This window comes from Triticum urartu, chromosome 7A (genome assembly GCF_056163025.1).
Source record: "Triticum urartu cultivar PI428250 chromosome 7A, HENAU_Tu73, whole genome shotgun sequence".
Lineage (NCBI taxonomy): Eukaryota > Viridiplantae > Streptophyta > Magnoliopsida > Poales > Poaceae > Triticum > Triticum urartu.
Genome location: NC_141879.1, coordinates 180,311,152 through 180,455,330, shown reverse-complemented (window position 1 = coordinate 180,455,330; position 144,179 = coordinate 180,311,152).

The window sequence follows — 144,179 nt, the reverse complement described above, 5'->3', positions numbered from 1 at the left end:
AGGAGGGTGCCTTCTCGGCATCCGGCTGTGAAGTATTCTATGGCTTGCACCTCGTGCACCCCTTCACAGGAGTTGCGGAGCTCGGCCCAACGCGTGAGGTAATCGCGAGTGGACTCGGCGGGGCCTTGTACGCACAAGGAGAGCTGTCTGGGCTTGGGAGCCCGCTTGTAGGTGCTGCTGAAGTTGCGGATGAAGGCTTCTGTGAAGTCTAGCCAGCTGTTGATGCTACGTGGCTTGAGGCTGTTGAGCCAGGTCCGCGCCGTGCCTTGCAGCATGAGGGGCACGTACTTTACGGCAACGCGCCGGTTACCGTTGGCTATGCTAACCGCCGTGGAATAGTCGATCAACCAATCTTCCGGCTTCACAGAGCCATTGTACTTGGGCGTGTCTCTTGGGAGCGAGAACCCTTTGGGAAAGGGCTCGTCGCGGATGCGGGGGCCGAAACAAGGCGGGCCGACATCGTCTTCTTCTTCCAACGCCAGGGATCGCGCCAGGCGGTCGATCCGATGGCGGGCGTCGTTCTCGCCGATTCCTTCGCGGCGGCCTAGCCGGCCGCTCAGAGTCGGGTGCGCCACTAGTGGCGGGGCGGGATATCTCTCTCCACGGGGCGGAGGCGGAGGCGGGTCGCCCCGCCATTCCATGGCTCGGGGATGACCGTCCGCGTCTTGCTCGATGGAGATCCGGGTCCGGCTGCGGCTGGTAGCCGGCTCCTTCTCGTGTCGCGCGCGGGTATTGCTCGTAGTCGGCGTCCGGGACGTCGCGCCGTGTTCTCGGCACGGGGGAGGGCTTTCCGTGCGGGCGTCGGCTTCGTGTCGCTGCGCGGCTGCGTCAATCAATTGCTGGATGCGCCGGGTCATGTGGGGGAGGTCTTCGGCCTCCAGGCCGTCCAGCTCGTCTACGGCCGCCTGGGCGGCACGCAAGTTCTCAAGCGGAGTGGCGTAGATCGGGCGGTCGATTCCCAGCGCGTCGGCGATGACGGCACCGCGTTGTTTGACAAGGCCGGCCCGACTTGGCCCGCTCGGGGCCGGCGTGCCAAAAGCGGCGCGGTCAGCTTTGCGCTGGTAGGCCTCAGTGAGGAGTCTTACGGAGGCCAGCCTCCGGCCCTCTGCGAGGAGGGCGAGGCGGCGTGCCTCCAGTGCTTCGTCGTCGGCATCAGCCGGGAGGGGAGCGGACAAGTCGTGGGCCGCCGTGCGCGAGGCACCGCGGGCGCTCTCGTCGGCCGGGCCGCCGTGGCCGACAACCATCACTTCGGTGGTGACAGCATCGCAGCCGTCGGCTCGAGGAAGCGGGTCGTTGTAGATCGTGACGTTGGTGGGGAAGGTGTCATAGGAGGCCATGTCGGAGTCGACAGGCATCGGGCCGCTGGAGCCAACCGACTCCAGGTCCGCAGCGGGCTTGCTGGAGACATGGAGCTGGCCGAGAAGGTTGGCGAGGTGGTCGGTGCCCGCATCGGAGGCGAGCTCGTCGGAGATGAGAGTTTCGTCGAGGAGATCGGCGAGGCCGCTTGCCGCGCAGATGCTGGTGATGCCTTGCAGCGCGTCGTGGCAAGCGCCATCGGGCGTGCCGGGCTAGCTACGCTCGCGGGGGAGGAATAAGGTTCCTGTCCAGAACAGGTCTCCGGACGACGGTGCACCTGGCCCCACGGTGGGCGCCAAATGTCGGGTGGTAGGTGCGACATATGCCAACGGGTGGCTTATCATTGTGGGAGCCAGTAAGACGTCGTCGGTGCCTGGAAACGGGATAAGGCGAAGACATGCACGCCGGCGGATCTTACCCAGCTTCGGGGCTCTCAGTGGAGATAACACCCCTACTGCTGCTCTGCGGGGTCTCCGCATGTTCACTAGATGAATCGAGTAGCAATACAACGCTCCTTGAGCTGTTTGGTGGGAGGAGGAAGAAGGGCACGGCAAGCCTGCTTCTTCTCCTTGTGGAGTGTCTAGGACTAGTGACAGGCCGAACCCTTTGCATGGGTGCTCCGGGGGGTTTATATAGGCCTACCCCCCGGGGGTACAATGGTAATACGACTGGGCACGGGGCCCAGCCGTCTGTGACTGCGCTCGCCGGCTTCTGCGCCGGCTGCTGGGGCCCGCCGACTGGTGGGTCCCGCCGGTTGCCGGCCCCTTGGTCGACAGGCAGGCCCCACTGTCGAGGGCCTGGTCGGCGGCTGGTTACTGTGGCTCCATCTTGTTGACGTGAGCTTCATCATGGTAAGCGCGGCTACAGTACCGCCGCCTGTCAGGCGATCGCTGTAGCCTTACCGCGTCTTGTCTCCTTAATGGGGCGTCCTCTTCGAGGAAGGCGGCAAGCCGGCTGCGGGGAGCCGGCTCTGTCTTGGGCCGACTAGTTGGAGGCGTGGCCGCCTTCGGGCGTCTCTCTGCTCAAAGGGGCCCATCGTCTGTGGGCCACGCTGGCGGCCCGTCGTGGGTGATGCCAGGGTCAACATGGCAACAGTGCCGCGCCGGACGGGTCGTGCCTTGCCCGTATGGCGCACTGTGCCAGGCGTGCTCCGGGATTCGGGGGTGGCAGGCTTTACTGTAGCCACGCCCCGTCGCACCGCCGTTAGGTGGGTGCAAACTTTTGTGGGTACGGTCTTGACCGCTTTATGGGGAGCCGGCTTCTTGGAGTCGGCCTTCTCATGGCCGGCTTCTTGGAGTCGGCCTTCTCATGAGGGCTAAAGTCGGACCGCCTTCCGAAAGCCGGCCTGGGTTGCAGCCAGCGAGGGGAAGGCGGCCCCATGTCTTGGATTCTTGAGAGCCGGGCGGGCTCGTAACTTTTTCAGAAGGGCCAGGGGAAGCCGGCTAGGCTACCCATGGCTATTTACTCCGACAAAGACGCTCCAAGCAAAACACATATCATGTGGTGAATAAAAATATAGCCTCAAGTAAAGTTACCGATGGAAGAAGATGAAAGAGGGGATGCCTTTCGGGGCATCCCCAAGCTTAGGATTTTGGTTGTACTTGAATTTTACCTTGGGGTGCATTGGGCATCCCCAATCTTAGGCTCTTGCCACTCCTTATTCCATAATCCATCAAATCTTTACCCAAAACATGAAAACTTCACAACACAAACCTCAATAGAAAATCTCATGAGCTCCGTTAGTATAAGAAAACTAACCACCACTTAAGGTACTATAATTAACTCATTATTTATTTATATTGGTGTTAAACCTACTGTATTCCAACTTCTATATGGTTCATACCCTCCGATACTAGCCATAGATGCATCAAAATAAGCAAACAACACATGAAAAACATAATCTATCAAAAACAGAACTGTCTGTAGTAATTTGTAGGTTTCGAATACTTATGTAACCCCAAATTCTGAAATAAATTGGTGGACGTGAGGAATTTGTCTGTTAATCATATTAAAAAAGAATCAACCTAATCGCACTCTCCAGTGAAAAATGGCAGCAAATCTCGTGAGCGCTAAAGTTCCTGTTTTTTACAACAAGATTGCAAAAACTTCCCCCAAGTCTTCCCAAAGGTTCTACTTTGCACAAAAACTAATTAAAAGAATAAAACCACATATAAACAGAGGCTATATGAATTATTTATTACTAAACAGAACCAAAAATCAAGAAACAAAAATAAAATTGGGTTGCCTCCCAACAAGCGCTATCGTTTAATGCCCCTAGCTAGGCATAAAAACAAGAATAGATCTAGGTATTATCATCTTTTGTATGCAATCCATAAGTGGATCTCATAATAGATTCATAAGGTAATTTAATTTTCTTTCTAGGGAAGTGTTGCATGCCTTTCCTTAACGGAAATTGGAATCTAATATTCCCTTCTTTCATATCAATAATTGCACCAATCGTTCTAAGGAAAGGTCTACCAAGAATAATAGGACATGTAGGATTGCAATCTATCTCAAGAACAATGAAATCTATGGGCACATAATTCCTACTTGAAACAATAAGAACATCATTGATCCTTCCCATAGGTTTCTTAATAGTGGAATCCGCGAGGTGCAAATTTAGAGAACAATCATCAAATTCATGGAAACCTAACACATCACACAAAGTTTTTGGAATCATGGAAACGCTAGCACCCAAATCACATAAAGCATAGAAGTCATGATATTTAATTTTAATTTTAATAGTAGGTTCCCTCTCATCATGAAGTTTTCTAGGAATAGAAACTTCTAATTCAAGCTTTTCTTCATAAGATTGCATTAAAGCATCAACGATATGTTTGGTAAAAGCTTTATTTTGACTATAAGCATGCGGAGAATTTAGCATGGATTGAAACAAGGAAATACAATCTATAAAAGAGCAATTATCATAATTAAATTCCTTGTAATCCAAAATAGTGGGCTCATTGCTATGTAAAGTTTTGACCTCTCCAATCCCACTTTTACCAATTTTTGCATCAAGATCTAAAAACTCCGAATCATTGGGACGCCTTTTAACTAAAGTTGACTCATCTCCAGTCCCATAATTATCAAGATTCGTATTGCAAAACAAAGATTTAATAGGAGACACATCAATCACTTTTAGATCTTAATCCTTATTACCATCAAAACTAGAAGAACACGCTTTTATAAAGCAATCTTTTTTAGCACGCATCCTAGTGGTTCTTTCTTTCCACTCGTCAATGGAAATTCTCATGGCTTTGAGAGACTCATTGATATCATGCTTAGGTGGAATAGATCGAAGTTTCAAAGAATCAACATCAAGAGAAATTCTATCCACATTCCTAGCCAACTCATCAATCTTAGACAATTTTTCTTCAATCAAAGCATTGAAACTCTTTTGCGAACTAATAAGTTCTTTAATACTAGATTCAAAATAAGAGGGCATATTATTATAATTTCCATAAGAGTTATTGTAGGAATTACCATAATTATTAGAGGAATTACTAGGAAACGGCCTAGGATTAAAGTTTCCTCTATACGCGTTGTTACCAAAATTGTTCTTACCAACAAAATTCACATCCATAGATCCATTATTATTCTCAATCAAAGTACACAAAGGCATATCATTAGGATCAGAAGAAACACTCTTATTAGCAAACAATTTCATAAGTTCATCCATCTTTCCACTCAAAACATTAATTTCTTCTATAGCATGAACCTTTTTACAAGTAGATCTTTCAGCGTGCCATTGAGAATATTTAACCATAATATTATCAAGGTGTTTCGTAGCTTCTCATAAAGTGATTTCCATAAAACTACCTCCCGCGGCCGAATCTAAAAGATTTCTAGAAGCAAAATTCAATCTAGCATAAAAATTTTGTATGATCATCCACAAATTCAAACCACGTGTAGGGAAATTACGAATCATTAATTTCATCCTCTCCCAAGATTGTGCAACATGCTCATGATCTAGTTACTTAAAGTTCATAATATCGTTTCTAAGAGAGATGATCTTAGCGGGAGGAAAATACTTAGAGATGAAAGCATCTTTGCACTTGTTCCAAGAATCAATACTATTTTTAGGCAAAGACGAAAATTGTAACACCCACGATGCGGCTATATCTCCCACGTGTCCGGGCACGACTTAGAGGCATAGCCGCCTGGTAGGTTTGTCCCAAGAGGGGTAATCTTCACACAATCCCATGTACTGAATAAGAAAGGGATAAAGATTTGGCTTACAATCGCCACTTTACACAAATACAAGTTAAAAATACATCATCCAGAATACAATCAAGGTCCGACCACGGAACCAAAATAAAAGAAGACAACCCCAAATGCTAGATCCCCGATCGTCCCAACTGGGCTCCACTACTGATCAACTGGAAACGAAACCACACAACGAACACGATCTTCATTGAGCTCCCACTTGAGATCAGTTGTGTCATCTGCACTGGTATCATCGGCACCTACAACTGTTTGGAAGTATCTGTGATCCACGAGGACTCAGCAATCTCACACCCGCGAGATCAAGACTATTTAACCTTATGGGTAGGAAAGGGTAATGAGGTGGGGCTGCAGCAAGCACTAGCATATATGGTGGCTAACATATGCAAATAAGAGCGAGAAGAGAAGAAACGCAACGGTCGTGAACTAGAAGTGATCAAGAAGTGATCCTAAAACTACTTACGTTCAAGCATAACACAAGAACCGTTTTCACTTCCCGGACTCCGCCGAAAAGAGACCATCACGGCTACACACGCAGTTGCACTACAAAAAAAGACACATCCGTGACATTTGGGCCGAACGAAATTTTTTTCTATCATACATATGACACTTCTATGATGATAATTGTGACAAAACGCGGTATCATCATAGATGTGGTGGGCTCCTACTTCTATAACAAAAAATCATGACAGAAAATGGGCTTTTCGTCCTGGGCGGGCCGGAGACGCAGCTGCATGACATTCTTTGGGCCGACCATGACGGAAAACACCATGGTAGAAGCGAGGGCGAGGAAAATTTCTGGGAGTTCCCGGTTACGGTGGGAGGTCGGGGGCCGAGCGATGCGCGTTTCTCTCGTACACGTACGCGTGTGTGTGCGAGGCGTTGGCTCTAACTGAACCCGAGCGAGGCGTTGGGCTCTAACTGAACCCAAGCGATTGCACTGCAGGCTACGCGTTACTGAACCCGAGCGATCGATCGATGGCTGTTAACTGAACCCGATCGAGCGATTCCTTCGCTAGTGCTGCTAACTGAAGCCCTGAAGCCGATCGATGCTGCCTCTGGATGAACAGTGAGCGTTGCTGGGGGGGGGGGTTGGATGAACAGTTCCCGGTGGGGGTGGATGAACAGGACCCCGTGGTGTTGCCACTGGATGAATAGGACCCCGATCGATCGAGCCGGTTGGGGCTGGATGAACATGACCCCGTGGAGGGCTGGATGAACAGGACCACCCCGTGGAGGGCAGGATGAATAGTAGACGGTGGAGGGCAGGATGAACAGTAGTCCGTGGAGGGGTGGTTGAACAGGAGCCCGTGGAGAGGGCTGGTTGAACAGTAGCTGGTGGAGTAGCGCGCGGTGGAGGCCGGATGAACAGGAGCCCATGGATGAACAGTCGCAGGTGGAGGCTGGAGGAGGTCGATGGTAGATGAACAGTAGCTCGTGGAGGCTGGAGGGGGTCGACGGTGGAGATGAATAGTATCCCGTGGAGTCCCGTTTTTCGGTACGCCACGCCCTTCCCGATGAACAGGACCCCCGTTTCGACCGTAGCGCTCCACACAAGTCCGTTTCATCCGTTTTGCGATACGCCACACCCCTCCCGATCAACAGGACCCCCGTTTCGACCGTAGGAGGTCCGTTTCCTCTGTTTTGCGGTACGCCAGACCCCTACCGATCAACAGGACCCCGTTCCGAACGTAGGAGGTCCGTTTCCTCCGTTGTGCGGTACACCAGGCCTCGTTTCCATCGCCTGTTCCGTCCAAGCCCTCCCGATGAACACGACCACGCATTCCGTTCCGACCCAGCCGGTTGGCTCCCACGCGTTCCGTTGCCTCCCGATGAACACAACGCATTCCGTTGCCTCCCCATGAACATGACGATGACGCTGTTTCTCCGTTCCGACCCAGCCATGTCAACGAGCCCTCGCCGTACGTATGCGCGAGTAGGCGTTCGAGACCCCGCCCGTATGTACACATATGTGGCCGTATTTTCTTTCTTGTACCCTGGCCGCCTCTACTACGAAACGTGCGCGCCTCTACATCCACTAGTATATATGTACATACACGTTCGCGACCAGAATGACAACGCTACGTACGCTTCAACCAGGTGGGTCCCGACTGTCAGACGCTTTCTTGCGTGCGAAGATGTAGCTGGTGGGTCCCAGTAGTCAGGGGGGCGAAATACGGTGGCCCGTCCGATGGGTCCCCGCTGTAAAGTGGAGGAATAATTATCTTGCACGTAATAAGGAGGCACTTCCTTGCTGCGGCCGTGGACCCAGCTGTCAGCCTCTCCACGTACAGTCCATGTCCGATGGAAGCCGTTCCTTGACCACGTTGACCACGCCACGCCGAGAGCACTAGGGCGGTGGACGACGGCGAGGCCTAGGAAGGGGACGACGCGGAGCCGGGGAAGACGCGGCAGTGGATGCCCACGCGTAGAGGAGTACGAGGGCACTGGTTTGCTGCGGTGTGAGGCTGCCATCGCCGTAGAGTAACAGGGGGTGTGGGTGAGTAGAGGGATGGCCTGGCCAGCGGTGGGAGTAGTAGGGTGCGGTGAGGCCTCCGCCGCATCACAGCCGGCCACGGGAGGCAGGAGCACGAGGCACGACCGGCGCTGGTTTGGGCGGCTGGAGCAAGAAGACCAGAGGTTGAAGGAGCACTACGGCCATTGGATGGACATTGTACGGTCACTGGAGCTAGAATCATGCATATTGACTAAGTTGACAAATCCCTCCATCCCCGTCAACTTAGTAGGCCCACAAGTCAGCCTGCCACTATGTTGGGTCCCAGCTAACAAGGAGAGTATTCGTTTTTTTGTGCGTAATAAGGAGGCACTTCCTTGCGTGAGAAGATATAGCTGGTGGGTCCAAGCTGTCAGCGGCGGTAACATTTTTTTTATGAAATACAGAGGCCCTTTCGGTGGGTCCCTGATGTCAGGTGGAGGAATCATTATTTTGCGCGTAATAAGGAGGCGTTTCCTTGCGTGCGGCCATGGACCCAACTGTCGGCCTCTCCACGTACAGTCCACTTCAGATGCATGTCGGTCGTTGACCATGTTGACCAGGCCACGCCGAGAGCACCAGGGCGGTGGACGACGGCGAGGCCTAGGAAGGGAACAACACGGAGGCAGGGAAGACTCGGTAGTTGTTTCCCACGCGGAGAGGAGTACGACTGTACGAGGGCTTACTGGTTCGTCTGCCGTCGCCGGAGAATAACAGCAGGTGTGGGTGAGTAGAGGGATGGCTAGGCCAGCGATGGGAGTACGGTGGGGCGGTGAGGCCTGCGCGGCAGCATAGCCAGCCGCGGGGAGGAGGGAGCAGGCAGTCCCACCGGCGCTTGTTTGAGCGGCTGGAGCAGGAAGAGCAGAGATTGAAGAAGCACGATGGCCGTTGAATGGACATCCAACAGTCACTGCTTGTGCGTCAATCTTTTTTTAGGAAAGCCTCAAATCTATGGAAAACAACATACAGCTCATCTGGCATTATTTCTAATAATTTTCAGCCCATTTCCTAATTCTTAAGGTTTTTTTGGAGCCCATATTCTTTTTGTTAGCATTACATCCCAAATTGTGGCCACGGTTAAAAAATTATACGAAATTTTGCATATTTCGGTGCGGTCCGAACTGTTTTTAATCCCGAAATTTCGAATCACATTCAAACTGATTTAAAAAATAAATGTATATCAATATAAAATCCAACAAATTCTCCACGCATAAAAATTAATGTAATTTAAAATCTTGAAATGAAAAAAAGATATTTGAAACTAATTGCCGGTTTGATGTGTTTTAAAAATGTACAACCCATTTCTCATTACTGATGGGCCATTTTCTCGGCGAGCCGAATGAAAGCTCTCCTCGTCTTGAAAGATTTGCAGCCCAACAGGCCTGCCAAAGTGACTTACTTGGCAAATCACAAAAAAACTGGGCTGTGGCCGTGGACCCAGCTGTCAGCCTCTCCACGTACAGTACTCTTCCGATGGAAGTCGTTCCTTGACCATGTTGACCACGCCGCGCGGAGAGCACCATGGCGGTTGATGACGGCGAGGCCTAGGAAGGGGACGACGCGAAGCCGGGGAAGACGCGGCAGTGGAAGCCCGCGCAGAGAGGAGTACGAGGATTCACTGGTTCGGCTGCGGTGTGAGGCTGCCGTCGTCGCAGGGCCTGGCCAGCGGTGGGAATAGTAGGGGGCAGTGAGGCCTCCGTGACAGCACAGCCGGCCACGGGAGGTAGGAGCATGCGGCACGACCGGCGCTGCTTTGGGCGGCTGGAGCAAGAAGACCAGAGGTTGAAGAAGCACTACGGCCGTGGGATGGACATCGTACGGTCACTGGAGCTAGAATCGTTCATATTGACTAAGTTGACAAAGCCCTCCGTCCCCGTCAACTTTTTTGGCCCACAAGTCATGCTCCCACTATGGTGGGTCCCAGCTAGCAGGGGGGTATTCATTTTTTGTGCATAATAAGGAGGCACTTCCTTGCGTGCGAAGATATAGCTGGTGGGTCCGACATGTCAGCGGGGGGAACATTTTTTTTGTGAAATAAAGAGGCCCTTCCGGTGGGTCCCAGCTGTCAAGTGGAGGAATAATTATTTTGCGCGTACAGTCCACGGCTGATGGATGTCGTTCGTTGACCAAGTTGACCAGGCCGCGCCGAGAGCACCATGGCGGTAGACGACGGCGAGGCCTAGGAAGGGAACGACGCGGAGCCAGGGAAGACTCGGCAATGGTTGCCCACGCGGTGGGGAGTACGAGGGTTTACTGGTCCGGCTGCCGTCGCCGGAAAACAATAGGAGGTGTGGGTGAGTAGAGGAATGGCCTGGCTAGCAATGAAGTAGGGTGGGGCGGTGCGGCCTGTACGGCAGCATAGCCGGCCACGGGAGGCGGGAGCAGGCAGTCCCACCGAAGCTGGTTTGGGCGGCTGGAGCAAGAAGATCAGATATTGAAGAAGCAGCACGGCCGTTGGATTAACATCCAACGGTCACTGCTGCTAGAATCGTTTGTGGACTAAGTTGACAAAGTCAAAGTACACGTCAACCTAGTAGACCCACAAGTCAGCCTCCAAATCTATCCCAAACAGCATGCAGCCAAAAATTTCTAGCCAGATTCAAATTAATTTTAGATCTAAATATACCTTAATTTAAATTCAATGAAATTTTACCCGCACAAAAACAATGAAATTTAAAATATCAAAATCCGAAAGAAAATAGTTTTTTGGAACTAATTGTCTGTTTGCTGTATTTTTTCATTTTACAGCCCATTTATTATTACCTATACCCCATTTCTTATCACTTATAGCCCATTTTCTGGGCAAAATGCATCCCTCCTCGTCTTGAAAGATTTCCGGCCCAGCAGGGCGTAGAAAAGAAAGTAGGCCTACGTTGGTTATTCTGCAAAAAACAAAATAGCTGGCTAGCAATTTTCAGAAAGGAAAAAAACAAACTGGGCTGGTCATGTGCTAAACATATGAAATAAAAGCCTGGGCTAGATGGGCCACGGGTCCCGCACAACCCAGTTGATACCCTTCTTTGTCCCGAAAAAACAAAATTAATGTGCACGCTGCTGGGTCCCTACTGTCATCCTCACCATGTACAGTCATCTCCTTATTCCTCTCGGTTGTTGACCATGTTGACAACACCGGAGGGCAGCGCCGCGGCGAGCGAACCAAGGCGGAGGACGATGGTGAGGCCTCGGACGGGAACGAATAGGAGCCAGGGCAGATCACAGCCAGCCGTGGGAGGCGGCAGCAGGCGGTCCCGCCGGCGCTGGTTTGGCTTTGGCGCCTTGAGGAAGAAGAGACTGAAGAAACGCGACAGACGTTGAATGTCAATCAAACGGTCAAGGTTGGCACAATCATTTTGTTGACTAAGCGGACACCAAGTAGCATACTTTTTTATATATAGGAATAAAACTGCGAGGAAAATGCGTTCGTCTGCCGTCCTCCTCATAGGGAACGTTCGCCACATAAGTGACTAGCACCCTTGGTTTTCAACCGAGAGGTCTTGGGTTCGAGTCCTAGGAACTCTCAATTTTGTCCTCCTTCCTTCCTCGCAAAAAAGGGAAAGAAAATCAAAGACTTGGGAATGCGTACAGAACAAGCTAGTGTACCAGTAATGAGACGTTGCCGAGTTTTAGAAAAAAGAAAGACGTGCTCCAGTAGCTGGTTCGAATCCAAACCTAGACTATGAATATATATGGTGCTATGCTACTCTGCAAGTAATGAAACTGACATATCCAACGTTCGCTTCTCCTCTTCTCTACTTACTCTGCCTAGCATCAGAAGCTCTGGCTGCAGCAACCATGTCCGCTGGCTGCTCGTCCACCTGCACTTCAGCAGGCAACAACCAGATATGCGCCAAGTCGCAACCTGTACCATCGCTTGTGGGTCTCATCACACCCTCGCCGGCACGCGCACCACAGCCGATTGCTCATCGCAACCCGCTGCCATTGGTCTGGTGCCACTGCTGCAAATCATGTAGAGTCATCCGTCGCGTCTCAACAACAATCCGCAACCCTGGTCGAGTCTTCTACAAATGCCCGAATCATGGGGTAATAATATGTTTAAGTGTTGTTCTGCTGCTTTCAGTTGCTGATTTTTTTTAATAGTTTGGTTGATGATCTACCAATTTGATTCGTGCAGAAAAGGAAGATTCGTGTGATTTGTATTTCTGGGAAGTTGCTGATGTGGGGGAATGCAACTATGCTGATTATTTGGTTAGCCGAGGAATCCCAATACCAGCAGGTTGGGGTGTTGGACAAGTAACTGAAGGAACGGCAGAAGAGGAAGATGCAGAGCAGAAGCTTAAAGATGCAGTTCCTCTGATCATGGCCAAGCAACAACTGCTAAACGGCCTTGGCAGCAATGAGGAGATGGAAGAGCTTGTGAAGATAATGGGCAAAATCGATGTGCTCTGTAGGATGATTATCTCTTTATTTGCAGTGTATGTAGCACTCGTGATGTATTCAGTGGCTACGACATGAGCACTTTGCTGAAACTAGTAATGAATGAAACCTGTGTAGCAGGCTGGGCATAGTGTTGTGAACATCTAATGATTTCTATTAACGGAAATCAGTGGGTATCCCCTTTTGCTCATATAAATAAATAAATAGCAGAGCTTTGTTCTCATTCGAAGACGTCGAGCAAATTGCAGTCCAACAACAAACTATGTCATCAAATTCAAGTTTCACAGCCAAATATGAGTACAACTAAACAACAATGTCATCATGTTTTAGTTGTCATACAATCACCAAACACAAATCAGCATACATAACAAGTGATGTTCTCACAGCAAAATACTAAACAACATGTTCATCAGGTTTCAGTTGTCATAGCAAACACAATTTCACATAGTAGATAAAAAACGTCTTCTAACAGGCAAATACGACAAAAGCAATGTAATCATCATCCGCAGCAGCAGCGTCAACATCTTCGCCATGTTTATCAGTCTGAATCATAATTCCCCATGGCGTCATCTTCTTCTTCGTCCTCAACGTCCTCGAACGTTGGCTTCTTCTTGATCAACTCTTGTATGTCCACAGCATGACATGCAATCTTTTCGCCGGCGTCATTGACGTGATGGTTCTCAAAGATATTAGGAACATCTGTGTTATCTTGTACATCAGGAGCAGTGTCAGCATCATCTTGTTGTGCAACTTCATTAAACGAATTCCTCTGCTCAAACCTCTGCAATACTCTCCAGTCATCGCTACGTGCAAATGTGTCTTCCAAGAAAAATATCTGTGTTGCTTGATTTGCCAAAATAAAAGGCTTGTTGGTCTGGTACGCTGCCTTGACATTGATGGATTTGAAATATCATCAGCTCTGGGCTTTGCGATCCTGGAAAACAGGTTATACCAACGACAGCACAACAGAACCACACACCGATGATCCTCGAAACTGGAGATATACTGCAACTGAATAATGTCTGTTATGTTAGCATACATTTCAGTTGTCTCTTTGTCATACGTATCTGTGCTCATGATGGCACTATTTTGTGTCTTCCTGCCTTCGTCTCGTGCAAGGGTGTTGTAGCGCACATCTCCGACAACGCAAGATTCATAATGTCTTACCCGAGTATCAGGACCCATTGCTAGTGAGTAAAGGGCATCATCAACTGCCTGCCCATCCTCCCGCATCTTCTTAACCTATGGTTAGAAAATAGACAAGCTGATCATCTTATGTACTCAATATATTAAAAAACTGACAGTGCACTTCAAAAGCTTACATGGTTCTTGAACCATTTTGCAAATCCTGCCATAACCAGTTTGTCAATGTTTCTTGGATTTTGCGGCAGTAACTCCTCTTTGTAGATGCTGCACAACATAGTGATCGCGTCAAACATCTAAATATATAAGAATGTGCTGCAAGTTTAGTACATTACGATGTATAAGCTTCAGTTTTGCACTTACTTGATATAAGGTAGTATCCCATGACAGTTATTCAACACATACCAAACCATTTTGTCCAAATCTTTAGGTTTGTCCTCTTGTCGACTCTTCCCTGTAACTCGAACAGAATAATTGAAAACATTGAGCCCGGGATTGTCTTCACCCACCTCTTTGCTAAGCTGATCAACTGTTTCAATGTATTTTGAGCAGAATGTCAATGCTTCTGTAGCAATGTAGGCCTCTGCAATGGAACCCTCGGGTCTAGCTCTGTTCCTAACATAGCCCTTGAAAGTGCCTAGCCGCCTTTCAATAGGGTACATCCAGCCATACTGTACTGGACCTCTAAGTAGTGCCTCATCAGGTAGATGAACAGCCAAATGCACCATCACATCAAAGAAGGCTGGAGGGTATATCTTCTCAAGGTCGCATAGGATAGTTGGTATCTTGTCTCTAAGACGCTCCAAAGCATCTATCCTGATATTCCTACTGTAGAGTTCCTTGAAGAATTTTCCCAACTCTGCAACTGCTCTATATAAGTCAGGGCGGCCCAATCCTCTAAGGATAACAGGTAAAACACTTTGAAGTAGGACGTGGCAGTCATGAGTTTTCAACCCTTGTACCTGGTTTCCATCTGCACTGACTCTCCTTTCAGGGTTTGAAGCAAATTCATGTGGGAATCTCACACGTGACAGGACCTCGCATAATTCTTTTCTTTTTACCTTGTCCAAGACGTACACAGCTGGTGCCATATCCCGTGGTTTACCTTCATCTTGCACCTGCAAATCCTTTCTGATACCCATGTTTGTCAAATCAATCCTAGATTTTAAGATATCTTTCGTCTTTCCTTCAATATTAAGAAGTGTGCCGATAATGTTGTCACATATATTTTTCTCGATGTGCATGACATCAAGATTATGCCTCAGATCCAAATCTTTCCAATACTCCAAGTCCCACAAAGTGGACCTGCGGGTAAACAATAATTTCTCGTCTACCCTGCCACGCTTCCTTTTCCCGCTACCATTACGAGGATGGTTTCCTGGTGTAATATGCCTGACCTTCTCTAATTCCACTTGCAACTCATCGGCGGTGAGCCTCTTTGGCGCATCACGGTTTTCATGCTTTGCATTGAACACATGTCTTCGGTATTTTCTAGGACGCGGCTTGTCCTTGGCAAGGAAACGACGGTGTCCAATGTAACAGATCTTGTTAAGTATTGCGTATGACAGTGGATTCCTGTCACAGCGAACACATGCATTGTAACCATGTGTCATTCGCCCTGATAATCATGGATGCACCAAATTATAACAGCACTCAGAAAGAAATCAGCTGGTGGGCTGCTATATAGGTCTCGAGTGAGAACACCCTTCCATAGCTATTGAAGTTCCTCCACAAGAGGCTCCATGAACAAATCAAAATCCTTTCCAGGACATTTTGGACCTGGGATGAGCAAGGCCATCATGTAGTTTGATTCTTTGGTGCAGACATTTGGAGGCATGTTGTCAGGGATAACAAGCACTGGCCACATGCTATATGTGGCGCTCTGGTGGCCAAATGGGTTAAATCCATCTGAAGCAAAGCCAAGTCTAATGTTTCTCGGGTCAGCAGCAAACTCTTTGTGTTTATCATTGAAGCTTTTCCACTCACTACCATGAGATGGATGGCTCATTACATTCTGATCTCTGTACTCCTAGTTCCTAGAATGCCACAGTACATCCTCTCTTGTTTCAGCACCATGAAACAACCTCTGCAATCTTGGTGTAATTGGAAAATGTCTCAGAACATTATGAGGAATCCTCTTCACAGCATCACCATCTTCCCATCTTGATGATTTGCATTTCAAGCATTCACTTAAGTTGGCATAATCCTTCCGGAACAGAACACAATTATTCTTACAAACATGGATCATATCATATCCAATTCCAACTGCACGAAGGAAATTCTTCATTTTACTGTAGGTGTGTGGCAGCTTAGACGCATCTGGGAAAGATTCGCGGAAAGCAGCCAACAACGCATCGAATGATTTGTTGGTCATCCACTCAGATGTCTTCACCTGAAGAAAGGTGACCATAGTTGAGAATACTGACAACTTATTTCCTGGGGTGACAGCAACGTTGCATTGTTCCAACATGCGGGCCCACAGTTTTTCTTCTGCAGGTGAAAGTTCACGAAATGCACGAGCATTTCGTAGCATTGTTTCAATGTTGGTCAAACTCACTGGCTCCGCCACCACCACCTCCTCCTCTTCCACCTGAGCATCAGGCAGATCAAGATGGTGATCTGCTGCTTCCACGTAGTCAATAACATTGACGTTCACAGCTTCACCATGATGAACCCACCTAGTATATGTGACCCACATCCCATACAAGTGTAGATGATTTTGCACAGTTGACTGGGGTCTTGTAACTGAATTCATACAACTGCTACACGGGCAGAGCACATCTAATTTCGGACCACCGTACTAGGTCTGATAAAGTTCATGAAGTTTTCAACCCCCTCGACATATGCAGCGGAGAATCTTCGAGCAGAAGTTATCCAAGTCCTGTCCATCTGTTAGACATACAAATTAGTTCTTCTACTAGATATTACAGGAAAAACATATATGCTTTTTTATGAAGTCTAGAAAAAATACCTAGGTCGATGTCTAAAGCTATGGCAAGATATTTGGACGAGCAGATCTAAGTAACGAAATATATGTAAAGCTAATTCAGCAAACAGATTTGAGTGCCAAATTATGGCAGGCTGTTTCAGCAGTCAATGAGGCCGAGCACACAACCATCGAACTATCGAAGGCCATCGGAGCAACAAAGATCGAGTATAAAACGGTGTAGAGCTATTTCAGCTAACAGATTGGCTACTAGACCATGGCAATCTACGTCACAATAAATATATGGCAGGATATTTTAGCAACTAATCGGCCTTGGCATGCCATCTCAGCTAAGTAGATTGAGTGCAGAACAGGGCAATGAAGGTTCTTAAGCAGAGCATATTGACAGTAAACTACTTCGGTAAACAGTGAGATTAACAGCGTCTATCAGCTAACATTCAGCGCTACACCGACATGAACGGGGCCTCAGTCTAGAATGCACGTACCGTGGGAGAAGCTGACCACCGTGCGTCTCCACACGAACGTCGCCAGTGATGGCGGCACTGACCGCCGTGCGCCTCCACAAGAACGTAGCCAGAGGTGGCGGCGCGGCTAGAGGACAGCAGTCTACGAGAACGTACTGTGGGAGCGAGAGGATCGTTGAACCGCGGCGCCGATGTATCGGCGCGGAGGGGAGGGCGGCTTTAGCGGAGCGAATGGAGTGGAGGGGGACAGGGGGAGGGGGGTTTGGGGAATATTATTGGCTAGTTGGCCGAAGGGCGGTTGAATCGGATTTGGGGGGAATTTTTGGGTGTGTGTGTGGGGGGGGGGGTGGCGCATGGTCGGTTTCTCCAAGTGCAGTCCCACGTGTCAGTGGAGAGGCAAGCCGAAGCGCGTTCCGTTTGCGTGAGCCGTGTGCAGGACCGAACGTGTGTGGGGTGCAATGCGACCGCAACAGGAGTGCTGTGAGTGTACCGCATTTTTTCCTTTTACACTAGGTGCTTTGCCCCCTCAAAAAAATCTGTTGCTTCGCGCGATCCATCGATACTACTACTAGTAATCCTGTAATCCCGACTAAAACGGCACGGCCGGGTCTTTTCCCGCGCGATATGCTGGGTGGTTGGCTTAGTTGGGTTTTTTAGGACGTGTAATGCTACACCTACGTAATCCCAGTTACGTAATTAACGTAATGTGAAACGTGTGAGCTGTTGATTGTAGATTGAGGGGAGGGAGGGGCCCACCACCATGAAAATCAGGGGAGGAGAGAGAGAGGCAATTTACGTTAACCCTTCCGTAGGTTCCCGTAGATGTAGAAAGATGTGTCCGATCCTACAATATAGGCCGTCCGATCTATATCTAACGGATAGGAAGGAAACTATGACAATTTACCCGCACTCCTCTCCACATTTGCAGATAAGGCTTTCCCTCGTTCATCCTTTTCTCCCACAAGATCTTGATCTTCCGTGCAACGCACGGGCATCTTGCTAGTACTCCTACAATATGTATATTATTGTGAAAATTCATATACACCGGCCGAGATTAATGCAAACACGGCAGATTTTCATTACATTTCGAACTTCTATAGGACAAAAAAATAAAAGAAACCCGACCCTAAACCTATTCTACGGCGGCGACCGACGTCCTCCATCTGTGATCTCCATGTACAGGGCCGGGGTTCAAGACCCGTGAAGTGAAGGTGCGGTCTCCGGCGAGGAAAAGTAGAACACGGGAGACGGACCGGCCAGTTGGCACACCATGCCCTGCCGCCTCCCATGCCCTAATCATCCTCGGAGGAGTCCCCGACCTCGGCGGTGCCGGACGTTGGACGGCGGCAAGTAGGACGCGTGGCTGATGGTGCTCCCATCGTCGGCCACCAGCGTGGACACCGCTTGTGCGGCGACTTGAGCGAGGGCGGCCACCTCGAGCTCCATCCCCGAAGACAAGCTCTCCCGCAGAGCGTTCGCGCTTGCGGTCATGGCGGATGTGGTTCCAGGTAGGAGGACGATGTGCTATGGTGTCGAGGTTAGCTGGGCGTTGCCGCTTTAAGTAGCGCATTCTGATGAGGCCAAGCGTCCGGGTGCGTCATTAAGTCGCCGGAGTTGGTTCCGCGGGCACCGAGCCTCTTAATGACGACATACGAACGGACGACATGAATGCGGGCAGCTAGCGCCGGCTGGGAACGCACCACGCGACGGCGTGAGGGACGAGGGTTTTGGTGTGCCAGGGTAGTCAGCTGCGGTCGTGGCAGCGTTGGAGATGCCCTTTGCTCACATGCGATCCCCGCATGTCATCGAAAAAGCAAGACGACCCGGCATGGTCTCAGGTCCAAAGGATGCTATTGGCCGTGCTACACCACTCCGCGGACGCGTCGCGGCGCCCCGTGCATCCTCGACGAGCCGGGTGTTGGGGTGTGTTTGGATTGTGGCCAAAGTTCACCTTGCCAAAATTTTGGTCATGACCAAAAGATTGGTCTTTGTTTGGATGTTTGCCATTTTTTGGCATGCCAATGAACTCTAGCCAACTCTAGTTCATTTTTCTTGCCAATGTCGGCCAAATCATGGGCAACCAATACCTCAACCAAAATTTTGGTCATGACCCAAAGATTGGTCTTTGTTTGGATGGTTGCCATTTCTTTGGCATGCCAATGAACTCTAGCCAACTCAAGTTCAGTTTTCTTGCCAATGTCGGCCAAATCATGGGCAACCAATACCTCAACCAAAATTTTGGCTACCCAATGCTTTGATGGGGCAACCTTGGGCACAAACCAAACATACCATTGGTCGTGCCACAGCACTAGCGCCACCCTCGGCAAACTGAAACCGACCGTGTCTAGTGACGATATGAGCATGTCGCTCACCTCGGTCGTCGTGTCCAGAGGCGGTGCTGGAGCTACGCCCCGTTGTTGGCCCCAACAACCCACATGAACGGTTCTCGGTGACGAGGAGGTCATGGGCTAGCTCCTCCATTGGACTAGTCTATGCTACGTCGTCCCGACGGGTGTGCCCCACATGTCTGTTTCCTTGTTTTCCCGGCCATATTCGAGCGTCAGTGCTCCGCATTGCACATTAGGCCTTTCACTATGTAGGCCAAGCGAGACAACTTATTGTTTATTTTAGACGTTCAAGTATAATCATGTGGCGTTTACTTATTTCTCATTCCTCTCCAACCCTCTTCTCCATCGATCATGTCGCCCTCCAGTCGAGTCCATCCTCCCGCATGCCTCATTTGAACATTCCGCCGAGTATCATTCGCATGTACCCACCCTAGTCCTATTTCAATAGATCTCCGGACCCCGAGATGAAATCAAGAGGGAACGAGTGGGGGCACGTGATACCTAAGGTGGATTCAAAATTTTGAGCCGGTGATCATAGCATCCGTAAATCATATATAAAGGGTATTCAATGTTCGTTTCGTTTTTGAACGTACAATATACTCCCTCCTATCCTTTGTAGTTTACATATAAGTTTTATGTGTAGTCAAACTATATCTACTTTGATAAAAAAGGTATCAACATTCAACAACGCCCAATCAATATTGTTAGATTCGTACGTACTCCTAGATTGGTAGTCAAGATGGTTTCAATTTGACTATTGACAAGATTAATAGTACATGAGATGTATAATGTGAAAATTATATCATTGGAAACTCCTTTCACATACGAATTTGACCGTATGCTCTGTGTAAGTTGCATGTCATATATTATTACTCTAACATTTTGTCAAAGTTAGCCTCGAAAAACGCATTAGACCATGTATGCTTTGTGTAAGTTGCATGTCATATATTATTACTCTAACATTTGTGTAAGTTGCATGTCATATATTATTACTCTAACATTTGGTCAAAGTAGTATAGTGGAAGTGGATCCTCTGACGTAGGTATCCCTGCCTTACCCTCCCTTTTGGTCACTTACTGGCGGACCCCATGCTTGCTAGGCCCCGCATGTCAGTTACTCAATGGGTTCGGCCACGTCAGGGGATCCTCATCCGTAGTATACTCCCTCTATTTTTATTTACTCCGCATAAAACGGAGGGAGTGGTGGTATAATAAATGACGCAGGCGGGGGAGGGGGAGGGACGTCGGTTTGCTCTCAACTGCGGTCCCACAAGCGAGCGAAAACGCAAGACGAAGCGCGTTCCATTCGGTGAGCGACGTGGAAGGTCCAGCGTGCTGGGCTGCAACGCGAATGCGACAAGAGAGATGTACAGTCAAAACCGATTGACCGGTCGTCACGGAACCACTATTCACACCGGAACCTTCGCTGCTCGGCCTACGCCAGCCACTGCCCTAAAACCACACCAAATCTCCAGCCCATTCCCCCACCTTTCGATCCCCTAGCCCGCATCAAGCGTCCCCTAGTTCACCGGAAAGCCATGGTGTGCCGCAAGATCACTTACTACAAGATGCTGACGCCGGAGCGCCGCGCAGAAATCACGGCGGCGGTCGGCGCCACAGACCTCCGTTCCCAAGCTCGCTTTGCGGCGGGCCAATCCCCGAGTTCTCTGGAGCCAAGCTACAAGGAGGATGAAGCCGATCCAATGTTCATGGCGGAGGTCGCGGTGTAGAAGGCCCCCGATGGGTATGAGACAATGGACGTCGACTTCGTGCCGGCGTCCGAGTCCCCCATGGTGCAGGCGGACCAGCGGCTCAACATGGCAGCACTAAAGGAGGACCGGGAGGCAGAGGCTCAACTCCACGTGGAGCACGCGCATGCCGCTGCCATCGAGGCTCTCTTGCAAGTGGAACCAGATGTCGTGGATGTGAACCGGGCAGTGGAGGCTCAACTTGAGGCGGAGCGCGTGGATGCCGCTGCCATCGAGGCCCTCTTGCAGCGGAACCGGACGTCCTGGACATGAACCGGGCGGCAGAGGCTCGACTCGACGCAGAGCGCGCGGATGCCGCTCCCATCGACGCCCTCCTGCAGGCGGAACTAGACGTCCTGGACTTGAACCGGGCGGCGGAGGCTCGACTCGACGCGGAGCGCGTGGATGCCGCTGCCATCGAGGCCCTCCTGCAGGCGGAACCGGACGTCCTCGACTTGAACCGGGCTGTGCTCTCGTCCGTGCAGAGCGCCCGCATGCTCCGCTTGAACGAGTAGCTAGAGGCCGAGGACAACCACGGTGCGGAGACACACGTCGGCAGCGACGGCTGGTTCGTGCCGGCAGCCAAAGACGACGAGGTCATCTCTTTCCGTGAGCAGTGATAGTTTTTCTTTATGTTGTTGTTTTTATGGATCTTTTGCTGTGTAAAAACATATATTTGTTATGCAAGTCGCCTGACTTGGGTCAGTCTACCATTTCAGGCGGTTGAATGAATATCCTACGTCTCCTAACCCTTCTTGCCTTCTTCCTCACCTCTTCTTCTTCCCCAACAGACCACCGCACGGGCCGTACGGATACTCCCCAACATGCGGTTGGATAAACATACTCTATGAACGAAAATTATGTGTCAGCGATAGGATGGCTGAGTTTGGTGTGTTCACATGCGACAACACGTGTCAGTGACGGTGCGTTCCCTTGGTTGGGTTTGCGGCGTGCAGCAGCGACCGTGTGAGGGTGCGGTGCAACCGCGGCGTGAAGGGGCGATCGTGTGAGGGTGCAGTGCGACCGCAATAGCCATGCGCAAGTGTACCTCCTTCTCGTTTTGAAAACTTTGGGCAAGCTTGGCAAAAATGTGTGGCGAAGTTTGGCAATGCAAGGCCTAGACCCAAACAGGATAAGTACGTACGTACTTGGAGTACTAGTGTTAAAAAAGAAAGGCTGGGTTTTCCTTCGCGGGATTTAATCGATACAAATCCTCGTTTCATGTGTCAATTAATGCGTATTTTTTTCTCCAAAGACCAAAGAGCTAACCATCTCACTCCTCATCGCTTGATTAATGCAGCTCCATGCAAACCAACCTTCTCACTTCCGCATGCATGCAGGGGATATTAATGTGCTCGATTAGTGTTAGTGGCCCTTTGCAAATTGTAATTTTGATATACTGGCCTTGTGTACAAAAAAATGGAGGTAGTAACTATATTTGACTTCCTTCCCCATTGCGGTGACGTCGACGAGTTTTTTTGGTGGTTTGGCAAAGTGCGTTCGACGGAGAACACCATTGAGGGAGACCACGGTAAGTCTTTCGCAAGTGCCACCTGCAAGCCGAGACAACCGCCTTATTTGCATCCAGGAAGTCCTTTACTAGTACTACTATAACTAATGCGGTGAGATGGCTTCTCGAAGAAGATGATGGAGAAGCGGAGTCAGCGAAGAGTGAAATGATGTTTGCTTCGTCCGTGCTTTTGTGATTTGACGCCTCACTGCTTTGTGATTTGTGATAGAAGGGGCGGGGGAGTAGACTCTGTACTCTATACTGTACTACATGCATCCAAGCATGGGAGAAAGAAGAGAGACGTTGCATTTTTCTATTCCTTCAATCAATCAATCGGGGAGCTTCGGTTCCATCTTTTTGGCTTTGGCAACACCATCCACAATGGTTCCCACGATGCCAAAAGCTATTTTCACATTTGGCTACACATTGTGGATGCCCTTAACCGTACAACTTGGTTTTGCTCCTGTGTGCTATCTATACAAATCTCAATTATATTGATCTAAAAAATTATAGAATCGAGATTAGTAAAAAGGAGGTGATTTTGCCGCGCGGATGGCGGGGGAGGTTTCTTATTTGAGCAATGCTACATCCACGTAATGGTTTACGTAAAGTTACGAACTGATGTGATGTGGGATTATTTGATTGAATTAAAGGAGAGGATTAGGCCCACCCCACCTAAAAATCAGGGGGGCATATATAGATTAGATGGAAAGTATACGTAGCAGCTACGTAGCCCTTTGTAAGCCTAGGATTAGGCTTCTTATTTTCGGAGGATGTTGTCCTGGCGGTTTGCTAACATGCGGTCCCACGTGTCAGTGCTTTACTAAGCCGATCCGCGTCCCACATGAGGCAGAACAACGGCAGAAGCAACATGTGGTTAAGTTGAAGAAGATGAGGGAGAAGCGGATTCAACAACGAGTGAAATGATGGTTGCTTTGTCCCTCCAACTTAACTGCGGGAAAGGTGCAACTTTGTGATTTGATGCCTCATTGCTCATTACTACACTGGCTCCATGACTGGGGTGCTTCACCTCGGCTGCTCTGCACTGTATTCTGGTATGGCACGTGGACCCGGTAGCTTGATGTCCCACATATCGGCGAAAGGGACTAGAAGATTTATGAAAGCGAGCGCTCCACTCTTACGATGGAGGAGTAGACGACACGACGGCCCAGTGAACTGTCACTTGTACTGTATAGTACTATAGTTTTGCTGTTTCGCGCGATCCATCGATACAAACCCGATTAAACAGGACTTCAGAATAAGTGTTTTTAGTTTTACATATATGATTGCATAGTAAAACTAAAAACACATATGATTGCATAGTTGTTAGATGTAACATGCAAGAACGTGTAGAGATGTAGTTTTGGAGGGCCTATAGAGAGAAAAGCGTAATACGGTCACCGAACTTCAGAATAAGCTGATTACGGTCACTATATACGTTTTGCGGTGATTATACGGTCACTTGCTCACAGCTCAGCATCGGATTGCACTCTGTGGACCGGCCAAATAGTCTGCGTGGTGCCATGTTGACTAGTTAAATTGACCACGTTCGGTGTGGGTCCCACCTGTTAGTTCACATAGGCAAAAGGTCAGATAAACACAAATTTACGCAGGCGCGACAAGGCTCCAACCCGTGCGCGGGAATCACCTGGTTGTGTATGTGTCTGTCAGGGCTTGATGTGTGCGCATGCACGTGTAGGTTGAGCACTTGAGCGTGAGAGTGTGTGTTGGTTGTGTGGTGTACTGGTGTGTGCATGCATGCGTGCGTGTTTGCGTGTGTGTGTGTGTGAGTGTTGCGTGCGTGCGTGGCTGCGTGTGTATGTGTGAGTGTTGCGTGCGTGTGCGGGTGCATGTGTTTGTGTGAGTGTTGCGTGGATGCAGTTCGTGTGCATGCGTGCGTGTGTGTATAATCACCACACCAGCTCCTGTGTGTTAAAACAGACGGCTCAGCATACCAATACAAGGCCACCTTGTCCGCTGTGCCCGCGGTCATGACTTCGAACCACCGTCCAAATATTTTTTTGTCGTTTGTTTTCATTCTTACTAGCAAGATGCCCGTGCGTTGCATGCAACATCAAGATGCATTTGTATGACTTGTTTATCTTGTGAAAGAAAAGGATGAACGAGGGAAGGCCTTATTTGCAAATGTGGAGAGGTGTGTGGGTACATTTTTGCAAAATTGCCATAGTTTCTTTCCTATCCGTCAGATATAAATCGGATGGCCTATATTGCAGGATGACAGGCACACCATCATCACCAACTCTGTTTTTATAAGAGTGTGTTTTATGTATTTTATAAGAGTGTAGATGTAGAGTAGATACAAGTCGACAGGTGGGCACGATGGTAGTGAGATAATGTGATGCAACACTAGAGGTGCCACATGGAGCGTTTAACTGGTCAACTAGTCATGTCATGAGCAAATACAGAGTTGTACGGTGAGCCCGTGACTGCATAATAACCACTAAACATAAATGGTGACCGTAATGAGTGGATTCTGAAGTCCAATGTACGTATCGTGCTTTCGCTTCAAATACAATGATCGTCATTGCATATATCGTGAGAGAAAGATGAAACATGCGTGAATTTTCTGGGGGCTTACTTTTAGAGGACCCGGAGAGAGTTTTGTGTGCATACGTGAAAGGGGCGTACAGGGGGGTATGCGATGGAAAGAGAGATGCTCTTCGTTTCTATTTATTATGATTAACTTTGTATATAGTATAAAAATATACAGATTCACAGTGCGGAATAAATATCATTGTGGGCACCATGCAATGCAAATTAGCATTCGTACTCCTCCATATAACTTTGTAATGTTGTATATATGTAGAAACTCTAAAATAATTTTTTGGCCACACTTTATTCAAAAGGAATGTTGTATGCGAAATAAACGTGAAGAGAGGGCTTTTTAGATCAATGAGGTACGTGATGTAACATGTGTGAATGTGTAGTTCATGCATTTGGCGGGGCCTAGAGAGGTATGTGTGTGTATTACGTATTCGAGAGAGGCATGGATAGAGGGGCCGATCGGGGGGGGGAGATAGCACGAGAAATGAGAGTGGTCTAGAGAGAGAGAGACGAATATGACGTCACGACAAGAGATTCCATTCCCTTGAGTGTGTATATGCAAGGGGGGAGGGAATAGAGGCACCAGGAGAAATTTTCTGTGTGTGTGGTGTTTGTGTTGGTATGTGTGGGTGTGAGAAGATAATGAGACGTGGGGGAAGAGGGTGTGTCACCGCGTGAGGTCCGATGGGTCGAGGTGAGGCCCTTTGTTCTGTTCCGTCCTGCGCCACATTGGTCGGCCCGTGATGCATTTAGGAAGACCCATGGATGACTAGTCGTACAAGACAAAGATAGCAGAATTGTGAAGGACTCTGTGTCCACTGACAAAGAAGGTTAGGATTTCTAACCCTAGGTTCTCGGACTAAGGTAACCCTTTTATCTCTAATATTACTATTCATCCAACCTAACTTTAAGGGGCATCCTACAGAATGCTCTGCTAGAATCATACTCGTCGATTAGGAAGAGAAGTGTGAGACAATGTGTGAGAGACAGGCGTAAAGATAGTGTGCGTACATGAGACACGTAGGCAGGTCCATGTATATAGAAAGGGTCGATGAGGATTGTGCGTGTGTATGTTTGCGAAAGGAAGAGTGCTTGTGATAAAGGTTAGTGAAAATAGTTGTAAATGGTTACGAGAGGGAGGGAGGGTTATATCTAGAGCATGTGTGCGAGAAAGACACCTCGGGAGAGAGTGTGTGAGCATGTGTGAGAGACCACCGATGGAGAGTGAAACTACACGTAGAAGACTGCTCTACACATTGATTAAAGATATAAATTGTATCCAAATATTAGGATGGGATCATGATATTTGCAATTCGCGTAAGGAGCGGGCATTGATCCATCATACATCTAGATTCTATCAAATTTGAGCATGTCTATGTTATTATTCGATACAATTGATCCACATAGTTAGTATTTTGAACTCCAAACAATGCATCGCTTTAGCAATCAAATATAAATGTGAGTATAGTTCATGTTGTGTGTGTAAAGCACATTATACATACGAAAGTTACACAATGGACATTATAAATAGCTACTACCTATGAACTAGCATACACTTGAATTCAACTTAAGGTGGTTTAAAAAAATCGAATTCAACATGAAGTCCATTCAATTATTTGAATTTGATATCATGGCATTTGTAAACCATACCTAAATTATGGGGGCACCAATCTTTGCTCTGATTTTGTACATAATAGCATATGTAGTCGTGTACAAAATAGATTCAAATTTAGCTCCTCCATTCCAAAATAATCGTAGTTATAGGATTTGCAAGTGTAAAAATTTCAAAAAGAAGTGGATAATTTAATGAGGTTTTCAAACATACAAGGTCAAATATAACGTTGTATATTTAGGTCAATCCTCATAGTTCAAGAGTACTCTAAACGTGAATGCTTGTGTTTCAAAATTTCGAACGAAGCACCAAAGCAGCCTCTACTCGCCCGAAACCGCATGCAACCAATGTTTGGTAGTACAAGGAAATTACTTTTCTAATAACTCCGACCGTGAAACCTACCGGCCCAACGTCCAAAGGTCTAAACCGGGGTAGGTTTGTAGCTTCATCTAGACACCACGCAACCGCATCCGAAAAACATTCATACACAATGGCCGCCTATGCACACATACGCGTGGCCGAAATCGCTCCCGCCCACTATTTTGGGACACCTGGGATTACCATCCTACCCCCGACCCGCAGTAGGTCCGAAATTTAAGAGGGGGGCAAAGTTTGTACTTTCCCCAAATTTCAAACAAGCACGTCCCATTTCTGTTCAAAAAAGCCAAAAACAAGCGCGTCCTAGACCGAAACATGGTTCCCCCCACCCGTCTGATTCCCCATTCGTACTACGTGGGCGCCAAAACTACCTCTGCACCAGCCGCGAAACCCCGGCGTCCTCCGTCCGCCACCCCATCCCACCCATCAACCGCCGCCCTCCTCCATCACGCCGGAGCCGATACCCCGATGTCGTCGTCCACCGCAACCTCAACCGCAATGCCCTCCACAGCTAGTAGTTGAAGCCGAGGCCGAGCCGTCCGTACCCGAGCCAGTTCAACCACGCCGTCCTGCGCCTCACCGCTGCCCTCCAACTTCGCCACCCTCCACCGCACCGGAGCTGTTCCTCCTACGCCGTCCTTCGCCGCCTCGGATCTGCTTCCCCTCCATCGACATACGGCCACGGCAACACAGTCAACAATTTGGCCATGGGTTCGTCCAAGCCTGCACCCTCCAGAACATCGGTTTCCCCGGTAAAAAGAAGAAAATCGGCGCGACTTGTGGAGGTGACCACACCGGCAACCGAAAAAGGTACTCCTCTTCCCTTATTCGTGCAAATCTTACGTCTCTGCTTGCACGGTATTCATCCCATAGAAGACACTAGTTGACCGCTTCTTCTTGATACTAGATGTTCCTAGTAACTCGCGATGCACAAGGTTTCTCCTTATATACTATTTCACCTTAGCTAGAGGTCCGTCGCCCCCCTGAATTTCAATTTCTGGCCACTTGATTCCCAATTAACGGAAGCATTCCCCGGCGTAACAGGCGCTAGTACGCCTATTACGCCGGGGAAGCAGCGCCTTGGTGTTTATCTTTGGGGTGTGTGCAGCCTAGAGCTACTGGCGCCCGATCTGGAGGTCGGCCGGGATTAAAGGGATGGCCTGGGGCGCTGCCAAGCACGGCGGTGGTGTGAGGTCGATGGGAGGGCGGGGCGGCGGAGGCAGGGGTCTGGGCCGGTGGTCGCTGGCGGTTCAAGAAAGATCATCAACAGTGACTGGTGGGAGGTAGACGAAGGCCATCTACCCGTTCCTTATAGATCGGACGGTTCATTAAAAAAATCGACTGACCTATTTATTTTCAGTCGACTATTATCTTAGATGTGACCACATGTGGTGGTGTGCTGGAGGAGTACCTGCATTTCCTGTGCTCATATATTACAAAATCATACAAAGTAGAATCTAATTTTGTTTGCCATGCAATGTTGTAGAGCTATCATATGTCTCCTGTCATTTATTTTTCAGCCACCTGCTATCTGCTACTTTTACAGTGCACTAGTTCTGCACACACTTCACCCTTACTCTCACTGTTGTGTTTTTATGCAAGGGTATTTCAGACTCTGCTGCCATGAGAGAAGCCAAAAAGAAAAGAGAGAAGTCGCTCCAGTTTGGTGTGCGGCTAGGGAAGACACGTTTCAATGCTTTAAAGGGTGTAGTGTCAGCAGATGGAGACAGGGAACGTAGCTCTGGAGTTGATGACCTCGCTCGCAATGAACCACCATCCCAAGTGCTTGCTTTAACTTCGCGGTGTCATATGTGGTTGCATGTTCCATATGGTGTCTAGCTTGTATTCGAAAGGACAAAGTCGGTAAGATAAGGAAAGATATTTTTTTACATGAACCACCATCCCGTGAGCACCAGAAGACAAATAGCTAGTCAGGGCACTGGCCGAGCCAGTGACAAGCCCAGCAAAGATAGGCATCACCTGGAAGCCAACTAAAAAGCTGCGATGGTGGCGAAGCAGCCCACCTCCCACCAGGCTCTCAGGTCCTAGATGATCATGCTCACAACTCCAGCCGGATGTCTAGCTTGTATTGCTTCCAATTTGGTTAAATTGCATCTGCTTAGCTTACACATTATACCTTTGAATATGACATGCCTTTCTGTTTTTGGTACATACTAGTACATCTGTGTATTAACCATGTTCTTACATCAAACTAATGTTCTTGTGTATCCCTCATCAATCACTTATGATGAGGCAGGAAGGCAAGGGGACTACTCCTCATTTAAAGAATGCAGCATCAGCCTCTCGACATGATTCTCAAGAAATAGAAATGCTAGATGAAGATAGTGAACGTAGCTCTGTAGTTGATTATAGCATTTCCCCTACACTAGCATCACAGGTGCTTGCTCTAAATTGGCAGCGTGATATGTGGTTGCATGTTGCATATGGTGTCTAGATTGTAATTCTTCCAATTTGGTTAAACTGCATGTGCTAGTCTGCTTAGCTTATACATTATACCTGTTAATGTGACATGCCTTCTTGTATTTAGTACATAGTACATCTTTCTATTAAGCATGTCCTTACATAAAACTATTGTTTTTTTGTATCCCACATGAATCAACATGACGAGACACCTTTAGTATATTTAGTGCGATATTAGTTGCATCTTTCATATGATTTATAGCATGCGCTGCTTCTAATTTATTGAAATTCCATTTATGATGGGACGCTTTTAACTTGGCAGCATATTGGTTGCATCTTTCATGTGGTGTCTAGCTTGCATTGCTTCTTATTTGCTGGAATGGTTTCTGCTTAGTTTACACAAACAGTTGTGAACATGCCATGCCGTCCTGTTTTTCGTACATATTCCATCCTGGTATCATGTGTTTGCCTTACATTAAAGTAGTGATTGTCAGTATCATGCATGAATGAGTTCTGAAGAGAGAGTTTTATTGCTTTTTCTTGTCGGTTTTACTTGACAATTCAAAATCAATAAAGCGGAAGGAAGTTAGCAAGGCAGCAGATAAAGGTGCTCCTTCCGAACGGAGGGCCTCTACAGTTTCTACTCCTCCACACCCCCAAGATGATTTCCAAGACAACACATGCATAGACACTCAACAAAGCTGTGTTTATGATGAGCACGTCTCCCCTAGTGCAGCATCACCGGTGCTCCCTCTAACTTGGCACTGTTATATGTGGTTGCATGTTATGTGTGATGTCTAGCTTGTATTGCTTCTAATTTTGTTGAATTCCATCTGCTTACTTTACACATTATACTTGAATAAGACACGTGTTCCTATTTCTAGAACATACAATATCTGTCTATCACACCATGTTCTTACATCAAATTAATACTGTTGTGTAACCTACAACAATCACTTATCATAAGACACGTTTGACTTTGAAGTGTGATATAGGTTACATCTCACATTCTTTTCTAGCTTGTATTACTAATTTGTTGAAATGCCATTTATGACGAGACAGTTTTAACTTGGTAGAGTGATATTCGTTGCATCTTTCATATGGTGTCTAGCTTTCATTGCTTCTAATTTTTAGAAATGCCTTCTCCTTAGTTTACACATCATAAGTTGTGAATATACAATGTTGTGAATATGCAATGGCACTAATGATGAGAGACCTCTAACATGGTAGTGTGATGTTGTTTGCATCTTGCATATGATTTATTTCTTGTACTACTTCACATTTGTTTAGACGCCATTTATGATGAGACACTTTTAACTTGGCAGAGCGATATTTGTAGCATCTTTCATATGGTGTCTACCTTCTATTGCATTGCTTATAATTTGGTGAAATGTCTTCTTCTTAGTTTACACATCATAGTTCTGGTTATCTCTTTCGTCCTATTTTTCATAGATATTACATCCTCCAATCATGTGGTTGTCTAACATCAAAGTTCAGTTCGTCTGCATCACGCATCAATTTGTTCTGAAGAACTAAATTGTTATTTGTTTTTCTTGTCGGCTTGACTTAACATGGCACAGAGAAAGAGGAAGAAACACAGAATGGCAGGGAATGAGAAGCGGATGAATCCTGCAGATTATGCAGGTACCGATGGTGCAATAGAAGGTCAAAGTCCAGCAGAAAATTCTACAAACACGACATCCCATGCTACACGAGTTGCAAAAAAAGACAAACAGAAACAAATAGCTGCCACCAAACAAGCAGAGACAGCCCTAGTTCTTGCAACACCTACCACAGTACTACCAGCTGCACGACGTACTCGTGCGTTAACTGAGCTAGCAGCATGTTCCCAAGCTCCCTTGCCACCTGACACTACTTCCCAAGCACTCTTGACACAAGACGAGTTGGCAATACCAGATGAACCTTGTGAGCTTCAACAGCAAGAAGGTAGTTGCTGGAGTCAAGTTACATTTCCATGCTTCTTTATATGTAGTCTCACAGTTTGATGTACACTAACACTTCCTATGTTTGTTGTTGGACTAGCACCTAGGCGCAAGAGGAAACAAACATCAGGGATAATGCTCGATAGGTTAACTAAATCTAGAGGAGGAAAAATTGAGATCCGTTTTGAGGCAGGTTTAAAAAGGCCACGTGATGCTACAGAGTCAGCCAAGTTAGTACCAGAGGCAGCGGTTGCTATTAGGTGTCATGTACGTATCCTCCCAACATGGATTCAGTACATGAATGACAAAGACGAAACCCAGTTCAACATCTTCCTCGACCATTTATCTGTAAGTATGGTTATGTATGGAAATTAGTAATATTGTCTTGCTCTGTCCAATACTTTCTAGGTTGCTGATAATGAGACTCCCATAATTTTCAACAGATGAGGTTCAAGTTGGATAACCAAGATGATGCAACCAGACAAGCTTGCACTCATGTTTTGAAGTCTGCTCTACGATAGTATCGGTATAACTTGAGGAAAACTCACTTTGAAGGCAAGGCTAATAGTGAACTTGCCCAAACATCTCCAGTGGAAAATATATCTGATGAAGACTGGAGAGGCCTCGTTAAACACTGGTCCGATCTGAAGTATCAGGTACATTATATATATGTCATCAGATCACATGTTGAAGTCCTATTTATGCATGTGCCACACAAATCTATCTTCTTATAGGTGAACTGTTCAAAGAACAAGGCCAACCGTACGAAAGTGAAATTCCAACAGACGACAGGATCTCGTAGCTATATTGCACACTGCAAGGCTCTTCTAATTAGCTGTTGTTTCACTCTTTTCGCTGTACCATATAATCAGATCTATATTGACTTGTTCCAAATGCAGAGGAAAGCCCACAAGGACCAAAAAGTACCTTAACCAAATGCTGTGGAAATCTTCAAGGACTGTCACACCAGCAAGAAGAAGGGCATGACTACACCAGTCAAAGCCGTTGTTGTAAGTCCTTAATCCTCATGCCTTTTAACTACTACCTACTCTGACTTGTGCCTTGAACTGCATGGTTTGCAGCCAATGTCTATTACTCTTTTCAATTTTATACACAATTGTCTTAGCGTATCATTGCACCTTACAAGGTTTAAAAGAGAGGAGTGATGTTCCTTCGATCTTGACCCGTAATATAGTTCCATGCTAGACTTGCCCACACAATGTTACAATTGCCTGTTTGTATGTTCTCAGTTGTTTTGTGATATGAATGACGTCATATTATGCTTACCGTATTATAAACTTCGTCTCTTTATCCTTAGCCCTCAATACAATGTGAAGAAATAGACAATACATTAGCGATGGTACATGGTCATATGTTTGGAACCTGGTTTTATTATGTACTTTGCAATAAAATACAACTAATATTTTACATGGGTTCACCAGAATAAGTTCTGTATATAGACCAAAGCTATTTTGTTTGGTTTTGCTGCCTCCTTAATATCTTCTGTTCTAGTACTACTAATGTAAAACCTCAACTTTTCAGCGAGCTATGTAAAGAATGGTGGAACCACCACCTTCTGAAGGTGGCGAGGCAACTATAACCGCAATGTCAGCTCTTGCTGCAGTGGGTGAGTACCTGTCCACTAACAGTGCCAAAAGCACGTTCCTGCGTAATACTTGGTTCGTTGTTAAGGCAATATCGTCCAAACTACCTCATGATCAAGATATGCAAGCTCAAAGCAATGTTGTATCTGTGCTCCAGACACAAGTCCATTCCCTAACAGAGACCCTTTGTGAAACAAGGAGAAACATTGCTCAATGTCGTCAAGATATGCATGGTTTTGAAGCCAGACTATCAGACATTTGCTATGTTGTTCAGGAGCCTAGGGGAAATGAAGGCGAGAGTTATGGTGCTCCATCGGACAATACAGCATGAAAACGTAACAGTCAGGTCAAATGAACTGAGCTTCTGAACTTCTGGTGGTGCATTTATCTGCTAGACTGTTAAGTGTTATTCCAACCTTCCTTTTGTTATATAGTTGTAATTTGTTTTGGTGCGATACAAAATTTATTCTTAACGTGCAGCCACCGCCAGACGAAAACAGCAAGCCATTTTTGTATAGTGTAGGGTGTTCCCTATATTTGCACTGGTGACGATCTTTGGTGCTGAGTGGATGTAATCTGTGCAATCGCCTTAATAGCCTAGCGTTAGTTTCGGCCTTATTTATTTCCTAGTCTTCTTTTTCCCTGGTTTGCTATTGGCCGCAACTACCATGGGCCATATACGGGCCGTAGGATCCATGGGTCTCCTACAGGCCGTCGATAAATGGGCCTGTAATCGGTGGGCCTCGGGCCATCGGATAAATGGGTCTACATGGGCCATAATCGGGCGTAATTGGTATTGGCCCAGCACGGTAACAGGCCGTAGGATAGCAAAGGCTTAATTCTGTCATAGGCATAACGGGTCGTTAATGGGCCAGAATATAGGACGGGCTGGAAATGGCACAACGGGTTAACGGGCCAGAAACGGGCCGACTCTTGCCATGGGCCGAATTTGGCCCATTAGGGTAACAAGCCAGTAACGGGACGACTCTTGCCATGGGCCGAATTTGGCTCATTAGTGGAACACGCCAGTAACGGGCCGACTCTTGCCATGGGCCGAATTTGGCCCATTAGGGGAACAGGCCAGTAACGGGCCGGAAGTAATCGAGGGCCGAAAAGGAGCCCAAGAACGTATGGGACGTCAATAGGCCGAAAGCTAACACGGGCTGGAAACGGCCCATGTAAATCACGGGCCGTTAACGGGTATAAAGAAATTTACTGTTCATTATGGGCTAGAGTCACCGTGGGCCTTTACCTAGGCCGGCCTATTATGGCACACGAAAATCTTGTGGGCCTTTACCTGGGCCGGCCCATTATGGCCCGCGAAATCTTGTAGGCCTTTAGCTGGGCCAGCCCATTATGGTCCGCAAAATCTCGTGGGCCTTTAGCTGGGCCGGCCCATTATGGTCCGCAAAATCTTGTGGGCCTTTAGTTGGGCCGCCCCATTTAAACTTGTTGGGCCGTGCCACGTGTCGACATATCATAGGCGCCTTCTGTCCGGTGAGTGGACGACATCTGTCCCGACGATGAGCCGACACGTGTTTCCTCTAGCCAATGATGATTTTACACGTGGAAAATCCCCATTGGTCGGGGTTGTTAACGGGTTATCGGATCCAAAACCTGACCCAATAGCTTAACAGCGTTCCGTTACGGTGGATGCCACGTGTCGGTCACCCTTGACGAAAGCACTTCTGTGACGCGCGATTTATCGTCATGGAAGTGGACACTTCCGTGATGATAATTTTGGTAATGTCATGGAACACTTCTACGACAGCACAGGTATGACTATCTTGATTCTGTCATAAATTTGTCATGGACGTACATGCATGACAAAAAAAGCGACCTACTGTGAAAAACACGTATCATCACGGAAGTGTATTTTTTTGTAGTGTTGATTCATTTTAATTAAGTTAAGCATCAGGTTCTCTACTATAGGACAATAACAAATTCCCATCTGCCCATAACCGCGGGCATGACTTTCGAAAGTTCAAAACCCTACAGGGGTGTCCCAACTTAGCCCATCACAAGCTCTCATGGTCAACGAAGGATATTCCTTCTCCCAGGAAGACCCGACCAGACTAGGAATCCCGGTTACAAGACATTTCGACAATGGTAAAACAAGACCAGCAAGACCGCCCGATGTGCCGACATCCCGATAGGAGCTGCACATATCTCGTTCTCAGGGCAACACTGGATGAGCGCTTCGTACAACTAAAACCAGCCCTCAAGTTTCCCCGAGGTGGCGCTGCAAAGGACTCTAGTTCGGCCAACACTTAGAGAAGCACTGGCCTCGGGCGGGGGGGGGGGGGGGGGGGTTAAAATAAAGATGACCCTCGAGAGCGCGACTCCCAAGGGAAAAGTAGGTGGTGGTGAGGAAAATGGTAAAACCAAGGTTGGGCCTTGCTGGAGGATTTTTATTCAAAGCGAACTGTCAAGGGGTCCCCATAACACCCAACCGTGTAAGGAACGCAAAATCAAGGAACATAACATTGGTATGGCAGAAACTAGGGCAGCAAGAGTGGAACAAAAGACCATGCATAAGGCTGAGCCTTCCACCCTTTACCAAGTATATATATATGCATTAATTAAATAAGAGATATTGTGATATCCCAACATATCCATGCTCCAACATGGAACAAACTTCAACTTCACCTGCAAATAGCAACGCTATAAGAGGGGCTGAGCAAAATGGTAACAGAGCCAAACAATGGTTTCCTACGAAGGTGGGTTAGAGGCTTGACATGGCAATATGGGAGGCATGACATGGCAAGTGGTAGATATCGCAGAATAGAAATAGAGCGAGCAACTAGCAAGCAAAGATATAAGTGATTTCGAGGGTATGGTCATCTTGCCTGAGATCCCGCAAGGAAGAAGAACGAGTCCATGAAGAAGACAAACGGGCGTAGTCGAACGAATCCTCACAAACGCGATGTTATCGGAACCAACTCGAAGAAGCAACACCGGAAAGAAGCAAACAACATGGTAAACAACCATCACATAAGAATGACATGATGCGCAAACAAGTATGATGCATGTCCGGTTTAATGAGGCATTGCATGGCAAAATGCACAAACAATCCTACAAATCAATATGCAATGAGTTGCATATTGACAAAATACCACATGACTTATTTAGTTCTCTCCCGTTTATGTACTCAACAAAATTAAATGTTGGTTAGCATGGAAAGGGGTGAAGCAAATGAAAACTACATATCTAGGCAAGTTTAAATGAGGCCAGAACAACAAACAACAAGTCCGGAAAATCCTCATATGCAAATTACGGATTTGGTACTGTTCTTCCCTAAACCATATTTTAGAGTTGTTAAACATGCAAAGGAAGTACACCATGTTAAACTAGGCATTTTTATACCCCATCTACATATAAAGATTATTTAAAACCAAGCTATAGTTATTTAGTTATGAAATAAATCATTTAATATGGCATGTGAGAAAATTAAAGCAAACAGCAATTTAAACATGTCAAACATGCATGAAAGTTAGATATTGTGAAACTAGATGAAATTCTAGTCAAGTTACATAAATAATTTATTTAGATTCGATGCACGGTTGGTGAGTTATGATATGCATGATTTAGGGGGACTTTGTTGTAAAACTGGCTCTCTCTGGAAAATGCTAAAACCGCAGATCTTAAAAAACAAATGGGCCGAATCTGAAAAGTGCACTGGGCGCTGGGTCTGCGTGGCTCACCAAGGCCAACATCAACTAGGCCGGCTATGTGGGCTGCAGCTGGCAGGCCGCGGTGCTGGGCTTGCGCGGATGGGCCAAGGGGAGGCTAGGCCTTGGTCAACGCGACCATGAAGCATGGGAGGCAGGGGATCGAGCCGCTATATAGCTCGAGCCCGAGCAGGGCAATTGTGGCGGCGGCTTGGCAATGCGGGCCGCCGGGTGGTCGAGGAAGCAAGAAGGAGGCCGAGGCCAAACTCTAGAGGTCGGGTTTGGTGGCTGCCTCTCCGTTCCTGGCGTCAGCGTCGGATCCGGTGGCACCATGCATCCTGCAGAACGGGAGCGAGAGAGAGAGATGAGCTCGGTAGGCAGGGGAGAAGAAGGACGGCGAGGTCGGGGCTCACCGTGGTAGCAGTGCTCGCCGGCGGGAGGCCTGGCGGTGCAGATGGCAGGAACACGAGGGAGGGGAAATCGGGGCTCTCACGATCTGGATCGGAGGAGGCGGCATGCACGCTTGAGCAGGCGAGGGAGCCAGGGCACTGGGCGGCCGGTTCAGGCCCGATTCTGCCTGTACGGGCCGGTTGTGGGCTACGGCGGGCCATGCACGGTGGGAGGCGCGGGGAGAACGCAGGGACGTGATGTGGAGGCACCCGATAGGTCGGGGCGTCTCCTCAGGTGGCGGCTCAGCCAAACAGACGGCGCCAAGTGGCGGGACGATGGCTGGGGAGGAGCTGGCGGCGACAAGTGGCGGCGGTGGAGCGGGCAGGCACGGAAATTGTGGAGGGTTGGTGGCTGCAGGTAGGTGGAGACTAGGGGATGCCAAAATAGGAAGGAGGGTGTCCATTTATAGGCAGGATTAGGGTTTGAGAGGGTTGACGGGTGTTTTCGGACCATGCGATCACCATCGGACGGCTCCGGACGCGAGAAGGGCTAGGTGGGATGCCAGAGGGGATAGTGGGCTGTGTAGAGAGGAGGTGGTCTACGAGGAAAGAGGAGGAATGCAGCCCGACGGCTGTTTCCGGAGACCGAAAACGACCGACGATTTGACCGACTATATTGCCGCTATAGTTATCCGTTGGGGCATCAAACGAACTCCGAATGAGATGAAACTTGGCAGTCTACCTACTAACAACATAATAACACCGCACGCCATCTTTCATCCCATTCCGAGAACATTTTCCGGCCACTTATAAAATAATATTTCGGACGTGTCGCGGGCGCGTGCAAGTGTGTCTGGGCGCAGAACGGACAACGGAAAGAACGAGGAGACCGGGATGGATGAAAGTTTTGAAAACATGATGATGCAATGCACATGATGACATGATGAAATGCAACACACAAGCAAATGACATGGCAATGTTGGCGAATATCTGGAAGACACCTGGCTCATCGGACTCGGGGCGTCACAACACTCCACCACTATGAGAGGATCTCGTCCCGAGATCTAGGATGGCACCAGAGAGAAAGCGGAAGAGGAAGAGGTAAAACAAAGTTGCTTCTTGACAAAAGAGTGAAACCAAAGAACCTTGCAAGGTTAAACAAATTGAAAGAAAGAAAACAACGAAGATGAACAAAGTTGAAACACTCCGTTAGAAAATAGGAACAAGGAACATTACTAGAACCTTGGAGGTTGAAAGACATAAGAAAAAGGTTGCAATGTACAAGAAGTACATGCAAGCACTCCGGTAGAACGAGATGTACAAGGAACGATAAGGATCAATTACGAAAACACCCCGGTTGGAAATGGAAGGTAAAGAATATGAGCTTGGCAAAATGAAAGCACTTGGATGAGAGTCCGGTTAGACGAGGAATGATAGACACAACACTCCGGTTAAAACATGATAGAGAAGGAATACAAATGATATAATTTGGACAGCACTCCGACTGTAACTGGAAAGAATTCAACATGAACTTGGGAAGATTGGATGATACTTGACGAAATCAACAACACACTACCTCCAGATCTATTGAAAGAATGGCACAATGGGTAAGAAAGATTTGAGACAGCACTCCGGTTGAGAAGGGAGCCAAAACTTGACATAATGGGAAGAACTTGAAAAGAGGGCATGACACTCCGGTTAAATGGATAAGCATGAAAAGAACATGATCTTTGACAAAACGAGTTGATGGTTGAATATAGCAACAATACCATGCCTCCGGAACGAATGTAAGAATGGAATCAAAAGAACGGAGGGGAAAACAACTTCTTCTACCTCAAATGAGCTTGAAAAGCATCTTTAGGAGAAGGGTCGAACAGAGTTGTTGGAAAACCAACAACGAAAAGAACAAGGTTGTAGTGGGCTTATGGAGAACATCTCAAAACTATGAGGTGAAATTCTGCCACTAACGGAAACAATAGATTGGATTGATATCAACAAGGAGACGAGAAACTTATTTCACCGGGAGGATAAATGAAGAACTTGGGTCATTTATGAGCACCATAAATAGCAACAATCCTTAGGGAAGGCTTTAGGTGAAACATGATACAAGATAACTCCAATGAAGAGATTGGTGGATTTAAAATATCTCATTCTTGACAACATGTGAATCATGAAACACGAACTCAAATTGTCAAGAATGACATAACACCACCTCAAAAGATAAGATAGGAAGAACTGCACTTAGAAATGCAAGATGAAGACTGTTTGAACTCCTCAAAACAAGACATGTGTTGAACACCATGTTTATTTTAGAGTATAGCTTGGCAGATCGTAGCTTCGAGAGAAATCTTGACGAACAATTGAAGAATGAAAGGAATCCTTGATGAACCACCATGTAGATCCTCCATAAAGAACTCCGGTAATAAAAGAATGATCAAACAAAATGAAGGATGAAAAGAATAAGGTTGAAGCCTTGCAATGATTAGATGGATCATCGTGATGATGAGATCTTGGAACTCCGGGAAAAGAAAAGATGAAACAATCGAAAACGAGAATTTATTCATCATGAACAAACTCCAAAAGAAGGAATTAATCACTTGGCTGAAAGAAGAATAAGAATTATGTTATGCGTATCTTTCACCAATTTAAATTGATGACAAGCAGCGGATTGCATACGACTTATTCTTGTAGAAAGGATTAAGATAGATATGGTGCAAACTTGGGAAGGTCTTCAACGATCCACCGGTAGGATTGGGAAGAAGTAATGAATTGATATGATAACCAAGGAAGGGAACCCTTGAACGAACCACCATAAGAATTGAAAAATGAAAGTAGCAAAGGCACAATTTACCAGGAAGAATTGGAAAATGAATGAAGATGCTTGAGGGAATTTAGATACATGAGAACGAAGAGATCATGAACTAATTTGAGGATATTTGAACGATGCAGCGGTAAGATTTGGAGAACGAGAGCTGAAAGCTGAGAATGAATAAACCCGAAATGATGGCCTTTGAAGAATCAAACTGAAAAGACTCATGAATTGCTCCGGATGGGTGAAAAGCATTCTCACAATTGAAAACAATTATGAGAGGTTCGCATCAATCTTGAACTACACATCTTGAAGAGAATGGAGCAAGATTTAAGAGAACTCTTCTTCAGTCTTCAAAAGCAAAGAATGATGATGGGAAACACCACCATGAATTGTTGAGGCACTCCGGAATGAAAATTAGAAATGATGACCAACGATGAAAAGAATTTGAAAGATCTTGGAGGAAGACATTTGACTGATGATAATTCATTCTTACGTCAAACTTGGAAAAGAAATTGAGAGTAACACCGGGAAAATAGAAGGGTCAGGTAAGATCCTGGGAAAAACCTGTGGGTTAGGGCCCACTCAAAAGAAACACCGTTGAACAATTTAAAAGAGAGATTGCACCGGTTGAATTAAATGGCTTGAATGAGATAACATCCTCAAAAGAACTTGAGCGAATTGAGAATGGAAACTTTAATCTTCTGATATATCTTCAACACTCCAGAACAGAAGAATAACAAGAAGTGAAAGATTGCGAGGTGCACCAGTATGGGAAAAACATTTGAAACAAGTAAAGGATATGATCGACAAGGCTTGAATTAAATCGACCGGAGAAGAAAACGAGTGAAGAGTGACGGACTTGAGGCTCCATTAGTATCTTTCCAAGAATCACCGGATAAGAACATTGAAATAAAAGAATGGCGAGGCTTCCCATCAATAAAAGGATACTTGAATAAGGAATCTTAGTCCTTGAATAAAAAGGGTGGGAGGGTGGGAAAACAAAGACAACTTGGAGACAGATGAAACAAACACCGTTGATAAAAACTGAGATTGGATCTTGCGAATGGGAAAAATGATAGGATCATCTTGAAGAGAAACACACCGGTTGAAAAGGATTGACATGACAATATTTATTATCATGGAGGATTAGTATTCACATAGAAAGATGAGAATACCGCTTAGGCAAGGTATGGAATCAGCACTTGACATTGAAGCAACTCGAATACCACAAACTCAAAACAAAAACAAAGGATTGGCTTGCAAAATAAGCCGGAACAAACATATGACAGATCCCATATCGTATCATGTGTCTGTTGGAAAGATATTCTAGGAGCTACATGAATTCCCACTTATAAACTCCCGAAACTTTCCGGTTATGCAATCAGGTGTTGGGGATACAGGGGAAGCATAATTTCTCACCCAAACTAACAATACCTACATCCAGTTGTATCCATCCTTCAACACATAACCAAGAAAACTTCGGAAATCGTGTACCTCAACCTTCGAAAAGCATCCGTTATATGAGTTATAGAATACTCCCAAACTCCTGCCCCAGTATTGGGTGGCGTCGAGGTTATCTCACCAACAACTGCATAAAAGGGATTTTTGATGTCGGCGAAACTCGGGTATTCCAGAACTGCAACGATAAAATTGTGATGACAACACCTCGGAGCTCAACTCCCTGGGACACTACCACAACCCCTAAATGTCAGGAGGCACCAAGAACAATGTTCTCGTCACAAAACTATCAGAACGATTCCAAGATACCCGCGTGATCGTAAATTTTTTGCAGTGAAATTTGAGGAGAGAAGAGTCAAAACTTCTACATCAGGAGGCCTCACTAGAGCGATGAAGGTACCGAGGAGTAAAAAGAATCCTACTCTTTGATATATATAATCCTAAGACTCAAAACATTTTGTTCTAGACTCAACAACATCAGCGATTCGATCAAGCAGGGGGCTCCTAAGTCGGGGATGGCTCTGATTACCAACTTGTAACACCCACGATGCGGCTATATCTCCCACGTGTCGGGGCACGACTTAGAGGCATAGCCGCATGGTAGGTTTGTCACAAGAGGGGTAATCTTCAAACAATCCCATGTACTGAATAAGAAAGGGATAAAGAGTTGGCTTACAATCGCCACTTCACACAAATACAAGTTAAACATACATCATCCAGAATACAATCAAGGTCCGACTATGGAACCAAAATAAAAGAAGATAACCCCAAATGCTAGATCCCCGATCATCCCAACTGGGCTCCACTACTGATCAACTGGAAATGAAACAACACAACGAACACGATCTTCATCGAGCTCCCACTTGAGCTCAGTTGCATCACCTGCACTGGCATCATCGGCACCTGCGACTGTTTGGAAGTATCTGTGAGCCACGAGGACTCAGCAATCTCACACCCGCGAGATCAAGACTATTTAAGCTTATGGGTAGGAAAGGGTAATGAGGTGGGGCTGCAGCAAGCACTAGCATATATGGTGGCTAACATACGGAAATAAGAGCGAGAAGAGAAGCAACACAACGGTCGTGAACTAGAAGTGATCAAGAAGTGATCCTGAAACTACTTATGTTCAAGCATAACACAAGAACCGTGTTCACTTCCCGGACTCCGCCAAAAAGAGACAATCACAGCTACACACGCGGTTGATTCATTTTAATTAAGTTAAGTGTCAAGTTCTCTACAACCGGACATTAACAAATTCCCATCCACCCATAACCGTGGGCACGACTTTCGAAAGTTCAAAACCCTGCAGGGGTGTCCCAACTTAGCCCATCACAAGCTCTCAAGGTCAACGAAGGATATTCCTTCTCCCAGGAAGACCCGATCAGACTCGGAATCCTGGTTACAAGACATTTCGACAATGGTAAAACAAGACCAGCAAGACCGCCCGATGTGCCGACATCCCGATAGGAGCTGCACATATCTCGTTCTCATGGCAACACCGGATGAGCGCTCCGTACAACTAAAACCAGCCCTCAAGTTTCCCCGAGGTGGCGCTGCAAAGGACTCTAGTTAGGACCAACACTTAGAGAAGCACTGGCCCGGGGGGGGGGGGGGCGGTTAAAATAAAGATGACCCTCGAGAGCGCACTCCCAAGGGAAAAGTAGGTGGTGGTGAGGCAAATGGTAAAACCAAGGTTGGGCCTTGCTGGAGGAGTTTTATTCAAAGCGAACTGTCAAGGGGTCCCCATAACACCCAACCATGTAAGGAACGCAAAATCAAGGAACATAGCACCGGTATGACGGAAACTAGGGCGACAAGAGTGGAACAAAACACCAGGCATAAGGCCGAGCCTTCCACCCTTTACCAAGTATATAGATGCATTAATTAAATAAGAGATATTTTGATATCCCAACATATCCATGTTCCAACATGGAACAAACTTCAACTTCACCTGCAGCTAGCAACGCTATAAGAGGGGCTGAGCAAAGTGGTAACATAGCCAAACAACGGTTTGCTAGGAAGGTGGGTTAGAAGCTTGACATGGCAATATGGGAGGCATGACATGGCAAGTGGTAGGTATCATGGCATAGCCATAGAGCGAGCAACTAGCAAGCAAAGATAGAAGTGATTTCAATGGTATGGTCATCTTGCCTGAGATCCCGCAAGGAAGAAGAACGAGTCCATGAAGAAGACAAACAGACGTAGTCGAACGAATCCTCACAAACGCGACGTTATCGGAACCAACCCGAAGAAGCAACACCGGAAAGAAGCAAACAACATGGTAAACAACCATCACATAAGCATGACATGATGCACAAACAAGTATGATGCATGTCCGGTTCAATGAGGCATGGCATGGAAAATGCACAAACAATCCTACAAATTAAATGGAGCTCAATATGCAACGAGTTGCATATTGACAAAACACCACATGACTTATTTAGTTCTCTCCCGTTTATGTACTCAACAAAATTAAATGTTGGTTAGCATGGCAAGGGTGAAGCAAATGAAAACTACCTATCTAGGCAAGTTTAAATGAGGCCGGAACAACAAACAACAAGTCCGGAAAATCGTCATATGCAAATTATGGATTTGGTACTGTTCTGCCCTAAACCATATTTTAGAGTTGTTAAACATGCAAAGGAAGTACACCATGTTAAACTAGGCATTTTCTACCCCATCTACATATAAAGATTATTTAAAACCGAGCTACGGTTATTTAGTTATGAAATAAATCATTTTAACATGGCAATTGAGCAAATTAAAGCAAACAGCAATTTAAACATGTCAAACATGCATGAAAGTTGGATATTGTGAAACTAGATGAAATTCTAGTCAAGTTACATATACAATTTATTTAGATCCGATGCACGGTTGGTGAGTTATGATATGCATGATTTAGGGGGACTTTGTTGTAAAACTGGCACTCTCTGGAAAATGCTAAAATCACAGATCTGAAAATAAACAAATGGGATGAATCTGAACAGTGCACTAGGCGCTGGGTCTGCGGTGGCTCACCAAGGCCAAGATCAACTGGGCCGGTTCTGTGGGCTGCAGCTGGCAGGCCATGGTCCTGGGCTTGTGCGGATGGGCCAAGGGGAGGCTGGGCCTTGGTCAACGCGACCACGAAGCAGGGGAGGCAGGGGATCGAGTCGCTGTACAGCTCGAGCCCGAGCAGGGCAATGGTGGCGGTGGCGGCTTGGCAAGGCGGGTCGCCGGGTGGTCGAGGAGGCAAGAAGGAGGCCGAGGCCGAACTCTAGAGGCCGGATCTGGTGGCTGCCTCTCTGTTCCTAGCGTCAGCGGCGGACTTCGGTGGCACCATGCATCCTGAAGAATGGGAGGGAGAGAGAGATGAGCTTGGTAGGCAAGGGAGAAGAAGGATGACGAGGTCGGGGCTCACCGTGGCAGCGGTGGTCGCCGGCGGGAGGCCAGGCGGCGGAGACGATAGGAACACGAGGGAGGGGAGATCGGGGCTCTCCCGATCTGGATCGGATGCGGCGGCACGCGCGCTGGAGTAGGCTGTGGGGATAGTGGGCTGTGTAGAGAGGAGGTTCGGGCCCGATTCGGCCTGTACGGTCCGGTTGCGGGCGGTTCGGGCCCGATTCGGCCTATACGGGCCGGTTGTGGGCTGCGGAGGGCCCTGCATGGTGGGAGGCGCGGGGAGAACACAAGGACGTGACGTGGAGGCACCCGATAGGCCGGGGCATCTCCTCAGGTGGCGGGGCGGCCAAACAGACGGCGCCAAGTGGCGGGACGGTGGCTGGGGAGGAGCTGGCGGCAACAAGTGGCGGCGGCGGAGCGGGCACGCGCGGAAATTGAGGAGGGTTGGTGGCTGCAGGTAGGTGGAGACTAGGGGATGCCAAAATAAGAAGGAGGGTGTCCATTTATAGGCAGGATTAGGGTTTGAGAGGGTTGAGTAGTGTTTTCGGACCGTGCGATCACCATCGGACGGCTCCGGACGCGAGAAGGGGTAGGTGGGCTGCCAGAGGGGATAGTGGGCTATGTAGGGAGGAGGTGGTCTGCGAGGAAAGAGGAGGAATGCAGCTCGACTGCTGTTTCCGGAGACCGAAAACGACCGACGATTTGACCGACTATATTGCCGCTATAGTTATTAGTTGGGGCATCAAACGAATTCCGAATGCGATGAAACATGGCAGGCGACCTACTAACAACATAACAACACCGCACGCCAGCTTTCATCCCATTCCGAGAACATTTTTCGGCCACTTATAAAATAATATTTCGGACGTGCCGCGGGCGCGTGCAAGTGTGTCTTGGCTCAGAACGGACAACGGAAAGAACGAGGAGACCAGGACGGATGCATGTTTTGAAAACATGATGATGCAATGCACATGATGACATGATGAAATGCAATACGCAAGCAAATGACATGGCAATGTCGGCAAATAACTGGAAGACACCTGGCGCATCGGACTCAGGGCGTCACAAAAACCAAGTTTTAGCACAATCTCTAAGCGAAAACGGGAATAGCTTCAATTTAACAGTATCATTATCCACATCTTTCTTATTTTGCATATCACACAAATCAACAAAGTTGTTTAGATGGGTAGCGGCATCTTCACTAGGAAGGCCAGAAAATGGATCTTTCATGACAAGATTCAACAAAGCAGTATTAATTTTACCAGATTCAGCATCGGTAAGTGGAGCAATCGGAGTGCTAATAAAATCATTATTGTTGGTATTGGAAAAATCACAGAATTTAGTATTATCTTGAGCCATCGTTACAAACAAACCAACACACAAGCAAGCAAAAGGCAAGCAAAAATAGGCGAACGAAAAAGAGGCGAGCCGAAAAAGAGGGTGAATAAAACGGCAAGGGTGAAGTGGAGGAGAGGAAAACGAGAGGCAAATGGCAAATAATGTAATGGGAGGGATAAGAGTTTGTGATGGTACTTGGTATGTCTTGACTTGTGCGTAGATATCCCCGTCAATGGCGCCAGAAATCCTTCTTGCTACCTCTTGAGCATTGCGTTGGTTTTCCCTTGAAGAGGAAATGGTGATGCAGCAAAGTAGCATAAGTATTTCCCTCAGCTTTTGAGAACCAAGGTACCAATCCAGTAGGAGACTACACGCAAGTCCCTCGTACCTACACAAATAAATAAGAACCTTGCAACCAACGCGATAAAGGGGTTGTCAATCCCTTCATGGTCACTTACGAGAGTGAGATCTGATAGAGATAATAAAATAAATTTTTTGGTATTTTTATGATATATATTGAAAGTAAAGATTGCAAAGTAAAATAGATAAAAGATAAAAGATAGACCCGGGGGCCATAGGTTTCACTAGTGGCTTCTCTCAAGATAGCATAAGTATTACGGTGGGAGAACAAATTACTGTCGAGCAATTGATAGAAAAGTGCATAATTATGAGAATATCTAGGCATGATCATGTATATAGGCATCATGTCCGCGACAAGTAGACCGAAACGATTCTGCATCTACTACTATTACTCCACACATCGATCGCTATCCAGCATGCATCTAGAGTATTAAGTTCATAAGAACAGAGTAACACATTAGGCAAGATGACATGATGTAGAGGGATAAACTCAAGCAATATGATATAAACCCCATGTTTTGTATCCTCGATGGCAACAATACAATACGTGCCTTGCTGCCCCTGCTGTCACTGGGAAAGGACACCGCAAGTTTGAACCGAAAGCTAAGCACTTCTCCCATTGCAAGAATGATCAATCTAGTAGGCCAAACCAAACTTATAATTCGAAGAGACTTGCGAAGATAACTAATCATACATAAAAGATCTCAGAGAAGAATCAAATATTGTTCATAGATAAACTTGATCATAAACCCACAATTCATCGGATCTCGACAAACACACCGCAAGAAGAATTACATCGAATAGATCTCCAAGAAGATCGAGGAGAACATTGTATTGAGATCCAAAGAGGGAGAAGAAGCCATCTAGCTAATAACTATGGAACCGAAGGTCTGTGGTAAACTACTCACACATCATCGGAGAGGCTATGGTGTTGATGTAGAAGCCCTCCGTGATCGATTCCCCCTCCGGTGGAGTTCCGGAAAAGGCCTCAAGATGGGATCTCTTGGGTACAGAAGGTTGCGGCGGTGGAAATAGGGTTTCATGGTGCTCCTGGATGTTTTTGGGGTATATGGATATATATAGGAGGAAGAAGTAGGTCGGTGGAGCTGCGAAGGGCCCACGAGGGTTGGGGCGCGCCTAGGGGGGCAGGCGCGCCTCCCTGCCTCGTGGCCGCCTCGCTTCTTTCTTGACGTCTACTCCAAGTCCCCTGGATCACTTTTGTTCCAAAAATAACTCTCCTGAAGGTTTCATTCCGTTCGGATTCCGTTTGATATTCCTTTTCTGTGAAACACTAAAATAGGCAAAAAACAACAATTTGCACTGGGCCTTGGGTTAGTAGGTTAGTCCCAAAAATAATATAAAAGTGTATAATAAAGCCCATTAAACATCCAAAAAGATAATATGATAGCATGGAACAATCAAAAATTATAGATACGTTGGAGTTGTATCAAATATCACCATCTTCATATCTCAAAACAATCATAAGGAATCAAACTTCTCATAGTATTCAATGCACTTTATATGAAAGTTTTTATTATACCCATCTTGGATGCCCATCATATTAGGACTAGTTTCATAACCAAAGAAAATTATCATGCTGTTCTAAAAGACTCTCAAAATAATATAAGTGAAGCATGAGAGTTCATCTATTTCTATAAAATAAAACTACCATCGTGCCCTAAAAGATATAAGTAAAGCACTAGAGCAAACGACAAACTACTTCAAAAGATATAAGTGAAGATCAATGAGTAGCCGAATAATTATGTAACTATGTGAAGAGTCTCTAACATTTAGGAATTTCAAATCTTGGGATATTATTCAAACAGCAAGCAAAACTAAATAAAATAAAATGACGCTCTAAGCAAAACACATATCATGTGGTGAATAAAAATATAGCTCCAAGTAAAGTTACCGATGAACGAAGATGAAAGAGGGGATGCCATCCAGGGCATCCCCAAGCTTGGGCTCTTGGTTGTACTTGAATATTACCTTGGGGTGCCTTGGGCATCCCCAAGTTTAGGCTCCTTCCACTCCTTATTCCATAGTCCATTGAATCTTTACCCAAAACTTGAAAACTTCACAATACAAAACTTAACAGAAAACTCGTATGCTCCGTTAGTATAAGAAAATAAATCACCACTTAGGTACTGTTGTGAACTCATTATAAATTCATATTGGTGTCATATCTACTGTATTCCAACTTCTCTATGGTTGATACCCTCCGATACTACTCATAGATTCATCAAAATAAGCAAACAACACAATGAAAACAGAATCTATCAAAAACAGAACAGTCTGTAGTAATCTGTATCATTCGAATACTTCTGTCACTCCAAAAATTCTGAAATAAATTGTTGGACCTGAGGTATTTGTCTATTAATCATCTTCAAAAAGAATCAAACTAAACGCACTCTCCAGTAAAAAATGGCAGCAACTCTCGTGAGCGCAAAAGTTTCTGTTTTTTACAGCAAGATCGCAAAGACTTCACCCAAGTCTTCCCAAAGGTTCTACTTGGCACAAACACTAACTAAAACATAAAACCACATCTAAACAGAGGCTAGATGAATTATTTATTACTAAACAGGAGCAAAAAGCAAAGAATAAAAATAAAATTGGGTTGCCTCCCAACAAGCACTATCGTTTAACGCCCCTAGCTAGGCATGGTGATTTCAATGATGCTCACATAAAAGATAAGAATTGTAACATAAAGAGAGCATCATGAATAATATGACTAGCACATTTAAGTCTAACCCACTTCCTATGCATAGGGATTTTGTGAGCAAACAACTTATGGGAACAATAATCAACTAGCATATGAAGGCAAAACAAGCATAACTTTAAAACTTTAAGCACATAGAGAGGAACCTTGATATTATTGCAATTCCAACAAGCATATATTCCTCCCTCATACTAAATTTCAGTAGAATCATGAATGAATTCAACTATATAACCATCACATAAAGCATTCTTTTCATGATCTACAAGCATATAATTTTTATTACTCTCCACATTAGCAAATTTCTTCTCATGAATAGTAGTGGGAGAAAACTCAACAAAATAACTATCATATGAGACATAATCCAATTGAAAGTTAAAATCATGATGACAAGTTTCATGGATATCATTATTCTTACTAGCATACAACTCATCCCAATAATCATCATAGATAGCAGCTTTGTTCTCATAATCAATTGGAACCTCTTCCGAAATAGTGGAATCATTACTAAATAAAGTCATGACCTCTCCAAATCCACTTTTACAATTATCACAATAAGATTCAACATCCTCCAAAATAGTGGGATCATCCATTCCTAAAGTTGACACTCTTCCAAACCCACTTTCATCAATATAATCATCATAAATAGGAGGCATGATATCATCATAATAAATTTGCTAATCAAAACTTGGGAGACAAAAAATATCATCTTCATCAAACATAGCTTCCCCAAGCTTGTGGCTTTGCATATCATTAGCATCATGGGTATTCAAAGAATTCATATGTAGCGACCCGACCTCAAACGGTCAAGTCTCTGTGCTTCAGTATCATCCCTGGATCGGTAATGCTGACACACACAGTACTCGAAGGATTTATAACAGAGTAGCAATCACACACTTATTACATCAAATGTCTCAAAAGAGAACTTATTACAATAAATATGGCTTAAGGCCATCTAATACGATAACATCGGAAGGCTTGGAAGATAAAGTTAGTCCATCAACTCCAATGGCATAGCTAAGTGCATGACAAACGACCTATCGCGTCTTACTCCTCGTTTGAAAAGTCTGCAACATAATACGTTGCAGCCCGAAAATGGGTCAGCACATGGAATATGCTGGCAGTGTAACACAGTAGAGCAATGAATAGATAAATGCTAACACTACATGCATATATGGTTGGTGGAGGCTCTATGGTTATATGGTTTTTGCGAAAAGCTATTTTTTCCTACAACAAAGGAATATATTTTTATTTAACTATCATGGTTGTTGAAACACTGAGAATGGTACCCCCATCTCAATCCTAATTAAAATTAATTATCAACCCAACAAATTAGTTTAGAGTGATGAGATACAGTAGGATAATCCAAGTAATAGATACTCAAGTTGTCCATAACCAGGGACACGGCTAACCATGATTAGTTTGTACACTCTGCAGAGGTTTGTGCACTTTTCCCCACAAGAATCGATCTCCTCCATTGGATTTCTCGCACTACGTGGTGTTTGAGAAGCGGATGACCGAGACACAGTCTTTTAGAAGCATTAACTCTTTATTCCGGGTGGACAGTTACACCTACTTCCCCTCTACATCTGCTAGCCAACCACTAAAAGAGGTCACACACATACTCAACTATGCCAGAGCCCATAATGGCTTGTGGCTACACACGGAAGTTTCTAGCATGAACAATCTCCTGATCCCTTTGAGCCTGGGTGGCGGACCATAGGAGGATCGCACGGTATATCCCCGGGATCTCCTAGACAACACTAGTATATCCCCAGGTGCCCAAACAAGCAATCCACCCAGATGTGTATTAAAGTTTCCACCTTAAGTTGAACCATTAATTAACTATATCACATCTGTCATGGATTTCTCAAACCCAAACCACGTCTACGAGCATAGCTTGGCAATATAAGCATAACGTATAAGTAACTCCCAGGGTTTGATAATAAAACATGCAATAGGTTCTACCTCATCATCTACTTCCCAATACCCACAAGTTAATCACATCCTAATCATGCAAGGTTTGAGGATTAGAACTAATGCATAAAAACTGGGTATGAAAGAAGTATGATCAATGTGTTACTTGCATTGCTGACGATCTGCAAATCCTAAAGACTCGTAGTAGCACGCTTCGCACTCCGGGTGTTCTGTCGCCAACAAACAATAGCATACATAAGCAATCAAGCAAAGATGCACGGGCAAAACACAAATAAGAACATCGAACCAGAAATTTCAACTTAAGAACTCTGGTTTGCAAAAAGAATCAAATCAAACGAGGCAACGAAACTCAAACTGTGAAAGAAACAAGATCTGATTACTAATCTAGACTAAAGTCAAATTTTACAGTACCAAAATCTTGTTCAAGTTGGTTAAACGGAAAGAGGGATTCGAGACGAAGATCTAGGCGCTTGAATTGTCTGATTCCGATAAATGAGCGAAAAGATAAACTAGATCAAATTAGGGCAGAGATCGCGATCGAAAATAATCGCGAAAAACCCTGGAAAAAGAAAAACTGACGAATAGACTAACGAACGAACGTTCCCTGTCTGTGACTAACGGGTGAACGGCGTTCGTTAAAACAAACAAACGGACGAACGTCCGCTGTTTAACCGAACCGAGAAAAAATCGAACCGATCTATTAAAAAACAGATCTAGGGTTTTCGAAATAAACCGAACGGCTTTAGAAAAAAACCGGCAGCTACCTCGGCGTACTTGACGGCGGCGGCGCGGCGTCGAGCGGCGGTGGCGCGGCGTCGAGCGGCAGCGGCGCGGCGTCAGGCGTCGGGCGGCGGTGGCGCTGGCTAGGGTTAGGGTTGGCGCGGCGCGGCGGGCTGGGCTCGGGGTCGCGGATCGGGCGGCTTATAAGAGGCCGGCCTAGAGAGTCCCGGCTGGGTACGGCCCGAAGTCGGTTCCCCCCTTTTAAAAAAATTATTCCGTGCAGAAAAACAAAGAAAAGAAATGCTAAACGGACTCCAAAAATTCCGAAATAAATTTTCCCCATCCTCTAAAAATAAGCCGGACAAGGTGAACATTTATTTGGGCCTATAATGCAATTTTGGAAAACGCATATTTTTCCTAATTCAATTGAAATTGGAATAAAATCCAAATAAAATATGCAAATTGATTTTAATATTTTTCCTCCAATATTTCATTTATTTTGGAGAAGTCATATTATCTCCTCTCATATATTTTGGTATGAAATATTTTCGGAGAAAAAATTTATTAAAACCAAAGTGATCCTTGTTTCCATATTTGATAAAATTCAAATGTGCAAAACGGTGAAATCCCCCAACTCTCTCCGTGGGTCCTTGAGTTGCTTAGAATTCGGGGATCACGGAAGTCGAAATGCACAAAATATGATATGCATGGATGACCTATGTATAACATTCCAAATTGAAAATTTGGGATGTTACAAACCTACCCCCCTTAAGATGAATCTCGTCCTCGAGATTCGGGTTGGCTAGAAAATAGGTGTGGATGGTCATTCCGTAGATCATCCTCTCGTTCCCAAGTGGCTTCATCTTCGGTATGGTGGCTCCACTGAACTTTGCAAAACTTGATAACCTAGCTGCGAGTTACTCAACTGGCAAACTCAAGAATCTTGACAGGTTTCTCCTTGTAGGTCAAATCACTATCCAACTATATTGCTTCAAGTGGCACTGTATCTCTCAGAGGGATATCAGCCATCCCTGCATGGCACTTCTTCAACTGGGAAACGTGAAACACATCATGAACTCCCGACAATCCTTCGGGTAACTCCAACTTGTAGGCTACCTCTCCCATGCGTTCCAAAACACGGCACGGTCCCACAAATCTCGGGGCTAACTTTCCTTTAACTCCAAATCATTTAAGTCCTCGAAGTGGTGACACTCTCAGATACACTCTGTCTTCGATTTCATAGACTACCTCCTTGCGTTTTGAGTCTGCATAACTCTTCTGTCTTGACTGAGCTATCTTTAGTCTATCTCGAATTAGTTTAACCTTCTCTTTGGACTCCTTAATCAAATCGGGTCCAAACAGCTGTCTGTCTCCAACCTCATCCCACATCAACGGTGTTCTGTGCCTTCTTCCATACAGGGCTTCGAATGGTGCCATCTTTAAACTGGCCTGGTAGCTATTGTTGTACGAGAACTCTGCGTAGGGCAAATTATCATCCCAACTAGATCTATAGTCTAGTGCACAAGCTCTCAGCATGTCCTCCAGAATCTGATTGACTCTCTCTATCTGTCCATATGTCTGCGGGTGAAAGCTATACTGAACTCCAGCCTGGTTCCCAAAGTCTGATGCAGCTGGTGCCAAAACTTTGAAGTAAACTATGGTCCTCTATGTGATACGATGGTCCTCGAAACTCCGTGCAGACATACGATCCTGGTCATACATATCTTGGCCAACTTCACACTTGTATAAGTGGTTTTCACTGGGATAAAGTGAGCTACTTTGGTCAAGTAGTCCACTACTACCCAGATAGAATCATATCCCGATCGGGTCCTGGGTAATCCGGTGATAAAATCCATGCCAAGTTTGTCCCACTTCCATTTGGGTATCGGCATAGGCTACAGTAGTCATGCTTGCTTCTGATGTTCTGCCTTCACTCTCTGACATACATCACATACGGCTACATACTCGGCAATATCCTTCTTCATTCCAGTCCACGAGAAACGCTCCTTCAAATCCAAATACATCTTGGTGTTTCTGGGGTGTATCGAGTATGGTGAGTCATGAGCTTCCTGTAATATCAACTTCCTGATCTCGGCATTATTGGGCACATATACACGGATCTTGAACCACAAGCTGTCGTGCTCATCCTCACGAACACTTTTGGCTTTTCCTTCACTCATCTTCTCCTTTATCTCGGCAATTTCTTTGTCATCCTTCTGAGTTTCTCGAATCTTTCCCAACAATGTCGACTGCACTTCCATGGTTGTAACAAAACCTATAGGAACTATCTCCAAACGAAGTTCCCTGAGATCCTCTCCTAACTCCTTTGGCATTCCTTCTCTTACGAGGGTGTTGACATAAGTCTTCCGGCTCAAAGCGCCTGCTACGACATTTGCCTTGCCTGGATGATAGTGCAACTTCATATCATAATCTTTTATAAGCTCCAACCATCTCCTTTGCCTGAGGTTCAACTCCTTCTGGGTGAAAATGTACTTCAAACTCTTATGATCCGTGTACACATCACAATGATTTCCAATAAGAAAATGTCTCCAGGTCTTGAGTGCATGCACTACAGCTGCTAACTCCAAATCATGTGTGGCATAATTCAACTCGTGCGGTTTAAGTTGTCGTGAGGCATACGAAACAACTCTTCCGTCTTGCATAAGTACTCCTCCAAGTCCTAAGTGAGAGGCGTCGTAATACACTTGGAAATACTTGCGTATATCCGGCAGAATCAACACTGGGGCTATAGTCAAATGTTTCTTCAGCTCCAGGAAACTTGCTTCACATTCCTCAGTCCAATGGAACTTTGTTTCCTTCTTCAACAACATCGTCATAGGCTTTGCAGTCTGAGAGAAATTTTTAATGAATCTCCGATAGTACCCGCGAGTCTAAGAAAACTACGGATCTCTCCAACTGAGGTGGGTGCCAACCACTCAGTGACTGATTTCACCTTGGTAGGGTCCACTGCTATACCTTCTCCTGATATAACATGTCCAAGAAATCCAACTTCCTTCAACCAAAACTCACATCTGCTAAACTTGGCATATAACTGATGTTCTCTGAGCTTCTCGAGAATTAAACGCAAATGCTCCTTATGTTCCTCCTCATTCTTTCAGTATACCAGGATATCATCTATGAACACCATGACAAACTTATCCAAGAACTCCATGAACACTTTTTTCATCATACTCATGAAATAGGTGGGGGCGTTAGTCAATCCAATTGACATAACCGTATACTCCTATAGCCCATACCTTGTGGTGAACATTGTCTTAGGTATATCCTTTTCTCGAATCTTCAACTAGTGGTCACCTGATCGCAGGTCGATCTTCGAAAACACCTTTGCTCCTTGCAACTGGTCAAACAAATCATTGATCATCGGGAGTGGGTACTTATTCTTGATCGTTACTTCATTCAATGCCCGATAATCAACAACCATTCTTAGGGACTTATCCTTCTTCTCAACCAATAGCACAGGGGCTCCCCATGGTGATGAACTTTGTTGAATGTAACCTTTCTCCAATAACTCCTTAATCTGTTTCTTGATCTCCTCCAGATCATTTGCGGGCATCCGGTATGGTCTCTTTGATATTGGCCCGGTGCCTGGCAATAGCTCCATCAAAAACTCTATGTCTCGTTCTGGCGGCATGCCTGGTAACTCCTCTGGAAATACATCGGGGTAATCCTTTACAACAGGCACTTCCTCCTAAACAACTCCCGTGAGAGAATGTACTTGGGTTCTCCTTGGCGAATGCCTGGAAACATACTTGATCCTTTTTCCCTCCGGGTGGTAAGCAGAATCGACTTACTGGCGCAACCGACGTTTCCCCCATACATCGATAGCCAATCCATTCCTAGTATCACATCCAATCCTTGTGACTCCAAAATTAGCAGGTCTGAGGGGAAAACATGTCTTCCAATGGTCAATGGCATCTGAAAACATCCTTGACTTGCCATATACTCAGCTCTTGGTGAACATGCTAACATGGTTGTCCTAAGTACCTTAGTGGGGAACTTATACTTATCCACGAATCCCCTTGATATGTATGAATGTGATGCAGCAATATTGAGAATAATAATTGCAGTAAAAGACTTAACCAAAAACTTACCGATAACTGCATCTGGATGCTCCTCAACTTCCTCCATGTTCACGTGGTTCACTTGTCCTCTATTGAAAGGGTTGGGATTCTTCCCAGCGCTTCCATTGCCATTGCTATTCTTCAATTCCGGACAATCGTTGGCATAGTGCACCGTCTTCCCGCACTTGAAACAAGTAATGTGACTTTGATCCTTCTTAGCGGGTGTGGCTGGGTCAGAGCGGTTCTGATTGCTACTTGCTCTGTTCCCATTCCCATTCCTTGGGCTATTATGATTATGAGAACTTCCTCCATTGTGTGTGTGACCTCCATGGTTATGGACAAGTCCCCCCGAGTTCGGGGTGAGACGTGGCTTCTGCTGAGCTCCAGAGTTGTACTTTCCTTGTCCATACTTCCTCTTGAGCTCTCTATCTGCTGCTGCTTCCCTTCAATCATAAGAGCCTTATCTACCAACTCCTGGTAGTGGTTGAATGTTGCCACCATCAACTGCATGCTCATCTCATCATTTATCCCTTCCATAAACTTCTCCTGCTTCGCGGCATCTGTGGCCACATCATCAGGGGCATAACGAGATAGCTTACTAAACTCATCTACGTACTGAGCCACAGTACGATTTCCTTGGCGTAAGTTGCGAAACTCATGCTTCTTCATGCTCATAGCTCCAGTGGATACGTGGGCTATGCGGAATGCTTGCTGAAACTTCTAAGTGACATTGGCTATAGGAAAAGTGGTTGTGTAATTCTCCCACCATGCGGTTGCTGGTCCATCCAATTGGTGTGCGGCAAAACGCACCTTCTCCGCATCTGTGCAACCTGTGGTGGTCAACTCCCTTCCTGTCCTGCCAACCAATCATCATCAACTATGGGTTCGGTGCTACTGGAAAACACCGGCGGCTGCAGCCTCAGAAAATGGGCTAAGTTGTCAACTGGAGGTGGTGGCGGTTGGTTATTGTTGTTGTTGTTGTTGTTGCCTTGGTTCTGAACTAACAACTGCATCAGTGTATTCTGCTGCTGGATCAACTGAGTGAGCTCCGATGGGAAAGCAAAGCCGGGGTCACGTCTCGGAGGCATCTGATGGGTTTAGAGGGCAGAGTTTAGAATAGAATGAGGTCTAGTGAGATAGCACTACCCATATGCACATGAGACAAACACAATCATATCATATCACTCAATCAATCAAGCAAGGGCATACAAACGGTCTAGAACTATCGTCAAAAGTGCTTGGACTACTACTATATACATGGGGGAAACTACTAGTCATGTGGTGGTCATCTAGAAATATTGTTCGGTGGAAGACTCCATGATATCCGCTCCAGCTTCGTCTTCATAGTCATCATCACTATCATTGGGGTTAGAGTCAGTGTCGTCGATGATGATGTAGTCTTCAGAACGAATCTCCTTAGGTTCGTCGTCTTCTCCTCCTGGCGCGGGGTCTCCCATGAAAACTCCTAGCTTCCTTGTTAGGTCATCATTCTTCTCCACTAGTATGATGATTTCCTCCTCGTAATCGTCGCGTGTAGCCTTGAGTTCCTCATCAAGCTCGGTGATCCTTGTCATCGCCTTCTTCAAATCTATCATGCTTGCACACATCTAGTTCTCCTGGCATCGAATGTGCTCGTTTAACTCCTGGATGAATGCTGCAATGGATCTATCCCTCCTGGTGCTGATCATCTCCCATTGCTCGTCTCGGCGCCCACATATTTGGTATATAGTGTTCTTCCGCTCTTTTTTGTAGACTTCTCCAATACGTCCCATAGCAATGTGGGCTGCCATGCTCTTGCCTATACTCCAAGTGGGTGCATCAAAGGAAAACTCTATAGGATCCGTAACTGGCGTGAATGTCCTTCCTGGAACTTGCACTCGAATCATCCATCGCTCCTCTTTTGGTAAAGTGGCGCTGTAGGTCCCGGTGAAGCTTGGTATTCCAATGTTTAGGTACCTAGTGACTTCCTTCAAGTGTCGTCCAAAAGGTGTGTCTTCATCCGGTTGTGCAAACTTGTTCCTCGAGTCCGCCATCCTAAAGTGTAGAAAATGGAGAGGAGTCAGAAATGATTAGAGAAGAGTGACCTATGGCTTTTCTTAGTGGTCGTGTCCTACATTCAGCGTGTGCTCTGATACCATCTTGTAGCGACCTGACCTCAAAGAGTCAAGTCTTTGTTCTTCATTGTCATCCCTGGATTAGTAATGCTGACATACATAGTACTCGAAGGATTTATAACAGAGTAGCAATCACACACTTATTACATCGAATGTCTCAAAAGAGAACTTATTACAATAAATATGGCTTAGGGCCATCTAATACGATAACAGCGGAAGGCTTGGAAGATAAAGTGAGCCCATCAACTCCAACGGCATAACTGAGTGCATGACAAACGACCTATCACGTCTTACTCCTCGTCTGAAAAGTCTGCAACATAATACGTTGCAGCCCGAAAACGGGTCAGCACATGGAATATGCTGGCAATGTAACACAGTAGAGCAATGAATAGATAAATGCTAACACTACATGCATATATGGCTGGTGGAGGCTCTATTGTTATATGGTTTTTGCGAAAACCTAATTTTTCCCTACAACAAAGGAATACATTTTTATTTAACTATCACGGTAGTTGAAACATTGAGAATGGTACCCCCATCTCAATCCCAATTAAAAGTAATTATCAACCCAACAAATTAGTTTAGAGTGATGATATACAGTAGGATAATCCAAGTAATAGATACTCAAGTTGTCCATAACCGGGGACACGACTAACCATGATTAGTTTGTACACTCTGGAGAGGTTTGCGCACTTTTCCCCACAAGACTCGATCTCCTCCGTTGGATTTCTCGCACTATGTGGTGTTTGAGAAGTGGATGACCGAGACACAGTCTTTCAGAAGCATTAACTCTTTACTCCGGGTGGACAGTTACACCTACTTCCCCTCTACATCTGCTAGCCCACCACTAAAAGAGGTCACACACATACTCAACTATGCCAGAGCCCATAATGGCTTGTGGCTACACACGGAAGTTTCTAGCATGAACAATCTCCTGATCCCTTTGAGCCTGGGTGGCGGACCATAGGAGGATCGCACGGTATATCCCCGGGATCTCCTGGACAACACTAGTATATCCCCAGGTGCCCAAACAAGCAATCCACCCAGATGTGTATTAAAGTTTCCACCTTAAGTTGAACCATTAATTAACTATATCACATCTGTCATGGATTTCTCAAACCCAAACCACGTCTACGAGCATAGCTTGGCAATATAAGCATAACGTATAAGTAACTCCCAGGGTTTGATAATAAAACATGCAATAGGTTCTACCTCATCATCTACTTCCCAATACCCACAAGTTAATCACATCCTAATCATGCAAGGTTTGAGGATTAGAACTAATGCATAAAAACCGGGTATGAAAGAAGTATGATCAATGTCTTACTTGCATTGCTGACGATCTGCAAATCCTAAAGACTCGTAGTAGCACGCTTCGCACTCTGGGTGTTCTATCGCCAACAAACAATAGCATACATAAGCAATCAAGCAAAGATGCACGGGCAAAACTCAAATAAGAAGATCTAAACAGAAAGTTCAACTTAAGAACTCCGGTTTGCTAAAAGAATCAAATCAAACGAGGCAACGACACTCAAACTACGAAAGAAACAAGATCCTATTACTAATCTAGACTGAAGTAAAATTTTACAGTACCAAAATCTTGTTCAAGTTGGTTAAATGGAAAGAGGGCTTCGAGATGAAGATCTAGGCACTTGAATCGCCTAATTTCGATAAACGAGCAAAAAGATAAACTAGATCAAAAATTAGGGCAGAGATCGCGATCGAAAATAATTGTGAAAAACCCTGGAAAAAGAAAAACTGACGAACAGACTAACGAACGAATGTTCGCTGTTTGTGACTAACGGGTGAACGGCGTTCGTAAAACGATCGAACGGACGAACGTCCGCTGTTCAACAGAACCGGGAAAAAAAACCGAACTTATCTATTAAAAAAACAGATCTAGGGATTTCGAAATAAACCAAACGGTGTTAGAAAAAAACTGGCAGCTACCTCGGCATACATGACGGCGGCGACAACGGCAACTCCGGCGGCGGGCGGCTGTGCGGCGGGGTGGCGGGCGGCGGCGGTGTGGCGTCGGGCGGCGGGGCGGCGCGCGGCGGCGACGTCGGGCGGCGGCGGCGCTGGCTAGGGTTAGGGTTGGCACGGTGTGGCGGGCTGGGCCTCGGGGTCACGGCTCGGGCGGCTTATAAGAGGCCGGCCTAGAGAGTCCCGGCCGGGTACGGCCCGAAGTCGGTTCCCCCTTTTTTTAAATTATTCCACGCAGAAAGACAAAGAAAATAAATACTAAGCGGACTCCAAAAATCCCGAAATAAATTTTCCACGTCCTCTAAAAATAAGCCGGACAAGGTGAACATTTATTTGGTCCTATAATGCAATTTAGAAAAACACATATTTTTCCCAATTCAATTAAAATTGCAATAAAATCCAAATAAAATATGCAAATTGATTTTAATACTTTTCCTCCAATATTTCATTTATTTTGGAGAAGTCATATTATCTCCTCTCATATATTTTGGTATGAAATATTTTTGGAGAGAAAATTTATTAAAACCAAAGTGATCCTTGTTTCCATATTTGATAAAATTCAAATATGCAAAACGGTGAAATCCCCCAAGTCTCTTCGAGGGTCCTTGAGTTTCTTAGAATTTCGAGGATCACGGAAGTCGAAATGCACAAAATATGATATGCATGGATGACCTATGTATAACATTCCAAATTGAAAATTTGGGATGTTATGTCATACTAACAACATTGCAATCATGCTCATCATCCAAAGATTTAGTGCCAAACATTTTAATGCATTCTTCTTCTAACACTTTGGCACAATTATCGAAATTCTTATTTTCATGAAAGATATTAAAAAGATGAAGCATATGAGGTACCCTCAATTTCATTTTTTGTAATTTTATTTTATAAACTAAACTAGTGATAAAACAAGAAACTAAAAGATTCGATTGCAAGATCTAAAGATATACCTTCAAGCGCTAACCTCCCCGGCAACGGCGCTAGAAAAGAGCTTGATGTCTACTACACAACCTTCTTTTAGACGTTGTTTGGCCTCCAAGTGCACAGGTTTGTAGGACAAGCAGCAAAATTCCCTCAAGTGGATGACCTAAGGTTTATCAATCCGTGTGAGGCGTAGGATGAAGATGGTGTCTCTCAAACAACCCTGCAACCAAATAACAAAGAGTCTTTTATGTCCCCAACACACCCAATACAATGGTAAATTGTATAGGTGCACTAGTTCGGCGAGGAGAGGGTGATACAAGTGAAATATGTATGGTAGATATAGGTTTTTGTAATATGAAAATATAAAAACAGCAAGGTAACTAATGATAAAAGAGAGCGAAAACGGTATTGCAATGCGTCGAAACAAGGCCTAGGGTTAATACTTTCACTAGTGCAAGTTCTGTCAACAATAATAACATAATTGGATCATATAACTATCCCTCAACATGCAACAAAGAGTCACTCCAAAGTCACTAATAGCGGAGAACAAACGAAGAGATTATTGTAGGGTACGAAACCACCTCAAAGTTATTCTTTCTGATCGATCTATTCAAGAGTCTGTAGTAAAATAACACGAAGCTATTCTTTCCGTTCGATCTATCCTAGAGTTCATACTAGAATAACTCCTTAAGACACAAATCAACCAAAACCCTAATGTCACCTAGATACTCCAATGCCACCTCAAGTATCCGTGGGTATGATTATACGATATGCATCACACATTCTCAGATTCATCTATGCAACCAACACATAGGACTTCAAATAGTGCCCCAAATTTTCTACCAGAGAGTCAAGACGAAAACGTGTGCCAACCCCTAAGAATAAGTTCATGAGGTCACGGAACTTGCAAGTTGATCACCAAAACATACATCAAGTGGATCACGTGAATATCCCATTGTCACCACAGATAAGCACATGCAAGACATACATCAAGTGTTCTCAAATCCTTAAAGACTCAGTCCGATAAGATAACTTCAAAGGGAAAACTCAATTCATCACAAGAGAGTAGAGGGGGAGAAACATCATAAGATCCAACTATAATAGCAAGGCTCGCGATACATCAAGATCGTTCCGAATCAAGAACAAGAGAGAGAGAGGGAGATCAAACACATAGCTACTGGTACATACCCTCAGCCCTGAGGGTGAACTACTCCCTCCTCGTCATGGAGAGTGCCGGGATGATGAAGATGGCCACCGGAGAGGGATCCCCCCTCCGGCAGGGTGTCACTGGTAGAAAGAGGGCCTATAGTCCCGGTTCGTAAGGGCCTTTAGTCCCGGTTCCGGAACCGGGACTAAAGTGTCGGTACTAATACCTCCCCCCTTTAGTCTCGGTTCAATCCAGAACCGGGACTAAAGGCCCTCCACGTGGGCAGTGCGCAGAGCCCTGTCAGGAGACCCTTTGGTCCCGGTTGGTGGCACCAACCGGGACCAATAGGCATCCACGCGTCAGCACTTCTGTGGCTGGGGTTTTTGTTTTTTTTTGAAAGGGGGGGGGGTTGGGGGTTTTGGGGGGTTAATTTAGGTGTTTCATATATTGTGTTAGCTAGTTATAATTAATAGAGAGAAGTGTCCTCTGTTATGTCCGTGCTTGGTCGACGCTACGTACTATACATACGTATATAGAGAGGACTAGACACGCTAGCTAGCTAGTAAGCATATATACAGAGAGAAGTGATATCGACCACCTCTCCTTCTCCGAGAGATTGGTCGAACAACAAGTTCTCGTATATCTATCTGACACTTCCGGCTACATATATACAATAATTATCTCTTACAAATATAATCATACGGACTCAGGGTGCACATAGAATTCTCCGTCTTCAGGGATCACGTGGTCAAGAAAGAATGCCGCCAATTCCTCTTGAATTGCTCGCATGCGAGCTGGTGCTAGGAGTTCATCCTGCTTCCGAAACATCTAATTTGAAGAAGGGGGTCAATACACACACATATATATATATATATATATATATATAAATGAATGAAACTCAACACAAATGATGGTAATAAAATAAAATTGTGAATGTTGTTATTTACGTACTTCATATTGTTCGTTAGAGTACCCGCCCCGCTCACAGGTCGTGTGGCGGATGGACTCGCAGATGTAGTATCCACAGAAATCATTCCCTTGTTCCTGCCACAACCACTTTACAAGAAATAGAGGTCAATCAAACTGATAAGCAAGAATGCTAAATGGTATTGATGAAACTAGCGCTTGAATCACTGGGAGATGCGTGGAACATGCTACTATAGTACTTACTTTCGGGTGTCTAAATTCCAGCTCCTTCGGCAGTCCCGGAACTGTTTTGGTGAATTTTCTCCAAACCCTGCCGGACAAAGAAAACAATTACTTGATATCAGGAAATGAACAAAGTTGCTGATATGGTGGATAATGATCGATTTAACTTACTTCTTGAGGATTTCAGTCATGTCCGCATACTCCTTGGGATCTTTTCATTCAGAGTCCAAGACGGTTACTACTCCCTGCTCAAGCTTAATCTCTAGGAGAATATAGTGGAAACTGCACACACATGCATAACTCATGAATTACATTACTATAACCTTGACTAATATATAAGGGAAACCGAATACGCACAAGACAGTAACACTCACCTGAAGTTGTAAGGAAAGAGTATTATATCTTTGTTTTGATTTATTATGAACGATCGTAGCAAGTTGACCTCGGTAGCTGCGGCATGAAGTTTAACCTGAGTTGCATCTATGAGATATGTGTTAATGAACCCAATATCACCGACTTGTCTTTTCTTCAATTCGGCGATCTTCAATCTGCATAATATAGTGAGGATGATTATAAATACATGCAATGAAAGAGCTAAGCTATATAGAGAAACTTAATGATAGAAGTAGTACTACTTACAGACAGTAGCAGGCGACCGTTGTTTTATCGAGGGCCAATTGATTGAAAAACTGATAGAACTCCTCAAATGGAACAGGCAACAGATCAATTCCAACGAGGTCATGCTCCTTTTTAACTTTCACATACAAAGTACTCCTTCCCCTAGAGTCTCTGCAGATTTTCAAGTACCAATCATGCAATCTTCGCATCATCGTTTATAGAGATCTTTCATCTTTGACGAGAGGCTTCCCGTACTCGTATCTTTGTATTTGCACCTCCATGGGTTCATAATGTACTTCGTCGGGCAGGTAATCTGCAAGATTGCTATAACCGGGCACCATCCTCGGATCATTATCGACGTTGTGGCTAGGCACCTTGAGCGAGGGGCATGATTGCTTCGCTTGTTCGCCGAGCTAGGCAATTTGTTTCCCAGCTCGTCATTCTTTCAGCCTTTGATCACTGACAGTACTTCCCGACCGCTCCGCTTCGGCAAATTCCTTTCCAATAATGCGGTCATAGTTTCCTTTCGGTGGATCAGACTTCGGTGGTTTTGTCAGGGCAGCCAGAGTGCGCTTCACTTTCACCCGATCTACCTTCTCCTCCGGAGGTGGATGTTTCTTTTCTTTCACCCCTTCAAAGAAGTTCCTCACTTCTTCTCGCGCGATCTCGACGTTCTCCTCCAGGGTCCTCTCATATGGTAACTTCTCTGGAGTCTTCAGAGAAGGACCGAATCTGTATGTCCTCCCGCCTCTGGTTGTACTGCTAGACGCCGACCGAGCAGACGGAGCAGTTGTCTTCTTTACTTGCTTAAGCGGCGGAGGAGAAGGACTACGACGCGCCGGAGCAGCTGGAGCGGCGGCAGGTCTCTTCCGCCCTTGCTGACGAGGCGGAGAAGGAGGAGGCTGGCTGCTCGGGCGCGTCGGCGCAGGCGGAGAAGGAGGCGGAGTGCCGTCACGCGCCGGAGAAGGAGCGGCCGAGGGCCCTGATCGTCACTCGTCGGAGGAGGAGGCGGTGGAGGCGGAGTGCCCTGTCTCGCTGGAGGAGGAGGAGGAGGAGGCGGTGGCGTCTAGTTTGGAAGGTTGATGAGCTCCTTCCGCCATAGGCATGGAGTCTTCAGAGCAGACCCCAGCCGAGTCTCCCCTTCACCGGTAGGGTGGTCAAGCTGGAGGTCCTCAAATCCCTCCGTTATCTCATCCACCATCACCCTAGCATATCCTTCTGGAATCGGCCGGCAGTGAAAAGTTGCGCCGGATTCAGTAGGATAAACAGAGCAAACAGCCGCCTTGACCTTCAAATTCATCCATTGCGTCAAAAGGTGGCAATTTCGAGACTCCGTTATAGCATCCACGGGATAGCTGGCATGAGCCGTCAAGGCATGCTCCAGCTGAAGCAGCTCGGTGGAAGCCACGCTGCTTCTGCGCTGAGATGGCGGGGTAGCTTCGGGGGAGGCTTCGGCAGTACGTTTGCTGCGATTTGCTTCTCGTTCCTCTATCGCGTCTACCCTTGCTTGCAGCGCCTGTATTTGGGTCTGCTGCACTTTTTTCCTCCTCTCATGGGATTGCCTGTGTCTGGAAACCCAACCTTCTACGGAATGGAGCCTGGCGTGCCTCGTGTCCGTCCAGGGTGCTCAGGATTCCCGAGGGCCATTGTGAGCTCGTCGTTCTCTCTGTCTGGAAAGAACGTCCCTTCCTGCGCTGCTTCGATATACTGCTTAAGCTTACTGACTGGTATGTCCATTTGATCGTTCGTCCAAATGCACTTCCCTATTACAGGGTCCAGTGTTCCGCCAGCCCCGAAGAACCAAGTCCGGCAACGGTCTGGCCAGTTAATTGTCTCTGGTTCGATCCCTTTATGAACCAGATCATTCTCAGTCTTGGACCACTTAGGCTGGGCTACGAGGTAGCCACCTGACCCCGTGCGATGGTGAAGCTTCTTCTTCGCAGCATTTTGCTTGTTTGTCGCCGACATCTTCTTACTCTTTTCTGATGTCTTGTGGGCCACAAATGCGGGCCAGTGATCTCTGATCTTCTCATATCTGCCCTTGAGTTCTGGTGTCTCATTATTTTTGACAAACTTATTCAGCTCTTTCTTCCACCTCCTGAATAGTTCTGCCATCCTCTTCAGAGCAAAAGACTTGATTAATTTCTCTTTAACTGGGTTCTCTGGATTATCCTCAGGTGGTAGGGTGAAATTTGACTTCAGCTCAGTCCAAAGATCATTTTTCTGCATATCATTGACATAAGACACCTCAGGGTCTTCTGTAGCTGGCTTAAACCATTGCTGGATGCTTATCGGGATCTTGTCCCTAACCAGAACCCCACACTAAGCAACAAATGTGCTCTTTGTCCGGAGGGGTTCAATAGGTTGGCCGTCGGGCGCGATTGCTATGATCTCAAACTTTTCATCCGAGCTCAACTTTTTCTTCGGGCCTCGTCTCTTTACCGAAGTTGTGCTCGATTCGGAGGGCTAGAAAAAAGAACAAAGACTTAATTAATATGTGTACATACCAAAACAATGAATGCATCAATCAGCTAGTCAGCATAGGCTTAACTAATATATATACCTGGCCGGACTCAGTTCGGTCACCGGAGCCGTCATCACGGTCTCCTTGCACCGGCATTGGGTCACCGGAGCCGTCCTGATGTTCTTCTTCTTGCACCGGCATTAGGTCACCGTAGCCAGCTTGTTCACCCTCTCCTTCCAGACCATCGGTTTCGTTGAGAAACAACGAGATGGCATCACTTCCTTCTGCGATTATGTCCCTCAACAACGCTTCTTTTGTTGCTTCGTCTAGGGCGGTGTCCATAGTTTCTACAAATATTTACAACATGGCAATTATTATTCAAACATGACAGATGGATATATTAGTGCCAAACGTAGAACTAGCTACCTAATCATAGTAAGCTATCGGGAGGGGGTATATATCGACAACGACGACACTACATCTATGTCCCTCGACGACCCTCGTTCCCGATAAAAAAAAGAGGAAGAAGAAGAAAAATAAGAGGAGAAGAAAGAATAGAGGAGAAGATCTCCTCTATTCTTTCTTCTCCTCTTTTTTTTCTTCTTCCTCTTCTTTTTTTTATCCTCTTCTCCCTCTCATGTTCGATAGGATCGCCGAGGGGTCGGGAGGTTGCCTAGTGTCAAGGGATTCAACAAAACCATGTCTTCATCATTAGGCGAAAGTAACATGTGCATGATGGTACGAAGCTCTTCAAAGTTGTTCTGGAACAGAGTCCCAGATAGGATAATTCGCTTTTTGGTACAAAGTTCAGCAAGAGCCTTCCGAATATCGCTATTTGGAAGGCCTTTGCTGAATTTGTACCAAAAGGCGGATTATTCTATCCGGGACTCCATTCCAGAACAACTTTGCAGAACTTCGTACCAACATGCCTTGGTTACTTCCGGCTAATGATGAAGGCATGGATTTCTTCAATACTTTGACACTAGGAAACCTCTTTCTACTTCCGGCTAATAATAATAATAATAATAAGAAGAAGAAGAAGAAGAAGAAGAAGAAGAAGAAGAAGAAAAGAAGAAAAAAAAGAGGAGAAGAAGAAAGGAATAGTGGAGAAAAGAGAAAATAGAATATATTCTATTTTCTCTTCTTCTCCACTATTCCTTTCTTCTTCTCCTCTTCTTTTTCTTCTTTTTTCTTCTTCTTATTTATTTCTCCTCTTCTTTTCGGTAGAGGAAACCCTAAATAGCTAGCAAGTATCGTGGGTGTGAGATACATGTGGCCTTCGGTGTCGGACACTACATCCACGTCCCACAAGTGACGTGGGCGTCGAAGCCCGCGCCACTTGTGGGATGTGGGTGTAGTGTCCGACACCGACGGTACATGTATCTCACACCGACGATACTTTCTATTTAGGGTTTCTCCTCTACCGCTCCTCGACCTCTCGACGACCCTCGTTCCCGATAAAATAAAGAGGAAGAAGAAGAAGAAAAAAAAGAGAAGAAAGAATAGAGGAGAAGACTTCCTCTTCTTCCTCTCCTCTTCTTCTCCCTCTTCTTCCCCTTCTTCTGCGTTCTCGACCCCCCCCCCCCCACCCTCGACCCCTAGGCGACCGTCGACCCCTCCCGATAAAAAAAGATGAAGAAGAAGAAAAAAAGAGGTTTTTTTCTTCTTCCTCTTCTTTTTTATCCTCTTCTTCCTCTCATGTTCGACGACCCTCGACCCCGATAACATTTTTTTCCCCGATAACATTTTTTTCTCTGAGATAGTTAGAGTTCCTGAGTGAACCGGAGGGGGACATTTTTTTCTACGAATGTTCTATATACATACATCCATCGATATCATTCCATACATACATATACATCTACATTATATATGAACAAAAAAATATCAAAATTCATCATACATACATGTACAGTATATATGAACAAAAATTATAAACTTTCTCCCCAACTCATACATACATACATACATCTACATCATATCAATATTTTGCAAATTAAGGAGCAGGGAAGGAAGGAAGGAGGGAGGATGGCGCGGTAGCTACCTCTCCCGGAGGGATCGGGGAGGAGACGCGGGCGGCCGGCGTCGGGGGCGACGGCGACGAGGACGGGCTCGGGGTCGGCGAGGGTGAGGGCGACGGCGGGGCACGCTCGGCGGCGGCGGACGGGCTCGGGGGCGCAGGGGGTGATCGGGGGCGGCGGATGGGCTCGGCGGCGCAGGGGGTGCTCGGGGGCGATGGATGGGCGGCCGGTGACGACGGCGAGGCTGGGCGCGCTCGGGGGCGGGGCAGGGGCAACGGCGGCGACGGCGAGGCGAGCACAGGGGCAGCCTAGCGGCGACGTCGGGGCGGGATCGAATAAACTGAACCAAAATTTTCACAAGTGTGGCTTATATAGACGGAGCATTGGTCTCGGTTGGTGGCACAAACCGGGACTAATGCCCCCTTTAGTCCCGGTTGGTGCCACGAACCAGGACCAAAGGCCAATTTTCAGCAGCCCAAAGGGCGGGAAGCGGCGGCCTTTGGTCCCGGTTGGTGGAACCAACCGGGACTAAAGGGGGGCATTGGTCACGGTTGGTGCCACGAACCGGGACCAATGCCCCCTTTAGTCCCGGTTGGTGCCACCAACCGGGACCAATGGCCTTTGCTGCCCCGAGCCCAAAAGTTAAGTCCCACATCGCTAGCTGAAGGGCGCCGGCACTGGTTTATAAGCGCTGGTGTTCCTACCCATTCGAGCTCCTCTCTAATGCAGGCTTTCGGGCCTAAACTTGCTACTGCCTGTGGGCCTATTGGGCCTTCTGCGGGCCTGAATCCTAGCCCATGTAGGGTTTCTAGTCGTATTCAGGCTGTGGAGGCCCAGTAGGAGGCATTTTTTTGGTTTTTTATTTTTTATTTCTATATTTTTTTGGTTTTTTATTTTTTTATTTCTACTTAAAACTAAATACTTACAGTTTTTTAGTGATTTCTTTTTGCTTTTAGGTCACAAAAATTATAAACTTTCTCTTAGTGCCATTAGTTTTAAATTTTAAATAGTTTAAATTTGAATTTTAAAAAAATTGTGTGAATCACTAGTTTATGAATAACTTTACTATAAAAATAGAATTTTTTTTCTATTTATTTTTTATTTCTACTTACAACTAAATACTTACAGTTTTTTAGTGATTTCTTTTTGCTTTTAGGTCACAAAAATTATAAACTTTCTGTTAGTGCCATTAGTTTTTAATTTTAAATAGTTTAAATTTGAATTTTAAAAAATTTGTGTGAATCACTAGTTTATGAATAATTTTACTATAAAAATAGAATTTTTTTCTATTTATTTTTTATTTCTACTTACAACTAAATACTTACAGTTTTTTAGTGATTTCTTTTTGCCTTTAGGTCACAAAAATTATAAACTTTCTGTTAGTGCCATTAGTTTTAAATTTTAAATAGTTTAAATTTGAATTTTTAAAAATTTGTGTGAATCACTAGTTTATGAATAACTTTACTATAAAATTAGAAATTTTTTCTTCTTTGCTATTTATTTTTATTTATACTTACAATTAAATACTTATAGTTTGATTTTAGGTCACAAAAATTATATTCTTTTTGCTATTGAAGAATATTATAGTTTTATTTTAGTTGATCATAACATAATATTTTAATTGATTGTTTTTATTTTCATAAAAGTTTTGTAGTTTATTCTGTTTGCTATTAATTGATTCTTTGAGCTAAATGACTCTGAAATTGGAAAGCATTTCAAAATGAACTCTGAAAAGGTTGAAAGTTGGCATGGTATCATCATTTCACCCACATAGCATGTTCCAAAAAGTAGAGAGGGTTACGACAAAAACTTGATGCACTTCGTGTACAAAATGGACAATCACTTTCAAAGTATCAAAGTTTCAAACCATAAGACATGAAAGCATTTCAAATGAACTCTGAAAAAGTTGAAAGTTGGGATGGTATCATAATTTCACCCACATAGCATGTGCATGTACAAAAAGGACAATGGTAGTATGTTCGTCTGTTACAAATTTGGCATGGAATCATCATAATAGTTGCGGGAGAAAGTCTTCACTTTTTCTTCGCTTGTGTCATTTGCTTATTGCGCCGTAACCATGGATAATCTTCATTGTTTATCAGGATGCTTGGGTCAGCCTTGACATTGAAGGGAGGAATTTCATGAAAATTTTCATAATCTTCAGACATGTCTGTCTTGCCGTCCACTCCCAGGATGTCCCTTTTTCCTGAAAGAACTATGTGGCGCTTTGGCTCATCGTATGATGTATTCGCTTCCTTATCTTTTCTTTTTCTCGGTTTGGTAGACATGTCCTTCACATAGATAACCTGTGCCACATCATTGTACCCCGCCGCCTAACAGATTGACCCATTTGCACTTAAACAAAGGGACCTTAAAATCAGGTCCGTAGTCAAGTTCCCATATGTCCACTATGTAACCATAATATGTGTCCTTTCCGCTCTCGGTTGCTGCATCAAAGCGGACACCGCTTTTTTGGTTGGTGCTCTTTTGATCTTGGGAGATCGTGTAAAATGTATTCCCATTTATCTCGTATCCTTTATAAGTCAATACAGTCAAAGATGGTCCCCTGGACAACAAGTACAACTCATCACAAACAGTGTTGTCACCTCTGAGACCTGTTTCCAACCAACTGCTGAAAGTCCTGATGTGTTCACATGTAATCCAGTCGTCGCACTGCTCCGGGTGTTTGGAGCGCAGACTGTTCTTGTGTTCATCGACATACGGGGTCACCAAGGTAGAGTTCTGTAGAACTGTGTAGTGTGCTTGAGACCAAGAATATCTGTCCCTGCATATTATTGAGTCTCTTCCAAGAGTGCCTTTTCCAGTCAGTCTCCCCTCATACCGCGATTTAGGGAGACCTATCTTGTTAAGGCCAGGAATGAAGTCAACAAAAAACCTGATAACATCCTCTGTTTGATGGCCCATGGAGATGCTTCCTTCTGGCCTAGCGCGGTTACGGACATATTTCTTTAGGACTCCCATGAACCTCTCAAAGGGGAACATATTGTGTAGAAATACGGGCCCCAGGATGACAATCTCGTCGACTAGATGAACTAGGACGTGCGTCATGATATTGAAGAAGGATGGTGGGAACACCATCTCGAAACTGACTAGACATTACGCCACATCACTCCTTAGCCTTGGTACGATTTCTGGATCGATCACCTTCTGAGAGATTGCATTGAGGAATGCACATAGCTTCACAATGGCTAATCGGACGTTTTCTGGTAGAAGCCCCCTCAATGCAACCGAAAGCAGTTGCGTCATAATCACGTGGCAGTCATGAGACTTTAGGTTCTGAAACTTTTTCTCTGGCATATTTATTATTCCCTTTATATTCGACGAGAAGCCAGTCGTGACCTTCATACTGAGCAGGCATTCAAAGAAGATTTCTTTCTCTTCTTTCGTAAGAGCGTAGCTGGCAGGACCTTTATACTGCTTCGGAGGCATGCCGTCTTTTTCGTGCAAACGTTGCAGGTCCTCTTGTGCCTCAGGTGTATCTTTTGTCTTCCCATACACGCCCAAGAAGCCTAGCAGGTTCACGCAAAGGTTCTTCGTCACGTGCATCACGTCGATTGAGGAGCGGACCTCTAGGTCTTTCTAGTAGGGTAGGTCCCAAAATATAGATTTGTTCTTCCACATGGGTGCGTGTCCCTCAGCGTCATTCGGAACAGCTAGTCCACCAGGACCCTTTCCAAAGATTACGTAGTGTAAATCATTGACCATAGCAAGCACGTGATCACCGGTGCGCATGGCGGGCTTCTTCCGGTGATCTGCCTCGCCTTTGAAATGCTTGCCTTTCTTTTGACATTGATGGTTGGTCGGAAGAAATCGACGATGGCCCAGGTACACATTCTTCTTGCATTTGTCCAGGTATATACTTTCAGTGTCATCTAAACAGTGCGTGCATGCGTGGTATCCTTTGTTTGTCTGTCCTGAAAGGTTACTGAGAGCGGGCCAATCGTTGATGGTCACGAACAGCAACGCCTTAAGGTTAAATTCCTCCTGTCTGTGCTCATCCCACGTACGTACACCATTTCCATTCCACGGCTGTAAAAGTTCTTCAACTAATGGCCTTAGGTACACATCAATTTCGTTGCCGGGTTGCTTAGGGCCTTGGATGAGAACTGGCATCATAATGAACTTCCGCTTCATGCACATCCAAGGAGGAAGGTTATACATACATAGAGTCACGGGCCAGGTGCTGTGATTGCTGCTCTGCTCCTCGAAAGGATTAATGCCATCCGCGATTAAAGCAAACCATACATTCCTTGGGTCCTTTGCAAACTCATCCCAGTACTTTCTCTCGATTTTTCTCCACTGCGACCCGTCAGCGGGTGCTCTCAACTTCCCATCTTTCTTTCGGTTCTCACTGTGCCATCGCATCAACTTGGCATGCTCTTCATTTCTAAACAGACGTTTCAACCATGGTATTATAGGAGCATACCACATCACCTTCGCAGGAACCCTCTTCCTGAGGGGCTCGCCGTCAACATCACCAGGGTCATCTCGTCTGATCTTATACCGCAACGCACCGCATACCGGGCATGCGTTCAGATCCTTGTATGCACCGCGATAGAGGATGCAGTCATTAGGGCATGCATGTATCTTCTCCACCTCCAATCCTAGAGGGCATACGACCTTCTTTGCTGCGTATGTACTGTCGGGCAATTCGTTATCCTTTGGAAGCTTCTTCTTCAATATTTTCAGTAGCTTCTCAAATCCTTTGTCAGCCACAGCATTCTCTGCCTTCCACTGCAGCAATTCCAGTACGGTACCGAGCTTTGTGTTGCCATCTTCGCAATTGGGGTATAACCCTTTTTTGTGATCCTCTAACATGCGATCGAACTTCAGCTTCTCCTTTTGACTAATGCATTGCGTCCTTGCATCGACAATGACCCGGCGGAGATCATCATCATCGGGCACATCGTCTGGTTCCTCTTGATCTTCAGCAGCTTCACCCGTGGCAGCATCATTGGGCACGTCGTCTGGTTCCTCTTGATCTTCACCAGCTCCCCCCGTTGCAGCATCACCGTATTCAGGGGGCACATAGTTGTCATCGTACTCTTCTTCTTCGCCGTCTTCCATCATAACCCCTATTTCTCCGTGCCTCGTCCAAACATTATAGTGTGGCATGAAACCCTTGTAAAGCAGGTGGGAGTGAAGGATTTTCCGGTTAGAGTAAGACCTCGTATTCCCACATTCAGTGCATGGACAACACATAAAACCATTCTGCTTGTTTGCCTCAGCCGCATCGAGAAACTCATGCACGCCCTTAATGTACTCGCGGGTGTGTCTGTCACCGTACATCCATTGCCGGTTCATCTGCGTGCATTATATATAATTAAGTGTCCAAATTAATAGAAGTTCATCATCACATTAAAACCAAAGTGCATACATAGTTCTCATCTAACAACATATAGCTCTCCAGAGCATCTAATTAATTAAACCATACATTGAAACTATGTAAAACATTTCAATGCGAAAACAAATGCGATCATAATCGCAACCAAGGTAACAATTGATCCAATGGCATAATGATCTTCTCCTCCTCAATTTTTTTTATTTTTTCCTTCAACAAATTGTTTTCTTCTTCAACTAAATTTAACCTCTCGACAATAGGGTCGGTTGGCATTTCCGATTCACATACATCCTAGATAAACAAAATCTATGTCACGTTGGTCGGCATAATTTTCATAAACAATAAATGAACCAATAGTTATAAAGATAATATACATACCAAATCCGAATCATAGACAGGACGAGGGCCGACGGGGGCGGATACCAAAACCATCGCACTATATAAGATGCAATAATAAATGTAAGAAAATGATACAAGTATCTATCTAAACATACAAGTAAGAATATTTTTCCTTTCAGAAAGAAGATAAGAACAAGAGGCCCACCACGGTGGTGTCGGTGATGAGATCGGCGCGGGTGATCGACGGCGGTGAAGATGGGGACGGGGCGTGACGGACCGCTAAATCTAGACAAATCTCAAGGAAAATGGAGCTTGGAGGTCGAGCTTCGAGAGGAGAAAGCTTAAGTAGTGTGGCTCGGGCATTCCATCGAACACCTCATGTGCATAGGAGGTGAGCTAGAGCACCACAAAGCCCTCTCCCCCTCGGCCAGAAAAAACAGAGCACTGTGCTCTGCTCTTGCGTGAGGGGGTATATATAGGCACCTCATTGGTCCCGGTTGGTGGCATGAACCGGGACTAAAGGGGAGCCTTTGGTCCCGGTTCAAGCCACCAATCGGGACCAATGGTGGTGGGCCAGGAGCGAGGCCCATTGGTCCCGGTTCGTCCCACCAACCGGGACCAAAAGGTCCAGACGAACCGGGACCAATGGCCCACGTGGCCCGGCCGGCCCCCTGGGCTCACGAACCGGGACCAATGCCCACATTGGTCCCGGTTCTACGCTGAACTGGGACTAATGGGCTGAGCCGGCTTGGACCATAGCCCTGTTTTCTACTAGTGTGTCGGAACGGGTCTAGATTGGTTTTCAATGGTTACAGAGGCTTGTGGCGGCGGAACTCCTGATCTAGGTTTCTTTCTGGAAGTTAGGGTATATATAAGAGGTGTTGGAGTCAGGAACAAGTCAGGGGGGTCCCCGAGGCGAGATAGGGGGGTGCACCCCCATCCTCGTGGTGGCCTCGAGACTCTTTTGGCCCATCTCCGGTACTCCGTGGGCTTCTTCTGGTCCCAATATGATCTCCGTGAAATTTCAGGTCAATTGGACTCCGTTTGGTTTTCCTTTTCTGCTATACTCAAAAACAAAGAAAAACAGAAACCGACAATGGGCTCTAGGTTAATAGGTTAGTCCCAAAAATCATATAAAATAGCATATAAATGCATAATAACATACTAGATGGATACTATAATAGCATGGAACAATAAAAAATTATAGATACGTTGGAGACGTATCACTCACTTATCCCCACTCCCTCGGCTGAAACCCTCACAAATGGGCAAACTGGACATCGCCGTCGGGTCAATGGTTTGACCGTTAACTCTGACGAGTGGGGCCGCGCTGGACTGTGTCGCCCGTTGGACCTAACAAGTGGGGCATCCTTGGACGGTGGCGCTATTCGACCGTTCGGCCGTGATTTCGTTGGACTGTTGGGTCGTTGCATGAAACGCATGCGCGCGCCGCCATGACAGAAGCCCGCAATGCATGCACGACGTATCCAGCTAGCCTGCTATGCATGCACGCAGCTAGCCTGCCTACATGCGCCGATATGTGCCGACCGAGCCACTTTTGTGCACGCCAGCCGCCACTGACGCAACGACGGTCACTGCCTGCATGCGCCGATGCATGTCTCCTCGATTTAGAACATCGTTTGAACCTTTTTTATCCACTCGCATCAGCAGCCGTTTTGCTACGACAAATAAATTGAACAATATTATTATTATTATTATTGGCTGCATGCACTAGGTGGCTACATATCTTCATTCTTTGTGGCTTCCTCGACGTGGTGGTGGCTGGTGTAGCTATGCATGCAGTAGGTGCTTACAAACAAAGCGAGCTCTGTCAAAAAACAATCAATAATTAAAAAAGTACAAATTAGCAAGAACTTAATAATAGGATAGACAGAAAACTTAATAATAGAACTTAATAACATAACATTGATAGGTCCACCAAGCCCAGAGCATGATCATATAGTTCAATTACAACTTAATAACATCAGATAGATTAAAAAAAGAAATAAAGATAGAGGGTTCTAAATCCTAGCTGCCGCCTTCTCCACCTCGCTCCTCCGGGCGCCCTTCACTACTCCTCTGGGGTGTTGTCAATGGGGTACGGCAGAGTGTGCATGCGCGACGCGGTGGGGAAGATGTTGATGTACTCCGTGAAGATGTTGTGGGTGGTGAAAGCGATGAACTCGCAGCCACACCAAAACACGTGGCCGAGGTGGTAGAAGGCGTCGAAGGAGTTAGTGAAGTGGGTAAGGATAGCAACCACCAAACTGTTTCGGATGATCTCCTCGACATGGAACATCCTTGGAGATCCACGTGGGAGGTGGCGGTAGTCGGCCACGAGGAAAAACTCGGTGAAGCCCCTTGCGGTCCTCCACCTTTCAATTTGGAATGTTTTACAATTATTAGCTAAGAATCTATGCATTTTGATTGAATTGAGTGACATTTGGAAAATTTCAGAGGCAACAGGTTTTGTTCGAATGTGGATTCAACTTGGCATTTGAATTTCATTATAAAAATCACTGACAAATACTTGTTCAAAAGTATGAGAGGAGGTAAAATGACACTCCAAAAATGCCAGAAGAAATTAATTCCAAAAGTTTTGAATTCAAATTTGAGTTTTGTTAGGAATTTTGAAAAAAATGTTTTTATAAAGTTTTTATTTTGCCTCTGAAAAATGGTTCATCTTATAGACTTTGTTTTTCTGAGAATTTTGATATATATATATGTGTCCTATATAAAAGTATTTTTATTTTCTATTTATATTTTATTCTCTGCCTGATTTAAAAAAAGAGAGGAAAAACCTGCCGCACAAGGCGCCAGCCAGGCCAACCGGCCCAGCCAGCGACCCGACGCGGCCCGCAAGCAAGATGAGCTGGCCTGCTCCACCTGCGCCGCGCCCGAACCCTTTCCCGATTGGACGCCCGTTCGCACCCTTCTCTCTCTCCAACTGACCCGCGGGGTCCACCCAAACCCTAACCCCTCATCCATGCCTCGCCAGGCTAGAGCACGGCCAGAGCACGCCCGTCGCCGCGATCTTCTCGGGATCGAGGTCCAGCTCCGCCCCTCCTCCAAGTTGTCGTCCTATACAAACCCTACCCCCTCCTCCCTCGACCCCCCTTAAACCCCGATGCCACAACCCACCACAGTCGCCGCCATCGCCGTCCCGATCTCGTACTGCCCCCGTCGTTCATCCACCCCGCCCAACGCCAGTGAGCCACCACTCCCCTCGAAACTCCTCCAGCCGACCCCCTCGAGCTCGTGCAACCCTCTGACATGATCTCGACGCCCAGGGACCACCTACGCCATGATACGTCTCCATCGTATCTATAATTTTTTATTGTTCCATGCCAATATTCTAGAACTTTCATATAGTTTTGGCAACTTTTTATACTATTTTTGGGACTAACATATTGATCCAGTGCCCAGTGCCAGTTCCTGTTTGTTGAATGTTTTTTGTTTCACAGAATATCCATATCAAACGGAGTCCAAACGGGATAAAAATTGACGGAGATTTTTTTGGAATATATATTATTTTTCAGAAGAAAAATCCACGCGAGACGATGCCCGAGGGGGCCACGAGGCAGGGGGCGCACCCCAGGGGGGCAGGCGCGCCCTCGACCCTCGTGGACACCCCGTAAGGCGGTTGATGCCCTTCTTTCGCCACAAGAAAGCTAATATCCGGATAGAGATCGTGCTAAAATTTCAGCCCAATCAGAGTTATGGATCTCCGGGAATATAAGAAACGGTGAAAGGGTAGAATGTGAGAACGCAGAAACAGAGAGAGACAGAGAGACAGATCCAATCTCGGAGGGGCTCTCGACCCTCCCACGCCATGGAGGCCAAGGACCAGAGGGGAAATCCTTCTCCCATCTAGGGAGGAGGTCAAGGAATAATAAGATGAAGGGGCCCCCTCTCCACTTCTCTTCCGGTGGCGCCGGAACGCTACCGTGGCCATCATCATCACCGCAATCTTCACCAACAACTTCACCGCCATCATCACCAACTCTTCCCCCCTCTATTCAGAGGTGTAAACCCTCTTTTACCCGCTGTAATCTCTACTTAAACATGGTGCTCAACGCTATATATTATTTCCCAATGATGTATGGCTATCCAATGATGTTTTAGTAGATCTGTTTTGTCCTATGGGTTATTTGATGATCTTGATTGGTTTGAGTTGCATGTTTTATTATTGGTGATATCCTATGGTGCTCTCCGTGTTGCGCAAGCATGAGGGATTCCCACTGTAGAGTTTGCAATATGTTCATGATTTGCTTATGGTGGGTGGCGTGAGTGACAGAAGCACAGACCCGAGTAAGTAGGTTGTTGCGTATGGGATAAAGAGGACTTGATGCTTTAATGCTATGGTTGGGTTTTACCTTAATGATCTTTAGTTGTTGCGGATGCTTGCTAGAGTTCCAATCATAAGTGCATATGATCCAAGTAGAGAAAGTATGTTAGCTTATGCCTCTCCCTCAAATAAAATTGCAATAATGATTACCGGTCTAGTTATCGATTGCCTAGGGACAAATAACTTTCTCGTAACAACAAGATCTTTACTAAACCTAAACAACCCCTACTTTTTATTTACATGCTCTTTATTATCTTGTAAACCTATCCAACAACACCTACAGAGTAATTCTAGTTTCATACTTGTTCTAGGTAAAGCGAACGTCAAGCGTGCGTAGAGTTGTATCGGTGGTCGATAGAACTTGAGGGAATATTTGTTCTGCCTTTAGCTCCTCGTTGGGTTCGACACTCTTACTTATCGAAAACTGTTGCGATCCCCTATACTTGTGGGTTATCAAGACCTTTTTCTGGCACCGTTGCCGGGGAGCAATAGCGTGGGGTGAATATTCTCGTGTTTGTTTGTTTGCTTTATCACTAAGTAATTTTTATTTTCTTTTCTTAGTTGTTCTTTATCTTTGGTTATGGATATGGAACATGAAATACCAAAAAAAAATTAGGTGTACTTTCTGCTCATGGAGATGGGGAACCTCCAAAAACCCTCGATGCTGGTTATGTGAAAGATATTATGTACTACTTTAATAATCCTGAGAAAACCCCATTCAATTATGTAATGGGAGTAACGTTGGATCAACGTGAATACTTTAGGGATTACCGCTTGACACAAAAAGGGAAACTATTATGGGATCAAATTCATATATTGAAGTGGTATGCTAGGCAACTATGCTTGAGATATGATTATACTTGTTGCTCTAGGATGAAGGCTCCACACCTTCCCTTTTCATGCGAATTTAATGATAATAAAACCTTAGCTTCTTATGCTAATGGTATATATGATTACTATGATGTGTAACAAATAGAAGAATTTGTTGCTTTTATGGGTGCTTATGAAATTGAATCTATATTTAAAGAGTTTGAAGACTTTGATGATTCGGTTTATGGACCTAAAAATTTAGCTATCCTTAAATATTTTTTATGAGAATTATGAATACAATTACGATATTAATGCACTTATTGAGAAAGTCTCCGCTGTCCAAGAAGAGACTAATATTTTGCAGGAATCTATGGAAGAAGAAATTGATGAAACTGTGAGCTCATTGGATGAAAAAGATGAGGAGGAGAGCGAAGAACAAAAGGAGGAAGAGAGGATTGATCACCCGTGCCCACCTTCTAATGAGAGTAACTTTTCAACTCATACATTGTTTAAATCCCCTTCATGCTTACCGAAGGATGAATACTATGATAATTGCTAAGATCCCTTGATTCTTTTGAAATATCCCTTTTTGATGATGCTTGCTATGCTTGTGGCCAAGATGCCAATATGAATTATGCTTATGGGGATGAACTTGCTATAGTTCCTTATGTTAAACATGAAATTATTGTTATTGCACCCACACATGATAGTCCTATTGTCTTTTTGAATTCTCCCAACTACACTATATCGGAGAAGTTTACCCTTACTAAAGATTATATTGATAGGTTTCCTTATATCGTTGCACATGATGATTTTGATGAATATAATATGCATGTGCTTGCTGCTCCTACTTACAATTATTATGAAATAGGAACTACATCTCTGCCTCTTTATGTTTCCAACACGATAAAATTGCAAGAAATTGTTTATACTATGCATTGGCCTTTACTATGTGTGCATGAATTGTTCTTTTATAACATGCCGATGCATAGGGAGAGAGTTATACTTCGGCATTACATGATATATGTTGCTTTGTGCTCACTACTAAATTACAAATCATTGCTAATTAAAATTGGCTTTGATATACCTTGGGATCCGGGTGGATCCATTACTTGAGCACTATATGCCTAGCTTAATGGCTTTAAAGAAAGCGTTGCCAGGGAGACAACCCAGAAGTTTTAGAGAGTCATTTATTTCTATTGAGTGCTTTCATATAGTTTAAAAACAACAAAAATAAAGAGGGTAACCCAAAACTTTTTCAAAATGGAAAGTGAAAGTGAGAAAGACAAGCATTGTTGAAGTGGGAGAGCTCCTTGAACTTTGTTCATGCTCACTGAAACTTTGTGAATCTTGATTACAGAAACTTTTTAACAAAAATAATTATCCCCTTGTACAATTCCATTGTATTATAAAAATAATGTGCCAAGGTTTGCCTTTAGTATGTTTACATTTGCTTGATGGTTTGTACGGTGTAGGACAGAAACTTTGGCTGCAGTGCGGGATTTTACGTTTTTAGCTAGAACGTCAAATGGTTCTGATTCTTTTGCACTGTATTTATATACAAATTTTTTATTTTTCCTAATTTTAGTAGAATTTTTCAAGTATCATAAGCATGGTGAATGTTCAGATTATTACAGACTGTTCTGTTTTAGACAGATTCTGTTTTTGAGGCATAGTTTGCTTGTTTTGATGAAACTATCAATTCATATCTGCGGATTAAGCCATGAAAAAGTTATATTACAGTAGACACAATGCAAAAACAAAATATGAATTGGTTTTCAACAGTACTTAGAGTAGTGATTTACTTTATTATACTAACGGATCTTACCGAGTTTTCTGTTGAAGTTTTGTGTGGATGAAGTGTTCGATGATCGAGAAGGTCTCGATGTGAGAAGAAGGAAGAGAGGCAAGAGCTCGAGCTTCGGGATGCCCGAGGCACCCCAAGTAAATATTCAAGGAGACTTAAGCATCTAAGCTTGGGGATGCCCCGGAAGGCATCCCCTCTTTCTTCAACAAGTATCGGTATGTTTTCGGATTCATTTCGTTCATGCGATATGTGCAATCTTGAAGCGTCTTTTGCGTTTAGTTTTCATTTTTCTTTTATGCACCATGCTGGTATGAGATAGTCCTTAGTTTATTTATATAATGCTTGCTACGTCTTGAGCTTGCGTTGGTTTTCCCCGAAGAGGAAGGGATGATGCAGTAGAGTAGCGTAAGTATTTCCCTCATTTTTTGAGAACCAAGGTATCAATCCAGTAGGAGGACATGCTCAAGTCCCTCGTACCTGCACAAAACGATAGTTACTCTCAACCAACGCGATTAGGGGTTCAATCCCTTCACGGTCACTTACGAGAGTGAGATCTCATAGATATAATATTTTTGGTATTTTTGGTATGAAGATGCAAAGTAAAAAGTAAAAGCAAAGTAAAAAAGCAAAGCAAGATTAAAGTGATGGAGATTGATATGATGAGAATAGACCCGGGGGCCATAGGTTTCACTAGTGGCTTCTCTCAAGAGCATAAGTACTCTACGGTGGGTGAACAAATTACTGTTGAGCAATTGACAGAATTGAGCATAGTTATGAGAATATCTAGGCATGATCATGTATATAGGCATCACGTCCGTGACAAGTAGATCAAAAAGATTCTGCATCTACTACTATTACTCCACTCATCGACCACTATCCAGCATGCATCTAGAGTATTAAGTTAAAAACAGAGTAATGCCTTAAGCAAGATGACATGATGTAGAGAGATAAATTCATGCAATACGAAATAAACCCCATCTTGTTATCCTCGATGGCAACGATGCAATACGTGCCTTGCTGCCCCTTCTGTCACTCGGAAAGGACACCGCAAGATCGAACCCAAAGCTAAGCGCTTCTCCCATGGCAAGAACTACCAATCTAGTTGGCCAAACCAAACGGATAATTCGAAGAGACTTGCAAAGATAACCAATCATACATAAAAGAATTCAGAGAAGATTCAAATATTATTCATAGATAGACTTGATCATAAACCCACAATTCATCGGTCTCAACAAACACACCGCAAAAAAGAAGATTATATCGAATAGATCTCCACAAGAGAGGGGGAGAACTTTGTATTGAGATTCAAAGAGAGAGAAGAAGCCATCTACCTACTAACTATGGACCCGAAGGTCTGAGGTAAAATACTCACACTTCATCGAAGAGGCTATGATGATGTAGAAGCCCTCTGTGATGACGACCCTCTTCCGGCGGAGCTCCGGAACAGGTCCTAAGATGGGATCTCGTGGATACAGAAAGTTGCGGCGGTGGAATTAGGTTTTTGGCTCCTGTTCTGATCGTTTGGGGTATGTAGGTATATATAGGAGGAAGGAGTACGCCGGAGGAGCACCGAGGGGCCCACGAGGCAGGGGGCGCACCCTAGGGGGCCGTCCCCACCCTCGTGACCGCCTCTTTTGTTCCTTGGAGCAGGGTCCAAGTCTCCTGGATCACGTTCGGTGTGAAAATCACATTGCCAAAGGTTTTATTCCGTTTGGACTCCGTTTGATATTCCGTTTCTTTGAAACACTGAAATAGGCAAAAAACAGCAATTCTGGGCTGGGCCTACGGTTAATAGGTTAGTCCAAAAAATAATATAAAAGTGGAAAATAAAGCCCAATATAGTCCAAAACAGTAGATAATATAGCATGGAGCAATCAAAAATTATAGATACGTTGGAGACGTATCAGACATCCCCAAGCTTAATTCCTGCTCGTCCTCGAGTAGGTAAATGATAAAAAGAGAATTTTTGATGCGGAGTGCTACTTGGCATAATTTCAATGCAAATCTTCTTAATTGTAGTATGAATATTCAGATTAGAAAGATTCAAGGCAAAAGTTTATATTGACATAAAAATAATAATACTTCAAGCATACTAACAAAGCAATTATGTCGTCTCAAAATAACATGGCCAAAGAAAGTTATCCCTACAAAATCATATAGTTTGGCTATGCTCTATCTTCACCCCACAAAGTATTTAAATCATGCACAACCCCGAAGAAAAGCCAAGCAATTGTTTCATACTCTAACTTTTTCAAAACTTTTTCAATCTTCACGCAATACATGAGCGTGAGCCAAGGTGGAATAGAATGGTGGTTGTGGAGAAGACAAAAAGGATAAGATAGTCTCACATCAACTAGGCGTATCAATGGGCTATGGAGATGCCCATCAATAGATATCAATGTGAGTGAGTAGGTATTGCCATGCAACGGATGCACTAGAGCTATAAGTATATGAAAGCTCAAAAAGAAACTAAGTGGGTGTGCATCCAACTTGCTTGCTCATGAAGACCTAGGGCAATTTGAGGAAGCCCATCATTGGAATATACAAGCCAAGTTCTATAATGTAAAATTCCCACTAGTATATGAAAGTGATCATGGTGCTACTTTGAAGCACAAGTGTGGTAAAAGGATAGTAACATTGTCCCTTCTCTCTTTTTCTCTCATCATTTTTTTATTTGGGCCTTTTCTCTTTTTTATTATTATTTTTTCGTCCGGAGTCTCATCCCGACTTATGGGGGAATCATAGTCTCCATCATTCTATCCTCACTGGGACAATGCTCTAATAATGATGATCATCACACTTTTATTTTTCTTATAACTCAACAATTACAACTCGATACTTAGAACAAAATATGACTCTATGTGAATGCATCCAGCAGTGTACCAGGATATGCAATATGACAATGATGAATGTGTCATGATGAACTAGATGGTGGAAAGTTGCATGGCAATATATCTCGGAATGGCTATGGAAATTCCATAATAGATAGGTATGGTGGCTGTTTTGAGGAAGGTATATGGTAGGTGTATGATACCGGCGAAAGGTGCGTGGTATTAGAGAGGCTAGCAAAGGTGGAAGGGTGAGAGTGCATATAATCCATGGACTCAACATTAGTCATAAAGAACTCATATACTTATTGCAAAAATCTAGAAGTTATCAAAGCAAAGTATTACGCACATGCTCCTAGGGGGATAGATTGGTAGGAAAAGACCATCGCTCGTCCCCAACCGCCACTCATAAGGAAGACAATCAATAAATAAATCATGCTCCGACATCATCACATAACGGTTCACCATACGTGCATGCTACGGGAATCACAAACTTTAACACAAGTATTCTTTAAATTCACAACTACTCAACTAGCATGACTTTAATATTATCACCTCCATATCTCAAAACAATTATCATGCTTCAATATTTTCTTAGTATTCAACACACTCAAAAAGAAAGTTTCACAAATCTTGAATACCAAGCATATTATTATTAAGCAAATTACCATGCTATTAAGAGACTCTCAAAATAATTTAAGTGAATCATGAGAGATCAATAGTTTCTTTAAAAAAAATCTACCACCATGCTCTAAAAGATCTAAGTGAAGCACATAGAGCAAAATTATAACGCTCAAAAGATATAAGTGAAGCACATGGAGCAAAACTACATAGCTCAAAAGATATAAGTGAAGCACAGAGAGTATTCTATCAAATTTTAATTCATGTATGGCTCTCTCAAAAGGTGTGTACAGCAAGGATGATTGTGGCATACTAAGACACAAAGACACAAATAATACAAGACGCTCCAAGCAAAACACATATCATGTTGGTGAATAAAAATATAGCTCCAAGTAAATTACCGATGGAAGTGGACGAAAGAGGGGATGCCTTCCGGGGCACCCCAAGCTTTGACTTTTTGGTGTTTCCTTGGATTATCTTGGGGGTGCATGGGCATCCCCAAGCTTAGGCTCTTTCCACTCCTTGTTCCATGATCCATCAAAAGAATTCACCCAAAACTTGAAACCTTCACAACACAAAACTCAAAATAGATAACTCGTGAGCTCCATTAGCGAAAGAAAACAAAAGACCACTTCAAGGTACTGTAATGAACTCATTATTTATTTATATTGGTGTTAAACCTACTGTATTCCAACTTCTCGATGGATTATAAACTATTTTACTAGCCATAGATTCATCAAAATAAGCAAACAACACACGAAAAACAGAATCTGTCAAAAACAGAACAGTCTGTAGTAATCTGTAGCTAGCACAAGATCTGTAACCCCAAAAATTCTAAAATAAATTGCTGGACGTGAGGAATTTATCTATTAATCATCTGAGAAAAGAATTAACTAAATATCACTCTTCAAATAAAAATGACAGCAGTTCTCGTGAGCGCTAAAGTTTCTGTTTTTTACAGCAAGTTCAACAAGACTTTCCCCAAGTCTTCCCAACGGTTCTACTTGGCACAAACACTAATTAAACACAAAAAAAACAAACAAAACAGAGGATAAATAATTTATTTATTACTAAACAGGAGCAAAAATCAAGGAATAAAATAAAATTGGGTTGCCTCCCAACAAGCGCTATCGTTTAACGCCCCTAGCTAGGCATAAAAGCGAGGATAGATCTAGGTATTGCCATCTTTGGTAGGCAATTCTTTGATGAGGCATATATTTCCCTTAGGAATTTCTTTCTTTCTAGTGATTATCAAACTTTTAGGAACAAGATCGAAAAATTCATTTGTAGCAATCGGTTCCTTAATGATAGCAAAAAGATTAGGATGAATACTTATAGATTTAAGATCTGCAGTTTCCTTACTAGATGATTCACCCTTATTTTTAGGAACATACATAAGCTTGGCAATTTTAGTAGGAGGACTTGGAGTAATCTTTACGGAAGAAAAAGTGGTTCCCAAGTTTGTAATGATACCCTCAAGTTTATCAATTCTAGTAGAATCTAAGTTTATCTTCTCATTAACTATGGGTCCCTTTTCCTTAATATTTTTCAGAGTCATTCCTACCTTAGATCCATATTGAGTAATTTGATTGTGGATCTTTTTATCTAGATTTTCAATTAATTCAATAGTAGCAACTTTATTTTCAATAATTCCAAGTCTTTGCATAGCATGCTCCAAAGTTAACATGGTTCCATTAACCAAAAGAGGTGGTGAGCCAAATAAATTTAGCATAGCATTATAAGAATCAAAAGTATGGCTACCCAAGAAGTTCCCTCCGGTAATGGTATCAAGGATATATCTATACCAAGGATTAACACCTACATAGAAATTGCGGAGAAGAACTAAGGTAGATTGCTTCCTAGTAGATCTATTTTGAGCATCGCAAATTCTATACCAAGCATCTTTTAGATTTTCTCCCTCCCTTTGTTTAAAATTTAGAACTTCGCTCTCGGGAGACAACGGAGAGGATATGAGACTAGTCATGATGACAAGCTAACAAAATAGCACACAAGCAAACAAGAGCAAACAGGCAAAAGAGGCAAATAGAGAGGGAGGATAGAGAGAGAGGGCGAATAAAACGGCAAGGGTGAATTGGGGGAGAGGAAAACGAGAGGCAAATGGAAAATAATGTAATGCAAGAGATAGGGATTGCGATGGGTACTTGGTATGTTGACTTTTTGCGTAGACTCCCCGGCAACGGCGCCAGAAATCCTTCTTGCTACGTCTTGAGCTTGCATTGGTTTTCCCCGAAGAGGAAGGGATGATGCAGCAGAGTAGCGTAAGTATTTCCCTCAGTTTTTGAGAACCAAGGTATCAATCCAGTAGGAGGCCACGCTCAAGTCCCTCGTACCTGCACAAAACGATAGTTACTCGCAACCAACGCGATTAGGGGTTGTCAATCCCTTCATGGTCACTTACGAGAGTGAGATCTGATAGATATAATATTTTTGGTATTTTTGGTATAAAGATGCAAAGTAAAAAGTAAAAGCAAAGTAAAAAAGCAAAGCAAGATTAAAGTGATGGAGATTGATATGATGAGAATAGACCCAGGGGCCATAGGTTTCACTAGTGGCTTATCTCAAGAGCATAAGTATTCTACGGTGGGTGTACAAATTACTGTTGAGCAATTGACAGAATTGAGCTTAGTTATGAGAATATCTAGGCATGATCATGTATATAGGCATCACGTCCGTGACAAGTAGATCGAAACGATTCTGCATCTACTACTATTACTCCACTCATCGACCGCTATCCAGCATGCATCTAGAGTATTAAGTTAAAAACAGAGTAACGCCTTAAGCAAGATGACATGATGTAGAGAGATAAATTCATGCAATATGAAATAAACCCCATCTTGTTATCCTGGATGGCAACGATGCAATACGTGCCTTGCTGCCCCTTTTGTCACTGGGAAAGGACACCGCAAGATTGAACCCAAAGCTAAGCACTTCTCCCATGGCAAGAACTACCAATCTAGTTGGCCAAACCAAACGGATAATTCGAAGAGACTTGCAAAGATAACCAATCATACATAAAAGAATTCAGAGAAGATTCAAATATTATTCATAGATAGACTTGATCATAAACCCACAATTCATCGGTCTCAACAAACACACCGCAAAAAGAAGATTACATCGAATAGATCTCCACAAGAGAGGGGGAGAACTTTGTATTGTGATTCAAAGAGAGAGAAGAAGCCATCTACCTACTAACTATGGACCCGAAGGTCTGAGGTAAACTACTCACACTTCATAGGAGAGGCTATGATGATGTAGAAGCCCTCCGTGATGATGGCCCTCTTCCGGCGAAGCTCCGGAACATGCCCTAAGATGGGATCTCGTGGATACAGAAAGTTGCGGCGGTGGAATTAGGTTTTTGGCTCCTATTCTGATCGTTTGGGGGTATGTAGGTATATATAGGAGGAAGGAGTACGCCGGAGGAGCACCGAGGGGCCCACGAGGCAGGGGGCGCGCCCTAGGGGGGGCACCCCCCACCCTCGTGACCGCCTCTTTTGTTCCTTGGAGCAGGGTCCAATTCTCCTGGATCACGTTCGGTGAGTAAATCACGTTCCCAAAGGTTTTATTCCATTTGGACTCCGTTTGATATTCCGTTTCTTCGTAACACTGAAATAGGCAAAAAACAACAATTCTGGGCTGGGCCTCCGGTTAATAGGTTAGTCCCAAAAATAATATAAAAGTGGAAAACAAAGCCCAATATAGTCCAAAACAGTAGATAATATAGCATGGAGCAATCAAAAATTATAGATACGTTGGAGACGTATCAATGCTCTATGCACTTCACTTATATCTTTTGAGTATGGCTTTACAGAATGCTTCATGTGCTTCACTTATATCATTTGAAGTTTGGATTGCCTGTTTCTCTTTACATAGAAAACCGTCATTTGTAGAATGCTCTTTTGCTTCACTTATATTTGTTAGAGCACGGGCATATCTTTTGTAGAAAGAATTAAACTCTCTTGCTTCACTTATATCTATTTAGAGAGATGACATGAACTGGTCATTCACATGGTTAGTCATAAAATCCTACATAAAACTTGTAGATCACTAAATATGATATGTTTGATTCCTTGCAATAGTTTTGCGATATAAAGATGGTGATTTAGAGTCATGCTAGTGGGTAGTTGTGGATTAGTATAAATACTTGTGTTGAAGTTTGTGAGTCCCGCGGCATGCACGTATGGTGAACTGTTATGTGACGAAGTCGGAGCAAGATTTATTTAGTGATTGTCTTCCTTATGAGTGGCGGTCGGGGACGAGCGATGGTCTTTTCCTACCAATCTATCCCCCTAGGAGCATGCGCGTAGTACTTTGTTTCGATAACTGATAGACTTTTGCAATAAGTATGTGAGTTCTATATGACTAATGTTGAGTCCATGGATTATACGCACTCTCACCCTTCCACCATTGCTAGCCTCTCTAGTACCGCGCATCTTTCGCCGGTACCATAAACCCACCATATACCTTCCTCAAAACAGCCACCATACCTACCTATCATGGCATTTCCATAGCCATTTCGAGATATATTGCCATGCAACTTCCATCATCGTCATATACATGACTTGAGCATTCATTGTCATATTGCTTTGCATGATCGCAAGATAGCTAGCATGATGTTTTCATGGCTTGTCCGTTTTTTGATGTCATTGCTACGCTAGATTATTGCACATCCCGGTACACTGCCGGAGGCATTCATATAGAGTCATATCTTTGTTCTAGTATCGAGTTGTAATATCGAGTTGTAAGGAAATAAAAGTGTGATGATCATCATTATTAGAGCATTGCCCCAGTGAGGAAAGGATGATGGAGACTATGATTCCCCCACAAGTCGAGATGAGACTCAGGACGAAAAAATAAAAAAGAAAAAAAAGAAAAAAATATTAAAAAAAGAGAAATGCCAAAAAAAGAGAAGGCCCCAAAAAAATGAGAGAAAAAGAGACAAGGGGGCAATGCTACTATCCTTTTACCACACTTGTGCTTCAAAGTAGCACCATGTTCTTCATATAGAGTCTCTTGAGTTATCACTTTCATATACTAGTGGGAATTTTCATTATACAACTTGGCTTGTATATTCCGATGATGGGCTTCCTCAAATGCCCGAGGTCTTCATGAGCAAGCAAGTTGGATGCACACCCACTTAGTTTCAGTTTGAGCTTTCATACACTTATAGCTCTAGTGCATCCGTTCTATGGCAATCCCTACTCACTCACATTGATATCTATTGATGGGCATCTCCATAGCCCGTTGATACGCCTAGTTGATGTGTGACTATCTTCTCCATTTTGTCTTCTCCACAACCACCATTCTATTCCACCTATAGTGTTTTATCCATGGCTCACGCTCATGTATTGCGTGAAAGTTGAAAAGGTTTGAGAACATCAAAAGTATGAAACAATTGCATGGCTTGTCATTTGGGTTGTGCATGATTTGAATATTTTGTGTGGTGAAGATGGAGCATAGCCATACTATATGATTTTGTAGGGATAACTTTCTTTGGCCATGTTATTTTGAAAAGACATGATTGCTTTATTAGTAGGCTTGAAGTATTATTGTTTTTATCTCAAATGATAGACTATTGCTTTGAATCACTCGTATCTTAATATTCATGCCATGATTAGATATGTGATCAAGATTATGCTAGGTAGCATTCGACATAAAAAATTATCTTTTTTATCATTTACCTACTCGAGGACGAGCAGGAATTAAGCTTGGGGATGCTGATATGTCTCTGTCGTATCTATAATTTTTGATTGTTCCATGCCAATATTCTACAACTTTCATATACTTCTGGCAACTTTTTATACTATTTTTGGGACTAACATATTGATCCAGTGCCCAGTGTCAGTTCCTGTTTGTTGCATGTTTTTTGTTCCGCATAATATCCATATCAAACGGAGTACAAACGGGATAAAAACTAACAAAGATTTTTTTGGAATATATATGATTTTTGGGAAGAAAAATCCACGTGAGACGATGCCCAAGGGGCCGACGAGGCAGGGGGGCGCGCCCTAGGGGGGCAGGTGCGCCCCTGACCCTCGTGGCCACCCCGTAAGGCGGTTGATGCCCTTCTTTCGCCGCAAGAAAGCTAATATCCAGATAGAGATCTTGTTAAAATTTCAGCCCAATCGGAGTTACGGATCTGCGGGAATATAAGAAACGGTGAAAGGGTAGAATGTGAGAACGCGGAAACAAAGAGAGACAGAGAGACAGATCCAATCTCGGAGGGGCTCTCGCCCCTCCCACGCCATGGACGCCAAGGACCAGAGGGGAAACCCTTCTCCCATCTAGGGAGGAGGTCAAGGAAGAAGAAGATGAATGGGCCCCCTCTCCCCTTCTCTTCCGGTGGCGCCGGAACGCTGCCGTGGCCATCATCATCACCGCAATCTTCACCAACAACTTCACCGCCATCATAACCAACTCTTCCCCCCTCTATGCAGTGGTGTAAACCCTCTTTTACCCACTGTAATCTCTACTTAAACATGGTGCTCAACGCTATATATTATTTCCCAATGGTGTATGGCTATCCTATGATGTTTGAGTACATCCCTTTTGTGCTATGGGTTATTTGATGATCGTGATTGGTTTGAGTTGCATGTTTTATTATTGGTGCTATCCTATGGTGCTCTCCGTGTCGCGCAAGCTTGAGGGATTCCCGCTGTAGGGTTTGCAATATGTTCATGATTTTCTTATGGTGGGTGGCGTGAGTAACAGAAGCACAGACCCGAGTAAGTAGGTTGTTGTGTATGGGATAAAGAGGACTTGATGCTTTAATGCTATGGTTGGGTTTTACCTTAATGATCTTTAGTAGTTGTGAATGCTTGCTAGAATTCCAATCATAAGTGCATATGATCCAAGTAGAGAAAGTATGTTAGCTTATGCCTCTCCCTCAAATAAAATTGCAATAATGATTACGGGTCTAGTTATCGATTGCCTAGGGACAAATAACTTTCTCGTAACAACAAGCTCTTTACTAAACCTAACTTAGTGGTGTCTTTATCTCAACAGACCATACTTTTTATTTACTTGCTCTTTATTATCTTCCAAACCTATCCAACAACACCTACAAACTACTTCTAGTTTCATACTTGTTCTAGGTAAAGCGAACGTCAAGCGTGCGTAGAGTTGTATCGGTGGTCGATAGAACTTGAGGGAATATTTGTTCTTCCTTTAGCTCCTCGTTGGGTTCGATAGTCTTACTTATCGAAAACTGTTGCAATCCCCTATTCTTGTGGGTTATCACGCCGCCACCACAAGTATCGTCATCGACCACCGGAGCTACAGAGCACCGGGCTTTGCTTCGCCTCGCCCTCGACATTCGCGTCGTCCATGAGCTCCATCAACTCCACCACCGACCCCAGACTGCTCCATCGCACTGCCCGACCGCTCCTCTTCCTCCCTGACGAACGGAGCCGCCATACTACCGTTGGCTGAGCCGCCACTGCCGACGAACCCTGCTATAAGCCGCCCGCCCCCTCCACTATTGGATATGTCCTCTAGGGCGTAGATTAGAGCAGTGTGACGTTTCGGTTTTATTACATATAGATCGGTTTTAGTTCGGTTTATTCCTAGTTTATTTTTGTTTAGGTCGAATCGGTTTTATTTTATTAGCCCGTATATGTTTCAGTTAAAGTTCGCTCCCGCGTTAGATAGTTACAGATCGCACCCAATTCGGCCCAGTAGCGCCTGTTTATTTTTTTAGTTTTATTTCTGTTCTGTTCTAAAAAACAGAAATGTTCCAATCTTGTAAAATCTGTATCTCTTAGGTTATTTAGAGTTTTTGAATGATTCTTTGCAAATTTCCTAAAGTTTCTGTATAAAATAGTTTTGGCCATGTTTTAGTTGTTAAAAATTGTTTTGTACGAGTTTTAGTCAGATTAGTATTTCTGCTATAAAATGAGCTATAATTTATATTTTTAGGCGATTCTTTTTGTCATTGTTTTGTTTTGACCTTGCCTAGCGGTAAGATTAATTTGGGTATTTATAGATTTTATTAAAATTAGTTTTACACGAAAACAACTATGTTTTACTTTATGTCACTTTGTTTCTGTTTTCTGTTGTTTTAATTGCTTTAGAAATTATTTCCACCTCTATTGTAATTTATTTCAGATTTGTTTCTGTAGTTTTAGATGGTGAGCTTTTATTTACAGAAAGAGAAATTTTTTATTTTAATTGTTTGCTAGTTGTTGGCTTGGAGTTCAATTGGTTTTCTTTGGCTTTGGTTGATTGTCTATGTGTGAAGTATGATAGCTTGCTGTTATGTTACTATGTTGGTATAGTTGCATGCTTATGTATTTATTGTTTGTTTCGAATAAAATTTCCGGAGTGCGAAGCTTGCTATCACGAGTCACTAGCGTTTGAAGACCGTCGGCCAGGCAAGTCATTTGATCATGTTCTACAGTACCTATGATTTGTTGCATTAGAATTATTCCTCCCCACCATGCATGTAGTAGGAGAATTTTAAGTTATGTTCTTGAGTAGTATCATGTGGTAGGTTGAACCCAATTCCACTTGTTACCATTGCCCGAGTCGATGTAGTTTATTTTGCTATGCTCGTAGATGGGGTTGATTGAGAGATTCATAAGGGAGATGTGAGAGTGAAGATGATGACAACCCCATGACTTCAATCTCAAGATGGACTTCAAATTCACTATTGGGTGCAAGACGGTTGACTGGCACCCTGGAGAAACCAGCGGATGGCCGGGATGCATGGAGAAGCGCCATGACATCTTGCGGAAAGCTTCACCCAGCCACAAAGAGACGGATGGATACCCCTTGACCGTAAGCTTACCTATGCAGCTGCAAGCCATTATGGACTCTGGCTTGGTCGACCCTAGGCGTGACTCTGGCCGGACGGTGCTACGAGATGTAGAAGAACGGTAGGATTGGATGGGCACCGACAGTGGCCAGAGGAACTCTACGGAAGACCCTGTTTTGTTCGTCCCGTCTTCAAACACCAGGAAGTGGGAGGACATAAAGGAGGGAACTATTCTTGCGGGTAAATTGTACAAGACTCTGTAGAGTAGAAACCTAATCGATTAGCCGTGTCCCCGATTACGGACAAATGAGCCTATCAAATTGGAGTATTTCAGAAATCTCAACACCGAACATAATTAATTAATTGATAGGTTATTAATGATTTCGGGTATGAGACACTGGTTGGCAAAACCATCTCATTAACAACCAACATTTTGTAATAATTGCAAGCAAGTCCTTTGTTGTAGGGAAAATTGGCTTTTTCGCAAAAACATAAAACTTAGAGCCCCACAGCCAAATTGCATATAGTGTTAGAATTATTATTGTTGTTCTCTCTATGACTTGCGGGCATATTCAAAATGCTAACCTACATGGCTGCAATGTCTCATGTTGCAGAGGAGTTTTTCTACCAGGAGTGAGGCTACGATCTACGGTCGGTGATTGCCCTATGGAGTCGGATGGACTCGCTTATCGTTTATGCTTCCGCAACATTTGGTTTTATTTCTCATAAGTTGGCCTTCGGTCGAATTTATTCTATTGTAATAAAGAATCTATATGAGAATCGTGTAATAAATCAGGTGCGATTGAGCTTCGAATTTTTCATCAATGTACTGTGTGTGCCAGCATGATCTTGGGATGGTACAGATACACAGACACTTGGTCGATTTTGGGTCAGGTTGTTACACCCACACACGTAGTGTATGCTCAACGTACACGCCGGCGGGGTAGAGCCTCTCCGGCACGATGGGTGGGAAGCGGTAGGTTGGTCCGGTGTACTGCATGGCTAAGGGATGTGAAGAAGAAGGAGAAGGGGTCGAAGAAGATGGGGTCGAAGAACAAGAAGGGCAGATGGAAGAGGATGGGAGATAAATGAGGGATGTGAGAGGAAGAAGAGGATGATGGATGGCTTAAATAGCCGTAGTGCGACATGTTATTTCGCCATGGCAGTAATGGGGTCAAATGTGAACTAGCTCGTTTTCACACCCACCGCGGCATCGGGAACTCAATCTCTGTAGGTGCAATCAATACAAGCGTCAAGCAAAAAATAGAGCCAATGTGACGGCCCAACCAGAGATTGGTTTCATTTTGGGCCCGATAACTAAGTTTTTTTGCGGAGTCACTGGTGGGTGAGCACAACCAATGGGAGAATATCTCACGGATCGCCCCACGATCCAACAATGCGGAGCCGTCCATCTGATCCAACGGCGCAGAGCCTGCACGCAGCCAGCCCGTCTAGAAGACCATATTTGAGGGTTGTTGCTTGGCGCTAGTGTATAATCGGATGATTGATGTTCGAAGCTAGGGTTAGGCGAAACCCCGCGGGGTTTTGAGCTGGTCAACGGGGTTATCTATGCTTTGACTGAGCATAACTAATTTTTAAAAAATAGAAAAAATATGAAACCTTCGCCGTTCGTCGTTTTATAAGACACACTAATGAGGAAAATACTAAACTTGGTATACGGAAATTTTCAGACAAAAAAACCTAGGTAGCATGATCGAGGTCAAATGAGCACCATTAATTTAAAAAAATTCAAAAAATATATAAAACCTGCGCACGATGTTGTCATATGTGACATGTTACCAACCAAAAATCATAAACTTGGTATGTGGACATTTTCATGAAAAAACCTTCACACATATGAGCTATCATGTACAACGTTGCAGAGAATTCAAGGAGAGGAGGTAGGGTTCCCTTAGGTTTTTGAAAGATTAAAAAAAATAAAAAATTCACCAAAGCTTGATTTTAAAGTGAATAAGAAGGATCTGAACTTAGTTTTCCATTTTCATATTTTAAACATGTTTTTAATGGTTTTGTATTAAAGCATAAGTTTTTCAAAAAGAAAATGTAAAAATATGAATATGAATTCAATAAATAGTGATACTTCGAATCTACACTATATAGATTGAATAGGTGTAAATAAAAAATATTTGGCTCATTTTGAGTAGGTCCAAAAAAACTTGATTACAAATGGAGCTCATTTGGTGCACATTTCTCCTGACTATAAGTTTTACCACACAAAAGAGATCATATTGATCACCTAACATTTATAATAGTTCAGCAAACTTTGCAACATCACACCACAGGGCAATGGACTTCAAGTGTTGGTTCAAATTCAAATTTTGCCTCAAATTCAAATTGGAACATTTCATTTGTTATTGGAATATTTGATCAAATGATGGACTATTTGCTCCTTTTGCTTATTCTTCGCAACATGTCTGATCAGTGAAGCAACACTGAAGCAGCATGTGTGATCATTGCAGCACCTAAAATCATAGCTCAGAACATCTAAATAGAACATACCATACACCACAGGCAAATTTAAGTACAGACAAATATAGATAGCGTAATACATTACTACCATAGATCACACACAAAGTTTAGATACCATCACACAAAGTTTACCAAATCGCCACATTCAGTTTACCAACAGTAAAAGATAAAACATCATCACATCACACCGGAAAAGGAGTCAGGGCCTTCGCGAGGGCAACATGCTACCGCCTGATCTCGTAGTCCTCCCAGCGAATCACTACATCCTCTGCATGAGACACAACGTGATCGAAGCGGCCATCCTTTGGCTTTGGCTTTGTGGTGTAGTAGGGACAGTGCCACTTCTTGATCTTGCGGTTGTAGAAGGAAGCAACTCCCTTGGCCTTGATCTTCTCCTCCTCCTTCGCTTTGAAGGACGCGACATTGCCCTTGTACACATCTTCTCTAGAATCATATTGCACACATGAATGAATTACATTAATACATTATAGATTCATATCGCTATAAAGAAAGACACATCTGTGACATTTTGGGCTGAATGATTTTTTTCTCTCATGCTTATGGCACTTCTATGACGATAATTGTGACAAAACCCGGTATCATCATAGATGTGGTGGGTTCCTACTTCTATGACAAAAAATCATGACAGAAAATGGGCTTTTCATCCTGGGAAGGCCGGAGATGCACCTGCATGCCATTCTTTGGGCCGTCCATGATGGAAAAAATCATGGTAGAATCGAGGGCGAAGAAAAAATTTCGGGGAGTTCCCGGTTACGGTGGGTGGTCGCGGTCGAGCGATGCACGAAGGTTTGCGCGTGTGTGCAATGTGTTGCACTCTAACTGAACCTGAGCGAGGCCTTGGGCTCTAACTGAACTCGAGCGATTGGACTAGCTACGTTACTGAACCCTGATTGATCCCTTGCTGTTAACTGGACCCGAGTGATTCCTTCGGTATTGCTGCTAACTGAAGCCGATCGAAGTTGCCTCTTGATGAACAGTTCCCGATGGGGGTTGGATGAATAGTTCCCGGTGTGGGTTGGATGAATAGGATCCCGTGGTAGTAGAGGACGTTGCCGCTGGATGAACAGGACCTTGATCGAGGAGGTGGGGGTGGATGGACAGTAGCCGGTGGAGGGACCCCGTGGAAGGCTGGTTGAACAGGACCCCGTGGAGGGGCTGGTGGAACAGGACCCCATGGAGGGCTGGTTGAACAGTAGCCAGTGGAGGCTGGATGAACAGGACCCCGTGGAGGGCTGGATGAACAGTAGCCAGTGGAGGCTGGATGGACATGAGCTGGTGGAGGCTGGAGGAAGTCAACGGTGGATGAACAATAGCAGGTGGAGGCTGGAGGAAGTCAATGGTGGATGAACAGTAGCACATGGAGTCACGTTTTGCGATACGCCACACCCCTCCTGATAAATAGGACCCCCGTTTCGACCGTAGGCGCTCCAACACAAGTTCATTTCCTCTGTTTTGCGGTACGCAACACCCCTCCCGATCAACACAACCCCCGTTTCGACCGTAGCGCTCCAACACAAGTCCGTTTCCTCCATTTTGTGGTACGCCACACCCCTCCCGACCAACAGGACCCCCGTTTCGACCGTAGCCAGTCGAACAAAAGGCCGTTTCCTCCATACTACAGCACGTCGGACCCTGTTTCGGCTGTTCCATCCAAGCTGGTTGGCTCCAATTGAACAGGATGCATTCTGACCTAGTTTGTTGCCTCCCGATGAACAGGTTCTGACTCAGCCGGTTGGCTGCCTGATGAATAGGATGTCGTTGCTGCTGTCCGTTGCCTCTCCATGTACACAAGCCCTAGCCGTACATATGCGTGAGTACGCGTTTGAGACCCCACACGTATGTACGTACGTAGCCGTATTTACTATCTTGCAGCGTGGTCGTATGTAAGTGCACATGATATAGACGGGACCGCGTGACATGCTACATCGGCACCTCTACTTCAACACGTGTTGCCTCTTACTCAGCCATGGTACGTCGCCTCAGAGAGAACGATCTACCGCTACGTACGTACACGTTCGCAGCCGGACAGATAACACTACCTTCGCTTCAACCTGGTGGGTCCCAGCTGTCAGGGGGTAAGAAGGCAGTTCCTTCTGTGTGAAGATAAAGCGGGTGAGTCCCAGCTATTAGGGGGGAACGTTTTTTTGTGAAATACAGAGGCCCTTCCGATAGGTCCGAGGTGTCAGGTGGAGGAATCATTATTTTGCGCGTAATACGGAGGCACTTCCTTGCATGCGGCCATGGAAACAACTATCAGCCTCTCCACTTACAATCCTCTCCTGATGCCCATCATTCATTGATCGCGTTGACGACGCTGTACCGCCCGAGAGCACCAAGGTGGTGGACGATGACACGACCTAGGAAGGGAACGACCCGGAGCCGGGGAATACGTAGTAGTACGAGGGTTGACTGCTTCGACTGCGGTTTGAGGCTACCATCTCCGGAGAATAACAAGGGGTGTGGATGAGTAGAGGGAAGGCCGGGCCAGTGGTGGGAGTAGGGTGGGGCGGTGAGGCCTACGCGGCAGCACAGCCGGCCACTTGAGGCAGGAGCAGGCGGCACGGCCGGCGCTGGTTTGAGCGGCAGGAGCAAGAAGACCAGAGGTTGAAGAAGCACGACGACCGTTGGATGGACATCTTATGATGACCGCAGCTAGAAATCGTTTATATTGACTAAGTTGACAAAGCCTTGCGTCCGCGTCAACTTACTAGGCCCACAAGTCAGCCTCCAAATATGGTGGGACTGACCTAGCAGCGGGGCTATTCATTATTTTTGTGCGTAATAGCTGGTGGATCCGAGCTGTCAGCAAGGGGGGTGTTTTTTCGCGGAATACAAAGGCCCTTCCGGTGGGTCCTAACTGTCAGGAGGAGGAATCATTATTTTGCGTGTAATAAGGAGACACTTCCTAAGTGGGTGCGAGGGTTTACTTGTTCGGCCGCAGTGTGAGGCTGCCGTCGCCGGAGAATAACAGGAGGTGTGGATGAGTAGAGGGATAGCCAGGCCAGGGATGCGAGTATGGTGGGGCCGTGAGGCCTGCTCGGCAGCATAGCCGGCCACAGGAGGCGAGAACAGGCGTTTCCGCCGGCGCTGGTTTGGGCGGTTGGAGCAGGAAGATCAGAGACTGAAGAAGCACGATTGCCAATAGATTGACATCTAACGGTCTGACGCTAGTAGAGTCGATTGTTGACTAAGTTTCTTTTTTGAGAAACCTTGTGTACGCATGAACTTAGTAGGCCCACGGTCAAAAGGTTGAACCTTATTTTGCATATTTCAGTGGAGCCCGAACTGTTTTAATGCAGAAATGATAAACATTTATTTTTTAAGAACTTATTGATTTGCCAAAAAAATATCTTTTTGTTTTTGTGAGCTAATAAGAGTGGGACAATTGAGTTGGTTTTAGGGAAAACCAGTGGTAAAAAAATCAGCGTTGGGAGGTAAAACAAAAAGGATGTAAAGATGAAAAGGGAAAACATGTATATGAACTAGTAAAACTATAGGTAGAGATTAGAAAACGGAAGTATGACATGGCGTTTCAAGAGGAAAATAAAATTGGGTTGTGTGTTTGATTCAGTAAGGCTGGCAGGCCAGAGGCCAGTACATACCTACTGGATCTTTGTGCCCCGTTGTTCTCATGGGTTGGGCCTGTTAAAAACAAAACCAAGCCTGGGCAGTCTAAAACCCAGTTGAAACTTGCTCAACCTGAAAAAACAATATACCTGTTGGATCCTAGTTATCAGTCTGTAATTGCAGAATTCTCCCATTTATTGACTACGTTGAAGACTTCATGGGTTTCACCGTCTCATACGTCAACATTATTTTTCCATCATGATAATAAGTGCATGCACTTGCTTGCGTACGGCCATGGACATCCGTGTTGTGGTTCCACGAACAAATTTTATGCAAATCGGATGGTTTTCAGAGAAAGCGAATAAAATTCATTGGATTTTACATATTTATTTTCATTGTGGAATATTTTACATATTTGAACTAATAATAATGGAATAGGCCTTTTTTAGACCATGGGAGGCACTTCACGATCGAGGTCGCGACATTTAACTATTTTGGAAGGCCCAAATCCATCGCTCCTCTCTTTTAACAATTTGCAGCTGGGCTTGTCATGCCACAGCCCAGTTCCAACGTGCTACGTCCAACTATCAGCCTATGAAACCGGATGGATCCTCTGCGTAGTTCGAAGATGTAAATTTTTTGGAGAACTGGGAATTCGAATGGCAGGTGCTTATGCTACCCATCAAATAAAAATCAGGTGCCTGAAAATTCGTTTCGAAACAAATGATTCGGCTTTATAACCACGTCGACCCTCGACATCATGGTTGGAAGCAAATGCCAAGTTCATACCGAAAGATCCTTAACAATAATACCAACTTGGAGACGACCAGGTAGTACAAGTACCAATACCAAACTAACTTATAATCTTTTTAGTCCTGGCCCTAGTGTTCGTCTGGTAGAAAATCTTGCAGAGGACCAGCTCCCGCTCCTTCTCTTGCTCCAAGTTCCCGAGGTGGTACTGGTGCATCACCCGGTTGGTCCTCAGCGGGTCGAAGTTCTTGTTGGTGTGCAGCACCAGAACCTTTTTGTTGCAAGTCCGCCGGCCGCTGACCATCACTGGCAAGGTATTGCCGGTCTTGTGCCACATCGCATGCACGCCGCACTCTGACTGCATCTTGCGATGCATCCGCATGCCCCTTTTGAACTCCTTGGAGTTGCTCTGGAAGAAATCTTGCTTAGGCCACTTAGTGTGATACCCGCAGTATTGTCGAATACAGGTTTTAGTGTACGTAGTTGGCATTTTCATAACATCTTTGGTACGTTGCAGTCACTTGTTTCACTATTTATTAACTGTCAAATTGTAATTTCTTCACTACGTCTGCGTCTAAAAAGAAAAATAGAGCTATAAACAAAGGAAAATGTGTGTGCAAGTAGACGGCCGATCGGTGTATCACCTGGAAGTTTCTCAGGATGGGTGTAGCATATGTTGTGATCGCTGTTGATGGTTGGCATGAACAAATCGATGAGAGGGTGAGATCTTGCGCTGTCAGCACTCACTTTGGCCTCAAGGTGCTCGATCAACTCCTGATCCATGGGATCAAATTTGATGCCAGACGGCAGCACCGACCAATCCTTCTTGGACTTGCATCGGTTAATTCCAGTTAAATGGTACTCAATGTATGATCAACCGACTGTTTTAAGTAAATGATGAAAGATTTTGACAGATACGTGGTACTCCAAATCTGAAGTGCACAATACCCGAACAAACTGGAGTCCCGGCTTCATTACTACATGTAGACTCTAAAGACTTAAACCCCCATAAAGATCGAAATCATAATACATGGCGACGGGACGAATACTCACGGGAGCGGCCTCGCTGGTTCCTTCATCCGGCTAGCTTGAAGAGCATCCTTGTTGAGATCGATTTTTTCAGCGTATTCCTTTTGACTACTTGCAATGAAGTATAGCAACTCCAGTAGCTCATCGCTCATCGTACCAAATGGATCGGAACAAGGTGGTGGCTGGGAGGCGCGGAGACCGGCAGAGAATGGGAGAGTGATTTTGTAGAGAATGTGAGAGTGTTGTTGTAGTACGAGAGGGGTGAGCCAAACAGGCCGTCGGGACTCTTGTGTCACCTCGTGCGCAGCGTGTTGTCACGTTAATTCAATGTGGGGACATGATGAAGAATTTGACCGACGTATACTAGTACTACTACTGTACTACTTACGAGTCGTATTTAGTGTCACATTTTAACCATAGGTTTAACTAACAAAATATCAATGCATGTCACCGAAAATTATACCATTGGAAACTATGTTCAAATACGAATCAAACGATATAATTTTTTGTGACATGCATTAACATTTAGTTAGTTAAATTTATGGTCAAAATTTGACACAAATTATGATGGGGGCCAATAAACCAGGAGGGAGGTAGTAGTACGAGTAGCTTAATATACGGTATAGAGGACTAGTCCAAATTTAGAAATGGAGTAAGAAGTTACATGGTTGTGCGATAGACTTTGTAGGCTACATGAGTAATACATAATATACATGGCTTCTACACAGCATCTCCGTCATCATTATCAGTACATCCTACATAGGTGAGTTAGGATGCACTTGATCCCAGAAAGGTATCTATCCTTCAAACTAACAACAATACATAATATCCAACAAAAGAGGGTCATGCTACATCAACAGGATACATGGCTCATTCTAGATATCAGTACGAATCAAGTTGTGCATATTTGATGTTGGCATGAACCACATCACCGCATGTCAGATTTGCAGAAGCCATTCATCGCATGGAAGCTTGATGCCTTTCACACAATGAAGATTATCTGGCAACAAGCTGTGATGACGAATCTCTGGATATGGTGATTCATGAAACCCATGGTACGATGTGTAAACACAGTTCCCCCTGTCGAATGGAAGTTTTATAGCACGGTAATCATCGCCGATGATATGATAGATGATTGGTTGGATGATCAGATAATCGAGCCCGAGGAACATGGAGTGGTTACTGAGGCTGTAAACTTGCCTCCAATTGAATACGCCTGGCCCCATGGAGCTGGGATCTTTCTTGAACACGAAGCAGCCATAGCCATCACAGTCACGAATGCCCCAGACATTGTACTGCATGTGGTTTGATGGAATGGTTTGGTCAATTTGGTACGTGCAAATGAGCATCAAATGACCATCGTCAGTTGAACGAGCGATAAAATACCACCCATTGACTGGTATGATTCCGGGTCCTAGAATTATGAAGGTCAGCGCATTTGCATCTGCTGCAACAAATCAAACTGGAGACCAAAAGGACAAAAATATACAATCATGTTCAGAGTATGTGTGGAATTAAGATTATTATAGCAGTGATACATATCATAGACAGAGAATTGCAATGTTGTGGTCATAATCATACCCCAAGTTAAAAAAAGCCAAATGGCTTTCATATTCTAGCAATATGTAATAGTTCAAACATCATGTAAAAATGAGAGGGAAACATCTATGATATGGCCTACTCATATTCTACCATAGCACTTACTATTGTTCTCATGTTAACTCTAAACAATAACATGTGTGGTTATAAAAATCTTGGAAATGAGAGTAACATATAGCAATCATGAGGTTATACTCGTAATATCTATTCTAACAATCATTAGATGCTAATTGTTCTCATATCAACTCTAACAATAACATGAGTGGTCGTAAAAATCTAGGAAATGAGAGGAACATATAGCAATGATGTGGTTATAGACATACTATCTATTCTAAATTTGTAATAATCAACAGGCAGTCGTATTCATAAGGTAAAGATGAGATGAGATAGAACAATTACACGACGATAGATTACACCAGTATAGGAAGCCAATCTGTGCGTCGATCTCGTAAACGATGCCATTGTGCACTATAGCATCAGACAGAAATGGAGGTTCAACAGGATTGACCATGAGCCATAACCATGTATGGCGACCGGATTCCAGATAGACTAATCCCATGTCGAACAAGGCAATGAGCTTGTAATCCATGTAGTCTTATGATGGTGTGGGCACTTTGCAGATTACAACCTTCAGCAAACGGAGGTCGCACCAAAAGCTCGACGCGTCTTGTGCATAGTAGGCAGGAGTGTTTGGTTGGCCGCAAGGCTCAATGGTGGCGGTATCCAATGATGGAAGGGTGATCTCTCGCTGGGTGTAGATATCCACGAGATGCCACGGACTACCGGATTGGTGGATGAGGACGATCCAGTTGGCCTTCATGCCCGCCCAGTAGTGGCTGCGCATGAAGGATAGGTGGACGGGTAGTGGTAGCATGTCAAGGGGCACCACGGCAACCTCTGTAGGATTCTCAAGTTGGTGTCTGGGCCAAATGCAAGGATTAGGCATCATCAAGCAGTGTGTCTTGGAAAGGGCTGGCCGGTTGTAGACGAGTAGACGGTACAAGGACACTGAGCATGCGGCCAGATAGACGGTGCTGAGCAGGTCCATACGTTTATAGATTTGCTCCAAGAGAACATTGGGGTTGGAATTCCAATCATGGCTCTCCGTGTCAGTCGATTCTGCCATAGGGTTTGTTAGGGTGCTGAGTGGTTGGGGTTTTCGGTGCCTGCGAGCGAGCGGGGAAGTGGACTCGGGCGGGCAAGCGAAGAAGATGGCGTGTGTGGCCGAGCAGTGAGCGGGGGGATATGGTACGCGCGAGCTACCAAGGAAGATGGCATGGCCGGGCGAGCAGTGAGCGTGGGGAAATGGTCTGCGGCCGACGATGGGGAGGAGAGGAGGAAGAAGAAGAGAGGAGGAAGAATATGGAAAGACAGGGAAGAAAGTGCATTAAATCTCAATTCTACTAGTACTACTACGAGGATATACCGTCCTTCAGAGTCTAAATAGTTAAGCCGGTGACATGTCGGTCTACCTCAAGAAGGCCCATATGTCAGTTAATGGAAGAGAGAGGTGCGTAGGCGTATTTGCGGAAGTGTGCTCCACGGGTAAACATGATGTCAGTAATGGGTAACGCTGATTTAGTAACACCAACACGCTGGTTCAACATATTAATTAAGTGTCCCATCTGCTGCAACGTGTATTGTCACTCCACTGTGAAGACTAGTTGAATAGTTCTCTCTGACCGAGATGTGGAATAATGGATCGCCAAGACTTCCTATCTACAGTATCCCTATGCCTCTACTCTTATCCTATCCAACAAGGTGAAACATTGTCCAAGGCACTCGACGCCAATAATGTAGGAGTACTAGTAGTATTTTGTGTCAAACTTTGACCATATATTTAACTAATAAAATGCTAATGCATTTCACCAAAAATCATATCACTAGATTCGTACTTGAACATAGTTTTTAATGGTATAGTTTTTCATGACAGGCATTGCCACTTTGTTATCTAAATTTATGGTCAAAATTTTACACTAAGTACGAAGGGGACCATTAAACCAGGATGGAGGTTTATATACAGGTCAATAAAAAATCATCAACCAAGGTAGTAGTAAATGATGAGTGCCCAAAGATTTTTTTTCAAAAGTACTCAATAATGGGCTCGTTTTCCACAAGAAAATTGTGTTTACGAACGTATTAATTGGAATTCATGCGTGAGGAACAAATGACCAGAACTTTTACTCGCATTGGTGAGTTTTCTCTTAATTCTTGCGTGCAATGTTTTAACGAAGCTTGAAATATGAATATGTCAATGGGAGGGAGTAAAATCCTCATGCATGCATGCATGCAACATGCAACACTCACACGTACACATGCATGCACGCAACATTCACGCATCCATGTGGCACACAACACACGACGCAATACACACGCTCACGCTCAAGTGCTCAACCTACTCCCTTCGTCCGTGAAAGACTGTACATATAGATATTTACACATTGACCATGAGGAACCGGAACTTCATGGCATAATTAATGCCCAAAAGTAGCAGACTTATGTGTGCATGCGACCATTGAAAGAAGAAGATTAAATCAAGGTTGTTGCATGCTGTAATTAAGGATAGACATGTAGCCTATAGCTAGAGCACAAGTTGGTGCATTAGTCAATCAATATCGATTAGATTAAAGCCTGAGTGCATTGGAAGTGTAGATGTATGTACACTCTTTGTTGGAAGACTGAGGGAGTACACGTGCATGCACTCACATACACAGCCAGGATGGTTCGCGCGCAAGGGTTGGACTCGTACCGTGCCTGCATAAAGTTTTGTTAACTGATTTCTTTGCTCTGTGCACTGACAGGTGGGACCCAAAAACCAGGTGTCAATTTAACCAGTCAACAAAGTGCCACATCGACTATGTGGCCAGTCAGTAGGGTGCAATACGGTGCTCTACTATGAGCTAGTGACCGTATAATCACCACAAAACTATATAGTGACCGTAATGAGCGTATTGTTACATACGTTGACCGCTAGTGTATTTTTCTTGTTTCAAATTAAGCCATATTAACCGGAAAGGACGCATTATGGACTAGTACTGCTTTGATGTGTCCTGTCAACTCGCTGAACGAGGAGAAGCTTGCTTACTACGCCCTCTCCCTCGCCCACGCGCAGTGGCTGACAGGACAAGGAGAAGCTTGCTTACTACGTATGCCTGCGTCCTCTCCCTCGCCCACGCGCGCGGTGGCTCGCAGGACGAGGAGAGGGTTTTGACTACAATGCCCTCTCCCTCTCCCTCTCCCTCGCCCTCGCCCTCGCAGTGGACGTGCAGCAGTTCATTCGGTGTCAGATTGCCAGAAGCATATTGTACTGTAGTATCGTCATTGTTGGACCTTTCGAAGAGGCGAAGAGCCAAGTGCAAGGTTCACACAAGCATGAACTGTTGAACCTCTCGAAGAGGCAACGAGCCAAGCGCAAGGTTTAATAGGAGTTGTCATCCTAGTAGGAGTACTACAACTATAGCGAACAATGCTATCGTATGATGCCGCCACATCACCTATATCCAAAGCTGTGCTACCCTTTTTTCTCAAAGAGCGTGTTGGAGCCCGTGCAACAACCACACAAGTTGCACGTACACATAACACACTTACTAGTAATAAATTCTAAAGGAAAAATGTCAGTATGCCACACAAGTTCATCTCCACTTCATGTGATAAATTTGTGCACGACAAGTCTACATATATTCACAGCGCTACCATTCACAATTTACCATACTCCACTTACACGTTATAGATGTGGGCTCCATGTCCTCCTCTAGGTTCCAGTCCCAGGTGTTCTTCATGGATGGCACGATCCATAGAGGTGGGCAATGGGAATCATTGTCACAACTTTCTAGTCCGGTTCCACATGATGGAGACTCATCCAAGCTGAAGCAGCATAAATCAGGGATAGCCTGTCCCAGCATGTCGTTCATTCGGCGGTGCGCACTAAAGACACAACCATGCTTCATGAATGGCAGGCCTTCGGTGTCATGCACGGAATGTGGCATCCGCTTCAAAATGGGGTAGCTTTCCACAATGAAAAGTGAGTACTCTCCAAGAGTGTTCCTCGGCACCCACATAGCACCACGGGGGTCAAACTTGGCGCCGTTCATCTGGTACACGCGACATCTCAGATCTGGACACATGGTGATGTACATAGTCCAGGTCCATGCATAATAATGTTGTGCTCAAATATGGCGGTCAGTAATACTGTGCAGCAAATAGTACTACTCCGGTATAGAGGAAGTAAAATAACCGGGTTATTATATATAGCCACTCTTGACTACATGGATGAGATAGTAAGACATGGAAAAACAAAAATGGTGGGAGCTAGTGGGTTCAAGTCTTCAAGGGCCTAGCTAGCTATACGCGTCCTCGATGGTAAAAAGTACTCCTACTAGTACTAGTAAGTAGTACAACAATGAAAGAGAAGGCGAGAAGGTTAAAAATATAATACTAAATTGTACTACTAGTACAGTAAACATGTCCCAATCAAGAAAAGGAAATAACTAACAATTACTACTCTACTACTCTAACACACAGCAATGAGAAAATGGAATACCTGGGTAGATGGTGACGGTCCGGTCGTGGTAGATTGTGTGACCATGTTGCACATCAGTGGTACCATGGGTAACGACTGCTAAGATAGCTGATCCCAATATGCCAAAGTCAGCTACAGGGTTCCAGGTTAGACCGAATCGCGGATGCAAATGCACATCTAGGATCGGTGATGTTACTTTGATCGGGGGATGACTGGTCCATGCAAAATAATGGAGTACCGTTAGGGATGCAAATGATGGTTTGTGCATTCTATTTGTAATCTCCCCTACCGTAGGATGGCAACTAGATGAAAGAAGTCCCCTGGCTTATCACCGCAAAGATGCAACCTACATGCAGCACGACGTCTTCGAACGTGTAGGGGTACAAATCTACTGCGGCCAACATGTGCCAGCCTCTGCCGTTACCGCCTTTTGTATTGATGGCAATCCTTATGTCGAACACCGCGATGAGATAGTAATCGTCGTTGCCGCGTCGCTTTGTCGGCGGGTCCGTAATTGCTATCTTCTTCAATCTCATGTAGGCAGCATCATACGTATTCAAGCCCAGCCAATCCAGAAGGCGATCCCAATGGTGGAGAAGGGTTCTATGGGAACGGCCGCACTGTTGTGGATGTTGTGCAAAATGATGGTGGTATCCGGCCGGAGGTATGCAAGCCAATCTTTGTTGGAACCAACTCAGACCTATATATAAGACGGTGGGCAATGGAGAAACTACATGATGCAATAACTAAGTACTACATGATCAAACTCCATGACTGACCTGCTCATCGGAAAAAATCCCACTACCTCTCAACGTTGGCAGGTCTAGCGGATTCAACATGCAACCATGGCCAATGAGCGGTAGACTGTTCGAAGGATTGTCCCATAGAATAACCTTCTCCTCGAGGATGCATGGAAGACCAACAAGCTTGGCCTTTTCCCAAGCCTGTTTAAGCACCTTCTTAAAAAAGTTGGTGTAGGAAGCACCGAGTCTTGCGGCGATGAGGACGTCGGAGTGGCGTGCGATTTCTCGCAGAGGATCGTCGTCCAAGTTCTCCCAGCCCCGACGAGGAGGAGAACCGCCTAGAGAATCCATGGGAGCAACGACGAACTGCCTTGGTCTCTTCGAGGGGGAAGGGAACTGGCGAGGAGGATATAAGAGCGTAACTAGAGGGACCCGTATGCGGGCACACATAGTGGTAGTGCCTCGTGCCCCGCGATGGTGTGGCTATTATTTACAACGTACTCATATTGTAGTAGTACTACTACTTCTACTACTTTCTCAACTAGTAGTGCGATGTATAGTACTTCTATAGTGCACCAACTTTCAACTCTTGAATCTCAAGGCCAAGGAGCTACATTTGCAAGTGGAGGGTACTACTGTTCTCTAGAATTATCGTTGTACTATCATTGCAGGGAAAGTACACCTGCGTAGTGCGTACTCTCTGTGCTCTATTCAAGCATGTAGCTGGCCTACTCAACCGCTCCTCTCACGCACACACTAGCAGCCTGTTTATCAGTGATGGTTACTATGGGGGTAGAACATTTGAGTTCTTTAATACAGTGAGACTAGGCTTTTTCTTCCATTTGTGGAGGTGTAATGGATCTCGTCGAACTTTGTTATTAGTTTGTTCTTTATGAATGAGGTGAGGCAAAGCTTTTGCCTCCGTTTCAAAACAAAAAAATCATGTCAAGAGGAATTTATTTTATAGTGCCGATAATGGAGCGAAGTCCATGCGTGCAATGCCACAAGCTACAGAGTAGTAGAGTACTAGCACCCAGATTGTGGTGTGACATGTCCATTCGACTTAAAAAGTCAAACTACCAGTGTACAATATTGGCTCACAACAATGTTACTATTTAAAAAAGGCCACCACGCGTTCGGCCAGGACCGAACTCACAAAATGAGCTATACACTCATGCGACCACTAGTACTACTCGTTGGAGTACAACGCAACCTAGAATCTCCTTTTGTCGGTAGTACATTGTTCCTTACAAGAAACCACTAATAATGCCAAGAAACTACTAGTACCACTTACCAACCAGCCCTACCAAGAAACGACTACTCTACAAAGTGCCGTTATAGGCACGTTTCAACCCATGTCGCCCCTTAATTCAATGCCTTCTATTCTACCGGCAAGTTAGGAATTATGACTTGTGGGACTTACATGTCAGTCTAGACAAAAATCCGCGAGTGACCTCCTACCTCCGGCCCGTCCACCTAGTCACCCGCGGCCATGGGACGCAGCTACCGCCGCCGGCAGAAGGCAAGGTCAAAATTGTTGGCGGTGCGGAGCCCATCTTGCGGGAGCCCGGATGCCAGCTCTGTCCGGCGCTCGCGACCGCTAGCTAGCCAAGATAGCACACACCCTGCTGGATGCATCCAGATGCTTGTTTGCAAGGTTTGCTAGCTAGGTTGGCACAAGGTGCGGCGACATGCTCACGCGCGCTGCACTAAGGTTAGCCATTTGGCTCGAGAGAAGGCCAGTGCGATGGCTCGCTCGCGCGTGAGTCACGCTCGGGCCAACCAGCACGAAGGCCAGCGTGGCGTCCGACCCGTCCAGCGGAGTGGCGGCCAATTCGCTCATCACCAGCGCCACCAACAAACACGCATCAGTACTGTTTAAAGTAATGTTCAGGAAAAACAATGATTTGAGGAGGAAGAGCAGGATAGAAGGTCAGATGTGGATCCCTCGTGTTAATGGTGAAACAAAATGTGTTGGTTTAAGCTGCCTCGTCAGCCCGGACGTCTGGGCCACGCTATCATAAACGGGTTTAAACAATCCTAATCGGCACTAGGTAGTAGTTTTTTTTGGCACGGATTAAGAAATTTTGGGTATATTTTTGCTATTTTTGTGTAAAATAGTTTCTTCCTAGGGCTGGTTGAAAGTGGTAGCTTTTTGTTAAATACTCTACATACTGTAAGTAGGAGCGAAGGTTAAGCTTTGGAAGCCAATAAGCACGGCTAGTTACATACTGCCTATGTGTACGTAATTCAAACTAAATATCAACCATGAGTGAGTAATATCTTGATGGAAAACTCGAAACTATGGAAATACTAGCATTTTTGCATGGTTGGAAATACTAGCAATATTCACGTGCCTTACAACGGATCGTAATTAGAATTATACGTATTCACAAACTTGATAGAAAACACTAATTTTGATATACATATATCACTAGAGATATATTATGCTTCAATCAAAATATATTCCTTGGGTTGTTTTGGTGAGGTGAGGGAGGGATGTGGTTGGTTTTAAGATACTAATTAAGGGTTTTTCTGCAAATTAGTAGAGAAGTGCGATGTTGTTGAGAAAAGGCAACAACTTACCTCATAGTTGTTAGATGTAGATCTAATGGTCAGAAATGACGGATGGTAGACACACCGTCATCACCAACTAAGTCTTCTGTAGGAGTACTAGAAAGATGTCCGTGCATTTCACGGAACATCAAGACACATTTTTTATAGAACACATGTTGTGATTGACCGATGCGGGAGTAAGCCCATGTGTAAAAACTAATGATATCTCGAGAAAGAGGAGAGATAAGGTGAGGAGGAGTGGGGCGTGATGGTGATTGGTGGTCGGACTGAGCGGAGGCATGGGGGTGGACCAATAATGATGGCAACGACCACCATGCCAGTTTGTTCCAGAGGCTTCCTTTGTAATTGCTCAATAATGAGGTTGTGAGAGATAATTAAGGATGAACGAGGGAAGGCCCTGTTTGCAAATGTGGAGAGAGGTGCGGGTATCTTTTAGTTTAATTTCTATCCGTCAAATATAGATCGGACGGTCTATATTGCAAGATGGCAGGCATACCATCATCACCAACTCGGGTTTTTATAAGAGAGAAGCGATACATGTATGGAGATACAAACGTATTATCGATACTTGTTTCCATAAACTTGGATCTACATTCTATTCAACGGCTGAGCATGTGGGGCCTTAGCACGATGACTTCTCGACTATGTAAAACAAAGGTTTTCTAGTCGCTGATAAGCAGGGGGTGACGGCGGCGCACTTTCGGCATCCCGTACTCCTAGTAGTCATACTAGGTGGTTTACGTACGTGTATATTTATTGTTTTTCATGTCTCATGTTCGCCGTACTACCACGACTGTTGATGAATAGACGGTAAGTTATTCACGAGAAAACCTTTGTTGAGCGTGTGTGCAAGAGAGACAACGTGCGTGTGTGATATATGTAGAGACTGAGGCAATGATAAGAGATTCTTTGTGTCTCTGTGTGTGGAGGATAGAGAGAGACAGACATGTGCACGGGGCTTTGTGTTGTGTAACATGGAGACACATAGACATAATCAGAGAGTGAGTGTGTGAGATACACATGCAGACATGTGGAGAGATGTGTGAGTTAGACAGATGGAGAATTTTGGTGTGCATGTGAGCTAGAGAGACACTACTGCAGGATGCTGCTAATGCGACACTACGATAAGAGACCCTTTGATAAACTATGTGTGATGCAATAATCGCAAATGGTGCTATATGAAAACCATCAGAAATGTGTAAAACGTTTGCGATGACAGATGCATCAAACACGGTTCAGGCTTTATTTGCGTGTGCGATGAAGGGCATACGGTTCAGTTCAATGAACTATTTGCGATGAGGAGGAACAAAAGAAACGGGCAGCCAGATGAAGGCGTGTGCGATACATAGCATACAGATCACTCGGATGAACTGTTTGTGATTAGGCAACACAAAAGAAACGGTCAACTAGATCAAAGGTGTGTGCGGTATATGACATGCGGTTCACTCAGATGAACTGTTTGCGTTGAGACATGAGAACAGAAACGGTTCAAATGAACAAGATGTGTGTGATCCGAGGCAAACAGGTCTATAATCGGAGACGTGTGCGAAGACCGATAACAACACAGACGATTACTGCTAACAAGCCGTGTGTGTTGTGAGAAAACGATTGCTGGTATACAATTGTGAGTGATTGATGAAAACATCACTGACGGGTTCCATTGTTTAGTCCGTGTGCAATGTGATTTTCTTTGTCTGCACAACATCTACGCTCTGTCTACAGCATCAACATATACACTTAAAAAGACAACATTGCATAACCAAATTAATCATACAATTACACAAGTGACTACACACATAACATTTCCACACACCAAAGAAAGCAATTACATGCATACTAAAGTAGGAGAAACGAGGATCTAATCATCTACTTATTGTTGTGACTACGCTTGCCATTGCTCTGCTTTCGGCTGGATCCCTGGCCGTTTTGGGGAAGGAGGGACTTCCTCATGTCAACGATCTGCGTGTACATGTTGTAGCTCGTGTACGCCTCCTTGGCCGCGTACATGACATGAGCTTTGTCGAGTTTCTCCATCCAGGCCGAGTGCCGGACACACTTGTCCTTGTTGCACGAATCCTTCATGTCCCTGTAGTAGGGGTCGATGATGGCCTCAGTGAAGTGAACCAATGAGTCCTTCTCATGCTCCTTGCTGCCCCTGATCTTGTAGTGGCCCTGGATGTCGACAAGATTCTGGTAGGCGATAATCGAATTCTTGAGCACCTTTACATCATTGGTGATGTTTACCATAGCGAACATGTAGTGGCCTAGTGGGGGCTGTTGACAAACCTGGCAAAACGCTTGCAAGGCCTTGTGGTCAGGCAGTAGTGGTAGACGAGGACGTGGTGGCGCATGCGCATCTGGGCGATGACGACCTTGGGACGAGACCCGGCACGAGCGCGGGTGTACTCGAGGTCGAACCCGACCACCTTGTACTTCTCCTCGGCAAGCAACAGCTCCATGATGTGGATGGAGTGCTCCACGCAGACCGGGTCGTTGGTGTACACCAGAGAGGTCCATGAACCTTCTGTGGGTGTCCACCATGGCATGCATGGTGAACTGCTGCTCGTCGTCGGCAGCCACTCAGAGCGCCATTGAAGCCGCGTAGGATACCCTCTAAGAATTTCTCATGGTGGGTGTGCTTCTTGCAATGGTGGGGCGCGATCGAAAGGTTGAAGAGACACAAGGGTAGGTTAAATGGCCGATGGAGTAAATGGGGCCCGGCTGGCCTGTAATCGTCACGTCTTGTCACAACATTCATAACGGAGGATTCCAGAATACAGTGCACGCTTGACAACACCGCACCCCAGGCGTGGGCTCAAAGAGCCAGTTCCCGTGCTACCGTGCTGTTTACCGCGCAAGCTTCCCGCCCGGCTAGTTTGGCCACGCGTCGGCTAGAAGAGGGACAAATCATGGGCGTTTATTGGCAAAAGGCTTTGTAAAAACGATGTGTGTGGAATAACTTAGGTTATAAGTTTACCCTTGGGTGATGAGGTCAAAGTTACACAGAAGGGTGATGATGGACACTCGAGTGCAATAATTAATTTTGCGCTCTATAGTGCACACGGTGGAAGAAACCAACGGTGTGCAATATTGTCGAAGATCGCAGTCGAGTTAGCTATACAGATCGTGTGCTGTGAGATCGACAAGGTAAACTGATTCGAGAATGGTTAATAAAATCTAAGACTATTGCATATTTACGATTGTACCACAAAAACTCAAAATGTTACAAGGTTCAAATTCCAGAGTTATATGGCTCAAATTCGAAGATTTCAAGGTTCAAACTGATATTAGAAATGAAATTCAGCTCATCAGCTGCAAACGCTCGCGCTGGTGCGCTAAGCATGCATATCAGAGAGGTTCAAACTAATATCACCGCTTCTAAGTCTGGCTTCAAAACCTCACAATTTTTGCAAAGGGGTCAGCCACTGAGAAGTCATGTATGGGGTTGACCCGATGACATCCGATTACGCTGTCATCTGAAGTTCCAAAATGAAATTCAGCATTTTTGGAGCCTACTCCATTGTGTCGCAGGCGCCGACGCTGATTAACAGACCATTCATTTTTGCAAAATAAATGTAGGTCAAACCTCATTTCCTGCAGCACCCTTGCTGTGAGAACAAAGAATCCGGCGAATATAATCTCTGGTAAGGTCCCTCGGTAGGAGTTCAAAGTAATTTTTGAGAGATGCAGATCTAGGCATTCGACGTGATTGTTATATTGTATCACATTATCCACCATAGGGCCTAATCTTATCTGCAAAAGAAGAAAATGTATCAGTGCCTACATGCAGTTTTGAACAGGTTATTTGGTTTGCAGGATTTGTAAAATGCACTAGCATGCCATCGTCGATCTGACATGATTAACATGGGCATTTGATTACATTCTAGAAAATGTAGCCTTCTTCACAAGATGTTGGAGTGGATGAAAAGTTCCCTAAGAAAACTAGTATAGATGAATCCAAAGGAGAAATGCTTATTGAATGTAACCATATGGATCGAGCAACCAATATGGGGGGAGCATGTATGTACTGAAATCCTCCAAAAGAACCTTCAGAAATTGTAGTATATTGTCATTGTAAACTTGGAAAAAAGGTGTCACAAATTGAACTCCCTTATGGTTAACATTTAACAGGAAAGGAACATCACCTCGATATATAGCTTCTCCAGGCACGGAAAGCATCTCAGGAAAATCATAACTTGCTCCAGGTCGGGCCCGATAGATTCTAGTGCCAAGATCTTCAGTGTGCGCAATTTCGGGGTCAAGCTTGTCGAGATCATTTTCTGAATGACAGACGAACAAACATCTTCAAAATTAGAAATAATGTTAATTTGTAGAAGGATAGGTAGAAGGTAGCTGTTGTACCTGAACGGGTGTGGATCCAATAACAAGTTCGGAGTATTTGACAGACGATTAGCCCAGCACTGTCAATTTCGACGCATAAATGACATTGATTCTTGTTGGACATTCTTGATCAACTACAAGTAATCTCTCAAGTGCATGTGTGTCCTGGATGACCATACCGTGGTCCACCTTTTGTGATGTCTTCCTGCTGCACCGGCAACACACATAAATAGTCCGAAGTGTCATGGAGATGATGTGGAAGGTACTCAACCCATTGATCGCCTGAAGACGAAGGTACTCGAGTGAAGTACAGCCACGGAGCAGGCACTCCATGTCACCCTTTGAGAGGCAGACGGCGACGAGCTCGAGGTGCTTTAGTCATGGAAGAATAAGAGTGGGCACGTCATTAAGGGGCGGGAAATGACAGTTCTTGAACTTGGCGACGCGTGGCGTGGGCACGAGGTAGAGTGCAGATGTTGGCAGTGACCGCATACGCCCATCATGAAAAGTGAGCTCCTCGAGCTGATCTAGGGCGGGGGATCGGAACCTGTCATCAAGCATGGCTCGGTCCTTGCCGTTGGAACGGAACTTGCCCATTCTAAGGCCTTTGGTTGGGCCAAGGTGACTGCCAAGGATCTTGGAGAATGCATCCAATCTTTTGCAATAGCCATGGCAGAGCTCGTGGGTGTCGATGAGGTCGAGAGGGCTGGAGTTCCATAGGGGGCACCACCGCCGGGAAAGGAGGGTTGTCCGCACCCAATATTTGATTGGGAGGAGGGAGATGATGACTCTCAACATATCATCGGGGAGGCTGCTGATTAAGTCTAGGCCTGCTGGACTTGCTTTCGGTTCTAGCTCACCCTGCCTCCGCTTGTTGGCAGCCCCGTTCTCCACCTCCGGAGTCTCCTTGTCAGCGGCGCTTTCTGATAGAAATGGGAGTACAGGGAATATTTAGTTAAAATAGGGCAATAGAAAAGTGTATTGGTAACTAGAAGTTATTAGGTAGGGATATAGTAAGAAAAGGGAATAACAATTGGTTGCTTAAATACTACACAATTCTTTTGATATTGTTGGGTAAGCCAACATATGCAGATAGTTGAAAAGAAAACTTACTTCAAACAAAGTCTGGATGGATGATTTTGTCGGGGAAGTTAGCATATATCTCATGACCAGGCCATTCTATGTGCAGTGCAATTTTAGTGCCATCTTTCAGTACATAAAACTTTGCAATTTCATTCCAAAAGCCAGTGCCAAAATAGCAGTCACCACGTTCATCAAGTCTTACAGTAGAAACGATTGTAAATCCATGGTTTGTGTGCAGTATGACATTCATGGAGCCTTGATGTATGTAAACGGAAAAATTGTGCACTACATAATCTGTTGTATAGCGAGGGATGTCCTGCAGAAAATGGTAGGATTGTTAAAGAAAATATGGTAACATGCAAATATAAGCCCAAATTGAAAGAACTGTACAGCCGTTGAAATCGAAGGACAAAAGTCCATAATTAAACAGATAGGGTAAACATGATGTCATGGAAATATGAGAGTAATCGAAAGAACAATACATCATTAATTTGTCTAATATAGAAAGAAGAGGGGAAAAAATCCCATTTGACGTATATGGTGCATGTGGCACCTTTTATGCAAATGTAGAAATATTTAGATTATGTTCGGGAAAGTAGGCCATGCCAAGCGATTTAGGGTGAGATTGAACATACCACGAGTGTCCTCAAGTTACCTCGTACGATGAGATGGAATCTCTGGAGGCGGTCACCAAGTCCTGAAGTGTCGGCGCACTTTACATTCTATGAATGAAAGAAAGCCCTCAAATCAGCTCGAATAAAAATGAATTCACGGCGATTTCCGCCGGGTGACTAAAGGAGGCAGATGAACTGGGATAAGATATGAGATAATATCTCATTAAATTAGTTACCTTGTCGCCCATGAGAAAGAACCCTCAGTATGGCAGATTCCCCAACTGAGCGGAGCTGGGTCGACTACGAGCAGTGTCGAGAAAGTCGATGGCGATAGGCGGCAGCAAGCGGAAGTGGCGAAATGCGGTGGGCTTTGCCAGCAGCCTGGTGGCGGCGGCAGGCGTCGAGCTATGTGTTTACCGCCGCGATAGGCAGTGCCATGGCATAGACGCGGAGGAGCTTGTGCAGGTGTGAATGGGGAATGTACCGGAGGGGCCGAGGGGGTGGCGGGCGGGTTGAGGGTTTTTGTTACATGGGAATGGTGAGGGTTTTCTTTTTTCTTTTTTGAATTGGGTGGTGACGGTTTTCTGTCCCACAAAGAATTTTGGGGCGACGGTTTGCTAGAGCGAACCGTGTGTGATTGACGTAGCAGGCAAAATGAAAGTCATTGCACGCGGTTCCAATTTTGGGAACCGTGTGTGACTGACGTACTACCTCCATCCTGGTTTATTGGTTCCCCGTTGTAATTTTTACCAAAATTTGGTGAAATATTTAACATACCCAAACATAGATAATAAGCGTACACGTAGATAAGCATAGTTCAACCATAAGTAGTACATAGTTGATGTTGTGAGAGAGCGAGAGAGAGAGAGAGAGCTACTGAGCGAGAGAGAGAGAGAGGAGGGGGATAGAGAGGGGTCGTTTGAGTGCAAAAGTGGCGTATAGATAGGGAGACAATGTTTTTGTTGTTCGAAAGTGGCCTATGTACGGAGATGCAAGGGAAGCGAGTCATCGTCTGTGTGATAGTTCATGAGATATCTAGAATAGATGGTGTAGAGAACAACGTGCAAGGTTGAGAACAATGATACAATAGGGAGCTATGGAAAGAGTCACGACATATATGTATATAGTGAAGGAGCTGGGGTGGGTCCGCATGTGGGAGCGATAGAAAGAGGAGAGAAGTGCACAAGGAGACAAAGTGTGCTTGTTTGCAGTGGGGGTGGTGTGTGAGGTGAGTGTGCGAGAACCACATAACTAGGGAGATAGACGTTTGGGGGCGACATTTTGTGTGTATGGGAATGATACACTCTATATAGTGCGTGTGCTTGGGAAAGACAGATGCGGGGAGACCTAGAGAGTGGGGGAAGAGATGTGTGCATGCCCGAGAGACAAAGTGATAGAGACCTACCTATATTTGGATCCGGACATTAGAAGAGAGGGGGTGTTAATGTGCTCGTGTGTTCGTGTCCGGGGGAGAGAGCGAGTTGTGTGTGGGGGACGAGGGGGTGGCTTTAGATAAAGAGTGAGTTGTCTATATTTGAGAGACTTTAGCGTAATTGGGATATATATGATCAATAGTGTGTGCACTCATGGTTGATCAATTTGTTTCACAGTTTGGACTATGAGATAATGATACTTTTGAACATGCATGATATACTTTGAAGTACCATAATTACAATCCTAAGATTAGAATTTGAGTCCATCATTAGCTTTTGTAAGTCATTTAAACGGAGGTACATTTTTTAAGCCGGATTTCGAGATTTAAAATTCATATATCAAACCTAGAGATATACACATACGGGCATGTTCAAAATTTATAATCATCCATTTTATTCATACACATACACATTTTTGCTTTTATCATCATATTTAGGATAAACTCATTTGGAATTTCATTTGAATTGGACCATATGATAGTATTTGCTTACAGTAGCTCAATGATCCATATTTGAATTGAATGGACAATCTAAGTTTCAAGTTGGAGACATTGATTTTGGAAACTTGCACTTTATTTGCGTGCAAAACAAAAAATTCTCGGCCATGATATCATAGTCGGCCATATGAGCAAAACACTTAATTTCAGGCACCAAAAGCTATCAAACTTCCCGCTCACATCGAAATATCTCGTGCCCGAAAGTTTAGCCTTGTGATATTCCTGTTTTACCCCTACCACATGAACGGAAAAGGTCTGCTTTGGTAACTCCATTGTTTTCCCCTCTTTGCCCCCAACATGCTTCCCCAGAGCCCCTCCCTTCCCCTCCCTGAAGGAAATATGCCCTAGAGGCAGTAATAAAGTTGTTATTTATATTTCCTTATATCATGATTAATGTTTATTATTCATGCTAGAATTGTATTAACTGGAAACTTCATACATGTGTGAATACATAGACAAACAGAGTGTCCCTAGTATTCCTCTACTTGACTAGCTCGTTAATCAAAGATGGTTAAGTTTCCTAGCCATAGACATGTGTTGTCATTTGATGAACAGGATCACATCATTAGAGAATGATGTGATGGACAAGACCCATCCATTCGCTTAGCACTATGATCATTTAGTTTGTTGCTATTGCTTTCTTCATGACTTATACATGTTCCTATGACTATGAGATTATGCAACTCCCGAATACCAGAGGAACACTTAGTGTGCTATCAAACGTCACAACATAACTGGGTGATTATAAACATGCTCCACAGGTGTCTCCGATGGTGTTTGTTGAGTTGGCATAGATTGAGAGTATCATTTGTCACTCCGATTGTCGGAGAGGTATCTCTGGGCCCTCTCAGTAATGCTCATCACTATAAGCCTTGCAAGCAATGTGACTAAAGAGTTAGTTACATGATGATGCATTATGGAACGAGTAAAGAGACTTGCCAGTAACGAGATTGAACAAGGTATGAGGATACCGACGATCGAATCTCGGGCAAGTAACATACCGATGACAAAGGGAACAACGTATGTTGTTATGTGCTTTGACCGATAAAAATATTCATAGAATATGTAGGAGCCAATACGAGCATCCAGGTTCCGCTATTGGTTATTGACCGGAGATGTGTCTCAGTCATGTCTACATAGTTCTCGAACCTGTCGGGTCCGCACGCTTAACGTTCGATGACGATTTGTATTATGAGTGAAGTGATTTGATGTACCGAAGGTTGTTCACGGTCCCGGATGAGATCACACACATGATGAGGAGTCTCGAAATGGATGAGACGTAAAGATCGATATATTGGAAGGCTATATTCGGATATCGGAAAGGTTCCGAGTGACTTGGGTATTTTTCGGAGTCCCGGAGAGTTACGGGAATTCGGCTTGGGAAGTACTGGGCCTCAATGGGCCATACGGGAAAGGAGAGAAGGGCCTCAAGGGTGGCCACGCCCCCCCATGGCAAGTCCGAATTGGACTAGCGAGGGGGCGGCACCCCCTCTCTTTCCTTCTCCCTCTCCTACTCCTTCCCTCTCTCCCCTCTTGGAAAAGGAAGGGGACTCCAACTAGGATTGGGAATCCTAGTTGGACTCCCCCTATAGGCACGCCCCTCCTAGGCCGGCCTCCTCTTCCCCCCTCCTATATATACGTGGGCAAGGGGGCACTCCATAGGCACTCCAAGATTTGTCTTAGCCGTGTGTGGTGCCCCCTCCAGAGTTTTCCACCTCGGTCATATTGTCGTAGTGCTTAGGCGAAGCCCTGCGTTGTTAACTTCATCATCACCGTCACCACGCCGTCGTGCTAACGAAACTCTCCCTCGGCCTCAACTGGGTCAAGAGTTTGAGGGACATCACCGAGCTAAACGTGTGCAGATCGCGGAGGTGTCGTGCGTTCGGTACTTGGATCGGTTGGATCGCGAAGACATTCGACTACATCAACCACGTTACTAAACGCTTCCGCTTTCGGTCTATGAGGGTACATGGACACACTCTCCCCACTCGTTGCTATGCTTCTCCTAGATAGATCTTGCATGATTGTAGGTTTTTTTTTGAAATACTATGTTCTGCAACAGGGGCATCCGAGCCAGGTCTATGCGTAGATGTTACATGCACGAGTAGAACACAAAGGAGTTGTGGGCGTGGATATATACATATTTCTTGCCGTCACTAGTTGTTTCTTGATTCGGTGGTATTGTTTGATGAAGCGGCCCAGACCGACATTACATGACCGCGTTCATGAGACTGGTCCTACCGATGTGCTTTGCACACAGGTGGCTGGCGGGTGTCAGTTTCTCCAACTTTAGTTGAATCAGATTCAATGAACATGGTTCTTTCTGAAGATAAAAAAGTAATCACTATACCACGTTGTGGTTTTTATACCGTAGGTAAGAACGGTTCTTGCTAGAAGCCCGTAGCAGCCACGCAAAACTTGCAACAACAAAGTAGAGGACGCCTAACTTGTTTTTGCAGGCATGTTGTGATGTGATATAGTTAAGACGTGATGATATACAATTTGTTGTATGAGATGATCATGTTTGATAACCCACAAATATAGGGGATCGCAACAGCTTTCGAGGGTAGAGTATTCAACCCAAATTTATTGATTCGGCAGAAGGGGAGCCAAAGAATATTCTCAAGTATTAGCAGCTGAGTTGTCAATTCAACCACACCTGGAAACTTAGTATCTACAGCAGAGTGTTTAGTAGCAAAGTAATATGATAGTGACGGTAACAGTAACAAAAGAGTAATGAAAGCAAAGTAATATTTTTGGTATTATGTAGTGATTGTAACAATAGCAACGGGAAAGTAAATAAGTGTAAACCAGTATAAGGAAAGCTCGTAGGCATCGGATGAGTGATGGATAATTATGCCGGATGTGGTTCATCATGTAACAGTCATAACATAGGGTGACACAGAACAAGCTCCAATTCATCAATGTAATGTAGGCGTGTATTCCGAATATAGTCATACATGCTTATGGAAAAGAACTTGCATGACATCTTTTGTCCTACCCTCCCGTGGCAGTGGGGTCCTAATGGAAACTAAGGGATATTAAGGCCTCCTTTTAATAGAGAACCGGAACAAAGCATTAGCACATAGTGAATACATGAACTCCTCAAACTATGGTCATCACCGGTAAGTATCCCGATTATTGTCACTTCGGGGTTAACGGATCATAACACATAATAGGTGACTATAGACTTGCAAGATACGATCAAGAACTCTCATATATTGATGAAAACATAATATGTTCAGATCTGAAATCATGGCACTCGGGCCCTAGTGACAAGCATTAAGCATAGCAATGTCATAGCAACATCAATATCAGAACATAGTGGATACTAGGGATCAAACCCTAACAAAACTAACTCGATTACATGGAAAATCTCATCCAACCCATCACCGTCCAGCAAGCCTACAATGGAATTACTCACGCACGGCGGTGAGCATCATGAAATTGGTGATAGAAGATGGTTGATGATGACGACGGCGACGAATCCCCCTCTCCGGAGCCCCGAATGGACTCCAGATCAGCCCTCCCGAGAGGTTTTAGGGCTTGGCAGCGGCTCCGTATCGTAAAACGCGATGAAATCTTCTCTCCTATTTTTTTCTCCCCGAAAGAAGTTATATAGAGTTGGAGTTGGAGTCGGGAGGTCTCCAGGGGGGCCACGAGGTAGGGGGCGCGCCCTCCACCCTTGTGGCAAGGGTGTGGGCCCCCTGGTCTTCATCTTTGGCGAGGATTTTTTATTATTTATTGTAAGATATTCCGTGGAGTTTCAGGTCATTCTGAGAACTTTTTTTTTCTGCACATAAAACAACATCATGGCAACTCTGCTGAAAAGAGCGTCATTCCGGGTTAGCTCCATTCAAATCATACAAGTTAGAGTCCAAAACAAGGGCAAAAGTGTTTGGAAAAGTAGATACGACGGAGACGTATCAATGTTTTGTAACAGTTATCGACAACTAGTAGGAGCCATATGGTTGTCACTTTATTGTATGAAATGCAATCGCCATGTGTCGGTGTCAAAACCGGCGGATCTCGGGTAGGGGGTCCCGAACTGTGTGTCTAGGTCGGATGGTAACAGGAGGCAGGGGACACGATGTTTTACCCAGGTTCGGGCCCTCTTGATGGAGGTAAAACACTATGTCCTGCTTGATTATTATTGATGATATGGGTAGTACAAGAGTAGATCTACCACGACATCAGAGAGGCTAAACCCTAAAAGCTAGCCTATGGTATGATTGTTGATCGTCCTACGGACTAAAACTCTCTGGTTTATATAGACACCGGAGAGGGCTAGGGTTACACAGAGTCGGTTACAATGGTAGGAGATCTACGCCAAGCTTGCCTTCAACACCAAGGAAAGTCCCTTCCGGACGCGGGACGAAGTCTTTAATCTTGTATCTTCATAGTCCAGGAGTCTGGCCGAAGGTATAGTCCAGCCATCCGGACACCCCCTAATCCAGGACTCCCTCAGTAGCCCCTGAACCAGGCTTCAATGACGATGAATCCGGCACGCAGATTGTCTTCGGCATTGCAAGGCGGGTTCCTCCTCCAAGTACTTTATAGAAGATTTTGAACACAAAGGTAGTGTCCGGCTCTGCAAAATAATTTTCCACATATTGCCATAGAGAGAATAATATTTACACAAATCTAATCTGTTGACATATTCCGTAGCATGACATCACACCACGGCCAAGTCTTTATTCGAATCGTTTTACTATCCCACCGCAGCGCGTTTAGTGAGGCGGTTTCCTTGGCAGGTCTTGTTAAAACAGAGATCGTGTCCCCTTATTCCGGGATTCTCATCAATACGGGTGTGGGTAACCCAACCGCGCCATTGACTACGGCGCTTGGGAGATAAGCGAGTTTTACCAGGCTGGTGGGGTGCATAGTCGCGTCCGCCCATGTAAGGGGATAAGGATCCACCTTTTCATCCACGCCTTCTTCCTCCTTTGCCTATCCATTTCCGCGCACTCGAGCTCCAGCGCCCAAGTCCGCACACCCCACCTCAACCTTCTCCAGCCTTGTCCGGAGCGGGAGGCAAGTGGATGGTCTCCTCCGTCACGGAGGGACACATCGAAAGACTGAGGAAGGCCGGATACTTGTCTAATGACATTGCACACCGGCTTCCCGAAGAGGGGCAGCTCATCCCCACCCCTAGGCCCCATGAGAGGGTGGTGTTCCTCCCCCATTTACTCCGCGGACTAGGCTTCCCTCTCCACCCATTTGTCCGGGGGCTCATATTCTACTATGGCCTCGATTTTCACGATCTGGCCCCGAATTTTGTCCTCAACATCTCGGCGTTTATCGTCGTGTGCGAGGCTTTCTTCTGCATCCGCCCCCATTACGGCCTATGGCTCAAGACTTTCAATGTCAAGCCGAAGGTGGTGCACGGCACCCAAGCGGAGTGCGGAGGCGCCATGGTGGGAAGGATGACCAACGTCCTATGGTTCGAGGGCTCCTTCATGGAGTCCCTAAAGGGGTGGCAGTCGGGGTGGTTTTACATCACCGAGCCGCACGACCCTGAATGGGTCGCAGCCCCCGAGTTCCGATCCGGACCCCCTACGCGGCTCGCCTCCTGGAAAGAGACGGGCCTGTCGTGGGGTAAAAAAGGAGGGCTAACCGGACTCCAAAGGGGGAAGAGGGGGAAGACCCCTCTTCCAGACTACACCAATGCCGACGACGGCGAAGAGGAGTGGCCGCACAGGGCCAAGCCCCTGGCGAAATCGTAAGTATCCGGATACCAGAGTGATTCATAGTATTCCCACATTGCACAACTTTTCCTTACGTCGAACATGATTGTGCAGTCCGCCCAAGGCCGGGCTCGATGAGTCGTCGAGCGGCTCCCTAGACTCGCCGGATGTGAATTCGCTTCCGACGGCTTCCGCCCCCCACCCTACGGACGGCGCCGAGGTGGCGTCCCAACAGGTTCCAAGCCAGGAGGAGGTGGTCCTGGAGGTGCCGCAAGGCAACCTCCCGGACTCCAGGCGTAAAGGGGATAGAACCCCCAAGGGCTCCAAGTCCGGCCTTGAGCCGGACACCGCGCCAGAACCTTCAACGGTTCCGGACTCCAGTAGGGAGCCTCCTTCCAAGAGGAGCAAGCCTACCGAGCCGGTGACCTCCGTCCAACCGGAGGCACCGGACAATTTGCTGGAGACGCTTAACGGCGCCTCCATCGACGAGGAGCACCGCACTGTTATGAGTGTGGTCATCTAGAAGGTTCGGTCCGCCAAGAGCGGACTGACTAAAGCCTGTGCCAGCGTTCTAACAGGCTTTGAGGTAAGTAAAGAATATGTAAAAATATTACCGCATAGATAGTAGCCCCTGATGCTCTGTTCGGTGTTCGGAAAGAAAAGCCGAATAGAGGATCTAATAATTGCAGGAGTGTAACATAATCAAGTCAATATGCGTATGCAGGCTTCGCTGCTGGCCTCTGCTGCACTGACTGCGGAGGTGGATACGCTGAAGCAGAACATCAAGCGGTCCGAGCAAGAGCTAGGCCTAGCCAATTAGCAGCTCGAGGAGAAGGAAGGTAAGAAATACCTTATTGAAATATGTGAAAGGTGCAATTGCAAAAAGTGACAGGATTAACGTGGCTATTGTAGGGGCCACAACTGAGGTGGCGACTGTCCGAGGCCGAAAAGAGGGCGGCCATGGAGCGCACCGAGCGGGAGAAGCATGAGACACAGGTTGGCGAGGTGCGGCAAGAGCTCCAGGCTCTCATGAAAAAACATGAGAGTTTGGAGCTTGACTCGAAGACGCGAGAGTCTGAGCTCGCGGCGGCCATTGAAGATGCCACGTCTGCCAAGGCCGAAGCCCAGAAGGCCCTCCAGGAGGTTGAGGCAATAAAAAAGATAGCGGCGGGTAAGGCATTCTTTATGCAAAGCAAGCACGTAAAAGTGAATTACTTGTCACTTACCCGAATCCGGAGCTCTCCAGGAGCATTCGCAGATTTGCCCCGTAGCGTGTCGGATGCCGCCGCCTTCTACCGCACCGAGGAGGGAAGCTCGACGGAGAAGGTGTTCTGGTCTCAGTATGCTGAGGCCGAACACCCGGTGCCCTTAAGCGACCAGCTGAAACAGCTGCTCGAGCTCCATAAGGTGGTCGAACAGGCCATGAAGGGCCTCATAGTCCGGCTGTGGCCTGGAGAGGCCGTGCCTGGGAGCTACTTCGGGCTGGTGAGGCGGCTGGTGGAGGCCTGTCCAAGGCTCGAAGTCATCAAGCGCTTCGTATGCATCGACGGTGCCCGTAGGGCGCTTGCCCGTGCGAAGGTGCACTGGGGCAAGCTAGATGCTGAGAAGCTTTTGAAGGACGGGCCACCGCCGGGCAAGGAGCATCGCAAGCCTGGGATGTATTCTGAGGGCGTTCTGAAGGGTGCCCGCCTTGTGGCGGATGAATGTTCCATGAATGTAATTTTTCAGTGAACTCGCTCATTTTGTCCTGTGCGTTGAAAACTTGTTCATGTGCGCTAAGCAATGCTTTTTGAATTTAAAATATTACCTTCTGTGCGGCCGTTTATCAAGTTTGAGAGATGGCGAGTCGTCGGCTTCTGCCCCCATGGCATGAGTGCTGGGGTGTTCGGGATAAACATGAGCGCTCTTTTTCCCATTCTTGGGTCCTTCGAGGGAGGCGCTCAACACAACAAACAAGGCAATCAGACTATAGTGCTTGAACACTCTCACTTAGCCATAGAATTCTATAATTTTAAATTTCGGCGAAGCCCCTAGTGCTTGGAAGACCGAGTTCGGGGCGCTATCCATGCCTAGGCCGGAGAAAGCCGACTCCTCGCTCTAAGCGGCATAAGTCTATAGGGACTCGAAAACCTCTCGAACAGCGACCAGCTGTCGCCTCATCATGACGGTCAGTTTTAGCTTTCTCTACTGAGGTGCTTAGCCCAGCTCAACTGGGGCACAATCGCAGTAGTTCTCCTAGTGCTACCTTAGCCGATATGACGGAACGTAAGGTACCAAAACATAGGAGCCGGTCAAACCCAACTATTGACCCAAGACATGATTCGGAGCCGATGCATATAATGCTATAAGTTCGGGGTGCCGCACTTGTGGAAGTGTTCGAACTTCCCACACCATGTTGTGGGGTACTTAAGCCCCTGGCGTATTGGCCGTACCAAAGTGTACGGGTGCAACATGTCATTAATGAACATATATTCATAAAAAAGAGGTAATGCAATAATAGACGGAAGCTATGCATTGTTTAACAAAAGCTGCAATCAAAGCAGAATGATACAAATATTGCGATAAGCAAAAGATGGGACTATCAAATATGTCCTTTCCAAAGGCAAGCTGTGGAATGTTATGCGAAACAGGTATACCGCTCGTTATAGAGACCACCTTAGAGTTCCGTAGTGCGGCGTAGCTTTCTGCTTCCCTGGTTGTATCATTTGTGTGGCAATTGTACTGCCGGACAAGCCTTCCGAAGAATGGAGTCCTGAAAATAAGAGAAAATTAAGAAATCGGCAGCCCCTAGTGCGGTTTAAGCCGCGTTTCGGGCGTGCCGTGATGGTGCCCCTCCCCCTGTGCCCATGGTATTTCTAGAGCGTAGTTATGTACGCGCAACACTGGTTTCGCAAGTTCGCGAGGGTTGGGGTTGGGGCCGCATTGCTACGCTTGCTCGGAACGTGCCAGGCGGTCTTGTTGTAGATTACTCCGGGCGCGCTTGATGGTGTCCGGACGTTTAATGGCTGGACTGGAGAATTGCCTTGAGAGGCTGCTTTGTACTTCCGCTGCGATTGCCGCCGTATGCTCCTCCGTTCGGAGAGAGCGTTCGGTGTTTCCATTGACCGCGATGATGCCTCGAGGGCCTGGAATCTTGAGCTTGAGGTATGCGTAGCGCGGCACCGCATTGAACTTGGCAAATGCGGTTCGCCCGAGCAGTGCGTGATAGCCACTGCGGGGGACTATGTCGAAGATTAACTCCTCGCTTCGGAAATTATCCGGAGATCCGAAGACCACTTCAACTGTAACTGAGCCTGTACAGTTGGCTTCTACACCTGGTATGACGCCTTTAAAGGTCGTTCTGGTGGGTTTAATCCTCGAGAGATCGATGCCCATTTTCCGCACTGTATCCTAATAAAGCAGATTCAGGATGTTGCCGCCGTCCAGAAGGACTCTAGTGAGGTGAAATCCGTCAATAATTGGGTCTAGAACCAATGCGGCGAATCCGCCATGACGGATGCTAGTGGGGTGGTCCCTTTGATCAAAAGTGATCGGGCAGGAAGACCATGGGTTGAACTTTGGGGCGACTGGCTCCATCGCATATATGTCCCTTAGCACACGCTTCCGCTCCCTCTTGGGGACGTGGGTTGCGTATATCATGTTCACCGTCCGCACTTGTGATCAGAGCATATGGTTTTATACATACTTGCGGTGAAGCCTGTATTTACAAGAAAGTGAGTGGGAGCACTACAGCCTTTCTGATAAGTACGTGTGAATGACATATTGTTGATCGGAAATAATGTAGAATTTTATGGAAAACATAAATGACTGTTTGAAAGGAGTTTTCCAAAGAAAGACCTCGGTGAAGCTACTTGCATATTGAGCATCATGATCTATAGAGGTAGATCAAGACGCTTGATATATTTTTCAATGAGTACATACCTTGAAAAGATTTTGAAGTAGTTCAAAATGGAACAGTCAAAGAAGGAGTTCTTGCCTGTGTTGCAAGGTGTGAAGTTGAGTAAAGACTCAAAACCCGACCACGACAGAAAACAAAAAGAGAATGAATAGGCACTCCCTATGCCTCAGCCATAGGTTCTATAAAGTATGCTATGCTGTGTACCAGAACTATTGTGTACCTCACCAAGAGTTTGGCAAGAGGGTACAATAGTGATCCAGGAGTGGATCACTGGAGAACGGTCAAAATTATGCTAAGTGGAATAAGGATATGTTTCTCGGTTATGGAGGTGACGAAAAGTTCGTCGTAAAGAGTTACGTCGATGCAAGTTTTGACACCGATCTGGATGACTCTGAGTCTCAATCTGGATACATATTTAAAGTGGGAGCAATTAGCTAGAGTAGCTCCGTGCAGAGCATTGTAGACATAGAAAAATTTGCAAAATACATACGGCTCTGAACGTGGCAGACCTGTTGACTAAATTTCTCTCACAAGCAAAACATGATCACTCTTTGGGGGTTAATCACATAGCGATGTGAACTAGATTATTGACTCTAGTAAACCCTTTGGGTATTAGTCACATGGTGTTAAATCACATGAAGATGTGAACTAGATTATTGACTATTGGTGTTAAATCACATGATGATGTGAACTAGATTATTGACTCTAGTGCAAGTGGGAGACTGAAGGAAATATGCCCTTTAGTGATAAATGTTTATTATTCATGCTAGAATTGTATTAACCAGAAACTTGATACATGTGTGAATACATAGACAATCAGAGTGTCCCTAGTATGCCTCTACTTTACTAGCTCGTTAATCAAAGATGGTTAAGTTTCCTAGCCATAGACATGTGTTGTCATTTGATGAATGGGATCACATCATTAGAGAATGATGTGATGGACAAGACCCATCTGTTAGCTTAGCACTATGATCGTTTAGTTTGTTGCTATTGCTTTCTTCACGACTTATACATGTTCCTATGACTATGAGATTATGCAACTCTTGAATACCGGAGGAACACTTAGTGTGCTATCAAACATCACAACGTAACTGGGTGATTATAAAGATGCTCTACAGGTGTCTCCGATGGTGTTTGTTGAGTTGGCATAGATCGAGATTAGGATTTCTCACTTCGATTGTCAGAGAGGTATCTCTGGGCCCTCTCGGAAATGCTCATCACTATAAGCCTTGCAAACAATGTGACTAAAAAATTAGTTACAGGATGATGCATTACAGAACTAGTAAAGAGACTTGCCAGTAACGAGATTGAACTAGGTATGAGGATACCGACGATCGAATCTCGGGCAAGTAGCATACCGATGACAAAGGGAACAACATATGTTGTTATGCGGTTTGACTGATAAAGATCTGCGTAGAATATGTAGGAGCCAATATGAGCATCCAGGTTCTGCTATTGGTTATTGACCGGAGATGTGTCTTGGTCATGTCTACATAGTTCTCGAACCCGTAGGGTCCGCACGCTTAACGTTCGATGACGATTTGTATTATGAGTTATGTGTTTTGCTGTACCAAAGGTTGTTCAGAGTCCCCGATGAGATCACGGACATGACGAGTTGTCTCGAAATGGTCGAGATGTAAATATTGATATATTGGAAGGCTATATTCGGACATCGGAAAGGTTCCGAGTGATTCGGGTATTTTTCGGAGTACCGAAGAGTTACGGGAATTCGCCGTGGGAAGTAATGGGCCTTAATGGGCCATACAGGAAAGGAGAGAAGGGCCTCAAGGGGTGGCCGCCCCCCCCCATGGAAAGTCCGAATTGGACTAGGGAGGGGGCGGCGCCCCCCTCTCTTTCCTTCTTCCTCTCCTACTCCTTCCCTATCTCCCCTCTTGGAAAAGGAAGGGGACTCCAACTAGGATTGTGAAAGTGCGTTATATCGACTAGAGGGGGGTGAATAGGCGGGCAATTTTTATGAATTCTTCACTGTGGAATTTGCGGGTGAGGAAATTCCAGAGTGAAGAACTACTTGCAGCGGAATAAGTACTCAGAAGTAAACATAACAGAACAAGAGCATGCTCTTCATGATGAAATGAAAACAAGCACAGAGTACAGAAAGCGTAAACACATGATAAATAGAATGAAGACAAACAGGCTAAAGAAATTGAGTTGAGGAAATAGAGAAAGTCTTCAGCCAAAGTCTTCAAACAGATATGTACAAGCACACAACAGAGAGATGAGGAAATAGAAGGGTTGAGGAATTGGAACCAGGTAGCTTGCTGAAGAGAATGATTTGGTAGACCAGTTCGAACTGTTGTGACAGTTGTACGTCTGGTTAGGGCGGCTAGGTATTTAAACCTGAGGACACACAGTCCCGGACACCCAGTACTGAACACGTAGCTCAGGACACTCAGTCCTCACCGTATTCCCCTTGAGCTAAGGTCACACAGACCTCGCCCAATCACTCGTGGTAACTCTTCGGGTGACTTCCAAACCTTCACAGACTCGGTCACTCGGCAATCCACAATTTCCTCTTGGATGCTCTAGACCATGACACCTAACCATCTGGAAGATGCACAGTCTTCAAAGGTAACAAGCGTCGGATCCACGCAGGATCAATCTCTTCAGTGATGCTCAATCACTTTGGGTTTGTAGGTGTTTGGGTTTGGGTTTTCCTCACTTGACGATTTTCACTCAAAGTTCTCGGAGGATGGGATGCTCTCAATTGACAAGTGTCAGTTTTTGTCAGAGCAGCCAACCCGCTAGGGGTTGTAGGGGGTGGCTATTTATAGCATAGGGAGCAGCCCGACATGATAAGACATAAATGCCCTTCAATGATATAACCGTTAGGTGGAAGGATATTTTGGGACAGCTGGCGCATAGCACAGCAACGGTCGGAAATTTGACTAACAAATTCCTCAGTGCTATCATGTTCCACTCTTGTAGGCAATCCGTACTGGCGAATTCCTAACTCCTTAGTCAGAACAAAGTCCTCAGAGACCAGAAGAGCTTCGTCTCTGTCACTGAAGAAATTGACTAAACTGTATGAGATTTCCAATGGCTTCACTCGAAGGGATTGGTAGGTGTAGAATTTTGAGTTGAGCATCACTTGGAAATTTTTCCTTAGTATTTTCTCGACCCCATTTAATAGTACGGTGTTTCCTATGACTCAAGAAACAGAAAATGAAACTACGAAAACAAAAGTCTTCACGCTTCATGTTCCTTGAATGAATACCACGTCTTCAGGATCACACCAATTTCTTCACTTTCAAAGTCTTCAGAAATCCAAAGTCTTCAGTCGAAGAACTTCATTTTTAGGGGTCGACTTTCTCTGTAAATATCAAACTCCTTAAAGTTTTATAGACCTGTGTGCACTCACAAACGCATCAGTCCCTTAACCTATAAGTCTTCAATACACCAAAATCACGAAGGGGCACTAGATGCACTTACAATCTCCCTCTTTTTGGTGATTGATGACAATATATGTTAAGTTTTCAATGGGGATAAACATATGAAGTGTAAATACTGAAATTGAGGAATTTGATTGCAAGATATAGAAGAAATCCCCCTGAAGATGTGCATAGTGAGGAATTTGCTTTTGAAGCAATGCACACTTGAAGAGTAGAATCATGGAGATCTCCCCCTATATCTTGTAATTCATACACGCATTTAACATATAATATGAAGAATTTGAAATGCATGATGAAATATGGTGACTGATGTAATTCAGCATGCATGTATTAACATTAATAAGGAATAAGCATGCAGAAAAACTCAGCAAAAGTATAAGACCACCATAGAGTTTAAGTTTACAACTCGATCCAACAAAGTCTTCAAAAGAACGAGAGTTGTAACTTAGAAAAAATGCCCATATAAGTAGACCCGCTTGAAGACTAACTCAAATTTTTCCCCCTTTGTCATCGAATGACCAAAAGGATCAAAAAATGAGGACTAACGCCCCTGAGGAATGTCATGTTGATGGAGGAGCGCCAGCGTTGTTGGGGTCATTTGTTGTTGGAGGGCCTGCCGCAGTGTCGTCCAAGTTTTCATACTCGTCGGTTTTGCGTGATGAAGACTAGGAGCTGGCCACCAAGGAAGGAACTTTGACCTTCTTGAATTTCTTTGCTGGAGGTGTAGACCAGTCAAAGTCCTCCTTGAGACCCATTTGCTTCAGATCTTTTTCACCATACAGATGTGATAAGCCCCATTTGCTTGAGACCCATTATGTGTAGCAGTCAAGTTGTGAAGAAGATAACCAAACTAACGCTTAACCCATTTATGGTTTCGATCCACCTTTTGGTGAAGACCAAGAAGCAGCTCACGGTCAGTCATCACCCTGGGAGCTGAGGCTTGAGGATTTGGCTTGGATGCATTTGCAGCAGAATCATGAGTGGCAGAGTCATCATTAGTGGAATAAGATGCAGCTTTGTGAAACTGACCATCCAATGGACGAATGCCTTCATCAATGACAGCAGGTGCCTTGCCCTTTTCATCAGCTGAGGAATATGCCTGCTTGAGGACTTCAATTGGGGGCAGGTAGCTGAGGTGATTCTGAAAATCAGCCCTGTAGTTTAGTGAAGACCTTGTTCTGAGGAATCTCATAATCCAAGGAGCATAAGGCTTGAACTCAAACGGAGAGAGTGCAACATTGGCCAGAGTTCTTATGAAGAAATCATGCTAATTGACAGGAATGCCATGTATGATGTTGAATAGCAGATTCTTCATGATGCCAACAATTTCCTCATCAGACGAGTCGTGGACTTTGATAGGACTCATTGTCCTCGTCAGAATGCGATAGACTGTTCTGGGCACATACAGCAATTCCTTCATGAGTAATTTGGTCCTTGGGGCTTGACCGAGCTTCAGGGGCTTCATTACCACTTGCATGTAATGGGCAGTGAGTTCAGGCTCCTGGTACAGGCAACGAGCTCCTTCAAGGGGTGGACTGAAGGGCATGGCGTGAAGTAATTCAAAGGCCGGTGCCTTATAATGAGTGTTATCGGTCATCCAGACCAATACCCAAGTGTTGATATCATCAGCATCACCTGTGATGTGCAGTGTTGCATAGAACTAAAGAATAAGCTCCTCATTCCAATCAACAATGTCAGAGCAAATGTTGAGGAGGCCTGCATCATGAAGCGCACTAAGGACAGGAGAGAAGCAAGGAAGCGATTCCATGTCCACGTGAGGAATATGCTCGTGGTAGAAGACATTATCCTTGTTGAACAACAGTGACGAATAGAAATTGGCCTGGCTAGCAGTCCAGAAGCGCTTCCTCCTAAGATGAGCAAAGTCATAAGGACTGTAGTCCGTGAAGAATACATGCTCACCGAAGAAGTCATCAGCCTTGAATTGTTGCTTCTTTTAGAAAGGATCCTTTGGCTTGGGCTGAGGAGTGTCAGTAAATTGCATCACAACCTCAGGGATCATGATCTCAGGTTTCGCAGGCTGAGGAATTTAAGTTTCTTCAGTGGCAGTCTGGGACTTCAATTCTTCATTTACATTTTCTTCAGCACTAGTGGCTGGGATGTCTTCATGGACAGACGGTGTGGCATGAGGTTCTTCAGATCCCAATTGTACTTCACTAGTGACAGGGGACTAAGGAATTTGTTGTAGGGGTGTGAACAGAGGAGAATTGGGGTGCCGACTTTCCCAAAAGTCATCGTTCAACACTGGAGTTATGCACCCAATGTCCACATCCTCTTCTTCATTCATTTCTTCAACGTCGGCCACTTCAGCAATAAACTGAGGCATGGTCGATGAGACTATTGGGGTTGAAGGGATTGCATCCTCTTCAATTTCTTCATCCAACTACTCTGAAGAAGCAACAGAAGGAATGTCTTCATCGGATCCGCTTTGGATCACGTATTCTTCATCAAAAGGTACAAGGTCCTTTGATGGCATGGATGAGACAGGAACAACATCAATTGGATTTTCAAACAAGCTGGTCAGCGGCTTCATCTTCTTCGGAGCTGAAGAATCTGATGCAGTTGATGCCTTCCTTTTCTTCACAGCTGCATGCTCTGTAGCCTTGGTCTTCTTCACATCTGATGCAGATGGAAGGATCGGAGTTGGGGTAGGCGCAGGAGGAGCAGATGAATTTGGTCCAAGATCTTCAGGCACAACTGATGCAGTTGCCCTGACTTCTTCATTTTCTTCAGGCACAACACTAGTGGTTGCCCTAGCAATTTCTTCAGTGGCTGGAATGCAGTCATCATCCCTGGTACTAGCATTTTCTTCAGCAGCCTGAGTATCATCAGCGGTGCTGGCATTTTCTTCAGTAGGTTGATCAGATGCTTCAGCCTGAGGATTTTCTTGTTGCATTGGGGCTGCAACATTGGAAGTGAACTGTTTAGTTATCTTTACAAATATGACTTTGGCTCCAAGCTAGTCAGCATAGTAGTGATCAAATTCATCACTCAGTTTCTTGAGCTCAGATTGAAGAGCAACAAGTTCTTTAGGTGAAAGCTTCCGAACGTTTTGCTTCAGAAAGAGCTCTTTCTTGTACTGCGCTTTCTTCACCCTCCTTCCCTGTTCAAATTTCCATTTTTCTTCATCAAGGAAGTGAGTCAGCACATGACTTTGACCAGGAGTGAGGTTCAGCTCAGGCAGATGGGTGTTGGAGTCCTTGTGCCATAAGTCAATGAAGTTTAGGATCAACTTCAGATCCAGCATCAATGGCACATTGCTGCCTTTGGCTCTAGTGGCCCTGTGTTGCCTATCTCTGATGATTTCAGTGAGTTCTTCATCATCAGCTTCGTCATCTTCGGACGGTACTTGAAGGCGACCTGCTTCTTGTGAGGACTTGGTCGAGAGCCTCGTCCAGCAGTGGACTTTGTCTTCAGCAGAGAGGGGCCAATTGATGAATTTGGTGCAGCTAAAGAACTAGCAGAAGCTCCTAAGGCAATAAAGATTCATGTTGTCCTTTGGCACGAGGCAAGAACTTTGGAGGAGCTGAGAACTTTGGAGGAGCTGGTGCGGCTTGAGGAATTGGCCATGAGGGCTTAGCAGAAGTTGGCCTTGAGGGCATTTCTAAGGAGCTTGGTCGTGAGGGCATTGAAGAAGAAGGAGCACTGGGCTTATGTGCGGGCTTCTTAGGCATGGAGTTCTTCGGCTTGCTAGTAGAGGCCTCAGCAGTGGCAGCATCAGTAGAGTCTTCATTAAATTTCCTCACTGCTTCCTTAGCTACTTTGGCTAGCTTGGCCTGGCACTTGGCCCATTCATCAGGATAATCCTCACCACGCTTGAGGCTGGTGGGACCAGCTTCTTGGCCAGGTGCCAATGGAGGTCTTGGGCATGGAGGATTAACAGCGAATTTTTCATATACTTGGGAGTAACATATCTGTACTCCCTCCATTCCCGTGCTTATCTCCTCTCTATCCTTTGTATGCGCACCTTGCGCTGATCTTTGTCCTCCTTGCCATGTTTGGCCTCATCAGGAGTGCAATAATCTTTGTAGATATCCTCAGGGATTTCAAACGCAATGTTGACCTCAGGCCGCTTTCCTCCCTTCTGTGGTTTCTTGCCATCTGCCATTTTCTTCAGTTGAGGGTTTTGAACGACTGAGTTCTCTGAAGAGATATGCAAGTTTTCTTTGAGGAACGCTGCGAATGAGTTAAGTTGATGAGAACCTAGAGATTCAGCAGCAGACATGTGTACCTATGATCAAAGTATAGTTGCGAGGAATTTGGAGAGGTCATATGGATTCTCAGAAGGTTTTGCAGTAAGAAGAAGTTTAAGGAATTTGACCGGATGAATCTTGAGGAATTTCACTAAGCATTCTTTAACTTAGGTTCCAGAGTTGTACAGATTTGAAAATCCACACAATTGAGGAATCTTGAAGAAAAATGTTGCTTAGAGAAACAGATCAAGAATAGATGATAGGTGAGGTGTCCAATGTGTGAGGATTTGAAGAATAAACACCTTTTGAGGATTTGAAGAAAACATCCGAATCAACAAGGATAGTAAAAGTAACTTTTAATTACCCTGGATGAAGAACACGACGAACTAGGAAGTGTAGATTTGAAGCTCGTTGGTTCAGATCTTCCATGCCCTAACTTGGCTGAGGAAGACAGCTACGGCGGCGCCGGAGTGAAGAAATCCGCGTCCGGCGCGAGTACGGTGGCCACGAGGTCGAGGCGATGAAGCTCTTCCTCACCGGCGGTGATGGAAGTAGCGGCGGCGCTAGGGTTTAGAGCTTTAGCGAGCGATGAGGTCGAGCGGAGTAAAAATAAAGTGAGGAAGAGAGAGGGGTATTTATAGCCGAAGTGAAAAAAATGCTCGCCCGAGGAAATAGGACGAAGGTGCCCCTGACCCTTCTCATTTGCATGACATGTGTCACCCACGTACTGAGAGGTGACGATCGTGAGTGAAAAGGATAAATATTATCATGGAAGGTGTAACAATTTGAGCGGCAAAGGCCGAAATTCAGATAAGATAAGTTTAAAGTTACGTTCGCAATTTCTTCAGCTGATAAGGACACAGTGAAGATTTTGAACGAGTTTCAAGAAGAATGCACATGAAGAATTTCTGAATAGACTAGATTGAGTTAAGCATAGAGGGGGAAAGGGTCCAATCACAATCACTTAGCAGAACAAACAACTTGAAGAAATAGCAATAAGTGAATGTTGTAGAGGACATAAACTCATATATACATAGCAAATGCAGAAAAACGACGGGAATAGAGAAGACATTGCAAAGCTGAAGAAATTGAATAGCTAAGGAAAAAGTCAAATTGAAGATTTTCAATTTTTGGTGGTGGCGTGACCCACCGTATAAGAATGATGATTTCAGACACTGCGTACAATTGTCGTAGGGTTCTGAGAATCAAATTCTTCGTTAATTTCTTCACACTTAGAGTGTTATTGTTCATTGATTGAAGAAAAATGTTTCTTCATGTGTTGCACATCTAAGTCATCAATTTTGCATAAGTGTTAGGATGAGTGTCCTTTTCAAAGAACATTCGAAGATTCTAGGATAATTAGCTCACACCACAACTTGCTAAATCTCTTCTCATCCAAGGGCTTAGTGAAGATATCAGCTAGCTGTGCTTCAGTCTTCACATGCTCAATAGAGATGTCGCCCTTCAACACATGATCACGAAGAAAATGATGACGAATCTGAATGTGCTTTGTCTTCGAGTGCTGAACTGGGTTATGAGCAATATTGATGGCACTCTCATTGTCACATTAGAGTGGCACATTCTTCATGTTCACGCCGTAGTCCTTGAGAGTTTGCTTCATCCATAGCAGTTGAGCATAGCAAGAACCAGCAGCAATGTACTCAGCTTCAGCAGTAGAGAGTGATACGCAGTTCTGTTTCTTCGAGGACGAACAGACTAAGGATCGTCCGAGGAAATGGCATGTGCCAGATGTTGACTTGCGGTCCACATGGTCACCAGCATAGTCAGAGTCTGAATATCCAATGAGATCAAAAGCCGAGCCCTTGGGGTACCATAATCCAAGTGTTGGTGTGTGAGCTAGATATCGAAGAATATGCTTCATAGCCTTATGGTATGATTCCTTCAGTGTAGCTTGAAATCGGGCACACATGCAAACAATAAGCATAATATCTGGCCTAGATGCACATAAGTATAATAAAGAACCAATCATGGAGCGGTATACCTTTTGATCGAAGTCAGTACCATTTTCATCAGTGCATAGATGGCCATTTGCGGGCATAGGGATTTTGACTCTTTTGCAATCTTGCATGCCGAATTTCCTTAGTACATCCTTGACGTATTTCTCCTGAGATATGAATATGCCATTGCGGTGTTGACGAATCTGAAGACCTAAGAAGAATTTCAATTCTCCCATCATAGACATTTGATATTCTTCACTCATCATATAGGCAAATTCATCACTTTACGTTGGTCAGTACAGCCAAAAATGATATCATCAACATAAATTTGGCACACAAACAATTCACCATCATAAGATTTAGTGAAAAGAGTTGGGTCAAGTGAACCGGGTTTGAAGCCTTTCTTCATGAGGAATTCCTTCAAGGTATCATACCACGCCCGTGGGGCCTGCCATAGAGGGCCTTATTGAGTCTGAAGACTTTGTCGGGATGCTTTGGATCTTCAAAACCTGGGGGCTGAGTAACATATGCTTCTTCCTCAAGCTTACCATTGAGGAGTGCACTTTTCACATCCATTTGATATAAGATGATATCATGATGGTTAACATAAGCAAGTAATATGCGAATAGCTTCAAGTCTAGCAACAGGTGCAAAAGTTTCATCGAAATCAATTCCTTCAACCTGTGTGTAGCCTTGAGCTACAAGCCGTGCCTTATTCCTCACCACAAGGCCATTATCATCTTGCTTGTTGCGGTAGATCCACTTTGTGCCGATGATATTGTGTTTGCGAGGATCTGGATGTTTGACCAATTCCCAGACGTTGTTGAGCTCGAATTGATGTAATTACTCTTGCATAGCTTGAATCCACATAGGCTCCAGAAATGCTTCATCTACCTTCGTGGGCTCTGTGATAGAGACGAAAGAAAAGTGCCCACAAAAGTTAGATAAATGTGAAGCTCTTGAGCATGTGAGAGGACCTGGAATGTTGATGTCACTGATGATTTTCTCAATTTGCACTTCATTTGCAACGTGAGGATGAGCGGGTTGTTGTTTAGGAATTTGATTAGTATTTTCTTCAGCACCATTTTCCTCAGGTGCATCAGCATGACGTTCTTCATGTTCTGGAATGACTTCTTCAGCAGATTCTTCAGTAGGAATGACATCCTCAGTAGCCTTGAACTTAATAGATTCCTCAGGAGGTATTTCATCTGTCATAGGAGGTAGGTGCTCTCTTTGCAAGCCATTAGTCTCATCCAACCGCACATCTATAGTTTCAACAACCTTGTGGTGATAGGTGTTGAAGACTCTGTAGGTGTGCGAGTCCTTATCATACCCGAGCATAAAACCTTCATGTGCTTTCGGTGCAAATTTAGAATTGTGATGAGGATCTCTAATCCAACATTTAGCACCGAAGACTTTGAAACAACTCACATTGGGTTTCTTGTCAGTGAGGAGTTCATATGCAGTCTTCTTGAAGAATGTGTGAAGATATACCCTGTTGATGATATGGTATGCAGTATCAATTGCCTCAGGCCAAAAGCGAGGAGGTGTCTTGTACTCATCAAGCATAGTGCGGGCCATCTGAACAAGAGTCTTGTTCTTGCGCTCCACGACACCATTTTGCTCAGCAGTATAAGGAGCAGATAACTCATGAGTACTACCAAGTTCATCAAGATAGTCATCAAGACCAGTATTCTTGAACACAGTTCCATTATCACTTTTGATGTGCTTGATCTTCACACCAAAGTTGGTTGAAGCCCTCGAAGAAAATCGTTTGAAGACTTCCTGCACTTTAGTTTTGTAAGTGATGATATGCACCCATGTATATAGAGAATAATCATCAACAATTACAAAGCCATATAAAGATGCAGCATTAGTAAATGTGGCATAGTGAGTAAAGCCAAAGAGATCCATGTGAAGCAATTCAAATGGTCGAGTAGTAGTCATGATAGTCTTCCCTGGATGCTTGGCCTTGGTCATCTTTCCAGCTTCACAAGCTCCACACAAATGCTCCTTCAGGAATTTGACTCCCTCGATGCCAATGACATGCTTCTTCTTTGCGAGCATGTGCAGATTCCTCATGCCAGCATGACCAAGTCGTCGATTCCATAGCCAGCTTTCTAAAGCTTTTCCAAGTAGACATGTAGCAGGTTGTGGTCCTGTAGAGAAATCAACAATATACAAATCTCCTCTCCTAAAGCCTTCGAAGACTTTGGAATTGTCAGCTTCCATGATCACAACACAATGTTACTTGCCAAATACAACAACCATATCAAGATCACGAAGCATTGAGACAAACATGAGATTGAACCCTAAGGACTCGACAAGCATGACTTTGTCCATGTGTCGATCCTTTGAGATTGCAACCTTACCTAGACCCAATACCTTGCTTTTGCCTTTGTCAGCATAGGTGATATGCTTCAGATGTGATGGACATAAAGCAGAGTCCATCATTAAGCTCCTGTCACTAGTCATGTGATTTGTACATCCACTATCGAGGACCAACTCAGTGGCTTTTGGTTGATCATCCTGCAGATGAATTAGTGCAACTTATGAACTCATATACTTCATCTGTGAAGAATATGGTATAAATTTCATCAGATCAATTTCATCAACCAATAGAACAGATAAAGCAGTATGTGGACCTGAGAAATGAAAATTCATTTCTTCATGATTAGCTTGCGTCCTTTCAAGCAAATTCAGGTCTCCAGCAAATTTTTCAGATGATTAAGTTCGTCCAGAGACCTGACCCTACATAAGAGGTTAGTTCTTTTTCTTCACCACCCACATCTGAAGGGGTGGCAAAGAGTTCATCATTCTGCGAGCTCCATAAGAGAAAGGTGGCATAGATGCCAATCCACTTTGTTTCACATAAGAGGGGTTAGGGTAAGCATAAGAGTAAGCAGAGAAATTCTTCGAGGATTTATGAACATAATGATTTGAAGAATAATGCACATATCCATAATCCTTAGATCTTCCCTGCGAAACAGACGGGTTAGCATGATGATGCTCATATGAGGACTTTGATCCTTTTGAGGAATTTGATCCACATGAGGAGTTTGGTCCGTATGAGGACTTGGATCCATATGAAGAATTTTGTCCATATGAAGAATTTGATCTGGGGTTCCTATTCTTCACACGTGGTGTCATGATGACATTCACCTGAAGATTTTTCAAGGCACCTTTTGGGAACCCAGATTTTCTTCGTAGGAGAACCGTTCCTGCAGTTAGTGCCAACATATCTAGCAAATACTTCACCATTCTGATTTTTGAACAGTTTATAATTGGAGTCAAATGACTCATCAGAAGAATATGAAGATTCACATGTAAAGCCAGATAAAGTAGATGGATCCACTGAAGGTCCCTTTGCAGCAACCCATGAGTTTTTGGGATACTGCTCAGATTTGAAGTAGGTCCCATCAGCATTGAGTTTCCTCTCAAAGGCAATACCCTGTTTCCTAGGCTTCCTGTTGAGGATCTGCTTTTTAAGCACATCACAAAGTGCCTGATGCCCTTTGAGGCTTTTGTACATGCCTATCATATACAATTCCATTAGCCCTGCATCATCAGTGATACGAGCAATGCCCTCAGATGAGGAATTAGTGATAGAAGAGGCAGTTGATGAATTTGCAGCAATGGAAGTATTTGAGCATTCAGGTGAAGAATTAGCAGTTTCACGCTCAATGCACTTCAAACATGGAGGAACAAATTCATCCTGAGTAGCGCTGATCTGTTGAGCTAGTAATGAAGATCTTCATAACTCACTCTTAACTGCTCAAGATCTTGCTTTCTTTGAAGAAATTCATAAGAATGCTTCTCATGATCAGATAGGAGAGTGTTATGATGACTCTGAAGATTATTAAACTTGGACTAGAGTCCGTGAAGACTTTCAGCCTATGCTTTGGAATGATCCATTTCTTCACCCAACATATCGTCGCTCTCATTTAGCATGTTTTGAATTTTTTCCAAAGCTCTTTGTTGTTTAGTGGCAAGGGAAGCAAGTTTGACATAACTGGGTCCAAATTCATCACCAGATTCATCATAACTGGACTCAGATAAGTAGCATTCAGTTACCTTGGCACCTTTTGCCATAAGGCATGATGCAGAGGATGATGATTCTGGATTGATAGTCATAGCCTTGCGCGATTCCATGACGTCCTCGAACCAGGGTTCATGGTGAGATCGATGACTTTCATAGACCTCAGAGAGTCGGTCCCGGATTAGTTTCACATGGCTAAGATGATAACGTTCCTGAACTAGTTTTGTGACTAGTTGGAGCAGATGATGTCCTTCGCCGTGAGGTTGAGTAACATGTACTTGTGAATATCATCAGCCTCCGCCATCTTGCATAGTTCAGTGAGACCAATTTCGGTGACGGTCCAGAGTTCGCTGTTCATCACCATGAGGCGCTTCTTTATCATGGCCTTCCACTTGGGATAATCATGACCGTCAAAGATGGGGCATGTAACAGTCTTCATTCCTGTGGTTGACATAACTAAAACTCCAGGCGGTTAAACCAAAATCACACAGAACAAGGGAGTACCTTGCTCCGATACTAATTGAAAGTGCGTTATATCGACTAGAGGGGGGTGAATAGGAGATTTTTATGAATTCTTCACTGTGGAATTTGCGGGTGAGGAAATTCCCGAGTGAAGAACTACTTGCAGCGAAATAAGTACTCAAAAGTAAACATAATAGAACAAGAGCATGGTCTTTGTGATGAAATGAAAACAAGCACAAAGTACAGAAAGCGTAAACACGGGATAAACAGAATGAAGACAAACAGGCTGAAGAAATTGAGCTGAGGAAATAGAGAAAGTCTTCAGCCAAAATTGTGACGCCCCTGATCTGACCGCACACTAATCATACACGCAAACGTGTACGATCAAGATCAGGGACTCACGGGAAGATATCACAACACAACTCTACAAATAAAATAAGTCATACAAGCATCATATTACAAGCCAGGGGCCTCGAGGGCTCGAATACAAGAGCTCAATCATACACGAGTCAGCGGAAGCAACAATGTATGAGTACAGACATAAGTTAAACAAGTTTGCCTTAAGAAGGCTAGCACAAACTGGGATACAGATCGAAAGAGGTGCAGGCCTCCTGCCTGGGATCCTCCTAAACTACTCCTGGTCGTCGTCAGCGGGATGCACGTAGTAGTAGGCACCTCCCGAGTAGTAGTAGTCGTCGTCGACGGTGGCGTCTGGCTCCTGGGCTCCAACGTCTGGTCGCAGCAATCGAGTATAGAAAGGGGGAAAAGAGGGAGCAAAGCAACTGTGAGTACTCATCCAAAGTACTCGCAAGCAAGGAGCTACACTACATATGTATGCATTGGTATCAAATAGAATAAGGGTATCATATGTGGACTGAACTGAAGAATGCCGGAATAAGAGGGGGATAGCTAGTCCTATCGAAGACTACGCTTCTGGTAACCTCCATCTTGCGGCAGAAGAAGAGAGTAGATGGCAAGTTCACCAAGTAACATCGCATAGCATAATCCTACCCGACGATCCTCTCCTCGTCGCCCTGTTAGAGAGCGACCACCGGGTTGTATCTGGCACTTGGAAGGGTGTGTTTTATTAAGTATCCAGTTCTATTTGTCATAAGGTCAAGGTACAACTCCAAGTCGTCCTGTTACCGAGGATCACAGCTATTCGAATAGATTAACTTCCCTGCAGGGGTGCACCACATAACCCAACACGCTCGATCCCATTTGGCCGGACACACTTTCCTGGGTCATGCCCAGCCTCGGAAGATCAACACGTCGCAGCCCTACCTAGGCACAACAGAGAGGTCAGCACGCCGATCTAAATCCTATGGCGCAGGGGTCTGGGCCCATCGCCCATTGCACACCTGCACGTTGCGAGGGCGGCCGGAAGCAGACCTAGCCTAGCAGGCGTTCCAGTCCAATCCGGCGTGCGCCGCTCAGTCGCTAATGTCATGAAGGCTTCGGCTGATACCATGACGTCGAGTGCCCATAACTGTCCCCGCGTAGATGGTTAGTGCTTATAGGCTAGTGGCCAGACTCAGATCAAATACCAAGATCTCGTTAAACGTGTTAAGTATCCGCGAACGCCGACCAGGGCCAGGCCCACCTCTCCCCTAGGTGGTCTCAACTTGCCCTGTCGCTCGCCACAAAGTAACAGTCGAGGGCCGTCGGGAACCCAAGCCCACCTCTACCAGGATGGAGCCACCTGCCCCTTCAGCCCCCAACCCCGAATAGTACCATATGTAATGTAACCGTGCAAAGTATATAGTATATGCCCGTGATCACCTCCCGAAGTGATCACGGCCCAGTAGTATAGCATGGCAGACGGACAAGAGTGTAGGGCCACTGATGATAATCTAGCATCCTATACTAAGCATTAGGATTGCAGGTAAAGGTAACAACAGTAGTAGCAAGGACAGGCTATGCATCA